The 144,179-nt window shown below is 42.9% G+C and overlaps 1 long non-coding RNA gene across 1 annotated transcript; it reads left to right on the forward strand.

The window, feature by feature from the left end:
* Positions 1 to 8,044: 8,044 nt before the first annotated feature.
* Positions 8,045 to 117,894, forward strand: LOC118212506. The gene is made up of 3 exons (XR_004762247.1): positions 8,045 to 8,206; positions 116,682 to 116,798; positions 117,071 to 117,894. It is a non-coding gene; the product is annotated as an uncharacterized LOC118212506 (long non-coding RNA).
* Positions 117,895 to 144,179: the final 26,285 nt, after the last annotated feature.

Genomic DNA, 144,179 nt, shown 5'->3' on the forward strand with positions numbered 1-144,179 from the left:
AAACCAAACACCTCAATATGTAGAGCCTATCATATATTTCAAGTATAATGTGCTAACCGCTGAAATTCCAACAGCAAGAGGGGAAAATCAGTCAAGTGTGCCTACAGAAAACACTACGAAATCATTGCTCCCGGAACGCCACCTTGTGGAGGAAAAAATGACTTTATGACTCACTACTTGATTGATATCACCAAAAGCCGACGACATAATTAGGCTATATAGAATAGACATATACTTCATATTTTTTTTCCCCTGAAATGAATTCGAGCCATTCCTACCTGTTCTTTAATTTCACACGCGTTCGAAACGCCCATCCAGTAAAACATACAGGATGTGTTAATATGCAACACTCTTTTTCTGGTACTGTTTTTCTGTTACTTTCAACATATGTTTCAAAGTTAATACTTTTGTGTTACAAATATACAATTTATGTGTTAAAAATGGGGACTTTTAAAAACACACTCTATGTTTAAAGTAGCACAAAATGTGTTGTCCTTAACGTCACATGGAGGTGTGTTAAAATGACACATTATGCTGTTTTAACACATTTGTTTTGAGAGTGTATGTTCCTTTGGTCTTTGGTCTTTTGATCTCTAATTTTGACAGTTGGTCAGTTCCGCCTTGCAATTTCTGCAATTAACTCAAAGCAAGCAATTTCTAGCACATTCACAATATGACGGTGTGATACCGACCTCTAGCGTTCATTCTGCCCGTCAGTGCAGAAATTAGTTTTTGGGTTTTCGCTGACACAACAGTATCGCAAACTACTGATATCGATGATGTCATCATAAGGGAAACGTACCCAAACCTGAGTCTAAACATAGATGGCATAAACATGAGCCCTCTGTGCTCGTTACTGAAGCTTTCTTAGCCCCAATTTCTGAAAATGCTAAATATAATCCAGAACCGTGGCACCTGGAAACTGTATTAATTTGCGACGCTGCCTTTAATGAGAAATAGCCTCATGCATATATATCCTTCCTTGATACAATCCAATACGTTTGAAACCCTTCTGTGAGGAAATATTGGCCAAGTGGCCATTGTTAAAGAAATAAAAAAAGAACTCATCATTCAATTAATTCACTATTTAATTAATAATAAAGGAATCATTCATTTTGACTGTTCTGCCTTTTACGGTGCTTATTACTACAGTACAGACCAATAAAGAACAGACAAAACTTATTACAGTGTAAGATTTGTTGCTGTTTTAATGAAGGTCCATGGCAGTATACACATTTCAAAGAAAAGGTTTATTTATTTATTTATCTATTTATTTATTTATTTATTTATTTATTTATTTATTTATTTATTTATTTATTTATTTGGGGTGGGGGGTGGGGGGGTGGGGAGGGGGTGGACAGCCATATATTACTATCATGGCAAAGACAGAAATCCATGTGTTAAGCATATGAAAAAAATAAAAAAATTTCATGAATTTTAATCAAGGTAATACTGACAACACACAATTCACCATTATATTATTTTGGGTCCTTAAGTGTGTATTTACCACCACCTGCTGTTCATATACAGCCATTACTCAAAATATTTTCAAAGCAGGAAACCAACTGGTTATCTCAGTAAATGAGAATACAGTGAGTGTGATGGTTGTACAAAGCATGCTATACACGTCACTGTGTGTCTGCCCTTTCCCTCAGACAAATTGCTAGGGCTCAAATTCCATTCAGGTTTATTACTCAGCAAAAACCAAAAGTCATCTGTAAGTGTGTTAATATGGCACAGGCAGAATAGAAAGCCATTACCCCATAACCCCCTTTTCTCTGACACTATGAATTAGGAGTCCCTACATCCATGACCAGGGAAAATACGTGAAAACATCACAAAAACAAATTGAAGTGGGTTTGGAGTATGAGTGGTCTATAGCTTGCTCTATACTTCGATGAATAGTTTGATCGCTAGGTTGATGCATTCACAGTTTGCCATGCCAGGAAAATGCCCCCCCCCCCTCAACCCACCCCCCCCCACTGCATGACAAAGCCACCAGACCCCTTCACTGTAAGTAACCAGGCCTGTACCGTTTTCTTGGTGTACGCCACACATGCACTCGCCCACTTGTCAAGAATATGGGGAAGGACTACTCATCTGACCAGATCACCTTTTTCCACATCACTGTAGACCAGTGCCTATGGTTTTTGCACCACTGAACTCTCAAATTTGCATTCATCTCTGTAATGAGGGGTTTAACCACTGCAACTCTACTATAATATCCCTTTCTATGTAGTTGTCAATGGACTGTTCTTGCTGACACAGTCTGATCATGTCCTGCATTAACAGCATCCTGGTCATCGAATGTGTGCTTTCGACCACAATTTCTGACCCTATTTACTGGTGTCTTTCCCATAGATCTTCATTTGGCATGTAGGTGTCACTTTAGTCACTGTTCCTGTTGAAACACAAGTCAGTTGAGCGGTCTTTGTGACTGAAGCTCCTGCTATCCATGCCCCAAAAATGAAGCCTCTTTTAAAGTCACTTAGATATTTTCCTCTTGCCATCTTGATCCAAAATTGAGGTCAACTGGGCCTGCTCAGCATATTTATACATGCCACAGAGCATGACAGGATGTTAATTTCTCAATTGTATCATGCAGTACACCTGTATGGAAGCATCTGCATTCGTTATATTTCCTCACTCATTTCTTCAGGTTTTTCCTTTATTTTTTTCACCCATCTGTATATCAATGACACGTCTGTACAATCTGAATGTGAACACCAAACATACAGAATAAACACAAAGGATCAAGCAATAAAAATCATAAGATACTGCCATTCCCCCCCCGCCCCATCCTGCATTCCCCACACCCCTCCACACACCTCCACCGCAATATCATTTTCTGCTGCAAACAGAGGGAGGAACAGGTGTGTGCCCACGCACAACGCTAAGGCAGGTTAGGTTTCCCGTGCTGTAAGTTGCAGCAAAGGGCACTACAGTAGGCAACTACAGGGTGAAGCTATCTTCGATCTCAGCTTTCTTCTGCTCGGTTTTCCGCACCTGTCTTTAGGCCTGAAATGTCCCTTACGTAAGTACACGAGCGCAAGTGACGACTCCGGGCCGATGCGCTGCAAACGCACGGCCCGGTTCCACACACTCAGCGTGAGCTCTTATGTGCCTGTGGAGGTAATAAACCCGAGTCCTCAAGGGGGCGATGCAGGACAGTTGTGAAAAGGCTGAAGAAAACACAGATCGAAGAAGACAGCTTCATCCTGTAGCTTCCTGTCATGGCGCCCCTTGCTGCGGCGCTTGACACTGCAGCTTGCGCTTGCATTATTAAGAGTTTCAGGTGAGACATTTTAAAACGCACTGACGCATAAAACCAACTTTGTGCAGCTTGAAGCGTTTCCGTCTGCACTTACGTAGGGCATGTATTTCGGTTTGTGTGATTTGCAGAAACAAACAAAAATATTGTACAAAAATTATACATAGAACAATGGGCACTACCTCCGTATTGTCATAAGACATTAGAAATTAAAAGCATGCACAACATCTATGGGAGTGTTGCTTTTGGACAGTGAAATTAAACCAGCGACAAAACTAAAAAGTAAAACGCCACACTTGCTTATAAAGCTTGTTGTGTGCTAAGTTGTTTCTTTGTTACGTGTGGAGACAAGTGAAAAGCAGGGACATTCTTTTTACTGAGCCTCTAAAACCCTCTATATTTATATCGCTCATTTCCATTAGTGTTAAAATACAGATGATGAAGACTTTGTCCAATATCAATAGCCTTTTCATCGGAATATGTGAGATAATTTCACAATAAAAATATTGGGAATTCAAACAGCCCCACTGAGAATGTGTGATTACCTTAATGCATGGGGATCATTTAAAGTTATTCATGCAAACACAATGGCTGAGCCTATCGAGACATATGAAGGACAGATTCTTCTGGGATGATGACAACATCTGAAATGGTTTATGTTAGACCAGGGATGACTGGAGTATGTCTTAAACAAGAGACGCCTCAGAACTTCTTCAATCGGCTGGTGTTTACAGCAGAGAATGAATGACCATCATGAGGTACAGCACACAAGGGGTGTCACACTGCCGGATAAACATTTTGTAATTAAATATGAAGTATGAAGTGTGCATAGTTAATATCACAAAGTGCCAACCCTGATGATCCTCCCACATTAATGATTCAAGATAATTATTCTCAAATGAGCTTACCAGGCAGTATATTAATGCATAGAGCCACTGGGAATGGCGGTTTTCTGCATTCTTCTATTTTGCAAGTAAGATCATCTTCATCAAACACATAAGTGTATCACCATAAAGGTATATTCTTTACCTCAGAATCACAATGTATTGTTCAAAACAAGATACTGCCAGGCGCTTTTGCTGGGGTTCCTATTGATGTGTTTTGAACATATTGCGCCTCTCTATGGTTTTCTTTTTGAAGTTTCACAGGCATTTTACTTGACTATAAGGAAGAATAATACTGAGACAAATACTGTTTACATCACACACACACACACACACACACACACACCAAAAAGGGTAAAGTGTGGTGTTGTGGCTAAAGAGGCACAAGCCATTCCACAATGTTGGTTTTTAAAAATGTATTTGTGAAAGTGAAATGTGAAAGTAAACACCACAACTGGCACCGCTAGGTGATCAGTACAGATTTTCAAAAGTCTCTTGCAACAACACAGAGCTACCCCTAGCCCCCCATTAGAGTTGCCCCAAAACTGAACTAATGTCCCTCTTATATAGAAGAAATAATTTCAATGACCCTCTCCATGAAAAAAATCCATCTGTGGGCCATATAAGGGAAGACATAAATCAATGGCATAAAATAAACAATAATGAACAATTACAGCACATACATGCACCTTCAAAATCACACAAAAATGCAAACCATCATTATTTGCATATTTATATCTTAAAATAAACAAATACATAAAAACTGCAATAGGTACAATTCTGTCATTGAAACTTTCCCGCATTCAGAATTATGGCGCGCTCGTGAGCTTTAACTTGCACCCGCAACCGGCCGTGCACGCTATGCGCGCCGCACAATAGAAAGGACTACGAACTACGCAGGTAAATTTCCCTCCCAAAATATAACCTTTCTTCACCGTCGCAACACTCCCTACTACTCTGCTTAACCAAAAAATAGCGAGCATTTTTAAATTGTGAAATTAAAATAGCCGTTTTACATAAGCAACTACAATAAGCACCTGCAATGCCGTAAGCCTCAATATGTTTCATTTAACATTTTCCCGTTTCGCGACGCCATAACCCAACGATACAAAACCTGAAATTGAACATATATTGCATACCACGTTTCAAAGGAAAGGTGTGCATGATATTATTGCACTGAGTGAGTTACATGGGACTTTTTATTAATTAATATTATACATATCGCGTTAATTAAAGTGCATTTTCTTTCAAAAAGACGCCGAAATACAAAAGCGCGGCAAGTCCGCGATGAAGGAGGGCCCTCTCGACTTAATCATACATACTTGCAATAATACATGTCCACATACATACATAAATAACATTAATTGACTGCACTCTTGTTTCAGCTGTTTGAGTTAAAAACAAAGGCATTAAAGATTCAGTAACTGCACTGATGAAAGATCCACGCTCCACGTTTTTAAGATGAGGGTAAAGCCTCAAACCTTCCAACATATTGGCTTCTCATCAATTGGTGATTAGGCTCATGGCCGTCCTATATTTCTATAATGCAACATTACTAAAAATAAAAGGTAACTTATGTAGAATATACATCATATTTGTTATTTCATGTTTCTTTATTGATTTTTCAAGGACATAGCTTAGTGACAATTAATCATTGCTTCTATTTGTTGAATACATTTTTTGTTTAGTAACCAATGTGAGAAAATGTACTATAAAATTTGCTTTATTTTATGTCTATCTACATAATTTGTTTGCATAATTCCTTACAAGTACTGTTTCGTTTGGTTATTTTAAAATTAAATGCCTTCAAAAAATCCAAGTCTGACGGTTGTCATGGAAATTTAGTGAAATTCATTTTATTACTTAGAGCGTACACAATACCACTTTATTTGTATGGAGATAACTCGAAGAAGGGCTCACTGTGTTTATGAAAATACAGTTTAAATGAAGACACAGCAGCAGTATTACACTAGGTGGCAGTGTTACACCAGTAAATATAAGAGAGAGAGAAACTTTTGGCAAAGCAGGAATAAGATTTGTTAATTTTCCAGAGGCAGTGACGGCAGTTATCTTTTAATAGATGTGCACAGAGAAGGCAGGTGCCAGTTGTTAGTGTGTCCAATTGTACAATCGCCTAGAGGACTTGCCAGATCCATCACTGTCAGACACCATGACACCCTGTCACCAACCCTAACTTGGAGATTCAGATGAGCAAACCCCCAAACGAGCTATGATGTGTGTGTGTGTGTGTGTGTGTGTGTGTTTCTGTGCGCGTGTGCATGTGTGCGGAAAGGTGACGTATGATCATTTTGTTAGAGAAGCTTTTCTTAGAGACACAAAATGTGAAATATATGCAAAAAAGAATGTTTCAGTAATCATGCTGACAACTGTAACAGCACAGAAGGACAAATGATGCGGACATACTCTAAGTACTATTGATGACAAGCTCCAGTAATTATTATTACTTAAAAACAGCACATTTTGCACAGAATATATCTTGAAATGTGTGTTTACAACACAACAACAACAATAATAATATTTTCCTTAAATTCATTTTCTTTATTTTTTGGGGTAATTATGTTTTGGCTAATTATGTTATGAAAGCTTAATCGAAAACTAGCAGTACTCTACAGTAAAGCATCTATGGTCTTTCTCCTTTAAGTTAATCGTAAGAAATTTTTGATTCTTCAAAAGAAAAATGTCCTCTGAAATGCTGAATGTTTGCATGCATTTAAGCATCACACTGTCAGTACTGCAATATCATTAGTTGCGCATGCAGAACGCATGCATGCTCAAATAAAGTTTAATACAGATCACTGCGATTTTATTGTGTTTACGACGATACGCTCTTCCGTTTCAAGCATACAGCAGTCCGGTTTTGGGACTGCAGAGCCCCTGTGCTGTAATGTGTTCACCTCACAGCTGCCTGCATCGCAGCAGCGCTTGCGCTCGCATCTCGCAGAGACGGGGGTCTGACCGACCCGTGTGAACGTGCCCCGCTGAACCCGGGCGCCGCGTGACCTCGCCGCAGTGCTCCGCGTGAAGGAGGGGGGCTGGCGGCGGTTTGGCGGGGTGCTGGAACGCGCGCTGCCAGGTGCGGCTGTCGGGGCTCTCAGAGGCGTGCCGCTGTGCTCCGAGCTCGTTAGGGCCCCTTTCGGTTGCCAGGTCTTTGGTGGGTCAGTGTCGAGTCTGCTCCGGTGCAAACGCTTGATGTGTCGAGGAAAAAACGAGGACATCTGTGTCTCCCACACCCCCTCGCCTATAGCTCCGCTCCCATAATGCAACAGTGCAAGAAGCTCCTGAGGTCTGGTCTATGTGTGTACATTCAGCTCTTCGCAGGTAGATGATGGAGAGACTACAGCCTGCTTTGCTGCTACCCAAAGCGTAAGCATAGACAACAAATAAGCTCAAGCTTTTTTTTCTTAGTTTGTGAAGTGTTTAATGGTTGACAATAATCATGCAGAAGCATTTTTTGCTATGTATTCATGTGCATATTTTGATAGCTTTAGTTGTTTGCCATGAAGCATGGTAGCTGGATCTGTTTTATACAAAGCCACAAGCAAATAGCCTACCATTTGATAAGTTTATCATTGTAAAAACAGATTCATAATTCTAAATTATTCCACTAAAACAGTATCAGTTTGCATGTATCCATATTGCTATCATCATATGGGAAGTTAAAGCATTGTAACTGATTGTCCTCATTTAGCATTTATTTTACTAATGGTTTACCTATTTTCACAAATTTTACCAGTGCACACTAAATATGACTTCTTTGAAACAATTGTTCAAAACCATCCCAAAACCTCGTTCTTGTTCTCTTTTACACGAAGGAAAAAAAAATCTAACACGTTTTCACCGTTTTCTTTCTTCGCCCTGCAGCCGGGTATGTGCTGTGATTTTTGAGGGATCATCACGACGGTCTCCTGCTGGCTGGCGGACTGCGCCCTCTCACCCCGGCTGTGATCTGCTGCACAGCCAGGCCTGCGCTCTGCTCCTCTGGCATCTCCCCCAGCCCCGCGCAGGCCACCGCTCCATTCCCCACGGCCAGGTAATCACAACCACCCTCCCCCCCCCTCCTTTTTATTTATCCCCGTTTCTACAGAGCAGAATGAGTAGACGAGCTAGAGAGACATTCCTTATAGGTAAGGCGTGCTACTTCATTGTGTCCTCCCCTCTTTCCAGGTTTAAAAATGTTTTTTTAAAACAAATCGATGTAATGCCTTTTGTATGGAAGTCCTGATGAATGAATGCATGTTGGCACTGTCTATTTTCTGTGCAAGGTTTCAAGGGTAAAAAGTGAATCGTGAAAATAAAAAGATTTAATACTGAAACCTTTTAGCAATGAAACCTTTACACGCTATTTAATTTTCACAGGACCATAGCAACTAAGAAACAAACTGGAATGCTATCGAACAAAAGGGTTGAATGATTTCCGCCATTAAATGTTAAAATATACAGTAGTGGGTGGACTTTATTATTATTACAACAACAGGGGCCCACGTGATGTACAGCACTGATGATTAAACAGTCTTCATGATCACTTTATCCAGTCTAAAATGCATCATCTTAATCCAGTTCTTTGTCTTTTTCCCCATTATGTTGCTGTTTCCTTTCCTGTGTTTTATCTTGGAATGATACACCATTTTAAAGGAAACATTTGACCTAGCAATGCATTTATTTCTCTTTTTTCACAGTGTACTAACAAAATCTAGAAAAACAACTTTTTTTTTACTGAACATATTTTAAATTATCCATCCTCAAGAGGAACAAATTAAAATCTTTTTCTACTTAATGCTGCACTCTTAATTTGTTGATTCGCAAGTTGGCTTTAGCTACATCAGTGCATTTTGCTGTAGCTCCTGGCATAACTCTGACCCCATCAAAGGCTTCATAGATATGTGCATATTTTAAATTTTATATTAGGGCCTATTTCTGTTTTTAAAAAAAAAGAAAAAAGAATTCTATCCTAGCTCTTACTGAAAATAAGTATTAAATATATAACTATCCACAGCCATATAGGGTAAGGTATAAAAGAGAGCAGAAGAAAGGCATGGCTGGCGATGGAGACTTGTTCTCTCGTGCTAATCCCTGGGTAATGTGGCCGCGCAGGTTGAGCGGTCCGATTTAGCGCTCGGTTGCGTCTCGAGGTTAATCGCGGGCCAGTAGTGTTTATGTTTCTATAATGTGGGCTTTAGCCTCTCAGGGAAGCCCGCAGATTTTAAAAGTCACGCGCCTGACTCCCCTCTCTTCCGAAAAGAAATGCGCTGAGAAAGAAACCGTGAGGTGACCTGGAGAGGATGTCCAAATGGTAAAACATGGTAACATTTACATAGCTCTTCGGCCATTGCAGTAATAGCTCTCCCTTTATTTTGCTCAAAAGCAGCTAGACAGTTTTTTTTTTTTTTTTTTTGAAATAATTATTTTCAGATGTCATTGTGGTCATACTTGGGGTTTATGCGGGATACTGGGTTTTGTTTATGGCGACTGTAAAATCTGACTATGATGTATTACTTTTTCAATACTCCTACAGAGTTTTCCAAAATAATCAGCGATTATCGTGTAGTGATTAAATGGCAAGCACTATTTCACTGTCACTGTGTTATTTAAAAACATAACAAAATTACATGAATTAAACTTGGAATCAGGGTGGAATGTGAAAGTGACTTTGATTCATTCCTATAAATAAAATTGTGTCATTTTTGCCAGCATTAAAATGTAAGTTCAGAGAGATAATGAAGGAAAAAACAACTTTAAATAAATGGACTGAGTGCTGGATGGCAAAGTCTTCAGAGAATAAAGCAACTGTTTTCAATGTTTGAGTGTTTGAGGATAAAGCAACAATGTGAAGACACAAGACAACAAGATCATTGTTGCTCGTTCCTTTTGGTCCATTGGCCTGTCCACAAAAATTTGTGAGCTCATTTTTATGCAGGTTTTAGATCCGTTAATACTGAAGTTTGACTGGAACATTTGTATAACAAACGAGTAAAGCATCATGTGTTAAAGTAAATAACATGTTTTAAACCACTGCAGCCTGCATGGTTTTGTGGGTACAAACTGGTGCAGGCGTATTGTATTAAAACTGTGTCGTACTCATAAGCACAGAGAGAAAGTACAATGTTCAGTCTTAAATCAACAAATCGTACTCTGATACAGCACGTTCATAAAGTCTCTTGGGGTTAAATTAATACTGAACATTTATCGTGTACACAGCGTGACTATAAAGACCAACTCTATCTCTGCAGAGACTGACAGATGCAGACTAGCACTTTCAAGTCAAGCGTATTCGACCTTAAAATGTCACCTGGCAAGACGGTTCTTATTTATATAGACGGGGAGTGGGGTCACAGCCCAGCGTGCCAGAGAGCATTAGCCGGGCTCTAGACCCAGGTGCTGAAGCTCAGTGGACTGTGACCCGGGTTCGGTGGCAGGCGCCCCCCCGTTTTTATTTGGACGTTTAAAACAATAAGGGAGCGGCGAAGCCGCGGTCAGGGATCGGCCCCACGGCTCTCTCTCTCTCTCTCTCTCTCTCTCATCACAGGCCCCTTTCGAACGTCCGCTCTCCGCCTCGCCACGGCCCCGTAATGAGTTTCCTGCGTACGGTTAGACGGTGAGGGCGGGAAACGGGGAGCGGCTTTCGGTGAGAGACGGCCGTCCGTCTGCGTGCCGAGGCGCCGCCTGCGTACAGATGGCCAGCATTCAGTCAGGTTGCACTTTTTTTTTTTTGGGGGGGGGGATTATTTTGGCAGGATTTATAGCAACACTTGGAAGAAAGCTTTTCATGATCGTTTTATGATCTTTAGCGATCAATCAGAAAGCAACGTTTAAAAGCAGAATCGTAAACATGTAAAAAAAATTAAAAAAAGACGCTAAGCTTTGTCTTTTAATTGACTTTCTTGCCGCATATGGAATGGAACATCAATGAATGAGAAATCAGAGGAAAGACACATTAAAGTTACAGATGCTTGTCTGACCAGGTTGCAAAATTAGAACAAATAATTGAAGCAGGGAATAGTACCATTTTTAAAGGGATGTGCTTAAATTCCTATTTTTAAATGCGACAAAATATTCAATTTTTGTTTGTTCAAATGTGGTGGGTGTTGGACAGGTTAGATTCCTGAAAGTTTTATAGTGACATATACACAGTCAGTTTGAGCATATAGCCTATATTTTGTATCAGCTGTACTCATGAAGACTCTACACAAAAATGTGGCACCATAAAAAAAATAAAATAATGATAATTCATGGAAATAAATATTTGTATGTTCATGTTTAAGATTATAACATCTTCAAAAAGTGTTTGTTTTTTATCATCCAATGTATTGAATTGAATTACCATATTGGCTTCATCCAATCAGTGCTTCCAATTTAGTTGTTTCTCACAAAGAGCATGTTTGCCATTGAGGACAGCAGTGTACTGAGGATATATTTTCGTCATCCATCTTGCTGTTCTTGCTGGCCTGGCCAAGTGCACTTCAAAGTAGAATATCTGAGTTTTCCCGCTTCATTCTTCTTCTTTTTTTCCCTTCTTTTTCTGTGGGCAAACTCTCTAATTGCTTTCACATGTAAACATACAGTCCATTTGCGCAGTCCACCAGGACAGATTTTCCTACAATTGAGCCAATTTAAAAGCCTGCCCCTCATCATCCCCCACCCTCCGGGCCTTCAAAATGAATGGAAGCAGCTCAGAATATTTGGGGTTAAGTGTGCTTTTATAATTTGGATGGGAGATAAGACCGGGAGTTGTTCAAGACGGCTCAATTACCTCTGCTTCGGTGGAGGAAGTGGCCACGAGATGCCATCGCAGGGAGAGACTGAGGGCTCGCACTCCAAATAAAGTCTGTGGCATAGCTCTGGTGTGTTTGGACTTTCCCTCCCAGAGCCCTGCGAACTGACAGACAGCAGGATTGGATTGGGGGTGGTGGGGGGGATGACAATGACATCTTTGTTCTGCTTGGAGTGTACCACTGAATAAAGGTGTATTAACAATTCTAATTTGCTGTGCCAGCTCCTCTGCATTTGAAATTTATGGCTGCAGGCCAAATCCCCCCCCCCCCCCCCCCCCCCCCCAACTCCTTATTGGACTTACAAAACTGCTCTTCAGTGTGTTGTACTGACGTTTCAGTTATTGTTGTGTTTGCAATAACTGTTGCCACACACACACACATATACACACATTATTATACATAAATATTGCACTTGTGTGTATATATTAAAGTTGAGTATTTTTCTTGGGCCGTAGGCTGGCCGATTTAACTCGGGACCACAGGGTTCCTCTCTCACTCCTTTATCATTTTGTCATTTCTGAAAAAAAAAAAATGCAGACAGGCCCTTTACTATAAGCGGATTATGGAGAAGGTGCAGTTCAGCGATGAACTGAGGCCTTAGAGAATGACATCGAATGAGGGTGCAGTATTGATCCGGGCTCTACAGCATTGTGCTGCTCGGTCAAGGTGCAGACGGTATGGAACCAGCTCAACCCAACCCAAGTCATGCTTTAGCCAATCCAATTGTGAAGGAATGCCGGGTGCCAAGTCTTTGAGCCAATCAGCTGTTCTTCTTTCTTTAAAAAATTACATTTGTTCTATTGAGCTTGTTCTGTTGAGCTGTTGAATACAATACTCTTCAAGTCACGTACATAGAGCAAGACATTAAAAAAGAAAGACATTAATAAATAAAAAAACAACAATCTGAATCTTAGATATTTAAAAGTAGGCATCTTTTATATATGTAACTTTTCATGTTGACTGAACCTTATTAAACAATTATAGAAATATCAATCCATCTATCTAGCTAGCTAATTATCAGTAATTTAACGGAAAATAAAATTTAAGATTTACCAATGCTGTGACTAAGTGATTTATCAATGCAGTGACTGTAAGTGTATAAACAGCTATTTGATTACAGCTTTAACTTTGGGATCTTCTTTTTAGTAATAAATATTTATCTTCTAGTGTCTATGATTATATGTGGTGGAACTGCAATTTCCAAATGTCGCCAAAAAGATACCACAAGTGATTAGATGACTGTGTGAACATATCAGTAAAACGTGAGGATAATTTTAAGCTACAGTATATGTGTTGTAGATGTATACAAGGCACAAACTGCTGATCATTAGAAATGCTTTTTGTTGGCCTAGCACAGAAGTAGTCACAGTATTTTAAATCCAGAGAGCAGTACAGCATTATGTCAGCTGACTGGTTTGGTCCTGGTCCAGGCATTACTTGGACTCCTGGGTTTGATACCATGTCCAGCTCTGTAGTTCTGGGAATGCATTCATACATCTGCTGTGGTGATTGTACTCATGTGGTGATCGTACCGTTCATTCAAAAAGCAATATAAACATTCCAAAACAAGGATACTTTTAATCCCCATCAGAAACCATGTTTAGTTTAGCCAGAATCTTTCTTAATACCAATATCCTTAAATATCCTATCAAATGTTATAGCATATACATACATGTTACATTATGATTACCACGTCGGGTTTGGTCCTGTTGGTTCCTTATTGTTACTTTGTGTAAGAGCAGGCAAACAAACATTCTAAGATAGTTTTCTTTCAGGCTTTTTGAGAGAACATTTGAACCCTGACCAACCCAATCCGCTGACCTGCCGAGCCGCGACTCCTTTCTGCTTCAAATGAAGCCCCGCGCGGCGCTGAACCCTTTCGAAAAGCAGGGGTGCGCTGGAAAGCGCCGCGATGGCACGGGCCAAGCAGGCGAGAGCCGTGCATTTCCCCATCTCTTTCGGTCAGCTCCTACGGTCACTTAAAAACACGGTTTTTGTCTTTGTCTGGAATACACAATGGTGATGTAATGGCTCCTCTTTAGTCAGACAGCTCTATTGACAGAGGGCAGCACGGTTCATATGACAAACGTGTACAAAATGGTGTTTTTTTTTTTGTTTTTTTTTTTGTCAGAATGCTCTTCTTTTCAATTCTCAGGATCTTTAAATTGTTCCCAGGTGCTCTCAGATTGCAAGTAGTGGACATGACAGCAGTGCAATCAAGTGTATAAATTTAATTGCAGTCTCATTTTGCAATGCTTATTAGCTGTTCTGGGGCACATCATTCCACGTGAACCCAGTTATTTTGAAGGAGAACATCTGTTCAGGTCTTTTTTTTCCCCCGGCATCTGTTTTAATGCAGAGCTTCGCAAAGTAGGTTTTATTTGCAGTAGTTCATTGCAATGATCTATTGTGCAATGAACTGTAAAAATACTTAAATACAACCGTTTTCACAAACACTTGCCAAGCACCACATGCAATTTTTTTTTCCCTCTTGTAAAACAGAAATGCAATGTTTTATTACAAAGAATTTGTTTTGGCTTTGCTGTGCGTTGTGATATGCAAATTGATTACGCGTAATTTAAATTATACTGCTTGGCTTTTATTTGACAGATTTATTTTTTTTCTCTCCAAATACCACTTGCCATTATTTCCTGATAAAGTGCTTCATCACTGGCACTTTGAAATGAGCCCTCTCTTCGTTAGTGTTTCGAGAGAGTGTGTGAAAATCTTAGTGCCGGATTAGGTCTTTGGCCAGATGGAATTGCCTGACTGTGGAAATTTACATTTTAAAGGCCATGTTCAAAGTACAGTAAAGGACAAGGCCATTCCAATCGAAATGTTAAGTCACATTTAAAAGAAGGAAGAATTTTAACCAGCACACTGAAGTTACCTCCTGGCGAAGCATTCGTTTTTGACGCCGACATCACAACCTCCCTCGCCCTGTTAAACACATGTAGACATATTCGTTGTCAGAAAATAAATTGTATTACTGTGTATAATGTAAAATGAAATGCAAAAAGAGTAAATCCATCAGAATATTGTCCATAACTGGGCAAAAAAATGATTGAGCTCTTGTTTTCTGAATTTTCAGCTTGACTGCCTTTTAAGAGGCTGGGGAATAATTTTCTAGTTCTTTTTTTTTTCTTCTGTTTTTCTATTTATCCAGGAAAGTTCACTGTGAAGCACCATGCGGCATCTTTTATTGTAAATGGCGCTATTTTAAAAATGAAAATTGATTGAACAACAGCAAGAAGTGTAGATATGCAGGATTCTGAGTCTGACCGTTGGACATTGATCACAGTGCTAAGCAGGGGTAATGGAACTGTAATAGCAGGTACAGTAGAGCTCAAGCTATGAAAATATCAATATTTCTCATTCATTTTTGTCCTTATATGAATAAGATCTGTAAAACACTCACTTTGTTGTGGCGTTAGACAGCGTGCGAGAGGAAATAATCAATATTCCGGTAACATCTTAGACGTTGACGCATTGATGCCTGCAGTGTTGATGCCCTGTATTTACTGCATTAAAATGCACAGTAGAAGTGGCACCATTAAGAAAAGTGCAAACTAACCAGGTGCAGGGCCAACATTGGTGATTTCTCGCACGCTGTAAATCACCTGACTAATTGGAGCAAATTGCAGGCTGACATTGAGCCATGATTTTTATCTGTCAGCATCACAAACATCTCATAAAGCACGAAGCGGGGGACTTTTCAATCCGCACATTTCCTGTAGTAAGCGTAGGCCTGTGTATTCAGTAAAACGCATGATGTTAAAGGTAGGAATCCATTAGCGTGCATTTTTTAACCTTTAACCACTTCACCCGTTTGACAGAATTTGATAGATTGCGTAGGTACGTCTTTAATGCCTGGCATGTCCCTGCTGGCTGAACAAGAGCACTTTAAAACAAAAGAGTTTATTCACACGTCATAGACAAACTGAAAATCCCAGGACATACATTGGAATCCCAGTATGGCTTTGTATCAGGGGGGTTCAGCTGGAGCCTTCTGCATGGTTGACTTGGATAATTAACAACCACTCCACAATTTAAATCATGACAGCGTCTCTCATTTCACCTGCTCAGGTATTTCATTCGTTTGTAGCTTCCGTGCACCGTTACTAAGAAGGAGAACCATAGATTGCACATGACACAGTAACAAAAATAGCATGTTTTCAGGAATGCTGAGTAACATCCCCATTGTGGTGCTTTTGTGTGTTCAGCTGAAAAACCGAAGGCTCTGTTCTTGAAATATACGTATGTATAACGTCTCCATATTTCAGTCTCTCGAAAACCAATCTAGAAGCAGAGATGAACAGAACATTTCTCAAACGAAAGCAATTTAGCTACCTTTCTCATGAAAGGCTCATACAGTCACATTGTCCCTCCATCTTGTCTAAGATATGTGGTGACTGTCAATGTTTATTGATTGGCTGTCCCAGGTATTGCTCCCTCCTCCCCACTTTTCAGCCTCGGTTTGGTTTTAGGCCTTCTCTCCCATCGGTGTGCACCGATGTTCCCCCCCAACTGACGGACGACAATCGCCGAAGAGAGAGAGAAGGAATGAAAACTCCTGTTTGACCCCTTTAATGCTGGCGGCTTATTACCGCGAGCGGCGCCTCGGCTGGACGTGTTCGGGGCTGTAATCGCGGTTGGAAAAGGACAGCTGTGTGTGGCGGCGCGTGTGCGGAATGCTAATACCGCCCTTATTCAAATGATCTGCCGCTCGACTTATTACAGCGACGGCCCCTGCTGTCTCAACTCCAATAACTTTTAGGTTTGTGAGGGAAAAGTTAACGGTGGAGGCACGGGCACGCTGCGGGCGGAGCTCTTATAACTTATCACCCATCAGGTGCGTTGTTAATTATTGTGACTTGCGGAGAGGCCTGGTGTTTGACAAGGTTCTTTTTTATTGCTCTCACTCACTTCTTGTCTCTCACTCGTGCTCCATCCCTCACTCTGTCACCACGTTCCTGTCCAATCAGTACTTTTTCCCAATGACCTCAGAGAGGCGTGATACAAAAAAATGCAATTAATACTACGCTAAAAAAACACCTGCGTGCATGTGCATTCCTCTCCAAACCAACTGCGTCCATGTGCGTTGCTGTGAAAACCGTCTGCATGTATGTGCATTGCTCTCAGAAACACCTACATGCATGTGCAATATTCTCAAAACTCCTGCATGCTTCTGCATTACTGAAAAACACTTGCGTGTATGCATGCATGTGCATTGCTCAAAAGCACCTGCATGCATGTGCATCACTCTAAAAAAGAAACGCCTAAATGCATGTGCATTACACTGAGCAGCACAGACATCTTCATTTCAAAGTGACCGTTTATTAGCTGCAGTAAATCCTAAGCAGGTTTTTAACAGGGTTCCATCTCCGCGGGTTGTAATCTGAAGGTGACAGGAGGCCATTCTGGGAGAGGGGAGGGGAGGGGGGCCAGGGAGGCGCTTTTGAAACGGCTCTCTGCGAAGGATCAACAGCCCGTCCCCGCCGCCCCTCTCTCTCACCTTCGGGTGACACGCGCCTCTTTTTTTTTTTTTTTACAGGCGATGAGGCCTCGTCATCTGCCGAATCGCTCTATAAATAAGAGAGAGCCCATCTGTCTGAGCTGACAAACCACTTCACTCCCGCCCGCCACCTCAAACGCTGCCCCCCCCCTCCACCCCCCCACCCCCCCCGCCTCCTAACAGGCCGTGCCAGCACCAGCGTGCGCCACTGCGCTCAGATTTATGCTGTCCTGATTCAATTCAACACGGCCATTTGTTTACTGCCATTTATTTTGATGTATGTGGAAGCGGTGTTAAAATCCAGGGAGAAGCTCGTTGGGAGATGGATTGCATGATTTATACTCCACAAAGCGCTTTGTCTTTAGGCTGATGTGTGTATAAACACGCACGCACGCACGCACACACACACACACGCAATTATACACATGGGCATGCACAAACACATACAGACCAACAAACATTTTGGACCAGCACCCACACACCATAATACGTATGTGATGTCCTGTGTATATTACAGTGCTTAAATATATGGAAAAACAGACCGGACCCAGGTGGTGTTCCTGTTTTCTATCCGTGTGAACTTTTGTACTTTTTGTGGGATTCAGCGCCCACACACAGGTCTGTTCAGTTTTGAGCTGAGTATGTTATCTTGCAGTTCTTTCGTGGGGTGAGAGGTGGGGGGGTGGGGAGGAAGGGGGGCAAGAACAGCAGGTTTATCAAAAACCCTGCAACTATAGCAGGCCAGACTGTACAGCTGCACCTCTGAGTCATGTGACACACTCAACCTGCTTCACGCAGCTTCAGCCCTGAACCTGTCTCTGTGTATACCATATCATGACACAGATTGGTGACAATTGCGCTTCCGTACCTTGGGGACTAAACGGTGTGCTGAAGATGGAAATGGCGGACATTATATGGTTAATTATTTCCATATATACATTTTTTATGGATGTATCTGTGCTGCATGGGCACGTAGGATTATGTAAACGCTTAATATTTATAGGAGTGTCTTGCAATGCAGGTTTTTAAAGGTGTGATTGGGATATGCATCTGTGGACATTAACACTAAATAACAGAAAAATCTCATCCCACACTCATATCCTCCCTGTGCAACAGTGCAGTGTTTTACAAAGGAGCAGTCACATGTGCAGACAAGGGCCATTTCAAGAGAAGGCAGATGTGTTGTGAAGCCAGTTGTCACATTATTAATTGTTTATTATCCCCTCCCACGGATAATAATAGGATGTCTCCTGTGGTGCTTGTGGAAGGTACTTTATTTCTCTGTCCTGTCCGACAGTAGGGAAGTGCCGTTATAATGGTGATCTCCCAATAAACCCTCCAGCCCCTTTAAAAGAAACCAAACATGACCGAGGCGCGTGCGAAGCAGGTCGGATTGGGTCGCAGGCCCAGATCTCCAGTGGGACAGGCGTCTTGTTGGTTGAAGTCAAGTTTATTTAGTCCCCCTCCCCCCCGCCCCCGTTCAGTAAGCGGTCTCCATGACCGGCCTCCAGCGTGCGCGTTCTGTCCTGGGCGGCCTGCTTCATCAGCGGTGGCGTGGGAGGTCACGGGCAGGCGGTCCAACCGCTCCGTGTGGCTGCGCTGACCGCGGTCTCGGTGACCCGCGTCACCGCAAGCCTTCATTACATCTACGGATTTTTTTTTTATGGAAACACAGCCACTTCATTTCACAGTGGGGAAAAAAAGATCTCACTGGGTGTGGTAAGAGCACATTTTTGGAAAAGGGCAACAAAAGGACAAACGGAACCGCGATCAGCATGGCATGTGCGACAGCAAAACTAGGAAGAGTAGTCAGTGTGCTGTTTGGGTTTGTTTCAGTTTAAATATAAGTAATGGTTTACTTTCACAATTTTTACCTTTTTCATTTTTTTTTGCATTTATATATGTTTATTATTTATCAATTATGTTTATTTTTTGCATTTCTGCAATTTTTCACAATTTCAATTCTTATTTAAATGAAAATCAAACATTTTTCATGTTGATGTTTTTATTCCACAAATTAATTCCAGCTATTTTCTCACGTTATTTTATCTGAAGTCAAACTAGCAAGCCACATGTATCTATGTAATATAGTATATCTAGCAACTGGAATCCTGTGCAGTGGCAAATACATTTTTAAAACATTCCAATAATTAAATGTTATTCTCATACATATGCAGTATCATACAACTGGAAATGGAATTTTATTTTTTATTTACAGCTGTCAATGTTTTTCTTAGAGAACTACAAGAAAAACACCTGGGAGTTTTCTGTTTAGAAATGTTGTGTTTAGAAACTTTATTTAATTTTTATTTGAACATAAGGTGTACAAAATTACCAAAGTACTGGAAAATAAAAACATATAAACAAAACCCTGTGGGACTAGGGTGCAAGGCAATGTGGAGAGAAGAGTTTTCAAAGACACATTAAGTTACAAACATAATGTCGAGATGACAAAAATTGTGGATGAGAAGATTAAATGGCACCGGATTGAAATAAGTAGTTTGCAATATTTAAAGAAACTTGGAATCTGCATTGATGTATGAAAAAAACTAATAAAATATATTCATTCAAATCCTTAATTGTTAACCGCAGGAATGTTATTCTGCAATTCATAACTTTTGTTCCACAGGAAATTATTATTATTGCTGTTGCTGCCTCTGCTATTATTATTATTATTATTATTATTATTATGTCACACATATTGTCTGTCCTTGCCCAGGCAGCATGTATTGTGAAGCGAGCAGAAGAGTGGACGCGTGAGCTAGTATTTCTGAGAGGGAAATTCTGCTTGTGTTTTTATTTGGCGTCCTTTGTCTCCTTTCTCGTGACGAAGCCTGTACCAGACTCGTCTGGTTTATCTGGAATGTTCTTCACCTGACTGAAAGATAATTAATGATGGCACTCAGTGATGATTTATGATATCGCTGACATAATTAATGATACACATCAATTTTCCTGTCTAATTGAAGGAGGCGTTAACTACACCAAATTCCAGAAAGGCAGCTTAGGAGAACATCAGATACATGCAGACAGCATTATTATTTTTCCATGTTTTTTAAATGCACTTTCCCTGAAAAAAAGTGACTGGTTTTAAATCAGTTTCCCAGCATGCTGTTAGTGAATGCAGAGCAGAAGGAAAGTCCAGAGATGTGATTACATGGAACACGGTCGCCTTCAAAGGGCACTGCTTCTTCAAGTTTCCCTAGAAGACTGGCAAATGCATAAATGTGTTGAAAAAAATTAAATCACATAAACCTTATTTCAAGCTGTCACATTTTTTAAAATTTAAAATAAAATCAACATTGCACATCTTATCATTACATCACCACTGCTGAATTATACAATAGAAGAAAATTCACAGATCTAAAATTGGGTATTAAGAGAGCGTACTAATATTTAATTAGCATTCACTGGTAATGTCTTCTTCGGCTTTTTTTTAGTTCACATCGAACTTGATCGTTGGTGCGAAATGAGCTCTGGCTGAGTGCACTTTACTCTGATAGAATACTCATGAGTACTCACACTGAGCCTTTCCACTGTGTAGCCCTGGTGGAAAGCCAAGCGTTATTTCAAATGAAGACTAATAATAATAACAACAGCAACGACAACAGTTGGATTGTAAAATATCATTTTAAATACTCTGGTATTGTGCAAACTCGTTCTCTCTCTGGTTTCAAGGCTGGCGGCAGAGAGGGAGGCCGAGGGGCTCCTGAGTGTTACAAACTTGATTTGAGTGTTTCACGGCGCTCCACTCAGTCCCCCATTGAGGGTGCGATCAGGTGCTGTTTTTGTCTGTGTCAACAGAGGGGAAAGTGGAGGGGGGGGGGGGGGGGGGGTGGGGGATTAGTTTCCATGGCAACGGAAAAGCATCTCTGTTTGTGGACAGAAATTCTGCTACATGTGAATGTGATTGACAGGTCTATGCCTTCGCCGCTGACCCATAGAAATTAGCAAGTGAGCGTTATTGTGCTGCTCTGTATTGAGGGCGTCTCAGTATCTTAAAGTGCTCTTGTAACTTCTTCTGTGGTATTTGCATGAGAAACTTGACATGAACTGTTTTAGGGGTGGTGGGGTTGTGGAGTGCGGGGTGGGATTGAGAGGGGGGGTCATATCTGAGGCTTGATGGTTTCTTTGTGAAGAATGAGAATAGCTTAATTTCCAGCTCTCTCATCATAGAACGGATTGAGTATTGCTGTGTGGAGAAGCACTTTGAAAGGATCGTTTTTACAGTGTGGAGGAGTCTGCAGGAGCAACATTCTCTGTCTGTTACAACCATATTTATTTTGTGTTTCAGCACTGCACAGAAAATGAATGGGCCTAGGAAGTAGACTTCACAGACTTCTTAAGCATATTTGGTAGGAGCAGACAATTGTATATTGAAATAAATTATGCACTGGAAACCATTACGAGCTCACAGACAATAGAGATCTGCACATATCTCAAAAGTCCTTGCTCAATGTGGACTACATATCAAAGAGTTAGGGACTCAACAAACATGAAGATATAACCACAAAATAAAACGAAAACGCCAAACATTTTTATTCTTTTTTTTGTTGTTTTGTTTTTTTTTTTGCAGATTGATGGTTTGAAAAGCAAAAAGCAAACAGAATGCCCCACTTGCTCTGTCCACTTTAGTGAATGTGCTTCAAGGCTCTGTCTCGGCTCTAATTCACCTCAAGAGGTATTCACTTATTCTATCAAGAGGCTGGTCAACCCAAGCGCCGGGGTCACTGCAGCCTGCCGAGGGGGCAGGCCCTATTAGAGAGTGGCACAATGGCCTCTTTTGAGGGTGCCAAAATTGAACGGCAATGAGGGGTCTTTTCAAGGCAAGGCACTCTGATTATGGAGCAAAGGTAGGGGTGGAGTTGGGGGGGGCGGGGGTGTGTCAAAGGAGGGGGAAAGAGAGAGGGAGCGATGGACAGAGGGACAGAAGGAATGACAGACATGAAGAGAGAAAGAGGAAGTATTTGGTGGGTTGTACAGAAACTCAAATTTGCAACTTAACCATTGTCTCAGACTTTATAACACAGGGACGGCAAGATACTGTCAGTCCACAAAATTTGAACCTTGGAAGAGAGGTGTAATACATTTCTATTAACTAATGCATAGACTGATTACTTTCAGTACCAGGTGATTTGGGAGAATGCATTTCTTATTTTAAACAATTCGCTCGCATCGATTTTTGAATACGTGTTCTTTACTTTGAAGTAAAGCAAACAATTTTTTCAATTCTTTATCTTTTCAGTCGAATGTGGTCCTCAACATTAATATATGGTTTGAATAGCCAAATTATGTGTTTATCAAAGAATAAAAATATATATGTACAGCAGAAACTTTCAAACAACATTTGTAAGTATGTAAACAGTAGGGGGCAGTCTTGATCCACCTCTGAATAAAGATTACAGCCAGGCCACTGGTTTTTCAGAAAAGATAAAGATTTCACTTTTAATTATGCTACAAAGTAAACTATCATTACAACTACTGGCATTTTAATAATGCTAAATATATTGTAATAATATTATATAATGAACTATAACAAAAATATTATTCATTGTTACGTGTTGTTAATTCTAGCAAGCTACGATTATTATAGCTTGATAAATTTATGGAAATTCCAAGTTTTTTTCTTTTACCACCATAAGTACATATACTACATTTTTTTCTTTATTTTAAAGAATAACAGATACTAATACAGATCTCTTTGGCAATTTGTCTCCTGTACTTTTATAATTAATTGTGACTCTTTAAAACACATTTTTAAATTTAAATAAACTGTGAAGGTTTAATAATTCAATTTAAAAAATGATACCGTCTAGCTTTTTGCTTACTGCTAAAGGAATACATTTGTCTGTTAGCTTTATATATGTATGTCTTTATTAATGATGTGGCTATTTCTTAGCCCTTATGCTTAAGTTCACTTTACCATTGCAACTAATTCAATATATTGCTCTTAAAATATAAAATTAATTTAACTGAATTCAATTATCCTTAAGGATAAATATAATCGAATGCATGTGGAGCTCAAGTGTACGTTTTTCTTAAATAAATGCACACATAGAAAATTTCTTCAAATAACTTCATATCTCGTATAATTTATATTCATACAATTCATATAATTGATATGTTCTCCATAAATCTAAAATATCTTTAATGAGGTTAGACATGTTCTCCATTTCATAATTCAAAAAAAGGATTTGAATGCATTTACAACTGGCATAACAAAAGTATTTGTAACAAAAATGTTCATGCAGAAAAAAAATTGTAATGAATAGATATCCCCAAAATTTGCATAAAGCAAATAAAAAATCTTACCACAATAATTGGCTTGTATTTTTAAAGTAAAGAAAGCAGAGGAGGTAAGATATTGTGATAATTATCCTCAGATTTCTTCCATTTTTTGGATGTGCATTCTCCGATGATGATGATGATTATTATTATTATTATTATTGTTATTATTATTATAGAAGCATGTCATGTTTGTAAACTAATTAAACCTTTGGTCAAAACATGCAATTTCCTTGATAGCTTAAAACATTCTCATATCAATATTATTTTCAAAAACATCAATTAAAAACAGAAATAAAATATTATATACAATGCCCTTTCTACTTCCTTTCTACATTTTGTAGTTTATAATTATAATGAGTTTGCAATTGTTATTTAGTATATTTGCTTATATGTAGCTATAACGTTTTCATAATTCGTGTTAGTATTGATGGTTCAGGACGTAAGGATGACTGTAGAGGAGGACGTGCGGAGCAGTGCTAGCAGCACAAAGGGAAGCAGGCAGGAGCAGGGTCAGGTGGTTCGCCGCTTTTGTCCGTCTTTCTCTTTTCAGAGGGTCACATGACAGGGTTTTTGAAGCAGTCCGTCTGATGTCACCGCGTCGGGATTGGTTCGCTCGACGTCACCTTTTGCGAGAGGCCGCCGGCCTCATTTTCCACCCCGGCTCCGTGTCGTTCGCGGCTGCCTCAGGACGGGGGGGGGGGGGGGGGGCTCTGAGGATCCCCGCTGGTCGATGCGTTGACTCCGTCAGCCCACGACCGTTTGGCGTGTTTCGCACCGGCGTGACCTCACCATTCTCCCCCAGGTCAGCACAGGCGGGAAGCGAAGGGGGGTGGGGTTTTCACGGCGTGTTAGTAAATCTCCTGTCTCTGCAAACCCTTCTTAATATCTTTGTTAAACTCTTACTTATCTTCTTTTATTGAAAGCAGGGAAATTAAGGCTTTCCCTCTGAGGTTTTGTGTACAAATGGCGCTAAGAAAGTTTCCTCAACGCAAATGAGGGATTCAGGGGTCGCTGAAGAAAAATGTCACTCTACGTAAGGATTCGGAACGCAGCTCCAGAGTCCAGCTACCTGGAACTTAATGGGGTCTTTGGAAATGTATAACCCCATGGAAAGATATAGTCAAGCCCCTCGTCCTCCAGATTAAATTCTGACATGATTTAATTTGTGGTCGATCATTTTAGAGAAACCCTTAGTTGATCTCTCTTTTCTATTCATTAATATATCATAAATGGTGTTGTGGTTTGGGTAATTCACACCTTTAGTTTCTCTGCCCCTCTCAACATTCAATTAAATGACACAATTATAATGGCAGAATGATAGGAAGGTTTCTGCCGTTTTATTGTCCCTGTTATTATAAATATTACTGCTGTTCTCATTCCGTGTCTGTGGCTTGCCTGTGTGCTTTCACTCAACCTGCCTGTGCACCATACTCTCCTAAACGCTGCTTTTACACTGGCTGTAGATCAGAGGTAACTAGCTCAAATAACAGTAAATGTTTACAATATAATTTCCCTCGTTTTTTTTTTTGTTTTTTTTTTGTTTTTTTTTTTGCACCATCACCCACCGCCGCACAGATTTACACCAGGGATCACAATCACAAATCAAGCAGGGGGATTAAACCTTGATGTTTTTAAAGGCTCTGCGGTGTGTGAGCTTTTGAGTCGGACGCCCGTCGGAGATGTATATGTTTTGTTCGGCCCGTGGTACTCACGCGTTAAACCTTGCCCTAGCTGGCATTGACCTCTGGGTTGTGCCAGGTCAGAGAGCACCAGGATCAGACCTGTGACAAACATGCATGTTTATTTCAGTTTATTTGAAATGCCTTGCCTGTTTTTCTGCTTGTAACATTTTAGAACACTGCAAATTGTAAAAGAAGAATTTATACTAATGAAAAAGTACAATCATATGAAAGAATATTTGTTATTTAAAAAAATATGTACAGTGTTTATGTAATGTTTAAAAAATACTTTAATACAGATGCTGTTATAAACACGTTGTTTTTGCCGAATGGAAACCTCATGAGAATACCGGATATTGACAATATTGAACACAGTGAGAGTAATTTGGATTCCAGTGCTTCCAGATTTGGAAGTTCCAAGGTTACAAGTAATTTCATGAGGTTTGTTCAGTCTGCTTCTTAAAAATTTGGTCAGCTTTAACTAATTGTTCACATGAAGTGCTTTTGGTAACAGAACATTTTACATTCAAGGATGTTTAACATATCTTAATCAAGCTTGTAAATATTGTAAAAAAAATAAATAAATAAATAATAAAGCTACATCGTGTTATAGATCCCAGTACAATTTTGTATATGTGCAGCATTTTAATTTGAAATTGAAGGAAATAATGAAACGGGACGCATTTTCAACCTTGAAAATGCAGACATTAATGCTGCTTATTGAGTTTAGATTTTTATATAGTTGGTCTTCTGAGGCGTGAAACCTGTGTGCCCTCTTTAGGCAGACAGCTTCATTCCTGACAGAAGAGGAAATGTTAAGCATGCCCGTATCATTGGAGAGAGCGTCGGTTTCCTTAGAAAGATCTGCATGGATGTAATCAACGCGCTGCTACAGTACGCTAACCATCGTCTCCTCAGATAGTCTCCCGTCAGCCGGCAGATTTGATGGCCTTGGAGCCACTGTACAGAAACAAATCCAATTCATTGTGTGTGCTTGCGTGTGTGCGTGTGTGCGTGTGTGTGCTTGTGTGCATGTGTGTGCCCGTGCATGTGTGTGTATGTGCACATGCGCATGTGTGTGTGAGGGCGTGAGACCAAAAAGGGAAGGTGAGAGTGCAGGGGGAAGAGGGAGTGAAAGGGAGAGATGGAGGGAGGAGGGAAATGGAAAGGGAGAGAAAATAGAGAGGAAGAAAGAGAGCTGTACAACTTTCATGAGTGCTTTTCAGTTTTCTCTGCTTCCTTCCTCTCCCATTAGTAATGATAACTACTTCTATAATGATTGCTGTGGTGTTTGTGGCAGTATCACATTCTAACATCAATACACATCTCTACAATATCTCATTATGGAGCCAAGTAGTATTTCTGGCATCATTTTCCAGTAAAGTGATTTCCAAATATGAAACATCAAATATCTAGTGTATGATGGGCCAAATATCTTGATCGCGTTTCTCTCCTTTTTTAAAGACATCATTAAGAACACTATTTTGGTGGTGGTTTAATTTAAACTATATCTGTGTTTTTAAAGTCTACTAATGCCTTTGCATATCCAGGGTTGTTCAGAAGTCTGAATAATGAGATGCAAGTGACCAAGGCAGTGAGAGTTTTGGTGAGGACCCAGGCTCGTTTTATTGGTTCCCTGAATGACCTCTGATCTCTTTCTCAAGCTGTGAAATCAGTGAAAGTCTGAAGCAGAGCAGGACAGTGACTGTGCAGGATGTGTTAAAGATTCCTTTGATGGCAGAACCTTCTTGCTTGCCAGGGTCTCTCAGGATCGATGGCAAGGTAGCTGTGTCCAGGAGTTGCTGGGTGGCTCATCCTGTTAAAGCACTGTGCACAGATGGGCTTCACTGTCTTATGTTGTGTCTTGGGCTGCATTGGTACTGACTGTGGCCTGTTAACCCACAGAGCAACACAGAGTTGGCTCTCAATGGGCACTAGCGACCCCTGCATTTGTAAAGCGTTTTTCTGTTGGTGTGATCTTGTAGACTGATCGCGTGCCTAGGGGAGATAATGAACACTAGTTGTGGTCAGTATGAACCTAGTATGAAAAGTTATATAAAAGTATGAATATATTTGTATAAGCTGTCACCACTGGTTTCTTTCTAAAGGTTCAGCTTTGCCTTTGTGATTTTAGTGAGTGCTGTAGGTACACATTAAAATGTTCAGTGTTAAATAAATTCTCACAGGTCTACTGGACTCATATGTACTCTGTTAGAGTTTAATTAACACTGGACATTTTACTGTGTATCCAGTGTTAAAGTAATTTTACTTGAAAATCTTTTAGTCTCATCCATTCTAGTAAGAATCAGTGAGTTTGAGGCTTTGTAGTCTGAGCCTTTATTACATTACACCAGCAGTCAAGGGAGGGAGGAGGGGGAGATTTGGTCACTGTGGACTGGGAAGGAAGTTCACCACCGGCAGTGTCCCTTACAGAATTTTAAACACATGTCTGCCCCATTGTACAATATCCAGAAACAGGAGACAAACGACACAAAGCTCGGAGCATGAATACGAAAGCAATTATTTTTCAAATGAATGAATGACCGAAAGCTTGGCCTTAATTCTGTGTTCTCCTCAATGAAGTACCTTTAGTGTAATGTGTATGAGTAGTGTGAGTGTGGGTCATAGTAGTGTAATAGTGTGAGTGTGCATCATGGTAGAGTAATTGTGCAGATGTGACTGGATCATTGCAGTGCAGTGGTGTGAGCACAGTTCATTGCAGTGCACAGTGTTCTCTCTGTTCCCTTCTCTTCTCGCAGCTGCTCATATATTGTCAAATGAAAGCATAAATATGCTGCGTACAGCAGTTCCTGGGGTGTATATACCATTGAATATGAAACATGACAACTTATGATAAACGGCCTGTGTTTTGAATTTAACACTACCGATGAAAAAATAATGCTGTGGAAATAAGATTTTGAGGAATCAGGATACTGCTGTATCACAGGAAGTGCAGAGTGCTGACTTCCTGTGGTTCAGGTAATATTTGTAGCTAGAGGTGTGCAGTTTCTGAATTAGCTGCTTTTAGGACCCAACGCGCAGTTATAGAGCAAGATGTGCTTTTCCAATTTTTTAACATTGAAAAGAGTGACTTTAGAATATAATTGGTCGACGTCAGGAAAATAAATAGTATAAAACCCATTATCTGTGAATATCTGAATAGGATATTTGGCTTCAGATACACCCCTTTTGGAAGAGGTGTGGTATGCAATGGAAGCAAACAGGAAGTGACAATGAAGGATAATGTATCACATATATAGTGCCTTTTATGGCTTTTCATATGCTAGAAATGCTAGACCTTCTTTACAGGAAATATGAGTTTGACTGACCTCTTGAAGGCCAGCTGTCAATGTTCAGATGAGTACCACCTGTATAGCAAAAGCTCATTAAAACAGACACACACACGCACACACGCACACACACACACACACACGCACGCACACACACACACACACACTCAGGCACACGCGCACATGCACACACACACACACACACAGGCACGTGCGCACGCGCTTGTCCAAGGCGTCAGGCAACCTGCTTCCTTTCGCTCTCGGCCATAAGTGCCACGGGACCTTTAATGATCACCGTGACCTTGGTTTAACTCCATCTCCAGAAATGTGGGTATTTATGAGATGGACCGGATCGCTGAGCTGCGAGCGCCATGGGGCGAGCAGCTGTTCCAGCGTCAGTGACAGAGGGAGTCCTCCCACTGATCTCCAGGCAGCCTTTAATCCCAATCCCAGTGTCCTCTCCTCACATCAGGGGACCTTTTCAAAGGATGGAGGGAGGACGGAGGGAAGCCGGGGCGCTATCGCTCTCTCCATTCGCTTTGATACCCTCGCGGTGCATTATAACAGTGACAATATGTTTCATTGAAGTTCAGCTTTTGCATTTGGTCTTTGATGATACATAGCAAAGTGCCCCGGCTCAAAATTTGCACTTGGCTTTAAGTGCTTCAAGGTCATGGAAAGGGACTGTATACAGTCTCTTGAGTCGGCTGCATAACCGCTGTTTGTTAAATTGAGTTTCCTGCCCCTGCTGTTGCAGGTGGGCAGGTGTATGCGGGCGATGTACGCGTCTGACTGCACACACACGCTTATAGGAGTCCTCTGGGTACAGGCCAAGTACACGCGAAGCAAAACTCCCACTTTTATTATTTTATAAAGCGACATGAAAGTGACAGAACGTTTCTTTTCTCTCTCCACCAGATCACAACAGGAGGTAAAGGAGACTGTTGTAATGAGAGCCAGTCTGGAACCGAAATGCGTGTCAGTAACTAAAAACACCGCGTTTCGCCATTCTGTGTAGAGCACAATAGCGTAGCCTTAGTTTAAAGCAAAATCACCCCTGCAGTGGGGTTTTGTTTCAATAAAATAAAAAATAAAAAGCTCACATAATGAAATCGTTCTGTGAATGGGCCTTGGGTGAATTCTTGCCAAGCAATACCTGAACAATATTTGAAAAGCTATTGAAAATGCCAAAAGACTGATGAAAGACTGGAGATGTCCAGGAATGCTGAAGCTAATACGCGTTTGATGAATGGATCGGCAAATGAATGATGATTTTATCTTAAATTGCATTTCTTTCCTATGCATTTTCAGTCTTTTTTTGCATACCGTTGTCTTAATTCATACCCTCTTCCCTTTGACTACGCAGGTAGCTTCGATGCCTGGAAAAACCCATTGGCACGTGTAAATATCTTTGCTTTCAAACAGCATTGTTTTGTGAATTTAGTCCTTTTTAGAGATGCCGGATCTGTCTAACAGGAGACGCCGAGCAGTGAAAGCTATTTTTTTGGGTCTGGGCTTGTATACATTTACATGTGAAACACCATAGACTGCAGAACATATTAATCAGCAGCCATCATTCATAGTTAATGAATTCAGCATTTCGCTGTGTCTGAAAGACTCATAAATCAAAGGAACACAGCCATAAGATTAGGTACTCAAATTACATAGAGAATGCCCACTTACCTCTGTACAGGAACATATTTCTGGTACAGAATTCTATACAAAATGAGTTTTACCACCTCTGCCATAGCTGGGCAGTTCTTGTCTGCCCAGCTATGGCAAAAACTACAGGAAAAGACTGGTTGCACAATTTATGTACAAACATCCACTAAAATGCATAAGCTTTCTCTGAAATCTTATATCACATAAAATGCATGACATATGCTTTCATGATCGTGCATATACCCAGCAATGGTACATTAATTGAAAATGTGTGGCGTTTGTTCAAGGTGTTCCCCTGCACACAATGCACGGAGTGGCAGTCTGTTTAAAGAAGAAGAAGAAGAATAAATCTCCATGCATCTCACCATATACATTTTGGGAAGTTGCATGTTCAGTGGAAATGATGGGGTCATATACAGCTTTACAGCACAGACAGTGCTGAGATGGTGTGGCAGACAGCCTTTGCCTGGCATGGTGTGGCCAAGCAGGACCCCAAACAAGAAATGCAGTCAAACATTTCATTCTCACAACATGGTGAAACTGCAGGACCTAAAAAAATACCAGAGTGCTTTCTGTGGGGTACGGGGACTGCCGTTCAGAGAGTCGGTTGTGTTATCCATCTTTGTTTTTCTGGGTCTCTCCGCTTCTTCACTAATCAGGCTCGCGCTCGCCCCACCAGAGACGCCCGCATTTCTGACCCGGGAGAAATCTGTGACTGATTGACTCCATATCTAGGGTAATGCGCCATGTCTCGCCTGCCGGCTGGTAGAGATCAAGGTCTTTGGTCACACGCAGATACACCTGGGAGCTTTCCTTATTGCAGTCTGGAAAGGATGCTGGTTGGTGTTCACTTTGATGACTGGATGGCAGCTTCGCTGTGCTGATTTCTGATTTGCCAACAACCTTTCTGAGGCATAGGTATTGCTTTAGAATAAAGGATTATTGCCTGTGATATTCAAAACATCATGCTGGTTTTTTAGGCCAGAATGAATAAATGCTATTCGCAAGTGTTTTACTGTAAGTACTGTTTTTGTGCTTTTTGCAGTCCTATCCCAACCCTGGGTGTTTTAACCTTGTGTGGAATTTCCTGTCCCTTACTTTAATAACACATTCACTAATGTTTATCAATGTCTAACTAGCCATAAGCATTAGCAGTCACTAGCAAGTGCAGTGCATTGTTTTTCTTGAACATTCTAACAAAATGAAAATCACAGTCCATAGCGGAGAGGAAATCTTATTTACCTTTAAATAAAATCATTATATGTACATTGTACTCTAAAATTTTTACAAAAGGTCCCCATGCTCTTGTATTTCAGAGTGGAAACAAGGCGACATGGGATCCATGGCTGTACACTAGCCTGCACATAGCTCCCTCTGAGTGAATCCCTGCAGACCATATACGCGAACATGAGCTATTTCTGTAAATAGTATCATATGGAAAACCACAGAGCCGACAGTTATCGTTACTGTGACTACCCTGCTGCCTCATGGTGGGCTTATGCCCTCTGTCTGGTCCATTGGGTGGGTAGACACTCCTTGTCCTTGTCCTCCTTTCGGTGGCCTTGGACTGTGTCCAGTGGCTTAATGAACCAGTAACCTAGTAGGAGCCACCGCAGTTTAATTGATCTAATTCTTTACTCAAATGACCAAAGCAATCACTCTCTTCCAGGCCTGAATTTGGCATTAACAATAGCATTCTGTTGACACCTGCACTGCTGGGCCAGGTTGCTGTGATGCTCAGCTCATGTGGAGCTGCCCGAACATACTGTATCTGCCCTGCTTTCGGATTTGTCTGAAAGGCCAGTCGTTCAAGGGGGCTTCCGCAAACTCCTCGCAGAATGTTCCGGAAGACCTGGAGAGCTTTCTTTTGTTTCCGCCACGATGGCCTAGCCCTGGCTATCATGGTGGTCGGTGGGGCATTAGGGTAGAAGATGCACTGTTCCGGATTTTTTTTTTTGAAGGCCATGAGGGAACGATCCAGAGCGCACCCAGCTTGCGTCCCCCGGCTCATTATCCCCACGTTTTATCGCCGCGCGTCGGACCCTTTCTAAAGAGCGGGTAATGGTTGGGAGAGGTAAGAGGATCCTGGAATTAAGCAGCCTCACGCAGAAGGGTAATTTGGTTTGATGAATGTGCCTCGACTGGCGTCTAATAACACATATTTTAAGTAGCACCTCGCCGGCGCCATAAAGCTAGCGTCATTATTAATATCTGAGCCGCGCCGCGCCTCTCCCCGGGTTACGGTACAAGGTCAGCACGTGTTTCACTGAATTAAAAGCCGTTCTGAGCCGTGGCACTCCCCATCAACTCAGACCTTAAGGTGCAGCGCTTTAATTATGACGAGACACCAATGTCTTTAAATAAACAGCGAGGTGCGCTGATTTAGAGGCGCGGCGTGCTATCCTTAGAGCTCGTTAGCAATGACCGATATCCGTTAGTCTTCGGGCCTCTTTTTCCCCGAGTGCTAAAGCTTCGCACCAAGTGACGCCTACCGTGAGTGCCCGTAATGTACATTTTTATTGGGACACTCATCCCAGTCATTAGAGAAAACGATGACAGAACACCTAAATAACAGTAATGCATTCCCTCTAATTACATGATTAATTAAATCATGGATGTACATCCGTTTCACATCTAAGCGTCTGGGTACGTCTTTATGCTTAACATTTTATAAAAGCTGTCCCCTGCTGACTAAGTGATGTGATCCATAATACCGGGCATATTTTTTCCGTAAAGGGATATGCTGATGTGTCTGTACAGTGTGGGGGGGCAGGGGGGAGTTGCTCTGATTTTATGAATACATGAACAGCCAGGCTTTAAATAGCCTGCACCCCCCCCCAAAACCTCACCCCCTCAACAAATGACGGCATGGGGAATTGTGGGTATTTTGAGTACGTTTTCTTTTAAATTGATAATTCTACATGGAGAAATTATCTGCGTTAAAACAATCCTTTATAACACATTTAGTCCCTCTTGGACTCACAGAAACACTGATGGAGTTGATTTAACACTTGGAATTTTGCTGGGTACAGTAAAACATCCTCACTACTAATATACTGTCCACTTTCATGCTCGTGCTAAGCTCAGAAAATGTGCAGGCATGAGAAAGTGGAGCGAATGTGAAGTGAATGCAGTGTCTGTGTCATTGCTAGGGCACGCTTTGCTCCGAGTTGGCAATGCGCGCTCCTTTTAATTGCTGGAGGTAAATAATTCCCTCACCACTAAATCGGTAGCACTCATAAAGATAATCGTCTGAGTGCCTTAAAGGATCTTGTAGGTCTCTAAAAACACGTTCCCCTCTAAATGCTCTTCTTATAATGATGGCACATTTATTGACAAGAACCTCTTACAAACGGTACGTTCATTTCTGCTGCTGTTGTGTGTTTGTGTGTGTGTGTGATTCCACAGTGCGGCTTATAGGCTACATCCATGTTATCAGGCTAACTTGCTTAAACCTGCGGTTTCACAGGTTTGGGATTAAGACTTTGTTGCCCTGGCAACAAATCTGGCTAAATTGTGACCTGGCTTTGTGAGTTCATCCCAAAATGTCGACAAACTTATAAGGTCACTAACTGAGTTAGCCACATACGTGAAACAGGGCCCAAGGCCTTTTGGGGAAAAGAAAGACATGTCAAGGCTAACAGTTGCCCGATCTCCCTGGGCCAGCAGCTCACCGGCGTGGCAGACCGCGCCTCCTGCGCCAGAGCTCGGCGGCGTGGTTGGCGGCGTGTTGGCGACCTCATTGCGCCCTTAGTGGCCCATCGCTCTTTTGCGCTGCCCTTGAAGGAAGAGCGGCCTGCGTCGCATCCGCCTTCACTGTGCATCTCATTACGGGCTGCATGGAGCAGCTTCCTGTGGATCAGCGGCGTGGATCCAGCCTAAGCCCGCCGTGATTCCCCCCTCCCTGGGGCCAGCCGTGTCCGCTAAGTCTCGGGCTGGGCCCCTCGCACGCGCGTCTAATGCGGAGGTGGCCGCAAACCCGCGTGCGCTTCACCTCGGCTCAAAAACACATTTAAACATATGTATTTATCATATACATTTTAAAAAATGTATATACCCGAGATTGTACTTTTTTCGATTTTTGCTTGGAATTAGCTTTTGAGCCTTTTAGCATCTGGGTATGCTATTCCTCATGAGTTCATAATGATTGAGAATGTGCAAAAGTATGTGGGGTCTTCGCTCAAATGTGACCAAAGCTGGTGAGGTTTTTACAGGTGCATTGTGGTCGTAAGAGCCAGAGGGTTTCTATGGGGGGCGGGTGGGGGGAGGTGTGCACATTGTGTTTGCAGGTTGCAGCTGGGCTCACACCTTACAGCTGTCAAAGTTTAAAAGCTTCTGTCCTGGGGGGATCGTCACCCCTTTTGGTTTGCAGTGGCGTGCTCCGAGCCCCCCCCCCCCCGCGCGAGCGTGACTGCATTTCATGCCCTGTCGCCCCCGGTGTTCGCACTTATTGAGACTGATGTACAGCATGTCTGCGCGCCGTACTGCTGATTTCTGTTCCTCAAATAACACTTGGGAAGCCTTGAACCCTGACTATAAACCTCTCTCCGGATATTAGCGCTGAAGTGAATGTCATCGCTTGTGAAAGAGAGTTGCCTAAAATGATATGCCGAAGCTGTCACAGAAAACAGAAGTGGGCCTTATCTAAGATGTTTCTGAGCATGGAGATACATTTGTGGGTTGCAGCGCACTCACATGGGCACATACACTCATGCACGAAAATGTACACTTACATCTTTGATGTCTTTGACAGTCAAGTTGTCTAATTTGCAACAAAGTTTTTTGGACTTGAGACCAATAGCGTGACAATTACAGCACACTTCTGATAACTCTTAAGCCAATAAGAGAGCTAGTGTTGATTAGGGACAGCTCTGGCCACCCAATCACATCTCAGCTCTCGACTCCTCGCATGCAAACGCGTCACCTTGTCACCTGCCTACAGCGACGGTGGCAGCGACCGGAAGCTCCTCCCTCCCCCAGGGTGCCATGGCGACGCTCTGCCCCCCTCCTTGATTAATGCCGTCTGGGTCCGTCCGCCAGCCCCTCCGCCTAAGATAACGGCGGGCGGGCGGGCGGCATTAGCGGCTGACACTTTTAATGCACAATGAAGTAGAAGAGGGGAGAGAGAGAGAGAGAAAAAAAAAAAAGTTGGCGCGGCGTATGCAAATTCACCGAAAATGACAAACGACTGCGCGGCGGCGGCGGGGATTGATTCGCCGTAAACGAAACTAATTAAGGAAACGTCAAACGTAATTAATAAAACAGGTTTGAGCTCCAAATCATTGTCATTTACAATGGATGAGGAGGCGCCGGGTCCCATTGTTTGGGCTTTATTTAGGACCCCGTGTTCCGCGCGCGGCGCCCGCTTAAATGCGCTCGCCCCCGCCTCCTCCGATTCCCCCGGCGAAGCGAAAATAAATTCGCTTGTCTCTCCCATGACTGTGGGAATTAATTGCCGAAATCTTGTCCCGTCCAAGTGATACATCCACCCTCAGAACATTAACATAACTAATATGAAAGAGCCCAAATGAGCCTGTAATAGGGCCTGGTCCCGCGCGCGTGCCTGCCGCCTGGTCATACCAAATTAGCTCGGGTTTATAATTAAAATTTTTCCCCCTGCGCTAATTTTTTGTACTATTTCCACCCCTGTCAGCCTCCCCTTTTCATCCCTGATAAGAACAAATGTCCTATAATTCACAAAGAGAGTGCTTGACCTATAATTAGAGGGAAAGAAGGAAGGGAAGGGGGGGGGGCTGGAGAGACGAGTGCCGCCGTATTCCCGGGAAAGAGGGCCTGGGCCGGGGAGTCTCCGGGGAGCCGGATGACTAATGGATTCTGATATGTATTTTTTTTTAATGTCCGTCCTGTGCGCCGGCTATGACCTTTGCCGGCGAATGCACTTCCGCGCCGACCGCTGGCTTAGCACGGGGAGCGCCCGTCTGAGGCAGCGTTCGTAACCTCCAGACGTGAGCCCGGAGTCCACCGCAACTTTAAAAATCACTCTTGCCACGTGCAAACCGCTGTCCGACGTGGAGGTCAGCTAACATTGGACTGTTAGACTCTATTGCATGTGAATTTTGCATTCATTTCATCACCTGCACGCACCGCACATGCCTGTTGATACTTTTATTCTCGTTTTTTTAATTATGCAGCCCCAATGGATTATATCAATAATATATATTTTACATTACATTCATTTAGCAGACTCTATCCAGAGGGACTTACTACACTGGAGAGCATGGGTGTGTTTACCTTATTCATATGAACAATAGTGTCAGACCAGGCTAACGGCATTCCCAGACCAGCGAGTATATGTGCAACACCGCTAAAGCAATAACGCAGGTTAGCTATGCATCACAAAAGCACTAATGCAAGTTAACTTTGTATCAGAGGATGGTCAACGGTCCAGACTTCCTAAATACTGTGGGAAGTTTGTTTCACAGCTGGGGGGGGGGTCAGTAAAAGCAGCCATAATGACTTGGTGAAATGAACACACATCGAGGTCGTGGGATAGAGAGATCTGGCCTGGGTGTAGGTTGACTGGGCCTAGGTACGAGGTTTGAAACTTTACGAGCTGTAATGAGTAGCCAGTGAAGTGAGTTGAGAAGATTGATGTGTTGCTTGCGGCTAAGTTTTCAGCTACAGATGAACATTTGCCTCCTTCATTTGCAGAACTGTTATTAATGTACATTCTCCTTCTCCGCAACTGTCCACAGGATCGTCATGTGTAAAATTACAAGAATATTTGGAAATCATAAGGAAATGACCCTTCAGGACCCTTAAATGTTTTTTATTTTATAAAGCTTATTCATCATATTGTAAAACTGATTCTAGTGAAAATAAGGATTATGTCAGTGGATAACACGTTATACATTTTTCATCTTGTTAATCTGTGGAAGGGGTGTGCAAACAGAACAGATGCAATCGTTCGAGGGAAAAACTCTCTCGTCGTTTCATTACAGAGGTTTTCCACACTCGTTGTGTTCCATATGTATTGTCCCAGGCCCTCATTTAAATGCCGTGCTTGCATCAAGAAAACACAAACAATATGGCAGACGTTAATTCGCATGCTGTCAAAGAAAAAACAAAAAAACAATATTTGTGTTGGCATCGTTTGACTTGCTCGGATGTCAGATTCTTCCCTGCGTTTTGTCGAAGAATTAACTTCCTCAGAGTGAGCTGAGCATATGGCCGCAGCTCTCTGGAGAGGGCAGCCTATCAGAGCGAGCCCTCGGGGGGACAGCGGCCTATCGGAGCGAGCGCTTGTCGCGGTTCCTGCCCCCCCCTCTGCCGGCAGATGCTCTGGGCCTTTTCCGCGATTAAGTGGAGACTGCCACTGTTTTCTTTCAGCTCCTCTGTGCCTCGCGCTCACAGGCGCTTTGTTAATAAGCGTCTGCTGTCAACATCAGCTGCCAGCGCCCTCCTGAAGTTTGAACTCAGACATCATGCTTCTGTCCGTTCGTCTTTCTGCCTGTGTTTCGGTACGCAGTGTATTGGCCCGTGATACAATAAACCGTCAGATTTTGCAGTGAGTTTTAACCATGGAGAATAAAACTAGAGTATAAATAATAATTAAATGCACACAAAAATGAGAACAAAATGAAAGGTTCTAATTACCCTGCCTGGAGTGCTAATCCAGTCACTTGATTATATTCACATACACATGCTATATTCACATGCTAAAAATCTCAGATTGGGTTCCAGTCATTAAGTTAAGATCACTAAGTATAACATTTCAATTTAATTTCAGCTCACAGTTATAAACCTGCATGTTTTATCTGAACCTGGTCGAAGTGATGCTTGATTCATCACTTCCAGGTAAAAAAGAATGTAGGTGCTACAATGCTCTAAAGCAACGGCCCTCAACCTGCCCTAGAGAGCCACGCTCTGCTGCTTTTCTTCCCTAAAATCGGGAACCAATTCAGACCCACGAAACCAGGCAAGGTGTTAACTGTGTGATCAGCTGAATTTTATCTATCAAGTGCAGGGAGGCAATGAAAACCAGCAGGCCTAGCAGCTCTGCAGGACTCGGGTTGAGGGTCAGGAGAAGTGCACTGCTCTTAACCAATATCCAACAGGAAATATCGTGCGTACGGGGAAAACCTGAGTAGACTCACTCGGGCTCCCTCGAAGTGAAGCGAAGTGAAGTACACTTTTAAAGTGTACTTCAGTTCAGCTGTTCACATGGGCCCCAGCATTGAAAGACCGGACAGCGATTTTGTGTGTGTGTGCAAATTTCAATGTGCACCTTCGCTTGGCCAAGTCTTAAAGAACGATCTGTTCCCTTAAGAAAGAGAAGTGTCACTGCAAGGGGCTGGCCTGTGCACTCTTTTAGCTCCTGCAGTGGCCTTTGGTTTTTGTGGTGAAAAACTGAGTCCTCATGTGGCCAGGACTTTAGCGGTGATACTAGAGAAACAGGGCAGTGCTGTTGGAGAGGGAAAGTATATTTGTACTTTTCCTCTTTGCACAAAATTGTGTCTTTTCTCCTTAAGTAGTAGCAGGGAGCCAGGGAGTGTTTCCATCCTTGACACACTGAATGCACCATTGTTGGCACCTTTGGTGGGGAAGTGGTGAGCGATTGAAAGAGGTTAAGGGTGAAGGTCTCGCTTAATTGCAGGGTTAGGCAGTCAGCCGCTAAAGCTAGCTGGGAGCCCATGGCAGGCTTCTTCTCCATTCCAAGCCTAAGACTGATGGGGTCTACAGTAATGCCTCTTTAATGGCCCCCTGCTGGACCTCAGGGTGCCGTCCCACTCTGGGGCGTCGCCACGGTTTGACGGGCAGTCCCCACGTCCCAGAAGAGAGGGCCGCGCCAAGCCGACACGCCGGCCCCACGCCCCTCTGATCTGCCGGACCCCGCCCGCCGCTTCTGAGCAAAGTGGGCGGAGAGCTCACCCCTCTCTGCCGCACGCGGCTCTCGGTGCTGTGAAGGTGGACGTAAACCGCACGCTCTGTATTTTACGGGCGGTGTGTTCGCGAGCGAGCGAGCTCTGGTGGCATGTGACCCTGTCGTCTGATGCTGCCTGATAATCCGCCATGACTAAATCTGACTTTCAAAAACCGGAGTGAATGGCAGTCTATGAGTCCTTAATCACTGGACACTCAGAAGTGTGAGACTGAAAACCACTCTGGGATGAGGCTGGAGCTCTCATAAATCCCAGAGCTGGAATATTTGCTCACAGAAAAAAAAAAAACAAGTGTTTAAAAAAAAAATGCAATTACATTTTCAGCTTATCAGCATGCCGGATAAAACAGTCTGTCAAAGAAATGATAATATTCTCTAAGCTTCAGTTAGCTGTTTACTGAGTTATTCTGTGCGTGGGCCTATATGTCAAGACTTCCTTTGGTGTTAATAATTGTTCTTTAGCGTAAATGATAAGTGTTGACATCCATGGACCTTTATCAAATGGTAGCCAGAATCTTAAACAAACCATTTTCAGCAGGTAACCACTATTTCAAACAGACCATTTCATCATGTAGCCAGTATGTGGAGCAGGCCAGTTATCAGGTAACCAATACCTGAATCTGACGGATCCACCACTGAACGGAAAATGTTTTGCATAAATATAAGCTTAAAAAATATTGCATTACTTTACATAACTTTATGCTTTATTCCAAGCAATTATGTCCAATTCCCACCCTAATTTGGAATGTTTAATTTATTTGGCAACCGCAGCTGCATTCATGCATGAACCCCACTGCCGATTCAGGAGCGCAGATATTCCTTCCCCTTGGTGTTGCCAGCCTGCTTCTTTTCACACCACAGCCCACAGCCAAGCTCACACAAAACTGAGCTGGAGGACGACCTTTCATACACAGCTTTGGCATGCAGTCTACAGGAACCTTATTGACCAGCAGGGGTCTCTAGAGATGAAACACTGACCCCTAACCAGCTGAACCCTTCCATACCCTGGGCAGCGCAATTGGCAATTGCATGTCACCCTATGGAGCTACTGGCCACAGTCGGCACTAGCACAGTCCGGATTTGATCATCCATTTGATAATTGGTGGTTTGATTTCGTTTTTTTGATAAATGATAAATAAAAATCATAATTTTTTTTATCATAAATTTGATCAGATTTGAGCTTTTTTATCATACAAAAAAGTTACAATATTTTTACAGCTTTATGTTTGGATGGACCAAGAGATGGATTTTTTTTTTTGTACCGCTGGATTCTATAGGAGCCAATCAGTGCCACGCACCTCCTCCACAAGGACAAGTGAGTGTAGAACGTGTGGAGGCGCAGCGGCAGAATGTGTGAATGCGCGCGGAGTCGCTGCTCTGCCTCTCTGTGTGCACAGCGCTGCAGGCTCTGCCTTCACCTGCAGTGTTTACCGTCAGAACGCAATCGAAAAGAGCGTGAAAAAGCAGCTCTGTGATTTATTATTTATAAAGAAAACTTTCCAGGGGGAAGGTGTCGGAGAAAGGCCAGACAGAGTGCACAGATAGCTGGAGGATGCGGGGCCTTGTGTGTATTTTGCCACCGGCTCTTCAAAGGGTAGATCCTGCCAGTAGCCCAGCTGGGAATCGGTATAAAAGTTAGAGGCTGCCCCCACCCCCTACACCCCCCCCCCATTCTGCTGATGCAAGTTGTTTTTTTTTTATTCTTCCTCCTCCTTTTATTTTCGCTGAAAGCCTGTCTGGCGTTCGCCCCCTCAGTCCCGAACCTCGCAGCTCTCTGCCGGTCCCGGGGGTGAGGGTGCCGGGGGATTTCAGCTGCGTCCTGCGGGTGAACCCTGCCAGGGGTTCGCCGGGAGGGCACGCGCCGGCCCGCTAATGCCATCCCCGCTTCTCCACCGCCCCGCTGGTGAACCTGCGCCCACCCCCTCCCCCCGCCCTGCTGATGGGGTGTCAAACTGACTCTTACTTCCCAGAGAGCCCTGACTCTATGGGTTATAGCTTCACTGTAAGTTACTGCATACACCCCGCCCTTAACTCCATGTTCTGCATACTTTTCTCCATACTTTTATATAAACACTCACGCATGCACACACACACTCAAACACACACACACACACACGCACACACACACGCACACACACACTCAAACACACGCACATGCACACGTACATGCACACGCACACACAAGTATATGAAAAATCTTTGGATTACTCATGTGCTCTGTGCTCAAAAAGTATTTTACTGTTAATAGCTAAAAAGTATAGGAGTAATTTAGTTTCATTTTATTCAATTAAATGTGCAGATGTGGAAATACAGTATATGGCTAGTAAACTTCCTGGGTGGCTGTGTACATGCTTGTCTTGCACTAAGAATGACTGCCACTCAAATGTTCTCAACATTTATTTTAGTTTTTAGTGTATTTATTTATTTTGTAAATCATATATTTTAAGATTATTTGTGTGCCCTGTACAGAGGCAATCATTCTGTGAATAGTACAGGAGTGAATATGAGTGGCTCATAAAATAATTTGACCAGTAATGTTTACTGTATGTAATTGCCAGTGAACAAAACCCAAACTACATAATTTGTCGACCTACATAAATTTAGTTTGACATTCTTTATCAAGCGATATCCATATAGTCATGGAAATAAAAATAAAAAAAACATTGTTTTTATATACATAGTTTAATTTATGCAGCTGATGAAGGAAGGATCATGCACCTTGTAGCAAAATCTAAATGAATTATTCCAGATGATCTCTGCATAATTCATGTTATTCCCTCTGGTGGAACACACACCAATGGTGGCTGCAAGAGCTAAACTTTTAGTTTTTGCTCCTGAATTTTTTATCACTGACTCTTTTTGTAATTGTTCTAATGGCCTTGAATTACATTTTTTTGATGATATATAAAATGAATGGGGGAACTGTGTATAAAAAGGGCTGCGATTCCTACACAGTTCACCAGATATGGATGCATCTTCAAATTAAAGCTGACCATCTACACTAACTTTTGTTGCCATGTGCAAGAGCACAGAGCGAAAAAAAAAGACAAAAATAGTGTCACCGTTCAAATACTTACGCATTGCACTGTATATCACAATTATTGTGTAAAATATAGTACATTGAAAGTACTGTGCACATTTATTTTTGGAAAGTACATCATATTTAATGCATTAATATACTTCCAAATGTGTATTGCATCAGTGCTACTTCACAGTACAATTAAGTAATATTAATTAATGCCAATAGTTATGAGTTATTATGACATTTAAACATAATGCCTTGTTCTTGGTTTGTCTTCACTGTATGTTGTGACTCAACAGGCAAGAACAATATGGAAGGTACCTTGAGATTTACAACGTGCACTTTTACATATATCTGGTGACAAAATTCTATTTATGTATTATATCTACAAACGTTATATTATGTAAATGTACAATGTAATTCACAATAAAGACTATGTTGATAGACTGGATGGTAAGATGCTAATTTGTATTAGCTCCTTTTCTGTGTTGTCACCTGGAACGAAGGTCTGTGCTGTTTCTATCCACTAGAGGGAGCCTGGATTAACTGTACAAACCATGACGGTTGCTGTGAGTCGTTCTTTGCAACCTTACAATAGATTAAATATCTTTAACAACTGCCTACCTCTCAATTAAATAATTCATTTGCAACCAAGACAGTAAAACATGTCTTGGTTTAAGAGATTGACAGGTGAATTATACTGCAACTCTATCCAAAAACATGCCAGTCTTCAGAAAGGTGACAGAATTTGTGAGGAAATCTAGGTGCTAACATTAGGTTTTATTGCATTCAATTAAAAAGTCTAAATGTATAAAAGAACAGACAATAAATTGTCAGTCAATGAAATATTATCAAAAAAAAAACAACAAAAAAAATGCACAGGGGGATCATTTTTCTACATATGAGAAAAGGATGTTTAAATTAGGGAGCAATTAAAATCCATTCATTATTTTATTTTACATTAAAATCCATGTATTTATATCCTCTATTTATCAAAATGTTACATGTTTGATATTACATCTTCACATTACATATAAGCATTTAGTAGACCAGCGTGGCATGCATGATGCTCATTAATATAGTTGGACATATTTACTGAAGCAAGTCAGGTAAATTACTTTTTCTCCAGGGTACAAGTACACTGCCCTAGCTGGAAATTCTACCCGCAACCTATTGTTTACAAGCCTAATTCACTGACATCATGCACCTGCTGTGAACTTCGGCAATTAAGTCGTTTTGCTGATAATATGAAGTAAAACTGAAGCTGGATGATACAATGTGATGTTATGATAAAACTGTGATTGCTGTGCTAATATTGATTCTTGCGCTGTAATGTTTCCAGGTCAATTTGGCTCTAAATAAATTTTGGCCGTGATACTGAGAAAGCCACATGAGAGCTGGTACATGCGGCTAGCGTTTGTGAACCGGATACCTGGCTTCAGAGAGTAATCTCAGAGGCATTGTAAATGTCACCCCGGCTCGTATCTTTCCCCCCCTCCGCACAGACGACACTGATCCGTCAGGGCATTTTACACCGTGCCCTTAATCACAGACATGCCATTGGATAGGAGCTCCGAACAGGCTTTCAGCTGATTCAGCACAGGGACATGCCTGTGAAATGGAAGCCTCCTGGCCTGGTTAGATTCTGACACAATCATGTCTTTAATCTTCTATAATATCAGACAATGCAGTATTTTTTTTTCTCCAGTATTTTTATTAGAGTTTTACCCAGATTGGCCACATCAAACACTTTAGAGTACTTATGGTTGAGGTATTACCCAAGTCTTCGGGCTGACCTATTTGTGTTATGTTTTAAATATTAATAATCATTGATCTGTTGCACCGTGCTGCGGTGCGTGGATGAGCCTTGCGGCCTTGGATCGAATCTGACTGTGTCGGTGGCGAATGGCCAGTAGCTTCATTGAGCGATGCGAAATTGGCGATTGCTTTTCCTGGGCATGGGAGGGTTCAGTCATTTAGGAGTTCACATTCATTGCTATCTACCAAACTACACTGGTAAACCAGGCGCCCACGGACCGCATGTTAAAGCCGCGTATGAAAGGTCTTCCTCAGACTCCGCTCTATGCAAGCTTACCAGTGGTCTGTGGTGTGAAAAGCAGCTGGCAGCACCACGTGTTTCAGAGGAGAACTGCGCATGTCTACACTCTTCTGAGTCAGCAGTGGGGTTTGCGCATGCATGTGTTTAATGCCAACTTCTGCTCTTTTATTAGCCCAAGCACCATGGGATCTGACCGTTTAGATAAGCTCATGAATGACATATGAATACTGTACTTGTGCCCCTATATGAAACATTTTGCTGTAGTCTAATCTATCAGTGAAGCAGCATTGGTGTGCTGGTAGTTAAGCTAAATGAGCCTGGCTAACTGCAGTGGAAACCAAAGCCTGCATGTACAAACCCACCCTCCAGGAATGGAATTGTTCAGCCCTGCTGTTAAGCTTTGCACTAGAGTGGCAGTGGAGTTCAAAGTAAGTAGAATATTGGAAGTACTGAAAGTACCACCCCACTGATGTCTCATTAGATTCGTGAACTCTAATATGTTTAAGCCAGAGAATTCCCAAATCAGCAGGAGAAACTGCTCTTAAAATCTTAACTAGCCTAGTCACTCCCCAACTTTTATTGCGTTAAAAAGAAAAAGATTGATTACAACTGAAAATACATCAGCATACAATTATGCAGCTAATTAGTTAATTGGGCCAATTAATCCAGGGTAATTGGGTGGGGCAAAAATCAGCACAGCACATCAAGCGTCTAGGACACCACTGGTGTAAATAGCAGAATACTGAAGGCCTGGTAACCTGTATCAGTTTAGCCTGATAATTGATCCAATTATGTAATTCTGCTATTGAATGGAACAAAAAACAGAACTACCACCATCCACCCCTGGTTCACGATTCATGAGGGCAAGCATGTAGAGTTTTGGAAAAACTGCCCCCCCCACCCTTGCTCAGAGATCCAGAACTGTCTGTTTGTTTGTATGACAGTATGTGTCAAATGCTGTTCTATACTTGGGGATGAAATGGGGCTATATTAATATGCAGCTCATTAATTTGTTGCTGGGGTCGCTAGTGATGAAATGCGGACCCCTAACTGACTGAACTCTCCTATACCCTGTGTGAGACGATTGCCTATTGCGCATCGCCCTATGGAGCTACTGGTCGCAGTTCGCACTGACACAGTCCAGATTCCATCATCCATGCATCACAGCCTGGTACCTTAACCACCCAACCGCCCAGCAGCCCCAAGCACAGGTTTGACTGGTCTGTGATTGGCGCTGTAGAAAGCTCCACCCATTTTGCGGTTCATGAAGCCTGTCTCACCCAAAATCGTAGGTGGGCCGTTGCTTTCCCAGTCCACTCAACAAGAAAGCCCCCCCCCAGAGGTTCCCAATTTGTCAGTCGTCAAGTAGAACGTCCAGAGGAATTTAAGGTGCGCGTTGCTGTTTGCTGTTCCCGCATTACGACCTTCTCCCATCGTCTTCTGCGGGGGGATTTAAAAAAAAAAAAAACGAATAAAAATGCGTATCGAGGGAGGACATGGTGGCCGTCGTTCTCCCTTGTGAAGTTCACTTTGGCGGAACAGAGCGCTCTTTGTGTGGGGCGAGCCCGGCGCACGGGGCCCTTTCACGCTGCTCGCCCAGCTGTGAAGCCCGGCGGCTTTTCCGCTGGCTGGGGAAGGTTGTCAGATGTGTTCTCCGGGTTTATCGCTTAAACCGAGGGGCACAAATGGGAATTCAGACGCAGTCGCTCGGAAAAAAGTTCCGCTTTGTGCGACAGAGAGAGAGGGAGACGGAGAGAGACTAAAAGCCAGCTGCTTATTTATTGTATTTTATTTTTTTTTCCAGAGGAGAACAGATGTTGGAATGCTCCAGAAAGAGTGGATGATTACAAATCTGCTCTCTGTAATCACTGTGACTGTCATGAATACTTTGGCTTGTGAGACATGCTCATTTTCCACCGAGCTGATTGTATTGGTTTTTCACATTTTTAACCGTAATCAGCATTCAGCCCTCCAATCACACTGACACTTACACGCTGCTGACAAATCACAATCTCAAGTGACGATTCGGCAAAAAAAAAAAAAAAAAACTTCCTTGTGAAATGAAACTTCTGCAGCACAAAAAATCTGTGAGGATGTGCAGCTGATTATACATGTAATGACAGGACTCACAGACTTGACTTAAACTGATAGCGGGCATACCTTAAAAAATTTCGATTTTTAATCTGCACTTATAAATGCATGATTTTCATGTTTATAAGTTTTTACCAGGTAGTAAATTCAATTAGCATTCATGCACTGTTCATGAAAATGTATCTTGTGCAGTGGCAACAATTATCATTTTGAGTGCTGTTTGTTATAATCGACAGACAGCTAAATACGCTCATGCACGCGAAAGGCGTCCTTGTATTTTAGGAAAATATACTTTGTTTTGTCATTCGCGGCTGCTCAACATTTTCAAATTTTTCAAATGCATTCGATCCCGGTCGCGCTGCCGCCTCAAAGCTCTAGCTTTAAGATTCAGAACGCGTTCCGTTCGCCGTCATGTCTTTTTGACGGCCTCTTCCCACAATGAAACACGGACCGCGGTGCACTGGGGGGAAAAAAAGTGTGATTAATATTGTGTGACACCTTTTAATTGCGCTGCCCGTCGCACGGAGTCGATGGAGAGATGATCACCTATGGAGGTGACGGTGGGGACAGGACTGGACCGGCCCTGCCTCCCTTCCGCAGGAGATTATCCCCAGGCATCACAATTAAAATTCACAGCCGGCTCGGCCTTATCTCGCGTAATTACCGAAGAGCGCCGTGTTCACTCGTGTTGATGCGTGAGGAAAAAAATCACACTGGTGTGTGCATTTACATATAATGGGAACCAGCTGATTGGATTGACTGCTACATGGGCTCTAATTAACAGTTAGGAGAGTCTGTGTCCGTGCCTGCAAATGTGTTTTTGCGGGTGTGTGTGTGAGTGTGTGTGTGTGTGTGTGTGTGTGTGTGTGTGTGTGTGTGTGTGTGTGTGTGTGTGTGTGTGTGTGAAAAAGAGAGTGAGAGACAGATAGACAGAGAGAGGGCATACATGCTTTTGTTTTGTGGTAACTATGAATGTGCTGGTGCGTATTTGCTTGTTTACTTACTTATTTATTTGATGACTAAAATGGTGGAAGCATAACAACTACATCAAGAATAACAATCAAGCATCAGGCTTATGTCTTTCTTTCCATCTTTCTGGCAAGATGCCATGGGATGACATGGGGGAGAAGCCTTCATGTATGTGGCTGTGTGTATGTGTGTGTGTGTGTGCATGTTTGGGCAGGGTAGCACAATGTGGAAATATATATTTCTAGATGTGTGTGCTGGATATGGAGCAAGGAAGTTGCAGAAAAGCCTTTACATTCTTTAACCATGTTATTAATGTGTTTACTGTGCTTTTTCTCCACTGTGATTATGAAGACAATTATTCTTAAGCTTGTGATGAAAAGTTGCAATTAGAATGTTTCCACCTCATTTCATACGAAGCAAGATTTCTTCTCCTGCGGTCGATCGATTGTGTGCAAGGAACTGCCGGGATCTGTGTGGGTGCCTGCAATGACATAATATTTACATCACCGAGAGAATCAGGAAGAGGAAATAACATACTGTATATCTTTTTAGAAAGCTTTGGTATGCTGTAATATGTTACAAACAAATATCTGTACATTTTGTTTCCAACAAACCGCCTAAGGACGAACAGTACTGTGCAATTTTGAAGTGTAGAAGAAAAAAACGGAAGGTGCTAGAATATTTTATTTTTTTTACAGATACAAGAATTTAATCTGTGCCTGACATTATTGAACAATTTTCACGGATATAAAACAGGAATAGTAGCTAGTAATGGTGCATTATCCACAGTGGTGGTCATAGTTTATTGTCTTTGAGGAAAATAACTGCGTGTCTGAAGAACCCCGTTCCACCCCCCTAACCCCCCCCCCCCCCCCCCCCCCCCGCTCATTCTCATTGTTGTCGGCCCTCTCTGCTCAGTGTCTAAGAGGGGTGGGGGGGGGGGGGGGGGGAGTGTGTGCTGTGTGCTGGCTCTAGACTTGTTTTCCTTGTGGGAAATCTCATAAGATGAGCCCTCAGCTGTCCGGGCCGCCATTACGGCTCTGCGCACTTTTTATCCCGGACCTCGGGAGACCCCTAACTGCCAAAGCAGGTGACTTATGGCCTGCTCGGCAGAGTGGACCCCGCGCCGCAGGGGAGCGGCCCGAGCCCGCGGAGCCAGCGACGTGGCTGCCCATTAAAAGCCATCCTGACACCGGCACTTCATCTTTCCTCCCCTCGCTCGCCTCTCCCCGCCCCCCCCCCCCCCCCCCCACCCCAGCGGAATACAGATGGGGGCAACTATCGCTGGCCGCCCCTCATTAAATGTTAAGTCCTTCTCCTTTTACCTCGGCTTACCTGCGCCGCTTCCCCCAGCCTGGCCCCGCGCTTCCCACCTCCGCCACCGAGTCACGTGACACCCGGCTAATGGCGTTTCCTGATATTAGTCATTCCTGGCCCTGGCGCGGTCGGAGGACGCCCGCTCGCTCGTTTTGGCCACCCCTGGCGTTTCGCCTCGTGCAGACGGTCCCCGACCCGCCTCTCCGTCCCCTGCGCAATAATCGCACACTCAAACGGTCGTTGGGAGTCTTACACAGAGAGCGCTTTGAGTTATGAGGGCCCTGATGGGGGGGGGGGGGGGGGGGGGGGCGTGCCTCCAAGCTTTTTGGATCAAAGGGAAGGACCAGGAAAGGCAGGTGCTGGAGAACAGGATCCGTTTCACTCCATAAACTCTTTTTAATGCAGGAAATTATAAACCGAGCTTGAAACCACTTGAAAAAAAAACACGATCTTTTACAGCTTCTGTATCTAATATCAAGGGTTTTTTTCTATCCCCAGACATCTATGGCTGTTTATGAAATGAGGTGTGGTTTGTTTTTGTAACGTGGTGACAGGATCGCGCAGACGCTAAAACGGAGACGCCGCTCCTCGCCCGTTGCTGTGCTGCAGGATGGGTTGTTAGCGGCGGGCAGTGGTCTGGCCATGGCGGTTGCTCTGGGGCCCTGGGTCCGCGGTGCAGTGCAGTGTGGGATTGAGCCCTGATAATGACAGCCTTAATGAAGCCCAGGTCTCGGCAGGCCCAGCGTACGGACCGGCGCACTGCTCCGCCCTCTTCGCTTGGGGGGGGGGGGGGGGGGGGGGGGTGGAGAAAAAGAGAAAAAATAAAGTGTGCTGCGCTAAAGGACCAGGAGCTTGTTAGCGCCTTGTATCAGGCACTGGGGGGAGAGAAAATCTGACTCTTTGTTGTGGACTCGGCTGCTCTGCGGCCACCTGACTGTTGTGTCTGACTAAAAACCAGCCCGGCCTGGTAAGAGAGGATCACTCATCATCTGTGTACCACACGTCCCTTACAAGGGCCACATGTCCTTAAAAATAAATTTTAAAATAATTAAACAAGACAAAGAAGCTTTGGTTACAGTGGAAATATTTTCAAAAATATTATTTATTTAATCTGCAAGTTTCAGCACAGCAGAATATATGGTTTGTGAGATTAAGACCAGAGACGAATGTCCCCTGCAGAAGAAACAATGAACAGATTTTTACTGTAAGTTGTACTGACAATTAATGCAAACGCGTGGAGACTGAGCGCATAATAATGCTCCAGAATTGTGCTGCAGGTTGTGTGATTAGATATTAGATGTGGACACACACAGCAGCCTCCTATGTGTGAGTAACTAATGGCTGTGTACTTGCCAGTGATCATTTTTACATTGACAGCATTTAACAGGGATTGAGTGCCTCCCTGTTAACATGCAGCTGGTGCAAGAACAGTATGGTAGGACAAAAATAAATCAGACAGATAAGGAGTTTACTCATACTAATAATAATAATAATAATAATAATAATAATAATAATACATTACATTACATTTATTCAGCAGACTCTTTAATCCAAAGCGACGTACAAAAGTAGTAAATAATAAATTATAATAATCTGCTAATGACAATGTCTTTATTTTTTAATTAAGCAGGATCCAGACTTGTACCACATTAGTAGTAACTAACACTTGTAACACTTTGTGGAGAGTAACTAAGAGGTGATTCACTCATCAGAAACCTGCAGAATAACGGTCTGAACACTGCTGCAGAATTCAGGGAACTATCGAATGAATATTATTAACAAGTCAGTGAAAAAAAAAAAAACGTTTACCTTTTCCAGGGAGGCTCAATTAATGCACCTTGACAATCGCTTGATTCTGCGGGTGGCTGGGAGATCAGTGCTGCCTGAATGGTAAGCTCTGTTTTGATTGGCCCTGCCCGTGAAACGCGGTCTGAAACGTGCAGACGTGTGTGGGCTCCAGCTGAACGGTTTCAGATGGCCTCGCTGAGTGAACAGCGGATTAAAATGCATGGCTGAATCTGACTTCTGCCTGAAACAGAATATACGGTCTGGACTCTCCACTTCCTTATCTTCGCCTTATCACTTTTGTATCAATCGTTGGCCTAGTGTGCTGGGAAATGTATTTTTCTGTCAGATATATATAAAAAAAAGTTTTCCCCTTGAAGATTTCAGTGCATGTCTACGAGCAGGAAACGTGTGAGCGTGACCTCTGTTAAGTTCATCTAACGTGCAGTAGGGCTGAATTGTTAATGAATCTTTCAGCTCATTATAACGCGTAATAATAACCGTAAAATGACAATATTCCCCATACACCGATGCCTTCGGAAGGAGTTTTGATGAGGTCATTCAATTCCCTCGCGCCAAGATTTGTTTCCCCTTATATGCCCCTATTAATTTACCACTATAATAATTATTATAATATTACCTTTAAGCCACGCGGAGCTCCCGCCCCCTGTTAGAGTGGCACTTTATCCGGCCTTTTAAAAAGCGCATTACCATTTTACGCCGCTCTTCTGGAGAAAGAAGGCCATTTGTGCAAAACTGAGGGCCAATTATTAAGGCTGAATTATGTGCCGTTTATTGATCCACCTGGCATAATACGGTCTTTGAAATTCATTCGGACGGATTAGGCGGCGAGATGATTGAAACTCAAAGGGCCCTAGCATGGATCCCTCTGCTCCACAAGCAATTAATGCCTCCCAGGTAATGGAATTTCAGTTTTACACTAAATCTATGGCCCATCTGACATTTCAAGTGCCTTTAGAGAAAACATTGGTGTAATAAATTGGTGGGCCGAAGCGTCTTTCTTTAACCCTCTGCTTTGCTTCTACTGTATGAATCATTTTCATAAAACGCTTTCCAGCTTGTTTCAGTGTTTTCCTAGTGCATACAGTTTGAAGCACAGAGAGGAAGGATGCTGATATTTCATGTTTTTGATCTGTACGTGGATGGATTTGCTTGATGAATAGTTTTTGTGCCACAGATATGCAAATACATGCACACAATATCTCCTGTGGTCGAGAACATGCAGCCATGGAGGTCCTTCATGTCATCTCCTTTATCATGTGAAGTACATGTTCCAAATGTTTACTGTGCAACCTAACCTGCTGTTATACCACCGAGTGCCATTTTGTTTAGTGTTTTCATTTTATTATTCCATTGAAGTCACAGGCAAGGTCATCAGATTCAGAATCACCTGTAAAATGGCTCACTTTAATCAATTGTCTGGAATTCCTTTTAAGGCATTGCTCCACAGAGACACAAGTGCACCTGCTAAACCAGGGTTCGTATTTATCAGGTGACCGCACATCCATAACGAGGCTGTACTGCGTTAGAACATGTCTACCGATCATTGACACACACGGACAACAAGAGAACGGGCCATCGGCTGTCGACAAGAAATGAACTCGCAGACTGTTGATATACTTCAGACATCCTTTGAAAGAAAAAGAGTAAAAAAACCTGCCACCCTCCCCCCTCCCCCCTCCACCCTCACCCCTCAAACCCAGAAAAAGTTTACCTTCGGGTTAATTGAATTTTTAAGTACGTGGCATGCCACCAGCTCCTGCAGCTGGGCAAACGGGGCTTCTAAAGTGACCCGGAATGTTCTGAGCGCTTGACTGGCCACACAGCTGGCGCCGGGCTGTGTGGTCCGCCGGAGTCCTTATTGCTTGTGTTTGTTCAGGACCTGTGGGGCGAGAGAGGGGGAAAGGGAGAGCGGGAGGAGGAGCGAGAGAGAGGATAAGATTTGTTTTAATTCATAATTGTGCTCCGGTGAATGGGAGTTTGTGAGGGGAGGGAGGGCCCCATTGTTGCGCGGGCCCGGGTGCAATAAAAGATGCAGAGCGGGGAGCTTAAAGCCGGTGTAGTCCCAGTTGTTAAAGGAACTTAATTAGAGCTGGAACTGGACCTGAGAGGGGAGGTGGGGGGCCGAGCGCCGCAGCGGGGGGGAAAGTGGACCTCGGGGAGTCAGTATAGACCTGTTGGCGGAATGTAGACAGCCAGTCAATGGCGCTGCTCTGATAAAAGAAATATGTTAATTCTGTTTAAAAAAAAAAAAAGGCTCAGCGCTTTTTAGTTTTTCTGAGGAATGAACTGAGTGTAGCAATTCATATTCTGCCTGCAATGTTCAGGTAAACATTATTATTATTATTATTATTATTATTACTATTATTATTATTATTATTTTGCCCTTTCTTATGTTTTTCTTCCGTATACAGGTTGTTTAACCATTTTTAGCAGAACAAATTATCTTTGTAAAATATAAAGTCTCCCAGTTCATCTTGAAATATCTAACAATGACATCAATTCAATGTGAGAATAAAACAGAATTTTCCCACCACTACTCATTGAAACAATACTAAATGTATATAACTGTGATAGAGCTGTCAAATTTAGATTTGATATTCAGATTTAGATTTTGAACAAGAACAAAAAACATTCAGATCATCTATTTATGGATTGGTACTGTATATCTGGGATTGAATGTGATTTCAAACTATTCTTACGATCATCCTATAATGTGACTGTGTGTAAATATATGCGTAGGCTATATTTTTAGTACGACAGCAATGTACTCAGGTTCAGACCCTCCCACCATGCCTTGATGAAGTCCCTGTGTGGTCAAAACTGGTCAGCGCCCTCTCATTTCTAAATTTATACATTTTATGTCTGATATGCCCATGCTATGCTAAAGGATCTGATCCACCCTCGTGCTGCGGGATAGCGTGACTGAAACTAGCCGTGTTTGGCTTTTTTATCCCCAAATTGAACAGCTGTTACAAGTAACGTCTGGATATGTAATCACGTGTGCGGGCGGAAAATTTAACTTGTTCCCTGTTTCAAACTGTCCCCCCTTGCTTTGGACAAGTTTTCTCACTTGTGCATTGCCGCTTAAACTAGCCAATCACAGAAGAGCTCACAACCTTGGAAGCAGTGATGAGAACTTTCATTCCTTTTGGTGAGCTGCATCTTTTGGCTCTGTCGGTGTGAGTTTGAGTGTGAGTAAATATCACTTTACCCTGTTGGTAAAAACATTTTCTGGTTTTTCTATTTTCTGTTAAAGCCGTTTCGTGGCTGTGTCTCTGTAAAAACACAAATCATACTGGATTTGTCAGGCAAGGTTTTACACTGAAGTGTATGTAGAGATTGCTTTTAAATATTTTAGCTTGTATTTGGAGCTTAACCTTTTATGTTTCATAAAAGTTTCATAACATTTGGGGGAGACACATAAACATTCAATCAGACAGAGGGACGCTAAGGATTGCGGTGCTGTTTCCTTGCAGGCAAAAACTGAATCCTAAAATTTGAGAAATGCATGCATTTTGTTTGCATTAAAATAGGGGAATGGCAAGTTGAACCAGTCAAAAACTTGTCAGACTAAATTTACCCCAGAGTGCCGTCATACTTACTGTTATTACATGTTCTGAAGTAAGCCATCCACATGCTTCTCCTGCTTGGCCACTTGATGATTAAATCTTATTTTATATTGTATTATTGTATTCATGTATTCATATTTATATAAAAATCTATGTATAAAGCCTGTTCCAGGATCCCAAGGGTCTGCATATTTTAGTGCTACAGTATACACATATAAAGCTCAAGTATAAGACTAGTAGTTGGTTGCTGTTCCTTTTGAGTTAAAAACTACAGTACTCAAACAATCTTTTTCCAGCCCAGTCCAGGTTGTATTATAGGCTGTCAATAACCCAGAGTTGAGAAGGTAGGGAAAAATTAAACAGAAGACTTATTCCCAGAGCTGAAGACCAACCGGAGGTGTTTCCCCCGCCTCATTCAGATCAATGAAAGGAAAATGGGGTACATTTCTTGTTTCTCAGCATGGTATTGATTGCCTTTACTTCCAGTCCCATTGTGTCCTATGTCTTCCGACCCCTGGGATCTTACAGGTTACTATAGATGGGACAGGCTAACAAGCACATGATGAAGAACACGCCTCTCAAATAAGCCAACATGAAAACACGCACACATGCACGCACACACACACAAACACACACATCCATCTGTGGGAAAGAAAAAAACAAATGCGCAAAATTTAGACTGGAGCAGCTGTGTGGGCTACGGAGGGGTGTTTCGATAAATGCACAGTGTGTGCGTATGTGTGTGTGTCTGTGTGTGTGTGCGCGTACATGTGTTTGCATGTGTGCTTGTGCTTTTAAAAAACGATTGCTAGTAATTGTGTTTTCAAACAGCATTAAATTTTTTAACTGGCTTATTACAAGTACCAAGTAATATTTGGTACCAATTTTCATCATGGTCATCTCTACCTCGGCTACCTCTGCCTAAAGGAAAAAACCTGTGGAATATGTGTTGAGCAGCTATCAACAGTTTATAAACTTTATGCATTTGTAAATATAACTTCATGGCTAAATTTCCACCCCATGATCCCTTTGCATATGCATTGGAGAATAAGGTATAATCATGTTGCAATGGACATCATCACGTGCTCCAAAGTTTTTGTTTGCATGTGAAATAAACACTGACTACAGACATTCCTAAGGCAAGCCAGATGGACATTTGTTGCCATGACAAGGTATTCAGCATATGACCTAAAAGCAGGAGGCATTCTCAGGCTATCTGCCAGTGACCTTCATTGACCTCATTCTGCAGGGTGACTACTATTAAAAACAGCAGACCGCTAGTGATACTGTATCACAGTATTGTTTCCATCCCTGTCTGCTCAAACTCTATTTGCATGCCGTTTTTGACAGATCCTGTAACATAACATACTGTATATCAATTTCTATCGAACAAAATAATGGACAGTCCTTAGCACTAAATCTGCTGCAGAGTGCCGAAGATGTCGCTTGGTTCCGCGCGCAATCATTGAGTCAAAGAAAGAACTGGAGACACATGCTGTGTGTCACTTGGGGGGGTTGAGCACCGCCCTTGGGGAGCACATTCATTATTTGCGGTTATCGATCTGCGGACACAGACGAGGTGTGCGATTCTTCTGTTGACTTAGGCGCTGCCCGTGGCCTGTGTTAACTCTCTCTGGTCTAACGCTCATACTTTATCTGCCTCTGAGTGCGTCTCCCCAGCTTTTTAATCATCCCCTGCTGTGCTTCCATGGCCAGAGGTGGTCTTAGTGAACTCAGGAGTATCTCAATCACCAGACAAACATTGATATAACAGATTAGAGCATCATAGAACTGAATACAATAGAATTTTATTTCATACCAGAGGAAAGCCGTAAAGCATACTATATAAGCAGCAAAATTAAGGAAATGTACAGTATTTGTTTTTTTGTCATTTCAGCACCAAGATAATAATGTAGAAAGCTACAATACAGTAGCTGTACTGTATGTTTAAGTTACATAAAATGCTAGATGTACAAACAGCAAAATTATGAAATAACAATATTAAAGAAAGTGAAATGCCTGAAAACTTACATACAGCATAGAGCATACAGTATACAGCACGATACATGCGGACAAACAGTACTGACTGTAGCTGGTAGTCTTGTGGGGTGGGGTGGGGGGGAAATATAAAATAGGCACAATGGAGTGTTCACAGGCTTACCACTCTTTTCAAGGAACCATTGTCCAGGACATGCACATACATTTGTTTTTGAAATCAGCCACTTGAGCACTGGGTTGCCGTGGTTATACGCCTAACAATTACCTTATGTTAGCTAAATTGGTTAGGTAATGTTAGCAAGCACATGTACATTCTTGCTAACATTAAACCACAGAGCATGTAGGCTACACAATTCTCTATGGGAAGTTAGCTAACTTAGTCAATTCATTGGTAACTAGCTTAATGCAAAATACATTGCTAATGAAAAGGGCAGCATTTGTGTGTAGCAGGTAGGCAGTTTACGGTGCAATTTTAACTAACATTCTGGGGCAATAATTGAGAATGCGGCTAATTTGCCTTAACAGTAATATGCTAGTATGCTAGTATAACAATTGCAAGCAAATTTTTTTTACTTTAACCGCAAAGGGCATTGACGGTCAAATTGATCAAATGGATCGTTTTTCCTTTGTACTAATCAAATTTTCATTTTTAAATCATATAATTAGGCAAAATTCACAATGTCTACATTTATTTCATGTGCTTTTTTATTTTTTAAAGCAACGTTGTCGCATTGAACTATATTACAACAATGCCATTCAATTAGTCAAGTCAGCATAAGTATTTGGACAAATGACCATCAACTGTTTCAAATTGCACATATTACTATTATTATTTATACACAAAAAGCTGTGAGCGTCAGGGCACATATACACATTACACTGCCCCCAAAGTCTTCCCATACATACACTGTCTTGCCAGGTTCACAAGAAGGGTGCACCATCCAAGCACAAATCAGACAAATCACACATCCTGGCCAGACATTGGAAAATAAAAAAAAAATAAAAAAGTGTTAGAGAAATGAAAACCAATAAAGAAGGCAGACACATCATTTATCATGTTGACTATACAGACAGTAAATAATGGCAGTAGAGATTCACTACAGTGTGACAAGTGTTAGTGCTGATCAGGTTTATTGCTTCCAGATTCTCAGACTATAGAGATGAGTCTCTGGCAGGTCCCCAGCAGCCAGGACTATCATTAAAAATCATACTCTCAGGAAAACAGGCATTCTCCTCAGGTTTGACCCCGTCTGCAGCCGTGCGAGTCGTATTGGCTGCTAAGGTCGCCTGCATGTGTGATGTCTTTACAATTAAGGCCTGATATATTCCTAAGATTATCCCCCGAAAAAAAACAATGTGTTCACTTCAGGTGTAACTTGTACAGGCAGACTATGTGTTGCCTGGTTGACCAGAGGGGATTGTGGGTGCAGGACAAGACCCAGACACCTTCCAGCTGAAATCCCGCCTTTTTGTGGCCAATGAGGATAAATCATGTGCCGTCCGGATAGAGTGCCTGACTAAAAATGGCATTTTTGTTTGTGATGTCTCACTGTAGGGCTTGACAATCTATTTAAAAATATGAAATATAATATCCATATATATTTCAAGTGGCAGAGTACACTAATGCATGGTATGTGGTGACCCAGAATGAGGACTGCACAATTTCCACCCTCCTGTCAATCATGGGAAAGTTGGAGAGGGTGATCAATCAGAGACCCATTCAGTGTTGGTCCAATTTTTCCTTTCAAATCTGGGTTGCTCTATAACCAAGCGGCCTACTCTACTCTACAACTTGCTCTACAACCAAGCGGCAATACAGCCGTGTGGTATCCTTTCAATAGCTGAGCTTACAACTATGAGGCTGCAGGTTTGATTCCCAGATCATACACTATCATACTGAGCAAGGCAATTGAAGGCATAACTACTTTACGTAGCCATCTGCATTTATACAGTATGTCATTCCCATACTTCCCCTCTTGCTGCAGAAATAAGGAAAATAAATTAAAAGATGATTACAGGGCACCATTTTGGAATGGCTTCTTATTGTGGTCATTGAGTCAATATTAAGTTTCATTGAGTCAAAATAGCAGTGACCACAACCAGTGGTCATGCTGTTCAAATTAAACAAATAAGAGGCTGCTGAATTTCAACCTGTGAAGAATGTTCACTGTGCATTAACTACGATTTTCAAATTCCCTATTTTTGTTGGTTTGTGTATTTTGCTTTTGTACACATTTGCATGCCTCAGTCTCTCTGTTGATAGGGTTGCTTTAGTCATCGAAGTGAATACGGTTCATTTCCATACAGTCAAGCTTAAAGAGGAGGACCTGATTAACAGTCTGATGAGCCCGCTGTACACAGTGCCATTTATGAAAGAGGCCTGATTGCTGTTTCTCATTGAAATAATTCCATGAATGCAAACATTCCCCATGGCTTTGCTGACAGGTAGTTAATGGTAAGTATTTAATGACAGTGCCAAGCGTACGGCTGGGGTCGGAGAAAATGTTTGATTTCGGTTCCACGCTATGTTCGAAGAGGAAAACAAATCCTTTTGGTGATGGCTAATTGGGGACTACATGGGCCTTATAAGACAAGCACTTGCATGCAGTTTCTCAGATGCTCTGTACATCAACAGTACAACTGCACATGTAGCACTAATCCCAAGCAGAGACTTTTTTGAGGTTTGAACACAAGCGTGTTAATATTTACAATATTACAGAGGGGCTAGTTGACAGCTCAGACCCACAGGAAAACCCGCAGGACGGTAGATCCTGGAACAGAGCTGAGCAGCCCTGGTTTACACAGACCTGTGTCAGCTGGTGTCAGAGGGGCAGATTTGTGACAATACAAAATCAATGAAGTGCCACTTGTGCACGTTAGCCGAAACAAACGGGTAAAGTACCAAAGGAAGAAATACGCTTGGGCTCAATGTATTCAGCTCCACCTTTAAACAGCTGCTGAACGCATTAGAGAGCATCTGAACACACAAACAATTACGATGCAAGGAATTAATTTACCATACAGAGCCAATTAACAGCATTCTTCCTAAGGGCTGATAAACCAAATCAAAATCCGGTCATAGTTGTAACATTTTTAATCACTGTAAATGCCAAGAGCTAATGGTATGCTTCATCACCAAAATAAAATATAATACAAACAAACCCAACTGTAATAATCAGTGTTTGTTGTAGGCAAAGTGGATTTAACACAATTTGATTAATCTCTCCAAATAAGCGAACTTGGGGTTCTTATGAGAACAGTTTTTTTTTCCTGAAACAAGTGAATGAAAATCACATTTATTTTTCATGTGTGTATTTATACCTGTTAATCAAATTACAACGTCTAACTTTTGTTTAAAATAACACCCACACCTGGAAGCTAGGATCTTTCACACTTAATTTATTCTCTGTCTGTCTTTTCTCCTTGGTTTTCCTACCACACCCAGGGCCTCATTTATAAAATTGTCTTACGATCAAATAGTGAAGTGGGCTGTGTTTGTGCTTTAAGAATAACATTTAATTGATAATCAATTTTAGGCAGGAAGAGTGCAAGACAAGTGCAAAACCTTCTTTAGAGGAAAGTGGGTGTTCAAATTGAAGTTCATTTGAGATCTATATATCACATGTCCGTAAGACTGATACATTTTAAAGCAAGGTGAGCAACTTCTTTCAGTCTGGTATTTTTATAAATCAAGCGCCAGTACAATTTGGGAAACGATCTTGAGATTACATACAAGTTTAAAATGAGAAATGAGGCCCCTGTTCTCTGACTTTGAATTGAGCTATTTCCCCTGCTGACTCAAACCCTCCCTCCTCTTCACCCCCCAACCACAGACCCCCCTGCCCCCCCCCCCCCCCCGACCGGACTGCCAGCTGCAGTCAGTACTGGCACTACCAGGATTTGATTGGGGACAATGAGGGAGTTTCACTGCACTGAGACCAGGTGCTTTGTGCTTTATCTAGACCTGCTGAAGAATGCTGTAGCTGTTGCTGTTGAACATTTTGATATGTTAATAATAATAACAACGCAGGGACAGTCTACAGACGGTCACTCACAGACATTTCAGTCAACCCTACAGCAGTACATTTGTCTCTGCGCTAATGTCTGACTCACAGATACGGGGTTCAGAATGATAAGACAGGAATATAATTCAATTTTTTGGGCCTGTCTTGTCAGCCAGGCTATTGAAATTCAGAGTTAAGGAGATTACATTTGCTTTCCCATCATGTCTGGATATTGCTGGATTTGCATGTTTACAAGATTGAGCTCGCTATACTGTAGGAACACCTGTTTATTTTTGTTTTGTTTTTTACATTTTTTTTTTTTTAGGAGGGGGACATAGCGAACTAGGAGGAACCTTGAGAAAGGGCTCAAGCGATATATCAGTCAACCAAATTTGTCTTAATATGGCACATGAAAGGAATTGTCACAGAACCTTTCCCAGGGTGCACCAGGCCTTTAAACGCTTGCATGTGTCCATAAAGAGTCTCTATACTGAGGTAAATGGAAACACATTCACCTGGAGCTCCAACAAATTCTCAGCTTCCAAACACAAAGGCTGTCTTTGTTGGGGGGTAGGGTTTGATCCTGTAAGAGAAGCCAAGAGCGAGGGCAGATCCCATTATGGATCTGCACCTGAAAGGGCAACAACACCCCCCCCCCCCCCCCCCATCCCCCCGCCCCTCATAGCGCCCCGCCTTAGATGACCTGCGTCCTGGACTGTGTTTATTAGGGTGGAACATCTTTTCCGCTGGCTAAGCTCGGACTGTCATTCGCCGCGCTCGGGAACAGGGTCAGGTCAAGTGCACTCAGTCTAGATTGGACTCATTTGTCATAACGTTACAAAGCGGAGCCCTCCCCCCCCCCCCCCCCCCTCCTGCCAGACAAGGGTGTGCTTTTAAGCACCCTCCCCTGCCCTACCCACTCACCCACCCCCAGCAGCACCTGTGACATTGGGAGCAGAGAGGGGAACCCCTCCGCAGATGGCCCCCCCCCACCACACCCGTCCCAAGCTGTTTGCTCCCAAAAAGAGACTCAAATTACGTATGGAGGAAAGCTTAAGAAATCTGCTGTAAAAAAAAAAAAAAAAAATTGTGAACTTTTGACAGTCAGCATATTTAAGAAAGTTTAAACTGCTTCCAGGTTTTTTTTTTTTTTGTTTCTTCTTTTTTTTTTCTTGTGAAGGTCTAAAATTGCTACTCGAGTGGCCATGAAGATCAGGGTTGCCTTCTGGACCGGAAAATAAAGCATAATTCGGTTCGGGGGTCTTGCTGCTTAGCAGCGAGGAGAGTCGCAATTTCGTCTGAAGCAAAGGTTTTCTCGTGGTCAGCACAAGGCCCGTGTGAACAATGGCCCGTGCTGAGCTGGCATGCTGAAAATCACTTTAATTCTCCGAACAGAGTGGCTGCTCTGTCATCTGGAGGCTCCAGGGAAGAAAACAAAAGCAGGACTGATCTTGGTGTGTATTGCTGCTTTCACAGGACCGAGCTCATAGGCAACATTTAACGCACACCTCTCCCCACGTGCTCATATGAACGCTGTTTTGTATGTTCTGAAAGCATATGCGAGACTATGTACAATAAAGCAATAAAGGAAGCTTTGAGCAGTGGTTGGAAAACTGTAGGTGTGACCAGATGGTTGCAAGTTCAACTCACACTTCTGTTTCCACCAGGGGCTAGGTATTATTATCCTAAATGGGCTGGGGTGGCTGCAGGTTTTTGTTTGAGTCCAGCACTAAGACACCCGATTCTACTTAAAGTCTTGAAGACCATGATGAGTCAATTAGTCGAATCATAAATACTTTCTTTTCTTGGTGCAATGTTATATGACTGCTCTCATTTTTAATGTGGGAATTTCCCACTGCTTCTAACAAAACCTATCATAGTAGTAAGTAAATAACTGAATTTAACGTGTGTTTTGCTTGTAAACATCACTGTCAATCATTATCTGTGCTTAATTAGTGGCAATTACTTTACCAACTTGGATACTGAAGTGGTGCAAATGGAATAATTGTTTGAGAAAGGGCTTGACAAAGAGGCTATTGCGACCTCTAGCTGGCGGAGGACTGAAGTACAATGCAAGGAAACAAGGAGAGACACACTGGTGGCCCTACTAATGAGCTACACTGAGGACAGAGCTCATAACTGGTTTTGAAGGTTGCCTACAACATCTGTTACTCAGGCCACCTTTGCTCTGTTGTTCAGCTGTGAGGTCAGAGGTCAGGGGTCAAGTGGCACGGAAAACCTGCTTTTCATTTGCCTCTTCTCAGTTTGAGGGAGTTTTTGCCTCTAGGTGAATTCTTTGTCCTTTTTAAATGCTCATTCCTGCTGCACTCAAATGCATTAGGAAACTATGTGAGGTGTAAACCGTAAGATACAAGTTCATATAGACCATGCATAATTTTTTTATCCAGAGTATAACTGTGATGTGTATAAATATATTTAACTGGTCAATTAGCAGTCAGAAAATCGCAACTTTGCACTTTGAGTTGCACCTTTTCTCCATGCTGACAATAGCATTTATATGTCTTGTGTGGATCACCCATTTTGTGGGCCTCACCCTCACCGAGCTACACTATGATGCTTTTACCTGGGAGAGCTTACAGTATTATTAATGTAGAGCTGGGCATTTACTACAGCATCTTTAGTACCATGCGCAGGGGTATAACAGCAGTGCACAGATTTGGAATCAAACCCATAACTCTCGCACCCCAAGCCCCGTCTCTGCCCCGCCCCGCCCCGCCCCGCCCTGCCCCGCCCCGCCCCATTTCCGCGTCGCTCCTCTCGAGCGTGATGGGTCGGGACGGCGGAATCCTCAGCAGGGTCAGGCCACGCCCGCGTTATTTATGTAGCCCTGACCTCAGCGAGCGGCCGGGTCAGTCCGGCTCCCTGACCCGTCCTCAGAATGTGCGAGGTTCATGTTAACAGATGTAGAGGTCAGGCTGCCCGCGGTGCCCGGCGCGCTCTGGCCTAAATCCCCTAATAACCCACTGAAGTGGAATACTCAACGGGGAGCCCCTCGATGCCTTTATGATCCCTTCATCATTAAAGTCTGCTTAAAATAATTGTTTCCAAACTTGCACTGTTTTTTTTTTTTTCTTTTTCTTTTTCTTTCTCTCATTTTTCCCCCCCTTCTGTTGTGGTCCGTGTAAACTGATTTAATGTCGCCGTCGGCGTTTTTTTTTTCTTCCTCAGCTTGGCTTCACAGAGTGTTAATTTTCATTAACTTCAATATGGCGGAGACCTCTTAAGGGATTAGCTGTAAAATACGTATCCTAACTGGAGGCATGTGACATATTATTAGAAACTGTATCTGATCCCCCTTCAGATAATAGGCTTTATGTTGAAATTGCATGTTAACCCATGCGAGTCTGGCAAATCTGGGCAAACATCAGGGCAGAGGCAAGCTGGTCAGGCTTAAAACAGGATACGTCCCATTGCTGACAGTCCCTTGATGCATGTTAGAATGTGAAAGCCTAAATTAACGTTCAGTTTTGGTATTTGCCAGTACAATTTGGGTTTGGTTTGTACAGTTTTACATTTTGGCTTTTTATATTTTCATCCGGTCAGACCCTTGATGAACAAAGATTCTCGGCCTGGTGACAACTAACTAGTAATGCTACAGATATTTCACAAATTCCTGGTCCCCTAAAAAACTTCTTTAAAGCATTCTACTGAACAATCAAATGTTGAATAATAATGAAGCCAGTATAATAATACAGTAGATAAATAACTGACCTGCTAAATCTATTCTTTCCTGTCCATGTATATTACTCTCATTTTCACACACTTTCATGCACAAGATAGCTAACATTAACTATCCTAACCAATCTCTGTTGTTACCTATCATTGCCTGGAGTGTTGGACCTGTTTTCTTGTACGTGAATATTCGACTCATTGTTGTTGTGGTCGTAAAGTAAAAAGAGGCATTGCAGATTTGTTTCAGCCAGTGTCCTTTGTACACACCTGGTGACTCAGCGGCGAGTTTCCAGCATCCAGGCCTTATCAGGGTTTTTTTTTTGTGTTTTTTTTGCTCCTAAATCTTCCGGAGTCAAAGACCTCGCATCGGTTCATCTTAATCTGTTTTTCGTCTACACCGTGGAACACGGCCATTTTGTTTTGCAGACAGAGACGTTTTTCATTACGTATTACCCAGCATGCTTCCTGCTACTCCTGGGTGGCACGAAGCAGCTTTTTGAATTGAATAAAATAATATTGAGTTTCTCTGCGCACCCCTTTTTATTCTTTTTATATTTTTCTAGCAACAAAGCAGCCATTAATGAATGCGGGATTACCTGGTGACCTTTTGCAGGCTGTAAATGGACCTGCTTGTAATCTGAATACATTACATCCTTGTGCCTTCACGCATAGTGACTGAACTTTACCCTATTGAATACTTACCCCTGCTCCTATCCCCCCCCCCCCCCTTCACCCACAAAGTCTGGTACCTGCATGATTGCTAGATAATTTGTACCTGGCTTGTCTAAGACTCACTCCAAGTATGAATTCTATTACTTGTGTCTCAGCATTTAATTTTTTAAAATATATACACCAGCTCTTTGTATAGATTACAGATACACATGAGTTTGGTGACAATGGGGAGGGGGGAAGGGTGCTGACGTATACGTTAATTTGGGGGGTTTGCACAACACATTTCTGTTTATCAGCTGTATCGGCTATAAATCACACGTTACATTATCCCTTTGTTCTCCCAATGGAATTTTCCAGAACTGTAAAACCTCCGCTATCGATTTGGGAGGACAGAGACAAGCACGTGCCGATCCGAAGCATGTGATGTGAGCCGCCCCTTTGATCACGCTGCAGTTCGCCAGTCGGGCTCGCTCTGGTGAGAGTCAGAGTCAGAGTCAGGCGCTCAATGCGGCTCACCTGCAGCTCAATGAGGGGGGACTCACCGCATGGGCACCTGATCGACCAGCATGGCCGCTGTTGCGTGGAGATGTGCTGTCATTCTGACGGACTGAAACCTCACCGTCCCGAGGTGACTCTGGCGCGTCCATCTGCAGGGCTGCCTAGTGCAGTCAGTATGGAATAGGGCTGGGGACTGAAACCTGGTACCGCTGTAGCGATGCCTGATTTCAGTGCCTCATTTTGGTGCCTCATGCCTTCTTCAGTTAACGTTATACTTGCTCTTTCAGCTAAGCCAGTGACAGCAGATACCATTAGCAAGCTAGCTAACGTTAAACTTGGTCAAAATGCCAAAAGCGAAATGGTGTCAAATAGTACAGGTTATAATTTAAGCAATTAAATAAAACAATTGAATGGTTCAATTTATTTTCCTTTGCAGTAAATAAGAAGTTCTTTACTGTTGTTTGCTCTTTATTTTAAAGAACATACCAGTTCAGGCATCGTTTAGGCCTGAACTACCGGCAGCAGTTTTGTTTTAGCATTAGCATCGGCAAAATCTGAACAATACCCATCCGTAGTCATGAATCGGATTCAAAACGGACCCACGGGGCCCATCCACCCACTGGAATAGTGCCTTAACTGGACGAGCCAATCAGCAACGTCTAAACGCATGGTTGCATCTCGTCTGGGTAACAGTCTGGCTCTCTAATAAAAACCGATCCTTCGGTGCTAAATTACAGTTGCAAACCAGTCAAAAATATGGCAGTTTGACTTTGAGTTAATGTGAATGTGCTTTTTTAGGAATGCATGTGCGCCATGTGTCTCCACTTTATATGTGGTGACTGTGTTGATGTATTTTCAAGAGTATTGTATTTTGCAGTGTAGATACACTGTTATATATAGCCTTGGTACGTGGCTGAGTGAGAGAAGATATGGCCGACCATTGCATGCTGACAGGAGAACGTCGTGCAGGTGTGGCAGTATGACTTCAATTCGAACTCAATTTGCATTAAAGCCGCAAGTCAGGCTACCTGGTTTACACTGTAATAAAGCACCCATGCATGGATGCATGCATGCACATACACACGTATGTGAGAATGCACACAGATATGCATGCGCGTGTGTACACGTACAGTACATGCATGGCTGTAGGTTTGCGGAGGTTAGTGAAGGGGATCGATGATGACAGGGCACCGGCAAGAGAGAGGGACATCACGTCACCGCCGTCTCAGCTGATTGGCCCCGCCCCTGGCTACACCCCCCCCCCGCCCCAACCGTGGGCCTACAGCACAGGAACAGATGTGCAGCCTGGCGTGGATGGGGGTGGGGGGGGTGCATTCTCTGCATGTGCTGCCGCAGGCCAGCCGTGCCGTCTCCGCGGTGACGGTCGCGCCGCCTGCCTGTGAAAGACGCCGAAGGCGTGCTAACCCGCCGCGCCCGCGCGATTGGCCCCGGTTTGATCTGTGCGTCACGCGGCCTCTCTCCAAAATGGACAGAGCCGAAATAACAAAAGAACACGAGAAACAAGAAGAAAAAAGTTACTAGGCCAGCACGACTGATATGAACGAGTTTAACGGAGCATATGTCGGATACTTGATTTTATTCGGCCAAAAATACATTTTTGTATGGGAATATGGATAGCAGGGTCATTAGGGGTCTGGCAATTGAGCAGCAAGGCATCGTTTGGCTTTTCCTTACTTAATATTGCAATTGAGTTTGGCTATGCAGGCCCCACCCATTTTCATGTGACAGCTAGCTTTTCACTTGGGTACACCATTTGAAGGTGGAAGCGAGGCTGGGAAGATTGTAACAGGTATGGATCGTGAACCGCAGCAGGTTTGATGTTCTGCCTCTGAGACTCAGAGAAGACTAGCGCTACAGAGAAGCAGTAGCTCTCGATAGCAACCTTTTTTTTCCTGGGGTTGGGGGGGTTGGGGTGGGGATTACAATCTCTCCCCATTGGGCGGACAAGGTTTCACAGTCTGAATTCATCACAAGCCCGGGCAGAAAGTAGGTTAATGGACACTCGCCGGACATCTGTTGCCACATTGCTGCCCAGTGCCCCTGTCCGGCGGTCAGCTGGCAGCAGATGAGCAGCCCGTCCCGTCTCTTCCGCCCCTCGTGGCACTGCTCTCCGATCTGGACTGCCCTTCGCGCGCTCTGGCGCAGGTTTTCTGAGGACACAGAGGCTCGGGGTCGTGACGATAAGGATCCCTGCACACTCCGTAATCCTCCACACCGGCTGGACACAGATCCTGGCCGGTTTACACTCAGCGCCTTCCAGCCAATCACAGGACACAGCTCTCGCTTTGGCGGGCCTGTGGCAAGTCACCTGACACCTGACCATTTTCTTCTTTGCGATAGTTGTGATAATGACTTTTTAATTTTTTTTTTTAATCACGCTTTTGTTGGATGTGATGAGAGTCTTTACAGGTGATCATTTTTTTTAAGGTAATAGCTGTATTTGAAAAAAAAAAAAAATATATATATATATTGTATAAACCAGAAAAATGTAATTTGATAACTAATGATGAATTACAATTATGTATTTGTATATTTGTATGTGTGTCTACTTGCATGTGTGCAAGTTTGCGTGTATTTGTGTGTGTATGTGAATGAGCGGTGTGTGTGTGCGTGTGTGTGTGAGAGAGAGTGTGTATGTGCATGTGTGAGTGTGCATGTGTGACTGTGTGTGTGTCTGAGTTTATTTGGGTGTATGTGGTCTGCTGATGTTATCCCCATACAGACAGACGTGCACTGGACCAGACCTCCTCCACCGCTGTGCTACGCTGTCACTCCTGCTCATGCTGAAAGCTTCCACTCGTAATTCAGCATCGCGCTCACCATGTTTCAGCCAATGGCTGGACCCGCTCGGCGCAGTAAAGGACGCGTGGCTGCAGGGTCAATGTATCTAATGAGTTTAATAATAACAGCTCTTAGTTTTGCCACCTTTCATAACGATTCACAACCATTCGCGGGCGGGAAGCCTTGTTAAACTACAGTTAATGAATGCAAAGGTCTAAACCGGAGACAGTGAAATTAAATTCCTAATGTGTCCTGTCTTTTCTGTGAAGTGGAACATTATTATAGTCTGTACGGTCTTGTATTGGTGCTTAATGTTTCACAGTCTCTTTTTCAAATTGGCTACATTTATCGCATGGCCTGTTGCGTAAATTAGAATTTAAGATGATGTTTTATTTGTTAGAGAGAGCCAGACGGATGCGGCTGTTGAAGAAAAAGAGTGGTATCGGCTTAATGTCTCCGACACCTTTTCCCCCGGGCACTGAGGACCGTGATCGAGTTTAGAGAGCTCTCAGACACACACGCACTCGGACCGTGTGAGTGAAGTGCGTTTAGACAGGGAGGGGTCCTCTCAGAATGACCCATTAGAAGAACAATCCTGAAATGTGGATTCTCAGAACTTGCACTTAATGTGGGAGTATCCAGGTCAGAGGGGTCTTGTGTGGGGTTTAATAGGAGCTGTTGAGATGCATTTTTGGTGCTCAGATGGGGGCGAGGGGAGGTGCCTTTTTAGGCCTACCTATCAGTAAACTGGTGTCCTCCCCTTTCTGTTTCATGCTGGTCCTTCATTGGCTCTTCTCTCTGTGCTGTGTTCTGCATAAAGGCCTGTGGGCATGAGTAATCTCCTCCCTGGCGGTGATGTCACTTTACCTAGGATCCGTTGCAGGGAGAGGAGAAATGTGCAATACTCTTTACATTTCCAGAACTGTGGGTCTGCTTTGCAGAAACCTCAGGGCTGCTTTATATTTTCATGTTCATTGTTTGAATTGTTGAACACTCCATTATTACTGTATATGAGCATCATTCCAAACAGATAAATTGGCATTTACATTATTATTATTGAAAATTATTATACAGATGACTATATGTATGATTTAATGCTACTACTAATACTAATACTAATACTAATAAACTATTATTATTATTATTATGATTCTGCTTTAATTGTTGTTTAGTCCCATCACGCAGTCCCTGACATCATTGATGGTATGTGTTGTATTCAATGCCATTGTTATCACAGGGAAAGCAAGAAAAGAAATGTGTAGAGAGAGGCACGGTGGCAGTGTGAGGCCTCAGCTGTGATGTATTGATCTGTTATGAAGGCCCTGAGCAGAACAAGGCCTGTTTGTTTTAAAGTTCAATGGCTCTGCGCCACTGTTAGTGTTGTAGCCACAGGAGGAATCAATAGCCGGGATGACAGCTGTGCCATGTATCACAGGGTCCTGTTAGGGGCCACAGTGCCACGGTTTACTCTGCATACAAACACTGGGTTAAAGCTGGAGACTCCGGCGCTGTGGGCTGTAATAGGAGAGGTGGGAGCCAAGCGCACGTTCCCTCTATAAGGGAGGTCAATTCCGTACAGTATCTGGCCTCCTTACTATAAGACCCTGAAGGTCATTTTTTTTTTTTATAAGGACTGATAAGGGTGTAAGACGACTGTTTAAAGCCCCCGAAGAGCCATCTGAGAAACAAGCATGCTGGGAAGGACAGGGAGAAGGAGCGGATGGGTGAAATGGGAATTCTGCTGCCCTATCGCTCAGAGAAGACGGGAGGCTGGTGTACATCGCACGGCATGCTTAGATGTGCCTTGCGTAACGGAGGGGGGTGGGGGGGAGGGGGTCATCTTGGGGATATTTTGGGGCCCCCCTGTGACAATGGGAACGAGGGGTGCGTCATGGGCGCCCTGTTCCCTTCCGTAGCTGCAGCGATGGAACTCTGTGGTGCCGTACCGCCCCCCTTTCATATCTGCTAACGGGCCCCCTGCACAGCTGACCCCCACAACACTGTCAGTCCGCTTTACTTCACCGCATGTGGCTGTTCCTTCCCACCGTTTGGCTGTTCACCCTGTCTGGCCGTTAATTTGACGATGCCGACCAGTGGCGCCGCCGGGGACAGCACAGCTCGGTTGTGTCCCGTCGGCGTCTGATCTGCGGTGCGTTGTGCCGTCAGTAGGTCTCTCAGACTCAGAGCGGGCGAGATGACTGAGAGCAGCTTGCTTGTGTTTGATCTCACCTCACTGACCTCTTTAAAGGAGAGGGCAAAGATTGTTTCTTAAAGGGATGGAAATTTAAGTGGTCGAAAGCGGACCGCAAATGACATGCATATTTAGTCCAAGCTTGGCGGGGGTTTTTTTTTTTTTTACAATACGGAGGCAGCTGACAAGTGATAAATTCAGACTTTGTGCTGTAAGATCACCCCGAAGCACGCTGCATGCTGCATAATTATGTTTTTTACTGCAATATCCACAAGAGGGAGCCGCTAGACAGCCCAGCTCCCTTCCTGTGGCATATAAATCAAATCACTTTCCTGTGAACTTGCACACGCCCCCACAATCACATACATGAAGTTATGAACTTGGTCTTTTCCCAGTATGGCAAATTGACATTTTGCTCATTAAGTACATTACTTTCGTATGCCTGCGATGATAATTATGGCAATTATTTTTTAGGTGATGAAGCTAAATTATTATTTTATTCATATCCCGTCTTTTTAAAACTAATTCTACCATTAAGAATAAAAGTACGACAGACAAAGAGTCTATTGTGGGCTCAGAGGGAAGGGGGATTGATGAGAGAAATTCCGTAATTGCTCGCTGTGCAAAGGGACTGAGCTGGTCAGAATAATTTCCTCAGATGACAAACATTAGAGAAACAAGGTGATGTGAATAAGGAGGTCTGACACGAGTCGTCCAGACAGGTTTCTGTCACACTCACAGATCCCAGGAATACCACCAGCTGTCATGTAACAGTGCATAAAATCAATTCTTACACCCCCCCCCCCCCCAACACACACACACACACACACGCACACGCAATGAACACACCACCATAAATTATAAAATAAGTACTTGCTGAAAACTGACAGTGTTCAGAACGAATTGTCATGGAAATTTGTGTCATGTACACATGTAAAGCAGCCGTGGAATTTCATATTGTGCGAGGGTGATTCTGAATGAAACTACACAGCAAGCAAAACTGGTGAGGTGAGGAATCTAATGTTGCCAAGGTAGCAGAGACTGCAGATAAAAATAGCAAGTTGCTTTTATTATGTATTACAAAAACATAAAAATACATTTTCATCTATTGCCATTTGTAACTATTGCTGATCATAATTTTGTACAGAACTTGCATTAACTGATTATGATTATTATTATAATTATTATTATTACTATTATTATTATTATTGCTGTTATTATTATTATTATTATTATTATTATAACAAACACTCTGTGGTCTTGAACTCCCTTCTGTTTTAATGGAACAGATTTAGACTGTTGTGAACGTGTCCCTCTGAAAGACAAAACTGATTTCAGAAAAGAGAATAAAGGCATTCATTTCGATTCAAAACATGAACAAGGGATATGTGTAATTTAGCAGTTTTCTCTTCCATTCCCCCAGGTCATCAGGTCATCACCTTGTGTATACGCTGTGTTTAGACTGCCCCAAGAGTGACTGGCCTTCATTTTATTTCAGCCTGCCTTTTGAAAATGGGTGCACCTGTTAAAGTATGCTTAACTTCCCTGGGTTTAATTTAACAGTGATCAGCGAACTGTGTTTAATATGAGGAGCAAATATTATGTCTTTTATTACATTTAATTATTTATAAACAGTGCCCTCTAAAATTATGCAGGCTCTGTTAAAGGTGAGCAACAATGATTGTATAAAATAGATATTACAAGCACTGAGGTACAATATTAATTCTCACTCATAGAACATGTTTGTTGTAATAATGATTCAAAAGAAATCAACCAAACACTTTTCTGAAATTATATATTTATTTCCCAAATACTGTAAATATAGCATTACAAATATTCACGTTCCTAATTGCAGTTATTTGTGAACTCTCTTCATAAGGATCACACTACCGAGTTGACTTTCATGTGGTCTCATCTGGCCATAAATTTACATAACGCTCAGTTCGATTAAAAATTTCAGTGCCATTAAGCAAACTCCAGACTTATTTCTGTTGATTTCCCTCAACTTTTGGAATGGGGTATTGGAATGGAGGTTGCACTTGACGGTAGATTTGGAGACTTGAGGTCCCCAATATGCAACCAAGTTTTGTAGGCCTCCAGCAGTGGCCCTTGGATTTTTCTTTGCCTCCCACACTATCTGCTTCACTGAGCTTGGGTTCACAATGCACTTGCGGTCTCTATCAAGAAGGTTTACCACTGTTCCAGCGGTATATTTTGTTTTTTAGCTATTTGTTTGTAACCATCTCCAGACTTGTCCATCCATCCATCCATTATCTATACCTGCTTATTCTGAGCAGGGTCACGGGGGGCGCTGGAACCTATCCCAGCGTGCATAGGGTGAGAGGCAGGAATACACCCTGGACGGGCTAGCAATCTATCGCAGCGCACACACACCATTCACTCACACACTCATACCTATGGGCACTTTAGAGTCTCCAATTAGCCTACCTGCATGTGTTTGTACTGTGGGAGGAAACCGGAGTACCCGGAGGAAACCCACGCGGACACGGGGAGAACATGCAAACTCCACACAAAAAGACCCAAGCCGAGATTCAAACCCATGATTTTCTTGCTGTGAGGCAACAGTGCTACACACTGTACCTGTCCCTTCTCCAGACTTGTGAAGGGTAAAAAACCTTTTGTTTTGTTTCTATTGAGAGTTCATTGCCTTTCCTCGTGGTGATGGATAATGCGTGGTTTTGTGTGTTACCTCATGTTTATACCCCAGTGAAACAGGAAGCTATGGGAAGACGCAATGCAGTTCCATAAGACTGAGATTGACTTGGTAACTTGTAGCAAAACATAGCATGTTAACAGCTATGTATTTGCTGTTGGATTTAATTTAAGGCATTTTTTGGGTTTGTGACATGTTTAAAATATGTCATGTTTAAATAAAATTAATAAAATTTTAATAAAAATGTTAACATCGCTGACAGTATTTTGGAATAATAATGGGAAAGCTTAGTCTGAATCTCTGTGTCTAAATATTAAAGAGAAACCACCTACAAAGCTACCTTCATCTTCAAATGATGGCTACCTTGAGAGAGAATTTAGATATTCTGTATCCATTTATATATTTATACATGCATATAAGTAGCTGCATGCTAAAACTAAAAAGACATTGTTTAATTTTAATGTCAACATAGTGTGTGTGTGTGTGTGTGTGTGTGTTTAGTGTAGAATCAACTCTTTGAACACGTTTGCCTGTAATACAATACATATAGTCCTTTCTGGGCTCATATTAACACCGTTGAATTTTATTTAACAATATTAAGGTTGATGTAATACTAGAAATTTAGCTGTGTGTTAAGAATGGAGATTAAAACAAAAATATGTATTAACAAGATTAGTATTTTTACAGGATTCTTTTTATTGTACCAGTAATACATGTGATATTTGGTTGGATTTATACCCATGTAAGTAGTATTTCAGCTGAAGATAGGTACAGCTGCAATTCCTCCACTGCTTCCTGAGGAAGATAGCCCAGCTATGGCTTCTGATTAAAGATATCTGTTTGTTATTACGTTCTCAAGAATTATGGTGAGCGAATTAGGCTGATGCATTTTATGTCATATTTCATGCAGGTAGCTTTTATTGGATTAATTTATGTATGAATACATTACCGGCAATAAACACAGTTAATCAAACTACATTATTATAATGAAGTGGCCTTGAAGTGTGGAATAACAGAGATCAAAGGGGAGTTTCCTCTCTCATTCTGGGCCTTATCACTGTTGCTCTGACGAATTGCAGAAATGAGTTTCTCCCTCGCCATTGTCTGAGGAGCACGCAGCAGAATGTTAAACTGCATTGTAAGAGATAAATGAAATAAAACTCAGCGGAAGAACACGGTCCGTGCATTATCGCAGCCTTGTAAAAAGAGGGACTTGGAGGGCCCAAGTACTGATTCTAATTTGTTTTTGGCTTTAGTCATAGGCAATGGCTCTTTCTGATAAACACACACTGGCAGCAATCATTTAATGTTTAGATTCAATACCGCCTGCAACGCATTATGAGGCGGAAAGATGTTGTCAAAAGTTATTAGTGAAACACTAAATGGGGACAGGCGCTCATTACGCCTGTTGGTGTGATGCTTTTTAAGTAACGACTGAACTGTTTTTCTAGCATGTTGAAATAACAGTATCATTAGTTCCGTGAGAAGATGTTTCCATATAGTCTCTGCATGCAGTCCATGGTGCTGTACGGGGTGTAATTGCTTCCTCTCATTGTAGGTTGATGTTCACGACAGGGCCCATTCCCTCCCTCTATGAGTGACATTTACTAATCAAGGCCAAAGTGCCGGATTATAAATATAACTGGGGAGAGACGGGGAGGGAAAAAAAGAAGGTGACACGTGTAAATGATCTTGTTTAAGAGCATTACATCTGAATGTACCAGGGGCTCTTGAGGGCTGGTGGGTGGGGTGGGGGGTGTGGGGGGTTGGGGAGGGGGGGAGGGGGGGGGGGGGGGGCTGATTGGACTTGAAGGAGGCGTAGTATGTAAATGAGGGTGTGAGTTATGAAGCCTGAATCTTGTGTGAGTTACATCGCCGTACTTGAGTGGTCCCGTTCCATCTGCTCCGGGACCCCCTGGGGGGGGGGCGAGGCTTCTGCCAAAAAGGCTCGCGAGTTCTTTCAGCTCAGATAGAGTACATTTTACTCATGCGATTCCTGTTGGACTCGTATGCACTGCATTAGAGTTGAATTAAAACTGAGCATTTTACTGTAAGCCAGTACAATGCTCTTATTGCTTGCCATATATTGCACGACCAGTACTGCGGTACTGCAAACTGTCACACTAAGGAATATGGACAGGGCCTTGGCTTTTTGGTAGGTCTCAAGCTGGAAGGCTTATGAGGAATCTCAGATTTCTGTCAAACATAGCTGGCCTCGCGGGTCCCTTAGAAGACGAATGAAAAGCATTATGACAAGGAGATCCCAGGACACAGCATAGCTTAAATATTTTCTAGATTGCTGAAACCATCTAACAGTCCATTCTGACAAATACATTTATGTAATGTAAGTTCATAACACGGTCCAAATAAAATGTTGAAGTCATAGACTAGCAGCCAAGTCTTTTTCACTTGTTTTGTTAACTGTATCATTACATTGCTTTTATGATGGAGCTCACCTATTGAAATGGCTTGGCTCTACCTTGCATTTTCACCGTTCACTGATGAATTTAGTGCAATGCAGAGCAGAGTAACAAGTGACCGTTGTACAGTATGTCTAATCTACAATGACTGTTATAGTATGGAGAAATAAGATAAACAAGCTGGATTTTAAGCATACATTTGAACTCAAACAAAAAAACTGAATCCCTCTTTTTTGTACACGGAAAACCGTTTATTTTTCACGGCTGATATTTTCTCATTTGGCTTCGTTGTCAGTCATACTAAATGGATTGCAGGCTCCTGAAATGTGCACAGAAGAGACTGAATGACAAGAATGAACATCATTTCTTGTCTTAGCTAAAAACAATGTTTTTTTGGAAGTGGGGAGGTGATCATCGAGACAGCTTGTTAGTTTCCTCACATAATGTGTTGAGGCTTCTATTATACATGTAGAGACTTGATTACATTTGTGTCTAGCCAGCCTCCGTATTCCATGCGACATTTGCATTTGGACTGAAAGCTGGACTGATGTGGGAGTTTTATTTCTGAACATCTCACCGTTTTGGAGTGATCTTTCTTGTCAGAAGCTATTGAGAAGCAGAAGTGCTTCAGCACATACACATCTGTGCCCAGAGTTAAAACAGCTCAGGAACATTTTCAGATCAATCCGTTAATTCCTGGTTTTAGTAATATTTCAGGAAGTAGTGACTTTCTTGGTGTGACCTATTTATGGCTTAACCTCCTTTCTTGGATCAGTAAGCATGAGGATGAGTGTTAAAATCAGATGAGAGGCACTGAGTGTTTTTCACTCAAGCTGGGTACTTAACCTGAATCACTTCATTGAATATTCATATCTGTCAATGCATAATAATCAATATAAAATGCAAGACATACAAGCATATCTAGATAAGGGACAGCAAATGGATGAAAATAAATCAGCTAAATGACTTACATTAATACAGAAAATTACTCGGTGTTCATAATTGCTGAAAAAGTTGCTACAGTAACTGTTTGTGAGAACAAGTGAAGATCACAGAAACTTGCAAAAATGCAAATAAAACATTCAGTTGGGGGCAAAAGTTTAATTTGCATGTCATTATATTTTAGTTGTTTTCAACACCTTTTTATAACACTGCTGAAGAAATTAATCTTAAGAACCTTGCTCAATGGCACTTAATGGCAATGCCGCACCTGGGAACTGAACCCACCTTGAGTGACAAGTCCAGTTCCTGCAGCATTACACTACCCTTGCTTAACACCACTTGGATTGAAGCCGGTTTTTCTTATTATTATTAATATGAGTGTTTCCTGTATCTTCAAGATGTAAGGCACTTGAAACTGGCCGCGTATGTTATTTTGAAGCTAATTGTGTTGATGTTCAGTTGAAGAAAATGCCAAAATTTCAAATAGTCAGGGGGGGAGAGCCAAAGCTGCAACACTGTTTGCCCCCCCCGTAATCCTTCACTGAAACCCTCCGCTCGCTTTATGGCCACTTAGGCCCCCGAGTCAGAATTCATAAATACAAGTCCGATAAAGTCCTGGAAGTAAATGCAGATAAGCTCGCTTTATAGATGGGAGCCGTTTAGAAATATTACCACAAGCAGATTTGGGCCACTCGCATCTTTTATGGCCTGTTGTATTTTACCGCGCTGAATCTTAAAATTTCATGACTGACTCTACTTCTTTTTTTTTTTTTCCCCCAGTCGCTCAGTGCAGCAGCAGCGGTTCCCACTGAGCTGTCTCGTGTAATTTAACAGCAGGCCCGGGGGCTGATCAGAGCAGCTCATTTCTGGGCTTGGGAGTCCCGTGGACAGTGGCAGGAGAGTAAAAATCGGCGGTGTGGCGCGGGGGGGGGGGGCGTGATCACCTTTACGGCGCTGGAACCTCGCGCTCCGCCGAAGCAGCCTTCGCTCGCCGGAGCGCAGGTGAAATTCGGCACAGGGATTCTCTCTCTGCGCATGCTGGGGTTCTGCTCCAGCCGAAATAGCTTACAGGGTCTAATGCACTCTTATTTCAGATAACACGTTGTTTCTGGTTAGTGAGGAAGGCAACTCCCGAGAATGAACTTTGTATCTTCAGACATCCTTGCTGTTACAAACTGACACGTTTTTGACATACTATTTATCAAAGTGGGATCAACATTTTTTTTTTTACAAGCACCCCTATCCTAAGCACGCTAGCTTGTATGAATATATCATCTGAATATAAAAATTTCACTATGGCGCTACTAACTGCGTTTGTTATACAAACATCATATTTACAAACTATCCGCCCTTCTTCGGTGGTGAACTGACAGCTCAGTCACTCCAGTGCGAGTGCACAAGCGACACTTCTCAAAAAGACAAGTCAACTCGTCTGCCAACAGAATAATCCCCAAACTCATCTCCCTGCGGAGCCTCTCGGCCGCCTCAGCCAATCCGGCGCCGGGAAGCGGCCGCGTCCCCTCGCAGGCACGAGGAAGCGGCTCGCTCGCCGCGCGGCCCTGGCAGATGCGCCCGTCGAGCGCGAGCAGCTGGAAACAGCCGCCACCGGAGGCCTCGTTACAGCCTGCGTTCGGCAGACAGCGAGCGGAGCGGGACGCCGCGCACCGCGTCTCGGCGGCGAACCGAGCGCGGGCTGCGTCTGACTGCGGCTCGCCGGCGCGTGCCGGCTCACGGCGGCTGGGAGCGGCGTGCCGCCGGAGCGACGGTCTCCGCGCAGATGGCCTCCGCCGTGCTTTCAGTGCGCACTAGCCAGTCACAGCGCTGCGTCCGTTAAGCTCACTGCCACAGTGACACCGTCCGGGGGCTACTTTAACACTGCTCCAACTCGCAAACAAAATTCATTTCTTTTTCTTTTTTAACTGTTTTTTGAAAGCTTTATATTTATTACATTCTGTGGTAATAACTGAAAAGGATTTTGGTGATGTCATCATTTACAATAGCCTCAATGACCCTGGCTGCATTGGGAGCATGATTATATTGAATAACAATGAGGACTACGCATTATCTCAGTGTGATGTCTTTCATCACTGAAGGGTCCGTTTGCTGCATGCTTTTTTATTTATTTATTTATTTATTTTTGCTTTTTAACCTGTCTTTCCACAGCTTGGAGTGCCCAATTCCACCACGTGTGTACAAACATATAGTAGTATCCCCTCACCGCCCCTTTACTTTGGAAGACATCTTTATTATCATACTGAAATGAATAACGGAACAATTTAACAGTGCCTACACTATCCTCCATAAACAAACACAGCCAACTGTTTGTTTGGGTATGATTTTTTGAAATGCTCGGCTAACGGCTGCCATTGCGGCTCCGTGCCTCAGTCTTTCCCTCAGGACGGCTTTAAAGGAGGCCTCTTCCCCCTTTGAAAAAAAGCCACCTTTTCTCCTGGGTTCCCCACGCTTCTTCACCCCCGCCAGCTTGGGAATGCCTCTTTATTCCACTGTGCCAGTTGTGAATTGGTAATTGTCCCTAATTGATAGGGAGGTGGCTGAGCCTTTTCTGCTAGCTTGAGAGAGCCGTAGGATTTAGGGGTGAGGTAGGGTTTGGAACACTTTGAGTCTCCCCGGGTAATGACTCACTAATTTCTCCCGGTTTTTGTGTGGACAGCTCATTATGGCTCAAAAGAGGAGCGAGAACAGAATGTCCTGTGGGGTAGGAGGTGATTTAAATAGATGGGGCTCATTACAAAGGAGGGAGAGAAAGTTGAATGGGACTCGGAACAGATGCTGTAAAGTTGACAGATGAAAATCGTTAACAATTCTCTGGGACCTTTATAACATAAGATTCGTAACACAAATTAAATTTCAATTTAATATTTCCATATGCAAACATTTTATAACACTTATGAAACTGGAATACACTTATATATATATTACATGTATTATCAAGAGCAGAAAATACTTTGTAACACTTATAACTCGCACAATATATTGCAAACTATACTAATTATTGCATCATTCAGTTCACAAAGAAAATGGCTGCATTTTGAGGGCATGTAGGAACAAAACTGCAATTGGCAACAGTTCCTCAAACTAAATCACAAGTGCGTGTTAAAAGAGTGTCCGCACACTGTTTGCAAGGGTAAACCTAGAACCTGCTTTTGCAGGCATTTAACTGCAGAAGAATCACATGGACAAGCGAAAAGTGCTCAGTGGAATTTAAAAAACAGGATCATGACTAATTTTATAGCCAGAGGCCTTCTTCAGTGCTGTCTCTGTGCCAAGCATAACATCATTGTTTTTCAAGGGGAATGCACTGATTCACAGGTAAGCAGTGGCTAATGGCCAGTGACCTTTTTTTCTCAGAAAATAATTGCAGTGAAATATATTTGTAAAAAAGACAATATGTTTACAATGTATTGGAATATACTCCATTTCTGTAAGGGAAAGTGCAAGGAACACAGCAGTTATCCTATAGTGAGCCAGACAGACAGAAATTCAGGAAATACAGAAACATAACAACAGCATGCTAAAATTCTATGTAACTATGCAATTCTATGTGTTTAATGATCAGGCTGCCTTATGGCAAGAGGCATGAACGATGACAGCAGCAGTTTGTGGCCCTTGCCGTTCTGAAGCATGGGAAAAGCACAACCAGTTTAAAAGGCATGTTTCATAAACTTCAGCTGCACAGATAATATATGGCGAAATGTAGAAATCTGTACTGCTCTTGATTCTCGCAATGAGAAAGCGAAGCTGCACAATCCACGCAAATGGGCAGAGCATCAACCACCGACTTCAAATGAACCAATTAAATGACTCCTCTTCCTTCAAATGCTCTCCAATTGGTGCGGGTCGAAGGATCGAACGCCAGCCAGTGCTTCTGTTGCTTCACCCGTCACAGGGAGCACGGATGCTCTCGCTGCTGCTTTCTGCCGCCGCTTCAAAGACTCGACTGTATTGAGATTGACTGGCTACTGCATCTGATCCATGACAGTTCATTCCTGTTACACACATTTCAGGATCCATTCAGGCAGTGAAGATAATCAAGGTGGTCGACAGGTCCCCTGCAGCAGAACGGATTTATGGTGGCACTGTCAAGAAAATGAGGTGAAATGACACAGTAGCTGACTTCAGTTGCAAATAATGCGATAGGCTGCACTGCGGCTGTGTGTCAGCCACTGTCAGTGTAGGTAATAGACTATAAAGAAGGTTGATAGCAATACCTGTCATTTCCTAATGGCAGGCTTCACCAGAGAGCTTTTGTGGCCTTTAACATGGAGATAATAGAGGATGCAACAAATTTTACAGCTTTCATGTTGCATCCATAATTCATCTTGACGGCACTACCTCAACAAGGACAAAGTGTATGTGCTGGGAGGAGGAGATGAGACCACAGGCCTCTGGGCCTCCATTATATGTGTGTGTGTGTGTGTGTGTGTGTGTGTGCGCGTGTGCATGTGTGCTCCAGGGGTGAACATGTTTGGCGTGTGTGTCTGCATGTGTCATAGTGAGATGTATGCAGAGTGGGTTTGTGTGTATGTGTGTGTGTGTGTGTGTGTGTGTGTGTGAGAGAGAGAGAGAGATACAGACAGACAGACAGACAGACAGAGAGTGGGTGAGTGAGACAGAGTGAGAGAGAATAGTGCATTTGTGTTAGGCAGAGAGAGAGAGAGATCAGTGAGGACCTGCTCCTTCACCATGTGATAGGATCTCAGCAGTTCACACACTCTGGCTTACACACCAGGGTGGAACCAGGGAGCAGTGCGCCAGAGATGAAGGACAGGATTTGAATTAAACTGTTTTAATATGGGAGACGGGAGGAGAGTACATCAGGGTCAGGGCAGGAGGCTGCGTGGGGACATCTGGGGGGCAGGGAGGCAGGGCTGCAGTGAGGCTGGGGGGGTCCCCACAAGGGACACTACAGCTCTTTATCTTTATCTTTATAAAGTTGACTCATCACTTTTCCTTTCTAGAGAAAACAGTTTTTATCCTCAGTGTTTTTCCCCCCGTGCTCAATTTTGAATGCCCGATTGAAGTGCTGGGCTGAGGCCATCAGTGTGACGTCCTCCATCGATTTGCAAGGGTGTGCGCCCGCAAACTCTGAGGTGCGCCCCCGCTCTCCGGCCTGCAGTGTGCGGGCTGAGCCAAACGAGCACTGCATCGGATGGCTGAACGGACACGCCCACCGCGGGTGGACTACAGGGCCTGTTCCACCGGAAGAGCTGTTTAACGCACCATAAGACAGAGGATTACCCTGCCGATTCGGACCCTCCCTCCCTGGGTGAGTTTATGGCCACTGGGGATCCTGGTGCAATCTAGACTAGATAAAAGAAACACACACACAGACTCACATGCACACATGTACACACAGACACACACACATACATGAACACACAGACAGATGCTTGTACATGCATGCTCACTTCCTCTCTCTCTCTCTCTCTCTCTCTCACACACACACACACACACACACACACACACACCCACAGATGCACATACACGCACATTCACTCTCATACACAGACACTCATTTGCACACGTACACACATACACTCGCAGCCACAAACATACTCACTCAGACACTCAGATGCACATGTTCATGCATACTCACTCTCACAGAAACACACACACACACACACACACAAGGACCGGTGGAAAACAGGAGACAGGAGACAGGAAGGTAGGAGGCCCAGCACACACGGAGTGAAATCTCTTTTATAAGGTTCAGCCGTGTCAAGCAGCTGGACGGAATCGGAGTGACTGCGGGAATGAGGCCGGGCGATGGGGCGCTTATTCCGGGACGCGCCGCCCACACGCAAAGGTGTCTGGGACACAGAAATCTGAGCATATTGGGGGCAGCAGGTGGACGAGCGGAACAGTTAATTAAATAAATGACTGGCTTAATGCTGTGGGCTGTCACTCCGGGGACTGCGGGATGAATTGGATCCAGGCTCGGAGCTGTCTGACAGGGCTGCTCCTGTAACAAGCCAAAATGATATTACTCTGACCCTTGTCTTTAATATGTGGCCAGAATCCTCATAGACCTGGCCTCAGTCCTATCACAGGATATTTTCAGCAACAATTTATTGTTGTTTTTTTGAAACCTTGCAGTGAATTCTTGGTTTAAAAATATTTGCCCATAGGCTGTGCCATGTTTGATTAAAAAAACCGCATACACACACAGAAACACGTTTCAAAAATCTCCCAAATAATAAAAAATAATTTTATATATCTATCTCTGCTGTGTAAAGAGGGTCCAATCAGAAATCTGACAACAACCTTTTTAATGGCAGCGCGCAGCATGTGCTGGCTGACATATTGCTTTTGCAGCTTCGCAACTTATTCCACCTCTGAAAACAATCCCCAGTCGGCCGGAAACCATTCCAGGAAAGCAGGGTTGCGTTCAATTGTTCTTCCTGACTTCACGTGAAAAAAAAGAGGGGAAAAAAAGTCAAAGAAACAGCTGAATTGTATTTTCGGGGTTAGCATGGCGATAGCGCTGAGCGTAGCGCGGGGACTCGTTGAGGTGGATAATGGACTGACGGTTGCTTAGCCAATATTTTATCAGGGATGCGCTGAATCATCCCCGGATTGCTTTGTCAATAACCCGCGCCCACTGGAGTTGAGGGCTGTGATTTCCTGGCTTGACCGACAGGCTGGAGATTGCAGATAACCTCGCCGAGCTGGAAGTGTATAAATCTTTCAGGAACGCTCCTCAACAGCAGATTCATTGGTATCTTTCGATCGCGCCGCGCCCGCGCGGGCCGCCGCGTCGTGAGCGATAGCTTGTCTGTCCATCACGGCCGCGGCTCGGGGGAGCCTCGCTCGCGCTGCGCTTCTTATCCGCCGGCTGCTCAAGTCTTTCTGAGCCCGTCAGGCGCGGGCGGGGGGCGGGGGTGTGGTGGGGGGTATGATGGGGGGGGGGGGGGTAGGACTGTCAGTAAGTTGCGGTCTTCTCGCGCTCAGGTATTAAAGCTTTCTTAGGCAGAGCACTGGGGTGAGTTCGGAAATGTGTTCCATTACAAAATGCTGATTACTTTGGCCCTGTGAGTGATAGGCAATTTCCACTTACAGTGCTCTAACTAAGTAATCAGATTAATCTCGGAATACCTCTGGGACATTTATGTCTGCTGAATCTTTGCGGTGGATTTTAAATAGAAGGAACAGACTATTATGCGTTTAAAGAATGGCAGGATTCAGGTAATATTTGCCATGACATGCTACACTGTTTTGTAAAATAATGAATCTCAGATCTTAGATGTGTATATTAGTACACTATGGCCTGACATAATGGGACATAGTCAGTACATAGTGTATGCTTTAGGATTCTGAAGTTTGTGGAGAAGATGAAAATGCATGCGTCCAACATCCTGCTAGGATTGTTGAAGACACTTTATAGAAAGCAGTTTCTCCAAAAAATGTTCATCCCTTCTCACCAAAAACCACCTGTGCCGTGAAAAGATACTGAAAGCTGTGGATAGAATGACTAATGAGGCATTTAAGTAAGGCTCTCTCAATCCCTCTCTCATTCCATCTATCCCAGATTTATCATACAAACACATGTTATGGAAGCTGGAACCAAAGTAGGAAGTGGAAAGTACTTAAATGGAGGGAGGGAGGACGGAAGGAAGAGGAGAGAGAATAAGACTGAAGTAAATAAAGAAAAAACGATTTTCTACATCTGCAAATCCAGAGTATTTTAGCCTAAGAGACTGTTTCCTGTTTGTGAAGAAGGGAGAGAGAAAGAGAGAGACTGAACTGAAAAAAATGAATTGAGAGAGAGAGAGAGAGAGAGACACTCCATAGCTGCTGAAATGCTTAAAGGTGCCAGTGCCCTTTATCACCAGGAAACCCGTTTCTCTGGCGATGCAAGCTGTTCAAATACCCTTTCCCATCCGTTCTAAAGGAAGAAAAAAGAGGAAGTACAGACAGAAATATGTCTCGGAACTTCTCTGATAGGTAATGGTCCTCGTATGCGGGGAGACCGCAAGCCGGCCTGTCTTGCCAAATACCGATCCCCTAACTTAATTTCCTGCTCAATTGGTGTTTTATTGTGCATAGTGCAGTAAAGGCAGGCAGTGATATAGAAAACAGATTGCTTTTGCCGTACAGGGGGCAAAGAGGAGCGGAGAGGGCTGTTTCTCAGCTGCTGAGCACCAGCCGTCTCTAGGGGCGATCTGCAGTCTCTGAGCGTCAGAAACGCAGCGAAGCCAAACACTCTCGCTGACTGGCAGCTGCCTGCAGGTCTACCTGTAGGCAGGGTTTGTGCGTGTGCGTGTGTGTGTGCTTGTGTGTGCGTGTGTAGGTGCGCGTGTGTGTGTGTATGCATGTGTGTGCTTGTGTGTGTGTACGTGTGTGCGTGCACTTGCTTGTGATGTGCATTTATCTATACACGACAAATGTGTCAATAGTGTATGTTTAGAGGTGTGTGGGTGTATGTGTATTTATGTGTCTGAATGTATCTAAGTATGTGGTTGGGTGTGTGTGCATGCATATGCAGATAGCTTTATTTATCTGAATGTTATCTGTGTTGAAAATAAGATTGCTGCTTTATGACACTATCATATATCTGTTGCATTTCCTGTTTCTATTGCAATCACACTGCTGTGACTTTTTATGTCAACATATTTTTTTGCAAGGCATTGTACGACTGTACACCTGATCTGACATTAATGAAGAAAAAAGTGAAAATGGGTGGGGAAAAAAGTGGAAAGGGGTAGGCCGACATCAGGGTTATTTCTGTTTTCCCTCCTCTTTTTGAAAGGCAAACCGCACACTTTGTCTGAAAGTCAGAATCTGAAGTCAGTCGCTGTGAAGGGGGGGGGGGGTGCTGGAGGCTTGAAGTTGCCCGATTAGACTCCCTGCTGATCTAATACTCACTGCAGATCGTGTGCCAAGCCAAACAACACATTATGGAGAATTGGAAATAAGATTTAAGTGGAGCAGCACAACACTGCCAACCCCTCTCATCTTTTCAGACCATCCCTCTCTTTGTGTGCTGGAGTGCAGCAACCGCTCTTGTTGGAGGAGTTAAGCTTTGCTTTTTTTCACTTCCGCAGATTATGTGGAAGCGGCTCAATTGACCGTAGAGCTGCAATCTCCACCTTCCGAATAAAAGAGACCGTTTTGTGCAGCTCCCATTTTGCTCCACTCGGTTTGTGTGTGTGTGTGTGTGTGTGTGTCTGCGTGTGTGTGTGTGTTCCCCCTCACTCACTCACTCTCACTCTTTCACTCCCCCCTCTCTCTCTCTCTCTCTCCCCCCCTGAGTAGTCAGCAATATTTACAGTATCTATGTGCCTGCCTGCTGAGATAACAGTTATGTCCATACTGTTAAAATATGAAGCCATTATTGTGACAATATGCAGGTGAATATGTTCAATGGAGACATCCTTTGGGAATGTACTGTATGCAAGACAGCTGTAAACTACATCACAGCAGACAGTGCATTTGATTATTGATTACTTCAAAGGCATCACTGAAAAATACAGCAATGCTTTGGAGAGGGTGTGTGGGGTTCAGCATTCGGACAAATTATTGCGACTTCAGAAAATTAAGCAGGGTGGACTTCTTTTGGAGATGGGCTGCAGGCCACTGTGATTGGGCTGAAGGCCAGTCATTCACAGGCGTGCAGTCCAATGAGAAAATGAAATGCTTCAAAGGCTCCAATGCAGACATGTGGTAATTAATTATTTCTGGTTTGAGTAGCCATGCTTAAACTGCTGATGGGCAAATGGCTTTGTACAGAAACCTGGCTCATTGTCCTCAAACATGTATTAATTTCCTGACAACCGCAAAACAAATTGCTGCTATTGTCATTGCTACTTTTCAGTGTAGATCCCGCAGCAACCCAGTGGGCTGTCGCTGTGTGTGTGTGTGTGTGTTTATGTTTAATTGCTCAAAAGTTTGTTATGTGGTGATGATAATCTTCTTAATCACAAAATTATGTTCTTTCATGTAGTTGGCAGATTTTGTGTTGAATGAGATTTTGTTGTCATTTTGTGGTGGCTTCTTGCACGTCGATGTGCTGGCTTCACTGCTACCTTCAAGCGCCATGTGAAAAAAGGGCTACATTGACCGCTCAGTTTTACTTTGTAGCATAACCTGGGTTGTGACATTACTGTGCTAGGCTAACTAGCTCAGCGGTGAACTGCAATTCAATGACAAAGCTTTTCTATTTGGTCGGTCCTTTTCTTCTTTGGTCCCTTTGCATGGTTTAAGTTGCCAGTTGCAGGCGATGAAACTTTTTTAGGATTAGGAGGGACCATTTTTTGCGCATGATTTGTGTTTTTGGGTAACGTGATTAAGCTCTATCAAGTTTGTTTGCTCGTTCAGCTGGAGACGGTCTAATTTCACGCCCCCTCCTGAATGAGCACGCTCTGTACTAATAACAGGCAGGGCGAGTGGGTGGGAGGATGGGAGGGGAGGGGCAGGGCTGAGGGTACAGCCTCTAATCCCGCCCACCGTTTGTTCTGTTGAAATATTAGAGGGCTCATTAGAGGTTAATGGCGGACTGAGGTGCGTTTAAGGGGATTGATCTTGAGTGCTTTAGCGGGCGGTTAGCGTCCCGAGGGAGAGCTGTTTAGATCCTTGGCCCTTTGTTTTGCGTGAAAGTGCGAAATATGAGTGGTGTTTTCATAGGCCGGTGTTCCCCTTTGACATGGTAATGAACCCCCCAGGAAGTGAAGATTTGCCTTTGATATTATTGGTTCATTTCAGTCCAGTTACTCTGGTTTCATGATTGATATTCTTGTGAGAAGCATGCAATCCACCACGTGGCTATTTAATTGGCCCTGTCGTTTGTGTCGTTAATTTCTGTTATTCGTGTCTCTTTTAATTAATTTTTTTTTCTTTGATTATTGAGATTGCAAGTAGTGCTTTAGATGTGTATCATAAGCTAGAAGTCTATTTGACATAAAAGAAAACCAAATTGTAGAAACTTCTAATGTAAAGTAAAATAAATACAATATAACTTGATTTAGGTAAATGAGAACATGATTTTGGATACACAAATAAATAAACAATTACAACGGATTTTTTTTTGGCAATAATACTGCTCAAAGATCCAGCCCAGTTAAACATTGTAAAATTGGACAGTTGGACTATCTGTGTAGCTGTAAAGTTGGAGACAGTTGCAAACAGCTGCACAGACAGATCGGTCATAAGCCACCCTTGTAAAAATAGAACTTAGGAAAATATTTGGAAAATATATGACAAATGGTAAAATTTGCTTCCCAAGCCATCCGTGAAGTAAGTTATGCCCACAGACTGTGAAAATGTAATGCAGCACAAAGCACATCCTGCACTCTTCCCTTGGGTGACATCACAAAAGTTTCTGGGAGCAAGGGTTTCTGGGATTTCCTGAAACAGGGGTGTCTCTTAGAGTGAGCAAAAATCAGGAAGTTTTTATAATTTTTTTGCAATATTTTACAAGCACACAGGACTGTACATTGTGGTAGCTGTCACAGAGTGGAATTATTTTCGAATCCTTTATACAACATGAATTCAATCTAAATCGGTCATTTAACAATGGTGCAGCTAACATTTCACACTTCTGTAACCAGATGGAGCAGATGTTGTATGAAAACAGCATTCGTCAAGAACACCTGCATGCATGTTTAAGGCTGGTTTAACAGCATTTACCACACATAGCTAGGTGGCTAAACAGTAATGCGGATTGGTCAACACAATTAGAGGAGCAGAGTGCACTCGGTCTGGTTACCTCACGGAAAGATCCAGATCTCTTGCGGGGAGCTAATCTGTCTTCTGGCTGCATCAGGCAGGTTTTCTCTAAAACCCCCCCCCCCCAAAAAAAAAACCACAAAAACAAACTAATAATCTTCCACTTTGCCTCTTAAATAGAGCCACTCTGGTTCTGATGGAGACTACTCACTTTTGTCTGGGCCCTGCTAAACTCACAGGGGGGATGGAAACGCTCTCCGTAGGCCGTTCGTTTTCATTTCTAAGATCTTTAGCAATCAGCGGCACAATGGGGCCCCTCGTTCTCCTTTTTTGCCGCTACATCATAAAAGCGCCTCTTTTGTTGCGTTTCCATCCTTAAAAGGGCCCTTAATCCTTCTTCCTTTCATGCCTGGCCCCATGGTGCATTCCTCCGGGGGGGTGCGGGGGGGGGGGGGGGGGGGGGGCTCCCCCTTTTTCGGGGGCGCGGAGTGCGAGCAGCGTGCTGGGACCTTTCAGCCCTTTCTCCCGCTGCCACTCTCCCGAGGATGTTGAACCCGCTCCTGTGTTCCCCTGGCCCGTGGGGGGGAAGCCCCTTAATGATGATGACGGAGAGGGAGGAGTTCCTGGACCGCCACGCCACGCCACGCCACTCTGCCGTCGGAGCGGCAGTCTTTCGCGCCGGGCTTCCGGCAGCTGGGGCGACGGCGAGGGCCGGCGAGGGGGAAGGGGGGCGCTGCAGGAGGAAGGAGAGGGTCTTTCCTGCCGCAGATGAAGTCGCCTGCGTGGATTAGCTCGTTTAAGTTCACGGCGTGGTACCGTGTGCGGTTAGCGATGTGTGTGTTAATCGATGTGTGCCCATGCTTGAGTGTGTGAGTGTGTGTGTGTGTGCGTGTGTGTGTGCGTGCGTGTGCGCGCATGTATGCATGAGTGGGGGGGCCACCAACTCGGGCCAAGTTTCCGATTTCCCATGCCCATGTTCTTCTGATGTGTTTCCATCCTTTTAGAGAACCTGTCTCTTGGCAGTGTAGTGGCTGATCACATCCAAACTGAACCTTCTGCCTCTAGAGGCCCCTGGTGTACTGATATGCTGGATACTGCATGCCTTGTTGAGCCTGTTAAAAGAAACACTCTACTTATATAAAACATCAATCAAAGCTTAAATATTCTGCACTGTTAATCCATTTGTTGTCCACAGAAAACCCATTAAAATATGGCAAATCAACTAGTATTTTGGCCACGTCTATAATTTATATCTTCTGTATCAAAATACTAAATGCTAGATGTCTCAGCACTAAAACAAAAAAGTTTAAAACCACAACGACAATAAAAGCAAAACCATTTGTTAAAACTATTAGGTTGATGGACAGATGTGATTGTAGTTCAAATGCACACATTTCCTGAAAAAAGAAGGAAAATTCCAATCGAAGATGAGTCAATCCACATCCACAATGACCTCTTTGATAAGGACTCTGAGAATGCGTTCACGCTTGAAGAAAAGCAGAATATGGAAACAGAAACTTTCTGTATAGCAGAAGAATCGTTGTGATAATAACGACATTTTCAAACATGTACATTATTCTCACTGTGTCCAAAAAAGAGTCCCCAGATAAAGTCTGCCACAGTATGAGTTATGTACTTGGCATTAGCAGGACAAGTGCAACTGTGTTCTAGATTCACACAGCGTGTAATTTGATTAATTTAATACATATTTGAAATACAGGGTGAAAAAAGGCTGCTATTACAATTTCCAGGGCTCAGAAGCCACACATGAAGTGGGCAATGCAAAATATTGTAACATCAGAAGACATGAAAACACATCCATTGTGATATGTGAACTGTTACAATAAACATGTTTTGAAGTCTTTTGAAGAGAAAAATGTTCAGTGCTAAACCAATTCTGATTATGATTGACAAACTTTTTATTCTAATAGAAAAGATACATCTAAATTCTGTTAACATGGAACATTTTACCATTATCATACAGTATCCCCCCCCCCCTCTTTCACTCTCTCTTACACACACACACACACACACACACACACACACACACACTCTTTAATTTGGAGCAGTTTCCTGTGCCTTTGTCTGGCCTGTAGGAGAGAGTCGGGGGGGGGGGGGGGGGGGGGGGGGGGGAGACAGGTGTAAGGACACTCCAGCCCTCCTGCTGTTCTGCGTGCTGGGGGACCAGTAATACCCCCCCTTACCCCGGTGCACGCCGCACGCGTGTCTGTACTTTTATTACTTTACAAATAAAACGAAAACATAGCCCACTTAGACTATTAATGGTGATGTACTGCAAATGAAGGAACTTGCCAATTACCTGGGCTTTTTATGCTCTGACCGATGCGGCTGTCCGTTCCACTGCGCTCACTAATAACCTGCTCCCGCTGGCTGATCGCGCCTCCATTTGTCAACGCTCGTTAGCAGCGGGCTAGCATAATTCCCCATCCCGATTAAAACGTCTCATAATTTCAGGAGGAGGATCAGATGGATCTGTCTTCAGCTTACTACTGGAGCATTAGCGGGCTCTTGATAAAACTTTGAGCGGACAAAGATAGGGCGTGGATAAGAAGTGTGGTAGCCAGGATTTATGCCATCTTTATACATGACTAATTATAAGACACCTGTTCCTTGTATGTTATTTTTTCATGTGCAGACTTGTTATTGTATGGACTTGACTTTATGAAAGCACTTTTATTTCCATAAATACCACACACAGCATCCATTCAGGACATTTACCAACACTGTCAAGGAAACCCATGTACAATTTTAAAACCAGGACATTTTTGGTTTTGTATTTATTAACTTATTACACCGTTGACTCTGTATTGGCTACATTCAAGATAAGAAAACTGCTTAGGATGAATGTAGCATTGAAGGGAATCCACAGCAAAATGTAGTAAATCCTTTTGTAAAGTGCCTTCACTCAGGTAAAACTACCTCCACTCTGGCAAACTGCCTGTGCCCTGTGTTTTAACAAAAAAAGGGCTACATAGCCAACCAGCTCATGGATACATTAGTGCATTCATTATATTTGCTTGAAGACTGGGAAGATTCATCCTTACTCGTAGGTAAAATAGCAAGGCCCCACCTGGGGATCAAACCTGCAACCACTAGACAACAGACTCAGTTCCTTAACCCCAGAGATAACCATGACAGCGTGTGAAGCAGCCATATATTTATACCACACTGGGACTCTTTTCTTTACTGGTGACTGGCAGTAGAGGTGACAGGAAGTGACAATAGCAGTGTCAGGAAGTGAAAACTCGGCTTGACTCGGGCAGGAATCTGCAGGACCACGCGCATGGCGTGCTGCATCAGTGCCGTCGCCTCGTAACGACCCCGTAACCAGCAGCCGAAAAAAAGACCTACCGGAGCTTCTCTACCGACAGACAGTGCCACAGCGCCCGAAAAAGCATCTAAGGTCAACACGGCCGTAATGACTTTAAAATGTCAGCGTACAATAAAATACAACGGTTCTCCTGGCAGAAAGCAAATTAGCTTTGACCATGTCGTAATTACCCTTTCCAGCAGAACTATTAGAGGAGATCGAATCTCCTGGCGTGGGTGTTTGAGGACGGGCTGTCTGAGTGCTCCCCTCCCGACCAGGTAACACGTTTGCCATTTTGCGGGATAATTGATTGCCCTCATAATAGAGATTTTTTATATTTGACTCTAGAATTGGAGAAAAAAAAAAGGAAAGTGTAATAACCTGCCAGCTCTATCTTAACCATTTAAAGACAGCGTGCTGCCCGCCCTCACCCACACCGATTTTTCATTTTCATTTCCCTGGAATTTTCTACATTATCTTGTCCGGACCGTTTTGTTTGAGTGACATTCAGAAGGATGTCAGATGGACAGTTGTAACTCTAGGAAACCTTCCCTCCGCTCATATAGGAAATCCGCTCACCTGAAACAATAAACACTAGCATGACTACTTGGAACCAAAGTATTTACGTTTCCTTCTTTCACTAGTGAACCCGGGGCCTTTATTCACAAGTCTTCCGGAACATATGGTCTTGCCTCGGCATCACATGTGAGTTGTTACATCACCCGTTTTTATAAGTTAATAAGATAATCAAGGGAATAAGCGATCGGTGTGTATTGTGTTTCCTGGCACTGGATTGATATTGATCAAGCAACATGAATTTATGAAAGCATTACATTATTTTTTTTTTTTTTAAATCCCTAACTCTAGTTTTAATATGCACGCAATCATTGTTTGAGGCTTCCAGGCTAGCATATGTGGCTCCCACCTGTAATTACAATGCCAGCACCTGATTGTAATAATCTGATCGAACTTACCCTCGATGAGTTACATGACAATAATTCAAGTGCGGTGTCTGGGAGCATGTTTCTGTTGGGCCGCTAAAAACAGAGGAAAACAAGTAGGGCTTAGCTCCCGCTGTCCCACTGACAGATTCCCAGTACAGAAATGCTCTCATAACTAAAGCACATACAGGCAGTCAGGTAGAATCATTTCCGTTGGGAATTATGTCTGCTTAATGTGCAGGCTCCATACGCAGTGAATTGGAAAGATCCAGAAGTGGAACGCAAGGTTACCGTTGTTACTGCACGGTGACATCACCACTGCTCTCTGGTGACACGCTGCCTGACAATCCAAAATAATCTTGCAAGCACCGAAAGGCCAAGAATTGTGATCAAGGTTTATTGGCGCCATAATCCCCCTAAATAGCAGAAAGGTGGAACTGAGCAGTTAATCAAATTTGTCCCGGTTTTATTACTGTGCGATTCTGTGCGCCTGTCAGGTAATTACCGGAGCTGTGTAAATACACAGACCAAACATTTTTGTATTCATTCTGCGTGCTCGTTTAAACCGCCATTGTGGGAAGAGCAGGGAAGAGAATAATGTTTGATTAACACTCATTACACACAGCAAAGAGCTCTACAGAATATTACTCAAGACATGTTTGGATTTGTTGCTGGTCTCTTCAATCAAGCTTAAACATTTGTTTTTCATCAGAGGGCTTATTACTCCATTATTATACCTGATGGTATTTACATGCCTGGCAGATATCTCGATCTCCGTGATGATCGTTTTACATAGCTTATACATTATGCTCAATCTATTTGCTATTGGCTGAATATGTATTGAGGTTATACTGCAGGTTAGTACTTAGCGTAGACCCTCCTGTACTCATACTGTTAGCAGGCTTTGTAGATCAGGTCTTATAGACCTGCTGAGCACAAGAGGTTTGTGGAGGGGGGGGGGGGCGGGGAATAATGGTAAATGGTAAATGGACTGCATTTATATAGCGCTTTTATCCAAAGCGCTTTACAATTGATGCCTCTCATTTGCCAGAGCAGTTAGAGGTTAGGGGTCAGGTGTCTTGCTCAAGGACACTTCGACATGCCCAGGGCGGGGTATGAACCGGCAACCCTCCGACTGCCAGACAATCGGTCTTACTTCCTGAGCTATATCGCCCCGATATATATGCATGGCCCATACTGACTAGGCTGTGACATCGCATGGCCCCTGTCCAACCCTAACATTTTTGAGAGAGGCAACGTCTAACTTATTACATTATCATGGCAAAAAGCCCGTAGAAAGGCTAAATCGATGTTCTGCCCTTGCTATCTTCTCTAAATATGTTCTGTTTGGAAAACAACCCAAAGTAAATGTTTTTTGTGCCAGAAACTCTTTTCCGCCAGCCCCCTCTGGGTGATAGTGAGGGAATTTATTTTTATATTTCCTTTGTATACAAGGTGATAAGTGACCTTGCGCTGTGGTAACTTGTTTATGGTGTTGTGTCTTTGGGATGTTTAAACATTCTGCATGAAATGTAGTTTCACAGGACTTGTACTTGCCTTCAAACAGCTTTGAATTTTTTCTGTTTTCCCACCCATGTGAATCATTTACTGTAAACTCTTTATTTTGATATATTGTTTTGGTTAAGCAACAACATTCTTTTTACAATATTACAGTAAGGATAAAAAATAAAAACTTGAAGAAGGTTATTCAAGTTATGTTGTCTAGCCCCTGAACCCCCCCCCCCCCCCCCCTTCCTGGTGTAAAGTGATATTCCACACATTAACACGTAACGTTTAAAAGAAATAATAATAAACACCAGTAAGATAATGCCAGTATAAGCCTGCCCACACATCTCCACTGTTGGCCTTTTTGGGGCCCTCCTTCACCCTCGTGGACCGGGCGGCACCAGTGGGTGCTGATGTCACCGTGAGGTCACGGGGTGACATGCATGATGATGTGGATTTCGAGACTGTCCTGTCCCGCTGGCTTTCAGAAAGGCCTTCTCGATGACCAGACGCTGCCCCCGTATGTTTGAGCTCGGAAAACGGGCTCGTCGCAACACTCTGGGGCCTCTCCCTGTCTTCCGCCACATCTTTCCTTCGGCCCAGCGAAAGTCCTCATGTCTCTGGAGCTCGACTGTTCCTCCTCTCCGATTCCACGCGCTTCCTGTCTGGCTGTAGCTCCTCAGTAACCGAGGCACAGTGGACCACAGGACAGCCTCACCGGCAGCGCTGCTTCCTGTGAAACGTGCCTTTCCCTTTTTGGCAGAATTTACTGACTCTGCTACTGTATAGACACGCTCTGATTGGCTGTGATGGATCAAGCACACAAACATTCAAACAGGCTTCATTATCATGGTGGGAAATATGAAGTGTTGCCAGATCATTTCAGAGGAAGGCAATATTAGACCACCGACAGCCCCCGCGCTTTGTAGACAAATACCAATGAAAAGAAAGCAAATAGAAGTGACTGTGAAAGATATGCATGTTACAGCATAATCCACCGGTGAAGCTCACACAAATGGACTGACTGGCGGTGTTTGTCTGTCACGGCGTTTTACGCTCTCTCGGCGTTCTGTGCGTCGACGCAGGCCGGCGCTACTCGCGGAGACGTCAGTTCATTTGCCATTCATAAAGAACGTGAGCCGCGCATAATTTCAAACCGCCCGCTGTTTGTGTGGGAAAACACTCCGGCTTTCAAACCCCGGCTCCGAGCCGACAGGCAGCAGCGGGATGCGCTCTGGCTGCGAGGAGACGCGGCTGGCGTTCCCCTCGCCTTGATTCATCTTCCTGTCTGGCAAACATCATCATTTACCTCAGAGTCGGAAGCACAAAGAAAACAGCGAAAAAGCCATTATCCGCTTAAGCTATAACTAATAGACTGTAAGATATTGATATAAGTACCCGGGGAGGATTCCAGAAACGAGCAGGTTTTTCTCACGATAATGCGAGCACTCTGTAAGCAATATGAAATAATAAGCAAAATAAATTGCATTTGTGCGGATTTGCATGCTGAGTGTTTTTAATATGAGTCGCAAGTGGTGGAGGTAGGACAGCAAAATTGAATATCACAGTTTAACACCGTGTGAGATCAGATGGGAAGGACAGCATGCGGGAAGAGAATCCATTAGCACAATATTGAATACAATGTAAATGGGATTAAGCCGTTTTCGGTGTAATTTGTAAGACTTCATCCAGCCAGATTGAGTACACATGCAGTGGGATAGAGGTTTGTGCTACAGCCAAACCCAGGCCTGACTACATTTGCTGCTCATATGGTTTGCACATGTATACACATGTATGTGTGCATGTGCACAGATAAACACACACACACAAGCATGCACACACACATGCACACACAAACACACACGCACACAGTTTTTCCACAAATGCTTTCTTTGTAAAGCCCTAACTGTTCCATGGTTCAAGGAAATGTCCCACTTTTCCCAGAATGACGTACAACAGAGATATCTGATGAAGCTCAAACAGACAATATGACTGCTGTGTCTCAGTGGATATACATTTAATGACAGTAAAGCCTATTTTAGTCGTCTCAGCTCAACACCTGGAAAACATTATCAAATGTTCTGTTAACTGAATGACAGTTCAGTTAAAACAATTTGTTTAGAATAGCAAGTGTATTAGAATAACAGCACTTTAACCCGTCTTTACTGCGCAAATACAAACACATAATGGGGAACAAAACAGGCTCCAGGAAGAGTGAAACCTCGGTCATCGGTTTAGGTTCCTTATATGTGTTCTTTCAATCAGCTGTTTTCCGGTTGCAATTACATGTGCGGTTTACAGTTTGTAAGATTTCAAGCCATTGCTTAGCTCTTGACCTTCACAGCTGAAATCAGTATCAGAAAGGAAAGAGCGAGGGAAATAAAACATTAGCTGGAAGCTTTTGTTTTTTTGATGAAAGTTGAGGTAGAGTGCCCTATGCTTCCCATGCACTCAGCAGGTTATTTGAAATCCCCTGACATTACAGCAAGTGTTTATATTACAGCTCTGTAAACAGTATTAGAATGTTAGTCTGGTATCTGTTTATTGTTCTCTAAGGGTGATACATTCTCTTATTGTATTACCACACAGTTCTCTCTCTCTTTCCCTTCCTCCTCCCCCCTCTCTCTATCTCTCTCTCTCTCTCTCTCTCTCTTTTTCTCTGTACAGTATCTCTTACGCTTGTGTGTAACTGACAAGATAGGCATATTTATCAATACAAACCGAATATTATACTGGTGATGAATTGCATTTAGCAGACTGTACTTTTGTTTTTCATAGTTCTTGCTGCTGTTAATGGCTGAGGCTTTCAGTAATGACTTGTTTTTCCTGATTGTGCTTTACTCTGCTCAACTTGGCAACTGAACCTGCAAGTCATGGAAATTTAACAGTGTCTGTGTCCCTCAGGTTAATACATCTGAACTTGTCAAAATGTGTGACCAACACAATTAATCAAGCGTAGAAAAGCTGCTTGTAGTGCTTCTAGAGGATAAATTAACTGAGGGAGAGAGAGGGAGCTCATCAGTAGTGTCCTCAGTGTGCCACAGGCAAAGTGACTCCCCCCCCCCCCCCCCCCCCCCCCTCCCCCAATAGCAGTCCACATCACTGCATTCTTTCTCTAACCTGTCAAGTGACATCATTCGACAGAAGCACTGTGGCTGGCCTGCTTGCACTCAGGTCTCAAGTACAAGACAACGACATCATTTCAAAACATAAACGTACGTGATAAAAGCGTGCGTTTTCACTGTCACTGACACAGTTTCTGTGCTTACTGTCCTTGCCTGACCATACTGATTGCTGAAAACAATGTGCTGTTGGTCTGTGTGAACCTACCTGGAAAAGTGCAACTGTAAAAAACAGCATATTTTATAAGTTGACTACAGTTTGTTATTGGTTATAGTTTTATTTTATTTGGTTGCATCTATCTTGTGAAAAGGTGATTGTTCTTGCATTGCTGGAAATATGTTTCATTTTGAAATATAGCTGATAAGCTTTTAAGACAGCAAACAGACAGACATTTTACCATAAAAATTAACAACTGACAAATGAAATTTTTTCATCGTCATCTAATGATAAATACGTCATCTTATGTAAATTACATTTACATAAGATGACGTATTTATCATGACGTATAAATACAATTGCGCCGCAGATGGCTGCCTCGGTGTGTTGGCCAAAACAAATTCCTCGTATGTGTAAACGTACTTGGCAATAAAATACGATTCTGATTCTGACATATTTCCCATTTTACATAGTACATAGTCTACACCGTAATCAAAGTGTAATTAAATGTATTTTTATATTTGTTTTAGATTTATAATTCTTAAAGTATAGATAACTGAGTTAAATTCTGCAGTACTGAAAATATTTCCCCAGTGTTCAAGTTGTGTTTAGTGTTCTCTGACTGTTCTATCTGACTTCTGTCTCTGTCAGAGAACTTCTGGAAATGTCTGCATTAATCTCCAGTACACTAGTAATCTCCCCCCCCCCCCCCCCACCAGAACTAGATAACCTGCTTGGAATTTAATGAACTGAAAAACATCTGAAATGCGGATGTGCAGATTACGTATAAACTCCACGTGTGTCTCAGCTCAGCGTTCTGCATCTGGACGGGTCCTGTTATACGGGTCAAGTTCAGACGTGATAAATGTCTTTCTGTTGAGGGCTGTGGGGAATGTCCTTGAGTTTAATCAAAACTATTTGTTTTTCGTCAGCTTTGCTGTTATCTCTGGGCTCTTGTCCACTGATATCTCGACATTAATGACATCGTAAATCATTTGAAGTGGAGCTTTGCTTTCGTAACCACCGCCCCCCCCCCCCAAACCCCCTTCAGACTGTGCTGTTCAGAATGCCAGACCAAGGTGATCTAACAAGTCATAATGGGAGAGGCTCTTCAGCCTTCCTTAAACCAATCAAAGCAGCTATGGAGCTGTGACCACATAAAAACACTTTGACTAGGTATAATCAGTGTTTTCATGATAACATATACTGTAGCTCCACTCGTTTTGGGGTACGTGAAGCCTGAGCTCCCCTAGCATGCTGTTGGAACTAAGCTCAAATTAATGCAAATAAAACAGAACAAGAATCATATTCTTGTAGTCAAGGATCTTAGGTGGAAAACACATGATGTCAGGTTTAAACTCCCACTTTGTGACCCCAGGCAAGGCACTGCATGTGAAGGCTCCTCTAATAATTGACTATATTTTATTCGATTCATTTAATTAGATTTAGATTATTCAGATTATTCCCTTCCTATATTTTTAATTAACTGATTTATGTATTTGTTATCGATAATTGGTTGGACTTCATTTGAAAAAGCACATTAGCTCTTGTTGAATTGATTTTTTATTTTTTATTTCACTGAAAGGAGCAGATGATTTAAAAAAATATATAACATGGTAGCTGCGGGAATGCTTTTTGCTCCTTTAAATGTGTGTGTATATATATGTGTGTTTGTGTGTGCATGTGTGCATGTGTATGTTTGTGTGTATGTGCGCACGTGTGCACATGCATGTGCGTGTGTGTCTGTGGGCGGATGGGGGGGGGGGGGGTGGTCTAAAATAAATTAAATCAGAACGTCTAGCCAGATACATGATTCTCTTACATCCAAGCACATGTATAAATGGTCATATACTTAGCTTGGAGGTTGGGTCATCATCAAAATGCCATCATAGGCCATATACTGAGAAGCTTGTGTATTAGCATTAAACCTGGACCCTGCTGGCAGATGTAATTTAATGTGCAGCATGCCCTTCTTAATTCAATCAGGTCTTCCCTGTCACCTTCTTTTATATTCCAATTCGATTAGTGGGCTAAAGCCATCAAGATTTCCTGGACAAAATGAATGCTTGTATTAATCCTGCAATTTCCATTTAAAATGCGGCATCGACTTGATTAATAAGGCCTGATGCTGAATAATTATTCTGCGGACACGGCCCGGTATAGGAAAGCCACAGCTGTGACCACTGAAAACAGAATGCCTTATGGGAAGGAAGGGGTCAAAGGTAAGCAATGGCCATGACTGAGATGATGAATCCTTTTCCTCTTCTCTTATGCAATTAACAAATGCCGCTTCTATTAATTTGCTGCCCCCAGAGAAGCGACTGGTCAGATGTCTCAGGGTCAAGGGTCAGGGGTCGAGCTCAAAGGTCGACCCCGAGAGCACCTCCGCAGCAAAACGGGAAAACTTGAGAAAATCCTAATTAAATTGGGACCCTTTTTTTTGTTGTTGTTGCCATAGTTGCTTGCCCGATCAATTGCATATTTAAGAATCCCTATTTCCCATCAATGGAAACACTCGATGTGCATTTAATTGGAAGTAGTCAATCTGTGCATATGCATCTCAGAAGAGGTCTAAATGCTTATCATGGGAGTTTAGGGTAAATATTTTGTTCAGTTTAGAATACTGTGGAGAGCAGCATCAAATTAAGGTGTTGATCTCATTCATGAGTACGATCTTTGGTCTCACACTTATTGACATTTTCAAATTACTATGCATTGTCAAACCACTAAATTATTTTGTTGCTTTCTTGAATGTGTTAAATGACCACCAGAATTCAGTAAGTAAAATGCACTGTGGAGACAATTAATTTAGCAAAAACAGCAACAAACTTACTCAAAAAGAATTTTTCATTTTTGAGAAACAGTTAATTTATAAACCTTTGAATATTTCATGATTTATATCAATAAACCTTGGTTCTGATTTTTTTATAGCTTCACTGAAGGTTTATCCAGAGGTTACAAGACAAAAATAGCCTGTATTAATGAATTAATGAAAACCTAAATTAATAGATTAACAAATAAGAACCCTATGGGTTAATTAATTAATCAATACTTTCCCACCCATTAAATAGCTCATCACAATGTTACCCTAGCACAGCACAGCTTATTTCTCCATCTGACAGACATTAACATAATGTGTCCTTCCTTTTCCCTGTAGAGAAAATGAGCTGTAGGGTTCTTGCATTGATAGAGTTGCATTTAAATGTAACACGTCATGCATATTGCATACTGTCCTAGGAATACTCTAGGTTTTACACGTGTATGTATTTCCTAATTGTACATGCATGTCTGGGAAACCATGAAATATACATTTGCATGTACTTTTACTTTGTTGTTAATCAATTTAAAATATGAAGGAGGAGTTATGTAGGTGCCTTGTTTCAAGAATTAGCTGACATAAGCATACGTTGCAAGAATGGGTGTATTAAAAAGTAATGCACTGTGGTTAAGTAACAGTTAATTAACACAATTATGGCCTGTTTTAATGCCAGAAATGTGCTCCAGCTTAAAATGTATAAGATTTATGTCAGTCTTAAGTGAGTGTCTTTTCCAAAGAAACATAATATCCTTGTTTCATGTGATGTTCATGGACTTAAAGGGCCCATCCTCTTAAAATGTCTCATTACTTCACACAGTAATTATTACTGAAAATGCTGTACATACCGTATGCCATTGTTTGTAATTGATTTGAGGTTTTCTGCAAAATAGTCAATAGGTATTTGAAAATGAACCCCAGGGAAATAATTAGTGGACATGGTACGCAGTAAGTCGATGTCCTGCACAAGTTGGTATAGCAGAGCCCTTGTCATCCAGAAAAGAATGCTTCTCTTCAGTTTAATATTCTTGTAGACACACCTGAGGTGTCATTTGGACTGCAAAAAAATAAAAAAACATTTAGCTCAAGGCAGCCCTAGCAACTTTGAATCAGGACATAATGCTTGTTTGGATGCTTGTTCTTCCATTTACACACCAGTGGATTTATCCTGTCATGGACCAGCGTTCCTGAATAGTGATGACTAACTGCTCTATGGCCCCACTGCCTCATAATTGACAGCCCATAGTCACTCAGTGTAATACTAAGACGCTCTGTGTGGCAGTCTGGGGTGTGTCTAACCAAAGGGGGCATTCAAACCTGTGGTCTTAAAGTCAGTGTTGTGCCAAGCAGAGATAGCACTCGTGTTTCAGTAGTTCATCTTGTGATTTATTTTATAGTTTTATAGTTTATCTGCCCAGGGACCACAGATTAAAATGACATTTTAGCGAACACTACTGTGATATGTCCGATTTCACAGTTCTGCATTTATGTAAAAATTCACATGTGGTCCCTGAGAAGCAGATGAAACAAAATACAGAAAAGAAAAGGCGGACCTCTGGTCGCCTGTGCAGCAAGGCCAGGGTTGGTCCATTATGTTACTGACTGTTGCCTCATCAGGCAATGCTTGTCCTTCGACAAGCTCACTTTTGGCTACTACTAATCAGGACTGGTCTCTTTTCTGCCACAAGTAAGGCAGCCATCTGTCCATTTAAGAACCTAAATCAACCTCTTTAAGAAAAAAAGAAAAAAAATAAACAATCAAAAAAAGTTCATGACCTTACACACTTTTTCCAGCTTGTCTCATCTTCTTCCGCAAAGGATTGTGGGTGGAAACTGAAGGCCGTGGGCTGGCCCCTCATTAACAGCAGAGCAATCAGCTGTGCTGTTGACCTTGGCCGCTCCGGAGCGGCGCTGAGAGAGTTCAAACGGAGCAGAGCGGCCGGGCGGTTAACACCGTGCGAAGCGGCGAGGGGCGATGTCAGAATTAACACTTTCTCAGAGCGGCCGCCACTCCCGCTGGGCTTTTCGGCCTCTCTTTCATGTTCGAGAGAAAGCTTTCCCACATGTTTTGAAAAAGTTGTACCAATTCTCCTGGGACTGTATTTCATAGCAACCTCACGCAACCTTAGAACACTTCCTTGTGGCTCTCCTTCGGAGGGGGAAATTGAGACTGACGCCGTTTTTTTGTTATAAAAACACAAGCTCTCTTTGCCCAGCCCTGGCGTTTACCAGAGGCCTTAAGGAAGCTGCGCGGTGCAGCGGCAGCACATCACAACTGCTTCTGGAAAGGGAACTTAAGTGGATCCTGCTAAATACCAGTGCATATGTCTCTCTGTAATTAACCAGCGCCTTGTTAAACCGCACTGCTTTTCAAACATGATCGATTGAGCAGCTCTCTAAACTGGATTTACATCATTTTGTGTGTGTGGGTGTGTGTCTGCAGGCGTATGTGTGTGTGTGTGTGTGTGTGTGTGTGTGTGGTGCGGTAGTAACATGCCAGAGTGTGACTGTGTTCCACTGTGATTTGGGATTTAACAGCGATGGTGTTGTTTGGGAGGGAGCGCCAGATTTCCACAGGCCCATTATCCACCCCAGCCCCAGTGCTGCAGAAATTAAATCAACAGCAACAAATGAGACCAGTGTTAATCCATGCAACCCAGCAAAACAACATATGGGTAAGACACATAGGGTTTCTAGCACTATCAAACTGTCTCCCCTTCTATAGGGTACTATGCTGGAGCACCGAGTCAAAACAACAAAAATCGAGTCCCAATGCATTTGCATTTAACTGTATATGATTTGGCAAGTGGTGCAATACGCTGATACCTCTGTGATTGAAAAAACACTTTCAGATATTAGGGGGTATATGAGAGTGAGGGTGGTGGTTTGATACCCAAGGCAGACCTACCCACGCCAGACGTACACCGCGCGCTGAAGAGGAGAAAGGCCTCTTGCCTGGAGAGATGTCGGGGCTCAAGAGGCTTAGACTGAAACGCTGACCGCTGTAACGGAGAGCGGGTTTCACCCTCAGACGGTCATTCGGGCCCCTCTCTTCCTGGAGGTTCACCGGCCGTGTGTGAGCGGCCGTTTCCCCCCCTGTCCTCTGGGGTTAAAAGCCACTGTGGGCACCCGGGCAGCATCACATGCTAAATGGAGCAGAACGCACACAAAGCCGCACGCGGGCTTTGGGAATGGGAGGAAGTGTCGCAAGCAGGCCTGCGGAATGGAGGGAACCGCACTGCGGTGCTGCTCGAGTGGGAAACCAGGGGGCGGGACTCGCCCATGAGAAAGGGAGGAGACTGGAAGGTCTGAGAGACTTGAACTTAATAAGCGTGGTTTCTTCTTCTGTTTAATATTTCACAGCAGATGCTTTCCTCAAAATGGCGCAGCATCCTGGCTGAACACACACACAGGCACATGCTCACACGCACACATACACACTCACATTCATGTACAGACACCGCCACTAACACATGCAGACACCCACACACACACACTCACGTGCATGTACATTAACTGCCACTAACATATGGAGACACACACGTGCACATACAGACACAGCTATACACACACACACACACACACACACACACTCACATGCATGTACAGACACTGCCACACACACACATGCAGACACCCACACACGTACACACGTGAGGGACCTAAAGATAAACAAATTCAGGAAATATCCTGTTGGTGCAGGAAGCAGGAATAAGTTCCTAAATCCTCTAACAGGCAATGTAAAGCTGTTTCATTTCCTCCCGTGTCTTTCTTGGCTGTCATGGATCATCCTAGCCGTAAACAAACACTCCCATAGCCCTGCAGATAAAGTGTTCCTGGATACGGATGTCATGAAGCAGATATTTCATGCAATTTGCAGAAATTAAAGGCTTGTTTTCCAGCTTGACCTTACTGACTCCTCTCTCTCTCTCTCTCTCTCCCTCTCTCCCTCCCTCCCTCCCTCTCTCTCTCTCTCTGTAACTGAAAGACAGAAAGAGAAAGGTAACGGTGTAAGATGTAGGCAAGGTAGCATTGGTATTTGTATTCTTGACTTATGACTCCAAAGGGACAGTTCACCAAAGAATGGCATTAACCGTTTCTATTACATTTGCCATTATTGCTGGTATGTTTCTAGCCAGAGTATTATCTGTCATTCTGGATAATTTTGCTGAAATTAGATGAGTTCTTTCGATTTGCTGCAGCTCAACCTCACAAAACGGACCTTGTGGGTCGATCATCGTGTGTACATTTGGAAGATTCAACAGTAATGTCTCCGTCCGTATATAATCCCACGGTTACTCAAGAACAACCACAAAGATTAATTTCTGCACAGTTTCAAACTACTACTTCTACCAAAGTACACCAGCCATGTAGGCTATATCTAAGTCTCATGCAGGCAGACTAGTATGAAACTTGAGTGGTGGTGACATGACGAGATTGAATGCAATTGTTGGTTGTAGTTTCAATATAGAAACTTGTTAGCGACTTTACCTAAAACTGAGTATAAAATGTATTAGAACAACATTGTCAGATAACCGAACAAGAAAATTCACAAACATTTTTCTTGTTCTTCACCCAATTTTAATAGGTATAGAACAGTCATCTGGATGAAGGTACAGGGACACTCTGACCCTTCTGAGCCCCACTCTACGCACCTTATTTCTGGAAAATAACTACCACAGAAACACCTACACTATAGTTCAGGTGTCCAGGAAATGGGGGTTTTTCAGTGATGGAGTCTTTTTCTCTCTTTTTGTCTCAGTGTTATTGCTTTGTACTTTTTTGAAACCACCACTTGAACCTGTGCAGCTGAAATGTGTTCTCTTTTCTCTTTTCCGAGCAGTGTTGATGACAGTTCCACACTATACACCGAGTGTCACAGCATTGCAGGGGAGCTAGCCTCAATTAGGGAAGATGCATTTCTCTCACCGATGGCAACTGCTAACCTGTGAGCACTTGGCTTATCATTGGCAGGAGCTTTAATGCAACAGTAGCCAGAGGAATAATGTTGATAATCTCTCATTTCTCACATCTGGGTTGTTTGTACCCATACAAAATCGATTTACCTGACATTACCAAGTGTTTCCTCAAAGCATTTCAAAGCAGTCCATGGATCTTGTACTCGTTGGAAAATTTAACGTAAACTGCTGATATAAATGAATTCCAGAATAAACCAGTGCAAATCCCTCCCTCCCTTATTTTTTAAACTGCTTTTATATTAAAATTATGTTCACTGCAACTGTCTGTGAGATACTGTTCCCTTGTAGCACCAAGAAAGTTTATTTATTTATTTGCTTACTCGCTTCCGTATTTACTTGTTTATTTATTTTGTCTAGGAAAAGTGACAGAGGACAAGGCTTTGCATGCAGCAGCGTATGGGGTATACACAGAGCAGCATATTTCTTTTCTGTTCTTCTAGCAGATGGTCTAAAAGCCAAAGCACAAGAGCTTTGTGCTTTAATGTGAGAGGCATAATTTACAAGTCCCAGATCAGATTTCTTTGGGCAATTTGTCTCAGGTAACTAACACTTTAAAGTAAAAGGATTTTTTTTGTCCACACACCCCTCCCCTCCCCCCCCAACCATAGAAAGGTGTCCTGGGAATGATTGAGAAAGCTTTTCAAAATGTTGATGGATTCTGCATAATGTTCTCCTAACTGATAACAGGCAGGGAGGGACAGGGCTGACTGAAGAACAGAACAACGCGCGCACAAAGAAAAATAAGACAAGCAAATTGGTAGCCAGGAGCGTGCTGCGGAATCACAGCCATCGGGGCCCCGCGATTGTGCTTTCTTGCACTTTCATCACTCCTTTTGGGAAGCTCCAGGGACAAACTGACAGTTTCCCGACAGTTACGGCTGGCGAGCGAAGCGCAACGCAGCCTTTTGTTCTGTCGGGTGTAAAAACACACATGAAATACTACACTGCCTCCTCTCTCTGAGCGAGGGCTCGCCACGCCCGCCGTTCCCTTTGGGCTGCTCGGACATGGCAGCCCAGACCTCCACGGAGCGCTCGATTCACCCCGGCTACATCCGCCGGGAGTCGCCTTCTTCAGGCTGCTTTGTGAACAATCTGACAAAATACCATTTCTAAGCACGAGTCCTCTGAAATTTGATTTGTCAGATTGTTTTACAATTTTTTTCTTTTTGTTTTTCAAGACGTAAATCTATTTGTACATTTGGCAGTCCTTTTGTTTTGGAAGGTGATACATATCCCCTGGCTTGGAAAATAGGCATTGAGTACATCATTTCTGTTTAGGCCTTGGACAAAGAAAAAAAGGCTAAAACACAACTAGTTATTTTTAAGAATACAAAGATGAGTCAAAAAATGTACATTTGGCCATCAGCCCTGTAGGCCATGGTGTACATAGCACTTGAACAAACTATATTAATGAATGTACTTGGATATAAAGCTTATGGTGGGGAAGTCTGTGGCATGGCTTTAGTGATACAGTCATATAGACTACTCCCTCCCACATGCAGTCAAGAACATGTTGTAAAAATGTCTTTCCCTTCCTTATAACATAATATTTCATAACAACGAGAACAGGCCATTCAGCCCAACAATACTCGCAATATTCCTACCACTGAAGTGTACCTAGTGCTCAGATTACCTACAAACTAGATAGTATCCAGCACCATATCAAGCCTGGTCTTCAAAAGCTCCCAGAGTTTCTGCCTACATGACCTGGGAAGCTAATCCACATTGTGACTATTCTATGTGTGAAAAAAATACTTCCCAATGTCTGGCAGAATTTACCCTTTGCCAATTTCAATTTATGCCCCCTCATTCTACTAACAAAACTCAACCTGAACAATCTCTAGTAGTTCACTTTGTTAATCCCTTTTATGAATGTAAAAGCCTCAATGAAATCACCCCAAAGTCTCTTTTTACTAAACCTGAAGAGCTTAAGCCTTTCCTCATAACTTTTATCTTTCATACCAGGAACCAATTTGGTTGCCCTTCTTTGAACCTTTTCCAGAGCCTCTATATCTTTCTTGTAGCACGGTCCCCAGACCTGCACAATACTCTAAGTGCGGTCTGACAAAGAAATTGTATAAGATAAGTTTAACTTCCTTTATACTCAATACTTCTGAAAATATATCCCAGCATCATGTTGACCTTTTTTACTGCCATAGCACAGTGCCTAGAACCTGAAAGACAAGTGAAAATAATAACCTGAAAGGTTATTTGTTAGTAAGTCTTCAAAAGCACTGGAATTAACTAGACACCATTGTTTTCTGCTCAGAACACCTTCAGTGTCTGACTCAGAAACATCTGAAGCCCATTCTCATTAACCGTGAGTCACCGCAACCTGAACGTGTCAGAAGCATTCAGGTAAAAAACGTTCAGACAGGGAGACTGATCCAGGCAAAGTGCCAGGCCCTGCCATTGCAATGGAAAATAAGCAGCGAAGCACACAGTTTTAAGTGATGTCTTCCAATGGTGTGACAAATCAAAGGCTCCAAGCAATAATCCTTAAACCTCACTAGGATGATGGCCCTCTCAGCCCACCTTATTGCCTGCCTGCTCTCAGGGTGATGATGCAATCAGTGACAGGTAGATGGATCTCCAAACCATCTCAAGTGAATGCCAAGGAGGCTTAGAATTCTGAGGTCAAAGTGTAAGTTCTATATTCTAAAATGATCAATTTTCTTACAGTGCTGCAGTCAATGGCAAACATGGAGCGTGCACACACTTAAGATCGTTTTGGTCTTTGTAACTTAGTGTTACATTTTGGGAACTTTGTGTTCTCCTGATTTCATTGGGTCACGAAAATGTACTAAAATGTTTTCTGCTGAAAAACATTCAGCAGTGATCTGGACCTATTTGTAGCATAGCTGGAACAGTGATTTAAGAGAGGGAAAGCAAAACATAAAAACATTGTTAAAATGCTGTACAAAACTCCTCATAACCTCACTGCCTCATTGTAAAGTGTTGCAAGAATGTTTTTTTTGTGCTAGCAAGGATGACACCATGTTGTCTGAGTAGTGCAATGGTTAGGGAGGTAGGCGGATAACTCAAAGATTGTGGGTTTAATTCCCAACTGTGGCATGGCTGTTTTTATCTTTCAGCAAGGTCCTATGCCTATAAACTGAGCAGGGTTGAGACCTACGGATAAAATCTGTATGATAAACTAAATGGATCAGCTGGCATTCTGTTGTGTAGTTCCATTTCCACTTCCTTATTTTCTTTTCCATATTTGCAGGCACGGTGATGGACATCTCACAAAATACTATTGTGTTAAAATGTTATTGTGAAGAATGTATTTGGGGGGCACACCTCACATTAATCGTAGAACATGGCAAAAGTATTGTCAAAATGATCGGCTTGTTTTAGAGCAGAGAAAAAAAGAATGCATGAAAGATTAAACTAAAAATGAATACCAAACATTGGCTTGGCAGATGCACGGTACAGTCGAAACAATAAATAGCCAATGCATCAAAACAGTCAGAGAGGTTGCAGAGAAAACTGACAATGTGTGGCAGAAACTGACAACACATTACAACCACAATGCACTCCAGTAGAAACCACATTTCTTTCAACCATTGGACAAATTCCATGAGGCTGTTAGGGTTTTTGATTGCAAGCTAGTCTGCTTGACTTGTCTTGACAAAACTCCCGCTGGACTCTATTTCAGAATTTGACAAGAACTGTTTTTCCGAACTCGTCAATTACAAATTATTTATACAAGAAAACAGCGCTGCAATGCCACGGGGGAAGCTCTGGGTGAGAACCTATTTCTAAATATTGAGCAGAAAGTATCATCAAACTCAATCAATTCAGAAAAATGTGTGCATTTATATGGACAAGCTTACACCAACGTTTTCAAACAATGACCAAGGACACTAAAAATATTGATCACGATTAAATTCCATCTCAATCCTTAACCTTACATTTCCATTTAATTTCAGTTCATTTTTTTAACTATTTAATTTTTCTGACCATACCATGCAAAATATTGACATTATAATTATCATTATCATTATCTTTATCTGTTTATGATTTTTGTGACTGCAGTTTTTATGTTTGCAGAATACTTCTGACAGACAAAAAATAGAGCTACAATATAGCACAAGTGTATAAAAAATATACTACTGCCACATATATGTGATTAACCAATCACATACACACATCACTACATGTTCTCACACTCAACCAATCACATACACACATCACTAAATGTTCTCATACTCAGCCAATCACATACACATCACTACATGTTCTCATACTCAACCTATCATGTGCACACATCAGTAATGGAGCACCTTTTTAAGGACCTTTTGAAAGACCTATCAGGTGCTGCTCATTGCCTGCACTGTTTTTTGTAATCTACGCTTGCTGCAGCTCACAGAATTGAACAACACTCTCCAACACCCCAGCTTCCACCTGTTTTCTGGATGTATTTGTAGATTCTGGGGGGTTCTGGTATTTCTCCCATTTAGTAGGGGATATGTATTGTGATCCCTGTTTGATAGTTTAGTGCATGCTGGTGTGAGCATAGACATACCTAAAGGAGATCCATCCAGTGCCAAACCAAAAAAGAATCACTTTGCATATTCATTAATATATTTAATCTAAATGTGTGCGTTGTCCTAACTGAAATGATAAAAAACACAAGGCCAATATTCATTTATTGCATAAACTGTCAATTCAGGTTGGGTTCTGTGGGGAAGCTTCAGGCCTTCAGAACACAGAAGGTCTAGGACTGACCCCACCATGGTTTTAATCACTGAAACTCTTGACAGCTTAATAAGCTGAAGGTGCTGGATCATGGCCTAACTCAATGAGGTTCACAGGCAGGCTCTGGCCATCTATGATTGGTGTCATACGTCAGGGCACGTCTGTGCCACAGCCTTGGATGAGAAACATTTTTCCATACGTTTCTGAGTGCATTTGCACTCACCTCTTTCAACCTTTAATTTGCCGATGATGTGATGCATCGTGTGCCTTTGCTGTCAGTGTTCAACAGACAGTCCCCTTCTGCTACAAGCATTCATAACATTGGAGAGAAAAAAAAAGTGCACCCACAATAATTTATAGGTACTCTGTGCAGAACTAGAAAAAAATCAATAAAAAGTAACACTTGCTCAAATTTAATTACCTAATGTTCAGAACAAAGCACGGGGGCTGTTAGATTAAATGCTCCTTTAAATGAATGTTCATTTGTTGGATCAATTTTTATGTATACAGCAAAAAAAGGCATCATTCTACTTTTCCTGTGGATATGCAGCATTTGCTGCAGGCACAATAAGATGCACTTTAATCATTGTGCTGTTCATGCACACATTTTACACAGATTTCCAGTAATCCTGAGATGAGCACCGTGTCCTTATTTCACAACGTGGCTCCGATGTCTTTTTAAAATGTTTTATTTATTTGTTTTAGAATTTCCCTTTCTCTCCCTTGGCAGAAATTCTTATTTCCAAGTAAACATTCAAAATGCTATGTGTGCACCACATGGCTGCATGCACTTTTTACAGTAGAATGTATGTCCCTTAAGGTGAAAGGAAACCAAGTTTATAATTCAATGTGTTCAGATTTTGCTGGCCCTAAACAAGAATGTTTTCTTTTTTTTTTTTTTTTTTGGGGGGGGGGGTGCATTGGGTGGAAGGAAGCAGTCGCAGCCCGGGGAATCGATTGCTGCAGACACATAAATAACAATATTGTATAATTAAGATGTCTTACTAAAAACTTTAAAGTTGAATTCTGTAACCCAGGCATGCTTGTGGCTAAATGACGGCATAGTGTGTTTATGCCAGCAACCGGCTCTGCATGTGCTGCACAGTCAGTTTGGTAAATATCATGTACTTTGGAGATAGCGTACCATTTTAATTTTGTTAAATTCCAGTGTTTTCACAATTTCACTGATTAATTCTGGCACTTGGACTTTTACTTGGCTGTTGAATTTTATGCAATTAAAGTACCTTTTAGACCTGCCTCAAGCTTTGTAAAACTTTATTTTTTTAATCCAGTCATAATTTCTCCTGAAAGGTTTGGTGAAGTCACAAAACTAATCAACAGATGCCCATTAGATCAATAATGAATGAATTTTCAGATTTACTCTTTTTTATTAGTTATGATCAAGGACAACATTAACAATACAGAAATTATTCATACTGTATATCCACACAAATCTGCTTGTGGTACCCACATCTAAAACTATTAACATTTATTAATAGGATTAAGGATTTATTATTATTATTATTATTATTATTATTATTATTATTGTTATTATTATTATTATTATTATTATCAATATTATTATCATTATTATTATTATTATTCAGAATAATTCAATTATCTATTGAATCCTTGATATATTTGAGAATTACCTTACCTCTAACCCGGTTTTTTTTCTTTTTCTATATAATTCTAAATTAATCCTACAGTTTAGAATAATCAGTCTTTTCCATCTCTGTTTCATACATGCAGTAGTGTACTAGTCGCACCCTTTTAGAGCTGAACATTATTTCACCTCTCAGAGTTCACAGTTTAGAGGAATTCCTCTCCTGTCATATCCTCTCCGAAGAATTGTGAAAACATGTCCAAGCTAATGGACTGAAATTCATTAGTTGGATTTGGTCATATAACAAGCTTTGAACTGAAATGCTTTGTTGTTATATAGAATGGCTTTCAGCTATGTTTAGAGGCCATTGTAGAACTGTTGATTACAAGGAATGACAGGGATTCACAGGTTTGGTAGTAATAAGCAGTCAAAAATTGTTTGAAGTGTACACAAGCATCGAACATTCTTAGATAAACTGTTTTTCTCTTACAGTAAAAAAAAAATATGTTTAGAAAATAGTGTTTTTTGTGAACTAGGTGGACAGAAAATTGTAGGCAGTTACTCTCACTTTTCATTCCCATCAGTCCTTGCTATGTAACGCTATGTACAATATACTAACTCCAATAAGAAAGCAGCCGCAATCAAGGATTTTATTTTTTAACAGATGCTACTAGCCAAATTTTTTTTGTTTTCTCAACATGGGTCTCAAATTGCGCATAGGGATATCAAAGGCCTCTTCATAAATTAGGTAAGCCAAAGTCCATGGTGAAGTAAAGATGCAAAACATGTTCCAAACCTGACAAGTTTAGTTTATATTGTGCACTTATATACTTGTTCTAACAATTATTCTTTGCATCTCCTTTAAGAACAGCATTTAGCTGGTAATGGTGGATATTCTCCATCCTTAGGGCAACATTCAGGCACTAACAGGTGCTATAACTTGTTACACTGATTTTTCGCTAATATTGTTTTGAGGATATAAGTACACCCACTCTCCATAAACAGTGCCCTGAATTTATTTATTTATTTGAAAGGGACTACGGACAGTTAGTAACTGCCCCAGAATTAGCTTGATAGCTAAATTTCATCTGTAGATGTAGATGATGCCTCTCTTAATAAATATTACCCTGAAGGCATGATAAACCCAGTCTAAAGTTTCTACACATGCTCAAGAAACAAGTAAGCTGTAAAAGTAAGCCTCTTGCAAAAAAAAATTATAAAATATTTTACCAAGGGGGCAAGGGGGGGGGGGGGGGGAGATAGCAATGATATATTGTGAAGAAGCGGAGCGGCAGTGTAGTATAATGGGCAAGGAACTGGTCTTGTAACCTAAATGTCACAGGCTTGATTCCTGAGTGGGAATAAAACTGCCGTTGTACCCTTGAGCAAGATACTTAACCTGCATTGCTTCAGTATGTATCCAGCTGTATAAATGGATGCAATTTAAATGCTAAATAAAAAGTTGTGTAAGTCACTCTGGATAAGAGTGTCTGCTAAAATGCCTGTAATGTAAAAGACGGTATACCAATAACTGCACAGCACATCACCAAGAGTTCAGTCACAACCTCACTTTCACCCTCTCCTAAGCCAACACATATCCTCATTATCCTTTTTCTGCCTATCATTATTCATACAACTGGTGGTGTTAATTTAAGACATTATTTTTTTGTAATTTTTTAAAGTTGTAATTTTGCTTTTAGGAACCTACCCCACCCACCCCCCCCAATCTGTCTAAACGGGCCATGTGCTGTCCTGCCTGTTTCTGTGAAAATCACCCAGAAGATCTCTCAGGCTAATCCTCCCTTGATCGGCCCATCACGCTGCTTGTTATGAAAGGCACAATGGCCATTATACTTTTTAACAACCCCAATTTTCCCCAGCATCAGACGGATGAAAATGTGACGAGGGGTCAGCCAAGGGACACGACCGAGGGAAAATCAGAGGAGCAAGAGATTAGAAGAGAGCAAATGCAGCTGTATTAATAGGATTATGCATCCCGCAGATTTCAATATGTCATCCGTGCCAGAGCGAAAGCAGGAAAAAGAAGACGCTAAAAAAGGAGAAAAATGTTTTTAAATGTTGATGGGGGTTATTTTTCGGGGCCCGGTTTTATCGGCGAAGGCCCTGGCAGCTGTGCCGCTGTGAGGCTGAGCGTCTGGATTTCGGCAGCTGGTGTCACCGTTGCGGCACGGGGCCTGTCGCTGTTGTGCCAAATGGGGATGGGGTGGGGGGGGGGGGAGAGGGGGGGATGACTTTGTGTGCAACCAATCAGTGAGATCGCCTTGGGAAACGAACGAGCAGCGCTTGTGAGATATCACTTGTGTTCCTGCACATGTTACGTGTCACATACACTGCGGGTGTGGGTATCAGTGCCGATCACCCATCAGTGGATGCTTCCCCTATGGTTAAAATATTTCAGTGGACACGTGTTATGTCCAGTGCAGACGCCTTCATTCTTTGATATATAAGCCATATTTTGTAAATAAGTAAATAAGTAAATATTTAATTACTATAGTTATCCCCCTTATATGCATTCATCGTCTAGCAAAGTTATTAGCACGGTAACAATTTAGTGATTTAGTCCGTAGAACCACAAGCATTCTCCTTCCGGTCATATTCATTCCATTGGCTTCACAGTAAGGCTAATAAAAAAAGCTAACGTGCCATACGTTCCCTAGAAAAGGCAGTAGTATGTAGGTATGAAGCAGCATGTAGGTATGTAGCAGCATGTCAGTTGCAGTAGCATGCGTTCCCTAGCAGAGTCAGAAGCATGCGACCTGTGAAGTCCTGTGGAAGGTACTGTGTTTTGTGGCCGTGTTCCTTTCTCTCTCTCTGCCCCGTCTCTGCTGTGTAGCAGAGCGGTTTCGGGGAAAGGGCGGCGAACGAGGCCCCGTCTCGCAGCGTGAGCCGGCCCCGGCAACAGCTGGGGTGACACAGTTCACTTCAGCGGCGTTTGGTACCGCCCGCTGTCCGCTTGTTAATAGCGGGTGAGGAAATCTGTATTCCGACACGACGCGGGAGCAGGGAGGGGGGCTTTCAACCTGCTGGAGAGCGCTGTCGCCGTGCCGACCTCACCACGGGAACCATCTTCTGCCGTGGAGCGGGAGTCAGGCTGCTCCAGATTTTGGGGCGATTTTTCTGTTTTGTTTTGTTGCGCTGGCTTGCATGAACTCTGTGCACTAGCGTTGGTGGTGCTCAGAAGCGAACTATGGGCAGAGCTGGAGAGCTGTGTAGTCCTGATGCTTCAGGTTCATTTTAGCACAGCAAGCTTGAAAAATAGGGAAGGTACTCAGGAGCATGCAGCCCTAGCCGATCATAGCCGCCTCAACAGATGGAAATATGCTGTGTTTTCTTTTCATTGACTGTTTATTTTCATTTTGTTTCATTGGCTGACAGTCTATGGCATCATTCAGTATGATGTCATTGTTGTAGCTCTATTTGCAGGTAAATGTAGTAGAAACACCACCATTCTGTGCCAAGACAGTCAGCTTTGGCTTTCCAGGAAGTAGCATGGTTCAAGCTGTAATTAAATAGTGAAGGGGTATTACTGCTGTCTGCTAGTTTTAGCGCAACTTTGTGTGACATTCTTTGTGAAATGAAAGACTTTTAAGAGTTTGACACTGTACAAACATGGTTCTTATAAAAATAACATAAATATTTTCAGATAAGCTGTGTGGATAAGGATAAGACATACTTCCGATGACTGAAAATATACTTCTCTAAAATTATATGTCACCACTTCACTAAGCTGTCCGTCACACGTAAATTCATATCTTAGTTTAAAAAAGAATTTGTTAGAATGGAAGAAGGAGCTGCATTTGTAATAAGAATCTTAAGAGGAATAATGACTTCACTAAGTGAAACTATTTTCATTGTTCTCCTGTTTTCATTATTAGTAGTAAACATGTTCATTTGCATATTGTCCTTCTTCACCTCAAAGCTTTTACCTTAATTCCTGAGAAGTAAATAAAATTAAATTGTTGGTGATGATTGAATGGGGTGCCATTTTTATAATCCTTATTATTTCATGATCACTTTTCAACAAACACGCACAATATTGTGATATTCAGCCCATTTGTAATTCCTTAGATTTTTCTCATTCTGTGAGCCACCCACACCATAGTAATGCATTAATTTAATAACATACTGATTGAGATTGGAAACTGGAAATATGCCACGCATTAACATGCATACAGATGTAAATAGGAGGCATTCGTTTTGAGTGGGAGGAAACATCACCAGTTTCCTCACAGTGAAGGTTTATTAAAATTAGTTTGCATTTTTTGCCCATGAAAATGATTTCAGAATAGCATGAACTGAGAAGCATTAGTTTAAGGAATACACTTTGATGATGATAATAATAATAATAATAATAATAATAATAATACATTTATAAAGAACCTTTCATACATGGCACCCAAAGCAATTCCAAATATGACAAAGGAGTAAAACAAAAGGAATAAACACAAAGGCAGATATTAAAAGACAAAGCAGGCCGTGGAGTGCAAAAAAATGAAAGCCATAAGAAGAGATTAACACTAGCAAAAATCCTAATAACAGAACCAAGTATGAAAAATAAGGCAAACATTAGTCCATCAGGCTGGGATAGTGCACATTTCATTTAGTTACGCATGCGTTCACGCTTGCTCCACCTGGAGGTGTCAGCGGCAGGGCAGAGGGAGGAAGCTCCTCTGGGCCCGGGGAGCGTGCGGGCCGGGCCCATGCTCTGTGACGCGGGGCGTGGGGGGGGGCGACGTTCGGTTGGCTGGGAGATCGCCGTTTGACAGCCTGGGAAACTGAAAAAGTTCCATCTGGCGCAGGGGGCCAAAGGACGGCGCTCCGCGACCTTTGACACAGATCGGTCTTTCGGTAAACATCCCCGCGCGGATTTATGGGCCGCAGAAGAACAATAACAGCCGCAGCCGGCGGGGACGCCGCGGCTCAGCCCGCCTCTGCCGACTTCACGCACATGTAGGAGAGGAAATTAAAGGATAAGCTCAAATATAAATGTATACAACGTGCTAATTCCACGCGTGTACATGCTAACTCCAGCTCGACGGTGTTGTTTGACCTTTTAGGTTGGATCGATGGGACATTTGTACATGCAATACACCTTGTCCTTCACTTCGCTTGACAAACACACTTCAACAAACTTCAACTAGCTTTAAAAAAAAAAAAAATTGACTTATTCATTTGTCTTTCAATTTAGAAAAATTGTAAGTGTTAAACATGTATTAATTAAGCATGCTTAATTATTATTGGTGGCCACAATTAAGGAAAAAAATGTACTAAATCTGACTGAATCTGACAGTGTTCTTGTATTGCTTCATTATGGATTTTACAATGGCAAAAATACAGTAAGAACTTTACCCAGAGACTCTACAAAATCATTTATGGTAGTTTTGATTTGACTGCGTGTCAGAAGGTGAACCCAACAGAAAAGGTTTTAGTCAGCTTGATGGCAAAGTTATGACAGAGTCCCTTTTGGACACAGTTCTGTCCAGTGTTCCTATAAACTAATCTAAAAACCAATACACACTTGCCTGTAACCTGTTACTGATTGCAGTTTGCCCAAAAGACAAAATTAGTTTTAAAATAAAATTCACACAGGTCAGATTTATGTCATTTTCTGTCAGTAGCTTCACAAGCTTGGAAGGCATTTACAGTGACCTTTGTGGAAAAAAGTACTTTCTCCCTTTCCTGCGTCCCTGCCTTTCCCCCCTTTTTTCTTGTTTTAAGAAGGGAGTGGGGGGCTGGGAGAGTCTATAAGAGGATTCAGCCCTGAATAGACTTTTGTTTTGCGCATTCTTTTTTCTCCTGACAGAGAGTCAGTTGCTGGGTGCCCCTCTTGCAGTGGCCTGCTTACCAGACATGATCCGGCCTGCTAGTTAGCATGCAGAAACAAACGACGATGCTCAGAAGGGCCCTGCAGGAATGTGAGGTAAGTGACAAGCCTTTCGAGAAGGAACCCCTTAGACAACACAGCACAGCACAAACCTAATGCTGTGAAAATCCAAAAAAAGAATGCGAGGCAAGTTCACTTTATAAATTGAGAGCTAGAAACATAGAAAAAACAAATCCAGCTGGGAAATGCAACAACCAGCACCGTACTCTTTCAGTACTTGTAGGTGCTTGTCTAAGGTTGTATCTATGGATGGTTGTGTTGTTGGGGTTTTTTTGGGTTTAAGTCCGAGCACATTCGACACGTGACAGTGCTCTGAGAAATGCCTGCCGGAATTGAAAAGGGAGAGCGGCATGAGCCATCGCCCCCGCGTCCCGTGGCTGTTGAGCGCAGTGATGACATCACAGACACAAATGGCCCCAGCCAGCGCCGAATTCTACAGTGGGAGGCGAGGAATTCCAGACGTCCGTTTCGTCGTAAGCACTGGGACCCGCAATGCCAGCTATGCAGCCGATTCTGGGAAAGGGAACAATCCATCCCGGTGCTCCATAATAATGCACTGTGTCACGGGAACGGGACAATCCGTGGCCACTGTTCGGCCTCCTTTTACGCAGAGTCCAAAACGTTTGAGGAATGCAAAGTTGCGTTCCTTTCCAAAGGAATGAAAAGATTCTATTGAAGTGCAGATTGACTATGCAGTAGATCAACCACTGCACTCAAAAAATGTGCCCAGTTTGTCCTGTGCTGGGAATGCACATTTAGAGTGGTGGGAAAAGTCCATGGAAAATTGCAGATGATTCAACCAGAAAAGTACATGTTACAATAAAGATTAAAATGTAGAATTTTGCAACATGTTTCCAGTACATTATTGGGGTATTGTTGCCATCCACAAACAAGTCTCTATTCATTTTAATTTATTATATACTGTCTCTCCTTAAAGGTGACCTCCTGCACTTTATATTTCCACAGGAAACATTTTTTTTTTATTCTCCTAGGGTTAGGCTATGTCTATAAGTTCTGTGTGCACAACATTGGTTCCCATTTGGGAGCAATATAACGCTCGAACAAGACAGAAAAACACAAATGGAATTATGAGTTCACCTTTGTGTGCCGTGTTTTCGCAGTAGCGGGCGCGGTGTTTGTACACCGACTCTTGCGCCAGGTTCTCTGTGGCTGGAGGCGGCCGCCCTGAGACAGCGGCTTGAACCCTCTGCCCCCTTTAACACCTCCCTCCCTCAAAAAAAAAAAAAAAAAAAAAAAGCAGGGAGCCCCTGCCCCTGAGCTTAAGAGAGCGAAACTGTCCCCTTGAGCTCCAGAAATCGTTAAATCCACTCCCAGCTGCCGCTCGCGCCATACAAGATACCTGACAGCTTCCAGGGGCCTTTGTGTTGCCAGGACATTCGCCCATTGACGAAGCCTGCTGACACCAGCAAGATCTGCCAGGGCTCAATCATCACAACAAGGGGCACAAACGCAGGAGCGGGGGGGGGGGGTGGGGAGAGAAAGCCAAGCCAAAGTGCATTATGGATTTCTTGTTGTGTTGGAAGGCCTGACCTCAGCAGCTTCTCGACGGCTGTTTTATTAAGAGGGGCTAAAAACCTCCTGTAACGGGGCCCAGAGCGCTGAGCCTCTCATCGCTCCTGGCAGAGGCGCTCGGCGCTCGGTCCAGGGCTCCTGTGCCCTCTGCACGCTGCACGCTGCACTTGTTGGCCTAAAAAAAGTAACTAAAAAGAAAACAAAGCAGAAAGGAGAAAAGTGAATACGTAAGAGTAAAAGTAAATCAATAAGCAACAAAATAATATTGAAAATAATACTGTCTTTACGGATCTTGAACACACGTGGCACAAGGAGACTGTGTGGCACAGTCCACAGGGTGGGCAGCGCCTGACCCATATACGGATCCACCTGCGGTGTCGAAAGTTCGATTCTCACCATGGTGTTTTCTGTACTGCGATTCTGTGATCCTATGTATCTATAGCTGTCTCTGCCTTCCGTCTGTTTGAATAAAGTTAAAACATACACAAGAAAGCTGAACTTTCCACTCCTCTTGTATAAAACAATAATATACTGTGTGAGTGTGTGTCGATGTGTCAAGGAGGGAGGGGTAGGGTTATTTATCACTGGGGTCAAGGTCACAAAGTTTTACATAAACCTTAGTGTATGACAGGACCGAAGCTATGTAAATGTACCTAATGTCTCCATGAGTATTTATTGCATTGTAACCAATGTAATAAATTGGAGGTGTCTGGTAGAAGTAATCTCCTTTCAGTCCTTTGGTTTCCACAGGTGTAGGTGTAGTAAGCAGGATTTGTGGCTTTAGACGCTCAAGACGTTCCCAGAGCAAGACATCCTGTCATTCGGCTTTGTGAGATGATGAATCCATAATCTATTCTCCCTGAGCCTGCCAAGCCTGCCTTTCCCTCCAGCCTGCCTACACGTACGCTGCGTGCCCTCGGATGAACCTCAGTGGCTGTGGAATGGCAGGGACAGTGGGGTAAGCAGTATGGAAAAAACAGACAGGCTTGTTTATTCTGGCTACATCAAACCCGCAATTTATAGACACGGTAAACAGAATGCGGGAACAGCTAATCCTGTAAAATGTCATTTTATTTATTTTTTTTTTGAACAGGGACTCAGTCCTTGGCTGTAAGGGATGACACAACATTGATAATCTTGGCACGAGCAGCATTCTGCGGGGCATCACACATGTCCCTTTGAGAATATGGGGATTTCACGACAAGAACATGACATCGGCATACCTGGAGATAAACGTGAAGCCAGTCACATCAGGCCACAACGGAGCTATAAAGTGTGATATAAATTATCTTAATCATGTGATCACCAAGTGGATGAAGCATTCAATAATTTTGAAGTTTTTTATTCTGCTACCCAACTTAATGCTGTCCTTAAAATATTCTATATATCTATATTTCTACTTTGGAAATGTAACTTTACAATTTCCATTTGAAAGGCAGTGCCTTATGAGCTGCATTAATGTGAGCATTTTTTTACACTTGCTTACTGCTGGTTTCATCTGACTCATATGGATTATACAGAGATTCTATTCATAGTTCAGAAGCATGTGGATATTTAATTATACATCATATTCTTTTGCCCATTTCATAGAATCTCCAGACTGGATTCATTCTATACATATACTTGAAAGTTTGAAAACCTCAAGTGACAAGAATGTTAATGTGCCAACACTGTCATATTTATTTCTCCTCATACATATTCAATTATCCTGGCACACCAAGATCTATGTCAGACCCAAGCGCCAAAGTGTACTTTTCAACCGCTTTGGATATTCTGAGCTGATGTTAGCAAGGTCTTGAGCTGTTTGCGAGAGCAAGGTGGCCTATAGTGTCCGAGAACAAACAGATCTATCCGCAGTCCACAAAGAGCTCGGACTGGAAACCCTTAATGCGAGAGAACAGCATGTTTCAGATGAAGATTACAGCTGATCCTGTGGATTATCTTTTAATTAAGGATGGTCAAGTTGTGCCGGGTCTAGTGGAGTGAACTCCTGGCCACTAATGAAGTTTAACCAGAAGTGTTCCATTTAATTACAGTTAATCATAAGAGCCCGGTGTGCAATGAGTGATAATCTTTCTAACAGACACTGCCTGACTGTTTTAAAAAAAGTTGCTGAGAGAAGATTAATTGCGAGTTAATTAAGACACTGTTTTTGCGCAAAACATAAAACGAGAAAGAGAGAGAGAGAGAGAGAGAGATAGAGATCGATCAGGCACTAAGACCCTGTAGAGACAGAGCCAAGACAGTCAAAAGAAATGCAGTAGGGGATCTGAGGTGTGTGTACTTGTGTAAGATGCTCTGGGTAAAAGTGTCTGCTGAATGTCTAGTGTAGAGTGCAGAGAGAGATATCCTTGTGTCCACAGGAATCCTACTGTTTCTCTCCAGCTCTGCTTTTTCACTCGGGCAGGGCAGGGGCAGCTTAGCTCCAGGGGTGTGCCGAAGAGCAGGGGGCCTCAACTGCTTGACACCAGGGGTCCTGGGGTCAGATGGATCAGTGCGTGAGTGAGAGTGGCGGATGTGAGTTGGAAGGTGCTGAGAGGTTACCGAGGGCAACAGGGAACAACATAAAGCAAGAATAGGCAGTTTTGAATTCACCTGTGGAAAGGAGCGGGAAGAAATTCATTTCCCAACCAAATAACTGCCATACTGCAAAAGGGGCCTCATTCAACTCCTGCAATATCACATTTCTGTTCAATCTTGATGATAACACTAATTAATTCTCTCGCTGCATGTACAAATATACCACCATGACAAAATATCCTTTATATTGTACTTCAGAAAATTAATCTTAAAATGTAATACTTTAAGTGAATTAGGTGTTCAAAATCTTTGTGATACAATCAAAAAAGGAATATTTATATTTCCTGTGCAAAATATTAACTTCAGGCAAATATCAATGCTCTGCAGAAAGCCATATCAATGCAACCGCTCTTTCATTCATTATTATTCTAAACGCTTTAACCTAAACTGCACTTCAAAATCAGATAATGATGTTCAGAGAGAACTTGTGGTGACATTTCTGAAGGAAAAGTAAAATTATATTCTTCAATATTGTTATTCATTTAGCATAGTTTACGTGACACACCATGGAAACAAACTATGTTGAGCATGTGGAGGTCCATACCACTTGTTGATTGTGGTTCCCGGTCTCCAGCTCTTTATAAAACGTCTCTTGGTGTCACTCTCATTGTCACCCTAAGCCTTGTCCCTGGAGCTGCTGTCACATCCGAAGAGGGTCCCAAATAACAACTTTTGACGTGGCACCTCTAAGGCCGGGCCTTTGCTCTCCTGACAGCCCGGACAAAAGCGCGGCCTGCCACCGATCGCCCTGCGCTGTTATGCTAATCACTGCCCTGCTGGGCCCTCTCACCAAGACGGACGTCAGAAACGCCGCAAGCCGCTTCTCTTTTTTTCCCCCCTAAACCCCGAGCCGACGTTCCAAGGGTTAAATCGTTTATGAAACAAGAGGCGTGTTAAATAGTTCATAAATGTCTATGGCTTTAGACATGACGCAGCTGGCGTGCTCGTGGACGCGCACAACGCCGAAAGTAAATCTCTTCTTATTCCTGTTTTTTGTTTTTTTCTTTCTTTTGAAACGTGTGCATTCCTGTGTGTCAGATGGAAGTCATAGCCATGCCTCCAGTAACCTTTGTAAATAACCAAAGCCAATATCACAGCTACAACGTCACATCCCTTCTTCCCCTTCTTACGGACAAAAGTGCCTTTCGAAGTGGCAGCAGTCATTGGAACTTGCTTGCAAAAAAAAAAGGATTGTGGGAAATTCTAATGTAATTTTATTAATGGTCTCTCCAGGAATATCTTTAATAACTTGAAGTGCAAGTACTCAGTGTAGTCACTTGAAAGAATCAAATAGTAATGCATAATGTCTTTGTAATTTACCGTTTGACAATACGCTTGTCTAAGCTCCAGGTTTTGTTGGGAGCCATTAAGAATACACATGCATTGAGGGTGATTTACAAAATTCACTGACCCCCACTAACATTTCGTGTTCTCTGGATTCATGTGTGCCAGTTGAGCAAATATGGACAAGCGATTTACTGGAGTGTATTGTGTGTATTCTACCCTTGCAAATGCTTTCTAAATCTAGTCCTTCGAGAGCACTTGTATGTTGGTTCTACAATAAAGAGCACCTGCTGTTCATTCAAGTGCTTAATTAAGTACAATAACACTGTACGTGAAAGGGAAAACCAATATTTGGTCACATTTACACCTCTGTCTAAGACTATGGGTTTCAACTGAAGTAGAATGGGCCACCAGGGCCAAATTATATTTTATGCTTGCACAAAAGGAGTGGGGAGTATTTATTTTGGATGAATATGCCTGCTTTCTATGGTAGGGAAACATTCTCTTCTTGTGAATTACCTTGGTGTATGTACTTGAAATGAGAGATTTTTATGATTTTGCAGGATGTTGGAAAGTGAGTACTACTAAATTAAAATAACGGAAGCCTCACTGATGTATTAAATGATTTATTATTATTATTATTATTATTATTATTATTATTATTATTGTTGTTGTTGTTGTTATTACCTAATAATACTTAATTATTAATTATTAATAATAATAATAATAATAATAATTATTATTATTATTATTATAATCCTGAATGAATATATTAATACATGCTAATAAGTAGTTTTAGATGCGGGTACCACAAGCAGGTTTGCATGCATATAAGGTACAGTATGAATAACTGCTGTATTGTTAATGTTTTACAAGCTTGAGGCAGGTCTAAAAGGTACTTTAAAATTCAGCAGCCAAGTAAAAGCAGAGTCACAGTCCAAGTGCTAGAATTAATCAGTGTAACTGGAGAAACATTGGAATTTAGCTAAATTAAAATGGTACGCTATCTCCAAAGTACAGGATATTTACCAGCGGATCTATAACAGTCTTTGCAGCGCATGCAGAGCCGGCTCCTGGCATAAACACACTATGCCGTCATTTAGCCACAAGCATGCCAGGGCTACAGAATTCAACTTTAAAGTTTTTTGTCAGACATTTCAATTGTACAATATTTGTATTTATGTCAACGTTATGGTCTTTTAAGCCAACAAGTTAACAAATAAATCTGTACAAGTTTTGGAGGGCACACAGGATGTGAATCATGGTTACTGAAACAGTTTGTGTTCTCCAAATCTCCTCCGAGACGGAAATTTACATAAAATGTTAGATTAAAGCAGGAGTGGGAGACCAGGGAAAAAAGCATGGTATGAAGAAAAAAAAACTTTATCTGAAGTTTGATCAACCGCAGCTATCTCCAGAGGGCTTGGTTCAATTGAATTCTTTTTTTTTTTTTTTTTCCCATGGAAATATTGGATATTCACTCTGAATTTACTTCCATGGCTGCTTGTGCTGAGTGCAAAAACTGTTCACACAGATGAGCGAGAGAGAGCGAGAGAGAGATGGGAAAGAAAAACAAGCATGACAAAGAGAAAGAACAGTGCATCAGAGGAGCGAAGAGAGTGGAGGGCTCCAGTGCTGTAGCAGCCGTGCGTTCCCATGTGAAACGACGTTAGCTCAGCGGCATGTAGCCGCAGAGGCAGCGCGACTGCTGGGGTCAGGTATTGACACACTGCGGGCCTGCTTACGTTTTGTTGACGACCCTAATTATGTGCCTCCTCTGTAAGAAGTCAATAAACAAGGGGATTAGCATATGGACCAAAACGGTTTGTTTTGCATTTCACAAGGCAAGACAACTGCCAATCCCTCGTGTCGCGGTCTAAGACACGGGCCTTGATCTGGCCCTTTGATTGATGATGGGATCAAGGCAGCCAGGGAGTGTTAGTGCCCTCTGGCTTTTCCCTTTCTCTGTCCTGATGGCTCTGTGTCTGCTACGCTTGCCAAATGCTGATAGCCTCTACACTTTCAATATTCATAATCAAACGCATGTGTTTCTGTGTGTGTTAGACAGAGCGAGATAGAAAGAGAGAGAGTATGTGTGTGAGAGAGACAGTGAATGTGTGCATGTATGTGTGATTGTGTATGAGAATATTTTTTTATTTGTCGGTAGGTTCGACTAGCAAGACTGCCCTGAAAAGTTTTTTCTTCTCTTAAACAGTTTGGCAGGCTAAGTGTTCGCTAACACTTACTTGCGAAACTGAGTTCCTGAATAAAAAGTGAAAGGCTTACTTTTACATTTAAGCTAAAGTTAAGGACAAACATTGATTGATGACAGGCATTTGTACAGTAACGGATACTTTCATAAAGCTGTAACAGAATACATCTGTTACTAAGCAATTCATTTCCCCAAGTCATAAATTACTCTCTAATGTATCAAAACAGCACCGGGGCGCAGGGCACTGCAGGATAATGAAGTGTGTTGATTAAACAGTAGAGGCTTTAAGCAGGAAATTGTCAGTTGAATTTGATGGGAGATTAAATGAGGGTCCTAATGGATTTTGTCGCTGTACATCACAGATCTCAGCTTAATTTGTACAAAATGTTAAAATAGTGGCTGCAGCAAGACAGAGCTAATGAGCTGCCGCTCCACCATTTTAGGAGGATGGTGCTCTTGCCTTGATGTTGGTTTGTTCATTGATTCATTCCTTCGTATGAATTTACTGGTGGATTTTGATTCATTTAGGTGGGTTAAAGCGGTCTTCTTTGGCCACTGTCTGAACCAGACAGACAGAACTTTGACCTGGAAACTTGAATATTCATAGCGCTGACCTTCAATATCCTTACATTCAGTAGTTAACACCTTTTTGTTATAGTTTTATTTTGGTCTTTATTGAACAAAATCACTCCGATTTGCATGTGTGTTTGTGTGTGCGTGCGTGCGTGCGTGTACACTTTCATTTTGCAGTTGACGTGGGTGGTTTTCCCTCACTTTCAGCCTGGGCAGTCAGCAACATCTCCAGGTACTTTTCCGAATGAACAGAAGGTGCGATCCGTCCACACCCCAGTGGCCCAGCATTATAGCCTGTTTTGGAGAGCTCTCCAGGACAATCCCCCTCTTGAATGAGCGTGTGGGGACCCCAGTGGGGAGAGACATTGATCCCTGAAACGGCCTGATTGTTCCTATCAAGAGAGGGAAGAGAGGGGCGGACCGGGTGGGACGGCTCAAACTCCACCCAACGCCATTGAGAGGGAGTAAACAGGGAGTACCCCTCTCCCCATGAGTGAGAGACGGAGCCCGGACCCCCAAAGAAAGGGCTGTGGGGCGAACCAGTGAAGGAAAATCTTCAGACAAGCACTACTCTCTTTTTCCTTAAATTTATACTATCTGAAATAATGCAGAAAGCTCATTAAATTGTTTGTTTATTTGTCTTGTTGATGGCCTCATCAAAAACAACTTACATGGCTCATATCTGCCAAATATTATTTAATTATTTTTATTTTCTTTATATTCTCCATCGATAAAGTAATGGATAATCACTACCAACAGACAGGACAGTGTTTTTGGCAATAGAAATTCAGCTGAAGGACATCACTGTAGGAAAGCATTTCCATTGTATTTTATTTTCAATGATATCAAATCTACAGTTCTATACAGTTTATACTATAATTAGAAAAATGTATAAACTACATAAATCCTTAATGGCAATTATGGGCTAACATTGGAAACATTGCATCTTGGCCTCTCGCATGTAGACAATTTGAATGAAGTCATACCACAACATGCAGGGCTTGCTGTAATCACAATATCTCTGCCCCCAACAAAAAGCAACACTCGCTTTGATGGAAAGTTTAGACACAAGATAAACTGGATCTTTTTTTTTTTGAGGAAAATTAACCTCAACATGCTAATGGAAGCTGTAACAAAAATCTGCTCTTAAGAACTGTAAGTGGTGGATTTCATCGCTACAATCGCAGAACTGTCAATTAGAGCATCTGCCATTTCCTAAGGGGTTGTTCTTGGATATTTTTGAGATGCAGTGTTTGCTTTGTAATCTAGAAAGCTGGCAGGTAATGAGGTAGATATTCACCCCCCTGGGGTATTTTTAAGCCAGTCCTCTCTTGAAGTTTTGTTTGGAGGTGACAGAAGAAACATGAGCTCCTCCGGGGCGTTTGAAGCTTATCAGGTTGTGAGTCTGAAAAAGCTGACCGGTTCATTTAGAGCCAGAGACCTTTACCCTCTCAGTTAAACCAAAAACAGATGCCAGTGCTCAGGATCATATCCGGCTATAAATAAGCTGGTGAGGAATTTTTCACCACGTCGTTGGCTTCGTTATCCGACCTTCTCCGCAGTTCAGTTACTGTTGTTATTTATTTCCCCGTCCCTGCAATCTGCATTGCTTCTTTCTCCCCGCGAGAAGATGAATCGTTAATTATGTGTGGTTCCAGAACTTTCTTTGTGCTCCCAGTGTTGGGGCGGGCTTGTTTATGACCCTGACCCTTACTTGCTTGGAGCCTTGAGTCTAATAGCAAGCTGTCTCTGGCAGCGCGGCCCCCCTCTCTGTTTGCTTTTTCAGAGACTATTTACGCCTGAGGGTGTTTGAAACTTTTCTGCCACACTTTAAATCTTGTGCGCTGAATGCTAAAAATACACATTTGATACACTGTGTCTTTGCGACCGCTCAACAGCAAATCAAAAACAAATCAGATTTTCTGTTCAGCTTGATCAACGTTTTGTATTCTTTTTACTCTTTTTAAGATATCATCCAGCAGGATGAAACCCTCCCATCCCTGGGTAATGCTAGGGCGTGTTGTGCATTGTGCTGCTGGACCGAGGCAGCAGTGGTACGATCCGGACTTGATACAAGACTGTAGGTTGCAACCGTGCTCTAGAACAGACCTTAACAAGCTGAAACACCCAGCATCCCTGTTTGCTGTACTTTTTGATATGGTATTTAAAATAGCATGCCATATAATAATAACACCAAGCTATTTCAATTTGTTTGATTTAGAAAAGTTTTGTCAAAAAGTTTTAAACCATTTTCAGCTCTGTTTTTCCATTCAAACTTCCAAACATAAACTTTCCAATTCCCTCCCGTTCGTTTCCCATAACTCTCACTTTCGTTTCCTTTTCGTACGCATGTTTAAGTGGACCGCAGCAGATTTAGGAAGGATACATGGCATTGCAGAGATGATGGATGGCCAGGGGCAGGCGTGGCAGCACGGTTGGTTTCAGAGGCCTCTGTGGGACTGGGTCAGTAAACACTGGGCCTGTTCCGGGAGCAGCAGATAATATGACAAGCGGGGAGGGGGCGGGCGGTGCCATCCGAGGCTGGGGCAGCGCAGGTGTTCCCCGTACCGTCCCGGGATGAGGCCTCAGCCAGGGGGGAGGGCACCTCCAGGAAAACGGAGAGGCGTTGAGTTACTCAGCCGGAAACCAAACCGCGAGACGGACCGGAGAGTGTTCCTGACGCCGGGCTAAAGCCAAAGCGACAGTTACAGATCCCGCCGGCCTGGTAACACGAATGAGCGAGTGAAGGAAAAATAAAAACCTTCCCCAGTGCGTACTATTTTTTTTATTTGAGTTCATTCCCCACGCACTACTGTTTGTATCACGAACCTCAGGACATTACTCACTTTGGATCCGCATTTATGACAAATATGTATGATTTATGGATGACGTTTATGGCCCAGATGGATTCTGACATAGGTAGTTTTCATTCAGCCCCCTTATGTGGTTTGAGACAGGACCTATAGCTTGCTTCTGATGTCTTTCTAAGTTTAATAGATGATTTTTCTTTTTTTCAGGTCTGAACATGATCATGCTAAAACATGCTAGTCAAAGCTAGCCTACCAGTGGCATATGAGCATGAAGTTTTCTCGGCTGTCTCGGTTGGGGTGTATATCCACAAGGCCCAAACATCCTAAAATCTCTCTTTACACAACGGGGAAGCATTTCACCAGCAAAAACCATAAGCACGTGTGAGTTTAGGGAAATGGCACAAACGATAGTTAAGATTCTGCACGACTCTTCCTTTAAGCTGCCCTTTTTTCTGTTTCTTTCTGTTGCCATGACTTCACATCCTGAGTGTTAGGCTGAGGTTAGCAGGAGGCTGGAGTGTGTCATTCTGCCAAATGTTTGGAGACATTAAGCAGGTATCCCTCTGCTTTACACCCTCCTCCCTCCTCTCAGCAGCTGGGGGGCCACGGGGCTGGGGTGATGTCATGGAGAAGGGGGTGAGGTGTCAGAGAAGTAATGGGGAGTAATGAGTAGCAGGTTTAAATTCACCCCCTCTGCACATGGTCACCCAGAAAGTTTATCAATTTTTTCTCTTTATTTCCATTTTCTCTTCCCTTGCCAAGCATTGGCACCAACAATGCAATTATTAAAGCATGCATTCTATATTTGTTCATTTTGATCATACATAATTCATTGTGTACTGTAATGTCTACAAGAAATATGATCACCCATACTACGTATTCGCTGAGTAATAAGCTATTTTTGGCTCTGGTTTTTGTCTTAAGCTGTCATAGCCAGAATTTCTTTTTTTTTTTTTCTTATTACGAAAATAAAATTGTAATGATATTCCATAATGAAATATCGTTACATTATTTAATTCATGTTTATTTTTGCTGATAGTTTTCTTTGTAGCAATTCACAGGCAGCATTTGTTCAAGCGATTGCGCGACGTTTAAATAAGGTCAAGTTCGGTTAGCGTCAAGCGTCACTGTCTGTGACTGGTGCTGGGAAGGTGTGGCGGAATGCAGCAGAGGAGTATGGGTACTCTAACCGTACTACAGTGGCGGCGGCGGGTCCCTGTCACACCACGTCATCACCTCCAGCCTGACTCTGCCACATTAGTGCCTGGGTGTGTGAGTCGCGCAGCTGAACTGTGAATTTGCAAAGTGAACGGCTCTTAAGTGGAGCAATTACACTGCATCTGATGTGCATTACGCGCATTAGCCTGCGGTGTTCGCACAAGCTTGGAGCTAACGAATGACCAAAAAAATTACACTCATACAGCGCTGGTCTTGAACACAAGCAACTCCCTTGGGTTTGGGAAGTTTTAGTGCGGCGTTTTGGTCGATATTTGTCATCTTTTAAAAAAAATTATAACTGAGGGTAAAAACATGATTTAAGTTCATTCTTCCTCTTTCTTCCTGCTCCTTTTATCCATCCTTTCCAGACTCACAAACCAACCCTTGTCAGTCGCACTAACACCAGTATGTGGCCACACAGTAAAAAAAAAACAAATAATCAAATACATAAAAAATCACTATATGACAAATTTATAAATTTAATAAAATAAAATTAAAATAAATAAAATAAAAAGTAAATGAAGAATTGTAGTTCTTAATTAAAATGCAGCAATAATTAAATAAAAATGTGTTTACTCTCTTATGCATGCATATAAACATTCTAAATAATTTGATAACATAACCAATAATTGCTATTCTCTTATCAGATTAAAAGTCAGCAGTGTATATAGAGGAGCAAATGGCATAACACAAGGCTAACTTAAGACGATACTGTCTACATATAGACATAACAAAATGTAAACAGCAACCCCACCACTAATATAATAATAATAATAATAATAATAATAATAATAATTAAAACAAGAGGAATTCCATGGATAGCTATAGTGATAACTAGCAAGCAATGTGGAGACCATTTGTAGATGCACTGGGTATCTGCGGTGCTTCTCTTTAATTGCAGCATGTAGCAACATATCTGACTGCTAGTGGGGCTGCGGGTGTTTCTCCTAGAATTATTGACAGGTTTTCATATTTGGGAAGTGGGGGAGAATGGTAAATAAATTATGAAAGAGGATGCCCTTTCTTGGGTGTGTTTTTAGGGATTACAAATTGGTGAGTAAAAGGGAAAAAGGAAAGACAATGATTAAATCCAGGCCTCTCTGTTGCTTGGATATATTTGCTGCTAAATTTACAAATTTGCTATTAACCTTTTTGAAATAAAAACTAAACCAAATTAAACCACAGATTTGTGCTTTCAGCGTGTTCTTTTACTGCATCTCAACTGCCCAATGCCACTGCATGAATTTTAACACAAATTTCAATGTATCACGTTTTTCATTTCACATATAAAAAAAACTCATAAAATGTAGTCAGTACATATTCCTTTGAATCCTATTAGCAATTGTGTTACCTCATGCTATGTTATTAGAGCATTTTTGCATAAATCCTTACAAACTGAAGCCTACTGACATGTCTCTCACGATAACTAGCCCACATGGTCCTGAAGATGCTAACAGCAGGGAATTCTACCTCTGTAGGCCCGAGCATGGTCAGGGTTGACATTCTCAGCCACTCTGAGGTTAAACTCAAAGTAGAAAGAAAGACGGAGAGAGGGAGAAATAAAGTGAAAAGAAGAAAGAAAGGAGTTGTCAAAATGGCGGCTGGAATATGACAGGTCCTAATTTGACAGCACAGCCAGAGGTGTACTCTTAAGAGGAATGGCAGAAGTGTCAGAAACCCGTTGCCATGACAACCCGGGGTCACCCTCCTTGAGAGAGTCCACAGAGGAGGGCATGGAGAGTCTCGGGGGATAATTACATCAGAGTTCGGCGGGTAGGAGCATGGATATCAGCAACATGCAGCGCTTCATCCTCGAGTAAAAAGCCCTGGTTAACTGTAATGTTCTTAGCCACATGCCTGCTCAGGCATCTATCGAGGTGGTGAAGAGTTCAGATGGAAATAGAGCAGGGCAATGAGGAGGAGGGCAAAGAGGAGGTGCAGGTGTAAAGATTGGTGCCTATGAGGGGGGAAAACAGGGCCGTGAGGCATACGTGTGTGTGCTCATACACGCTGGCGTAGCGCTGGGGTAGCGCTGAGGGCTATACTCCCACATGAGGAGTGCTCCTATCGAATGCCTGCAGTTTTCAGGTCACGCTCTCCTTCCCTGTTCCGAGCAGGGTAGACTCTGGAAGCACTGAGAATAATGGGACAAACCTGACACTGCACTGTGACACGTTCAAGCACTGCACATTTTGGCTCTATTCATCTCTATTCTATTTGGCTGTGGGAATGCATCATGGTTTATAGGCTTAATTCACAACCTTTGTGTACTTCTAAGGATTATGTCACCCTCATAGCACTTTATGGCAATAATAATAATAATAATAATATTATTATTATATAAATTATTATAAAGTACTAAAAGCATTTTGTAGGCCACAACACAAAAAGGAATGAATGAAGAAAATGTAACATTTAACAATTAGACTCAGTGGCAGTAATTATACGAAGCCAAAAAGTAAGTACATCCATTATCTATAATAATTACCCGCTTATCCTAGTCAGGGTCGCGGGGGATGCTAGAGCCTATCCCAGCCTGCATTGGGTGAGAGGCAGGAATGCACACTGGACAGGCCGCTGGTCTTTCGCAGGGCACACACACCCTTCACTCACACACTCCTACCTATGGCAGGTATGGAGAGATGAGCCTTGGAGGTGGATCTGAAAAGCCCACATCAGGCCCTTTGCTTTTTGCCCGGTGGTTTGAGCAATGAGGAATTCCTTGTTGTTTGCTGTCCTAAGAGCACAGCATTCTGGGAGTTCTTGATGGATGCCCTTTATAGAAACCCACAGAAATATGAACTGTCAGCCTCTTGAGTATCCTCCATTCCCACAAACCGCAGTAATAAAACAGGTTAAGGATGCTGACTGCACGGTAATGGAGTTAACCGCTACTTAACCCCAACCGATCCACCTGTTCATCTATTAAAGCGCTAGGTTCTAATCTGAAAAAGACAGAAAAAGAAAAAACACTCGGATTTGAAAACATGAAGGCTAATTGATGTTCCCTCGTACAGTAAGTCATTTTCAGTGTTACATGTAACGGACTAATGTGGGGACAGACTATCGATATCTAAAGAGGGGTGCCAATATGTATATATGATGATGTCGTTGATAGGAATTAGGTTGATTCGATAACAATGAAGGTGTGTCAATGTATCAAAATAAAGTTATCTATGGTCTGATTGTGTTAGAGGCATTGACGTGCATGCAACCAATCACTCACCCATATTGGAAAAAAAGACCTTCTACTGAACTATCAATGCTGTCAATATCTCTAGAAGTGAAATGTTGATAGTTTCTGGTTGGTGACACGGCACACGACGACTGTATCTATTGATTAGTGTTTTATGCAGTGAGTCATGTTTAACTGGAGCCTGACCGAGTAGAGATTTGTTTTCAGCTCACTAATGACCTCTTAAACTGTGGATTATTCTGTGTGATTGCAACCTTTTTAATGTGTAATTTTGAGGAGAATAAATGTGCTTGAATGAATATGAACAAAATTCTAATATAGTAGATTTTGATTTTTGATAATACAGATCTCTCAGCTTACAATATCCAAAATATTTACTTATATTTTACAACGTGACCAGGAACTGAGAGTGCAACAGAAAATGTGTTATGTTGATCATGTGATCTGTGGAAGCGATACTGCCTTGTGTTTATTTATTTAGAGTCAATAGCTGTGCTGTGATAAATCAAGATGATTACGACTGAGGTCGTTGCTTTGTTCTCTTGCGCTGCTGAAGCGCTATGTGTGCAGCTCAGCAGTCTGTCAGTAATCCTGAGCCCTCACCATGGCCTTTCACTCCTGCATAAAAGGAATCGCACACACGCCATCTGCCTCCTCTCGCACACACAAGCAATGCTTCGTCTTACCTGTTTTCTTTGAAGCACGGCTGGAAGGTTTCGCCTTCACTCATAGGCTGCAGATTCATCAGTTTATAGCTCTGCATATTCATTATGTATGTGCCTTTGCATGCGTGTGTGAGTGTGTGTGTGTGTGTGTGTGTGTGTGTGTGTGTGTGTGTGTTGGAGCATTTGCATGCAAAGCAGACGAGCCCATCGCTGTGCGTATGGCCCCTCGGGTTTGATTGATGGACAGGGCAGATAGCCGCTCCCATTCAGCCCCGCGGGGGGGGGGAGGTCAGGTCCTGAGCGGCGTTAGGCGTTAGCCTTCACCTATTTCATCCCTCCGCCTTGCGCACACAATGCCGCGGCCGGCTGGGGGCCCGGAGGGAAAGGTGCCGGGGCCCAAAGGTCACAGCGACGGCCCTGACCCCCCAGAGGAGAGGCCGGCCGCAGTTGGGACGCAGGACTCCTTCGGGGTCAGATGTCGCCCCTCAGGAACCCCCCGCTGTGAAAGGCGAGGTGACAGAGGGCCACCCCTGCGCGCTGGTGGGAGTTGCGCTTAAATCAAGGCTGCGCTGCCTGTCCCTCGCCCGTCAGTGTGCGCGAAAGAGAGCGCACCCATATATTAGAATGTTTGAGCAAACGGGATGCTCGCTATCTACTTCTGGGAGACATCCTAGCCCTGCGCTAACACAAATCCACATAATATATTAATGCATGGCCTGCGTTAATGCCACGATGCCGCTTTCCTAGCAAGATCCACAGCCTGACTTCACAAAACATCAAATAAAACAGCACTGGGATATGGAAAAAACGGCACAACTGTATGATACGCCAGACCTGGCTCCCAGCAGTTCTCGCTGAGCATAATGACACACAGCAGGGCTGTGTCTAACCTAGCTGTGGTGCATAGGACAATGTCAGGTGTTAAACTCTGATAGACTACCGGAATCATAAAGTCTGTGAGTGCCGAATCAACACTGAACATGCTGGCGTGTAGCTGAACTGGTCAAATTCTGCAATACTTTCACTCATTCCTGCTGTTCACTACTGAGCTCTCAACTCACATCATTACTGTACAAAGTTTTTATTTGTATAAGCTCAATTCAATTTCCTCTCCTCTTATCTGTTATCTTCTTATGAAGAATAAAGGAAAGCTTTTAGGAATGAAAGTTTTTTTTGTTTGTTTTTAATTGTTGAATAGAAGGACACATCTGAGAACCAGTGGAAATCTGGGAGGAAGTCAAATTTGTTACCAAACAAAACCCCCGTTCCCAGAAACGAGACCTTTTGACATTGGCTTGCAAGGACAGAGGCTGAGGTCAATCAGGGCCAGCCCCGCGGAACGCGAAGGTTCCACCGCTCATCGTAACGAGGCCCGGGGACTTTCCTGTCCGTCCTTTCTCCCTTAATTTAATAAAGTCACGACGCGACGGAGCCCTGTTCTGTGTCCCGCTATCTGCCTCCTTTCCCACGACTACCGCCCCGGAACGGGTGCACGGGATCAGGCCGGACGGTCCCGACATACGCCCCCCGCCCTCACGGGAAGGTACAAATCAAATTAGCAGCGCACAAAGATGGGGCACTTTCTCCCTTCTGCTCCACTTCCTCGGAGGTTAGGAGACGCGGAATGGGGCTAATGCACATTTATCAGGCCCCCCATTCTTCGCACGGGCCGTCCCGACGACAGAGGAGACAGAAGACCCTCAACCCCGGCATTTTCCCCGACCGATCCCAGCCCGCAAGATGCAGGGGGGTCGACAAGTACTCCGAGAGAGCGCACAATTCCTCTTTCTTTGGACATTTTAATGCCTTTCTTCTCTCCAACTTCTGCCATCTCTTCATATACTTTTTTTGGGTTACATTTTAGCCTTGCTGTTGTGTTCCGGTCAAATTTGACAGATTTACAACTTTCCTTTATACGAAATGTGGCTTCTTTCATCTAATTGCCATACAACTTCAAGAATGAATAGGTATCTTTCAATAAAAATAAACATAATGATCATCACTTATTAAATGTTAAGTGTTTTATTCACATCTGTGGTGTTTCCGGTCAAATATGGCACCAATAAAGTATGATCTCCATCGATAAGATCATACCAGTTAACATGCTTGAACGTGCAAAAGTTTGTTTAGGACATCGACATTACGGTGATCCTAATGCCTGATGGACACCGCAGGATAATGGCTCCAATGCTGGGCCCGATTCGCCCCTTCCGACAATCCCTGGGGCATCCCTGATTGGATGCTGATCCAAACAGATTATCTGCCCAGATTACCCAATTTAGGATGGGAACACGATCACACTGCAGCTTGTAGTTCAGGCTCATGCAGATGTGAGTCAGAGGAAGGCACTTCGCCCTCAGCTCAACAGGCAACTGGTCCACCGGCGAGGGTCGTGGGCCCCTGATAAGGCCCTGTGATCCCGGCCGACTCCAACACTCCCGCTGCTGGGCGATGCTCGAGCCAATCCCCATGGGGTTGCATCTCTCCGCGGGTCCGCAGCTGGCACTGGCACTGGCACAATCTGGATTAGATACCAGACCGTGCGGCCAATCACTATACTATATAACAGCACTTAACAGGAGCTGCCTGCTGTTTTTGCTTTAAAAGATGCTCATGATTCTCTTGAAATATAAGCTTACGCTAAAATGATCGTTTTGTGGGTGCATGTAGTTGGAGCTACATTTATACGTATTTTTTTAAAAACAGGCGCAAGAAACAGCTACGGGAATTTGTTATCGAACCCCAGAGAAAGTGCAGTTGGACATACAGAGAAAAAACATGTTCAAAGGCTCATACAAATGCTGATTATAAACGCTTGACATGCCTAACCAAGCCTACTCTGGTTTGTATTTTCTCACTGTAAGGGGCCTTGCTGGGCTGGTAGCGATCCCCCTCCTTGCTTCTTTCACACTGCACACCAGCTCGCAGCTGACAGACATGCTAAGCACTATTATGTAGAAAGCTCTTTACCATCCACACATCTGTCAGTATAGCCCTCCAGCTCTCACAGCTGAGACACAGCGAGAACGCCAACGGAGCAACAAACCGTGTTCACAAACATGTCCGAGAGATGAACCGACACACACACACACACACACACACACACACAGTCACACAGTAAAACCCCTCCGTTTTTTGTTCTTGTGGGGAAGAAAAAAAAAAACAGATGGAACACATCTAGCGGGCAGCGCGGGGGCTGGCTGGGGAGTTTTCCGAGTTTCTGTTTCTTCTCCCACAAGAAAAGAGAGAGAACACACAAACAGGCTGAGAAAGAAAGCGCCTCTACCCGCCACACCCCACCTCCCTTTCCCAGCACCCCCTGGGGCCGCCCGGCCCCCGCCTCGGCTCCCCACTCTTCCCCGGCCCACACGAAGCGTTCGAGGGGGAGCAGCGCAGTGCCAGCGTTTACAGTTTGTTTCATTACGTTGCGAGAGAGATCACTTCTTATTGATTTTTTTTCCCGCTCGTGCCCATTGAAAGGATGACGCTGCGCGGAGAGTTTACTCGCCAACTCCTGTGGGCCGGACCTCCTGTCTGTCATTCACCCCGTCACACCCCTGTCAGCTCCAATGAGAGCCCTCCACCTGAGGCTTACCGGCCATGCTCGCCCCCCCCCCCCCCCTTCCATCGCACGCCGGGCTGGCTGAACTCTGCGCTGCCGGGGTCGTACCCCTCTCACTCCCGGGGGGTCGCGGCTTCCTGCGGACCGCCCCCGGCGCTCGGCGAAGGGGGGGCCGAACCGAACCGAACCGCGCTGCGCCACCCCGTCAGTGCACGGCCTCTGACCCCCCCCCCTCTCTCTCTCTCCCTCTCTCCCGTAATCGAACAAAGCGAGGGAGAAAAGGGGAATGGAGGGTGGAAAAAATAGACATTTGGACCCCTAAGAATGCTTCCATTTTAGGTGGGAGGTGGAGGGGGGGGGGTGTGAGGGTGGGTGGTAGGGGGGACCATTATAAATGGCACGGCTTTCTGTTCGCCCACCATTTTCTCCCTGACTCCTCCTGACAAGGGGGTCTTTGAGGGAGAGCGGACCCCACCAACATCGCTCTTTGTCAGGTCCCAGCCCGCCTGCCCCGGCACTAATCAAATGAAACCCGGCAAAGCAGCTATGAGTGCAGGGTTAAGAGGTTTACAGTTACCCACTGTAACTTCTTCAAACAACTTTAAAGGGTTTCTAACATTAGTAGATTAGTAGGGGTGGGTGGTTGGGGGTTGTGGACAATAGGGCCCTCTGCACACACCACCCTCTCTTCATACGCCTAGCGTGAACAGATAGCAAGCATTGTGTTTCTCAGCCCAACAGCTCAGGCACTGAGAAGCTTTCTGTTTTAAAGGTTTTATGCTGTATGCAGTGTGTGTAGGCGTGGATGGATGGGTTCAGTATCGGACTGTGCTCTTTATGAAATTAACGCTCGGCTGAAAACCGAGAGCTTATTGGTTGGTTATTGTCACTCTTTAAAAAGTGACTCCGCACACCCTTCTACGAATATGTATAGAAATAAAGAACCCCAAAAGCCACTGACCTGTCATCTGTCCTTCCTTCTGTGCAGCCACATTAATGGATGAATCCTGACGACAGCCCTCGCGGTCAGACTTGGGACCAGCAGAGCGCGCTCACCTTTTGCATGCTCACGTCCTCTGAGCACAGGTTTCATAAGGCACCCTTAAGACGCTGGCATAGACGCAGCCCGGGTCAAAATCCCAGATTAATGCTATGCTTGTTCCATCAACCAATTACACATTATGGGTCTGCTAAACCAGGGATTAGAGACCTTAGGTGCCAAATTAGACTCATTCAAGGACATGTGTTAGCATCATTAAGCTAGTTTATTTTATACACAAATAAATAAAAAAAACTCATTAAATTCTATCTAAGTTTGACTCATAGAATGGGGGGCATGATGGATGCAGGGAGATGGGAAAAAAATAGAACGAAACATGACCGTTTTCCAAACCATTTTCCATATATTACACGTGCTATTTTTAGTGTTAACATCTGGAAGCAGTTCAAGGGCAGCTTCCACTGAATTAGTCATAGACTTTCCCTTTCAGCCAAACTCCTCCCCCAGAACCCGCCCCCTCCCCTCCGACTGCCACCAATGTTACCGCCCCTCACCTGGCTGTATGACAGAACTGCATGGGAATAGACGTATGTATAGTAGTAAAGTATCATTGTATGCCAGCCTTTGAGACTTACATAGAAAACCATGAAAAACAGCTTAAAATGAAGACTTGCTAAACTAGTCAATCAATGAAACAAGGAAATTAGACTATTTATGCTCTGGTATTGTGATAAGCTAAAATACACAGTACAGATGATCAATCCACGAATATTTCATTCTGCCCCTATAGCCTAACATAATGCAGTGTGCGGTATGATTTTTAACAAGGTTCCTGTTTGTTCTCATAGAAATAGCCATGCGACCTTGTACTCTAAACTGTCTCATCCTTCTGCAGGGCAATAATTGCACTCAGCCTCGGTGGAATTAAAAAAAGAAAAGTGCCTAAATGACTTGGCTTGGAAATAATGGATTTCACCAGCTCACTCAACTTACTCTGGCAAGCTCAAGAATGGCTAGAGGATTTAGCTGTCACATCACATTTTGGGGTAATCTTTTACACATCTACACCACCTCTTCTTTATGTTTAATTTTTAGAAATATATATGTTATCTACTCTCTCTCTCTCTCTTTCTCTCTCTCTCTCTCTCTCTCTCTCTCTCTCTCACACACACACACACACACACACACACAGCAGAGATCTTTTGTTAGTCTCTTTTAAGGCTGATCCCAACCATATTAAACCATAACCATATTAAAATGGTACTCTATCCCAGAGAAGTTCAGGCCAGAAAATAAATAAATAAATAAATAAAATGAACTTGCATACTTTAACTGTTTTGTTATAAAATACACAACATATGTGCTAAAAACACTTTCTTTTAAATAAAGCTCTTACTCAAAATGAAACCTTGCACATATACAAAATGAATACCTTGGGTGAGTGACACATGGCAAATACATACAAATGTGGTTAACAGACCTGAAAAGATCTGTTTCTATGTGTTTTTAGGCATTTATACATTTGGTGAAAAAAATTGCTTATATAAATAGCTTGCATAACTGATTCAAATTAATTCTAGGTCAGCTTTTCATGACAATCTAAACGTAGCCTAAATGGGTCTCGTAGTCTTTAAGTCTTCTTTTGAAAAAAAAAAAAAAAATGTTATGTGCTATTTTGAATAATTAAATGTTTACTGTTTGAATAATCGAGTGTTCCCCTTATGGACAGTTGTTGTTGCTAACACGGACGCTAATTGGTAATGAGGTAGCTTCTGATGCTTACCACACCTGTGATCACAGATATGCTATTCCTTCCATTTTCAGTCTGGGGTGATTAACTCTGGGGAGAAAATGTGTAAAGGTTTCTCTACGTCAAATATTTTTGTTCTTGTCTCATAATAATTACATATGAAGCTATTGTGTTAAGCAACTTCAGCGGGATAACAATTGAATCATTTAGGAGATAAATTTAGCATTGTAAGCAAGCACCTCTAGAGCTGAAGATAAATAATTACAATCAAATATGGAGGATGCCTCAGGACCAATGAAATGCAGAGAAAGAACAGTTAGCTTTTTTAATAAAAGCATTGAGGTATAGTCAGAAAATGTAGGTTTACAGATATTTTCAGAAGAAAGGCTAGTTGACTAGCTTAGTCTCTTTTTGCTGAGCTGGTCAACCTTTTCCTTAATGTGGCCCACTAATTATTTTCTTGGCCTGGCTTTGTTTGTATCCCTGCCATAAGGAGCGTAGAAACCTGACACGTTTCAGTCTCGGGGGTGCGTGCCTGATATAAAATTTGTTCTGGATCAAGAGCTCAGATAAGGGGCAAGATCACAGATTTCCATAAATCCAAACTTATTATTCCATCACATGGGCTGCATTATGTGGAAATGATTGGCAGATGCAGGATTTGAACAGGATTCTTTACTGGCCAGTAAGAAGTTATCGGCGACAGAATCAAGATGGTATCAGGACCAAAAATAGTCTCTGGGTTTACTCAGTTTTAATGGATTACCCTTTCAAAATATGTGGGGGCCTCCAAATAGTGCTAAGGGGTGCCCTAGTTTGGCTCACTCCTTTTAAGACCAGATACCACCTACACATCAAGACTTCTGCTGCTTAAGTCATGTCACGCTAGAAAGCCACAAATGTTTTTTTTTTTTTTGTTTGTTTTTGTTCTTTTGTCTGTGTGCCAGTAGCCAATTACATCGATTCGGAGATAGACTGTCTCCATCGTGTCACTCTTTCATGTCACCGTGAAGAAACTTTGATCGAAACGGCAATGGTGGAGATGTGAAAATGAGTGGTGTCTGTCTGTTAGAATGTGACAGAGGTGCAACTGGTCTTCTCTAAAATGAGTAAAATTTAAATAATAACATCACAGTGTACCAGCATCCCTGTGGTAATGTGTGCTTGAAATTTTAACTAAGAAAATGGGAAATATGAACAATACTACAATTTGTTAATTCCACTTCTGACACGTACTGTATATTCCAAAAATCTAAAAGGCTAAACATATGCACGGGTTCCAATCATGACATTCCAATGTCTAATTCATAACCACAAATATATACTGCACTTAAGAAAATGCCACCGACTATAAAATTAATTCCACAACTGTCCTTAAAAGTGTATAGCAGAGGAGAACTAGTGCTAGTATTAGACAAATTATTATTGCCAACGGTGTGTTATTTGCTTCGCAGTACCCCAATTGGACAATTGAACACATATTTATCCATAAAGATTTGCTAATAACAAGAACATGAGAGGCACGTAGTAAAATGTTAATGTTAAAATGTTAAAGGCGTTTTGCTTAAAATCAAACATCAAACAGGAAATAAAACATAATTTTTGCATTTAATTTGAGGTCAAACATTTACTGGCCAGGCTCCTCCCACATATTGGCCATCACGCAGTTCCTGGTTCAGCTGAATTAGAGCGGTGCTTTCACAGCGGAGGGGAGGCTTGGAGAGCAGCCAACAGCTCGAGTGAAGATGTTTCTGGGACCGAAGTGACCGCGCGGGAGCTCTGAGCGCTGGCCTTTTTTGTGCGTGCCTGTTGTTTGTTTTTTGGCTTTATGAGTTCCCGTGTCAGAGCCGCTCCTCTCAAAGTCGCCCGCAGGAGCGCTCCTGGCACCTCCCGCTGCCTCTGAGAGCCGTCTAGCACGGAGGCAGAGCTAAGCCGCTCATTCACACGGGGCCGGTGGGAGTACATTAAACTCATTTCACAGTTTTCAAGCAGAGTTTTCTGCTGCCGCCGTTTTTCTCCTTTCAATCTCTGGCTGTGGGTGACGCAGGTGTCCCAGCGGCCACGGCAGAGGGAGATTTCAGATTCCGTAATGAGTGGATAATTTGAAGGTTTTGCCTTCCATAATTCAAAAGACTTAAACTGCAGTCCTAATAGACTCTCTGACCTGTGATGATGATATTATTATTATTAATAATAATAATAATAATAATAATAATAATAGCAACAACAACAACCATTATCATCATGAGAAAACCACCTGAAACAAATTGTAGAAAACGTTTTACAGTGAATTCTGCCTGTTGAATGTAAAATGGTTACACTGAATTAGTGAACCTTGATGTGGAAAAAAAAACATGCTTCAGCTACACTTCATGCTGTATGTACATCACGTCCCCTCACAATGATCTCATAGCATTTGCCCACAATGTATGAAAGAGTACCAGCAATCTGTCATTCTTCCGGCTGCGGCCAGTGGGGTGAATGGAGGGGGACAGTGAGCAATTCAAATGTTTCAATGGCGCTATATTTGCCTGCATTGTTGGCGAGAAAGTGCCGACAGACTCTTGACTTCTTTGTTTCCTGAAGAGCTGGCTGTCGTTAAAATAATTCATTGCTGATTAGTATTTAGCTGCGATAATACATCAGGAGACTTTTTTCTCCCTTCTTCTCCTGAAGAGAAACATTTGGCGTGTCACCATTGTTTGAACAAACCTGGGAGTGCTAACCTTGTCCCCTCCAGGGTCGAGCGGGGAAATGAATCTCTTTTGGAACATTGAGACTAAATTGCTCCAAGGCAGAGTCACATGAGATTTGGAGCCTGCCGAACAATCTGAATTTATTTCCAGAAGGGGGGGGTGGGCGGTGGGGGGGGGGGGCGGGTGGGATTGTGTGGTGGGGCCGGAGTGGAGCGGGACCTGAAAGTTCCCCTTAACCTGTCTGCGCGGATTACATAAATTACAGCAATAAAGCGCCATTGAATTCACCCACCGTAGCATGAAGAACAAGTGACCACTTTTTGACCTCCCTGCAGAGGACCCTTCCTGACCCCCACTCTTAAGTTCAGGCGGTCAACTGCAGGTCACAGCCTGAGCTGGGAGGGGCGGTGCTGGGGGTGTGGTCTGTGGGCACGGTGTGGGTAGGGGGACTGGAGATGTGAGTTGGGATGCAAATGCAGAATTGTTTTTGATTCTTTTCTAATTGATGCCGAGAATAAATGACCTGCAGGCCCGGGCTTGCTCTCCGCCTCTCAGCTCTCGACGCATCCCAACTGCGAGTCAACCAGTCACAATCCTGCTGAGCTCGACAGCCAATCAGAGTGCAGGTACGCACTCCTCACAGCCCCTCCCAACCCCTACTGTCTGTCTCCCACCCCTCCTCCAGGCCCAGGCTTCAGGTTAGCCATCTATCAGCATAATGGTCTCACAGACAGGTTTAAGCAGTTGTCAGACACTCTCCACAGAGCCATTTACTTTAATTCCTCTTCGGTTTCATATCTGTGCGGAGTGACCGGGATCCTCCTCGGAGCTGGGCTGGAATAACAGGCTTAGCGATGCCACCGTACGCCTTGATCACATTTTTCATGTGTTCGCATACATCATCCACTTACAGCAGACTGCCATTAGTTTGTCTGCCCTGGGTCACTTACACAGATCATACTTCTTATTTTATATGTCTACGGGACATTATCCTAGATATTTTCAGAACTGCTTATTTTTTAAGGCAATAAAATACCTTAGCGAGGTGTCCATCTGGAAATCAAACTTATTCAACTTTCCGGTTAGTTGTTGAATCCCTCAACCAAGCCAAGCTGAACAAAAGCTGAACAAAAGTTGGTTTCTGGGTCTTAAGTCCTTTTATTGTTACAGTTAAAACTCTCAGTAAAAACTCTCAATTCTTCAATCACGAAGCTTTGCTTACAACAGCATCACTTTCACACATCCTTAACCCATCCCCCTTCACTCCTGCATGGCCCATCATTTGCTGGGAGCAAGTAGTGTAGGCAGCGTTTCCTTGAGATTCTGTCGCTGACATCATACAAGGAAACCCAGAGCAGAGGGGAAGGTTGTTTACAGTGCCGGGGAGCAGAGCTAGTCTGTCACAGAGGGGCTCTCTGTACCACAGGCCCTGGCTCTGGGTCTGCAGAACACTGCCTGTATGAGCACAACCCGCCGTGGTTTTGGAAAAACGTCAGGCCGCAGAAAGGTCTCTGCTGTAAATATCAGGGCAGCCACCGCACTGTGGTCTCATGAGCACACTCGCACACAGACAGACAACACACACACACACACACACACACACACACACACACACACGCACACTCTTCACATCTGACAGATATCGAGCCCCCGTATCGTCCCTGAAATAGTATGACAAATGTGTATGAAAAAAGTACACAAAACATTTTCCACTTTAATGTGACCTCATCTGCGACATGGCTGGAATTCTTTTGAGCGTTTTCACCCTGAAAATCTTCATTTTTCCGTATGGCTTCCTCTTCCACGGTTTACCTGGCTCTCAGAGTTTTAACGGTTTAACGGTTGTCATGGCCACTTACAGCCATGGTAGCGCTGCGGGTCCGCATGCCTTTAGTTCAACAGGCAGCTAATCAGCTAACAGAGGAGGAGGAGAACAGAGCATCACTAATTTGTTTATTACTCCAGTTGAGTCTCGCCAATGCCTGCCTTCCCATTTTACAACATTGATCCACACTCCACCGTTTAACAGCACTGAAGAGAGAAAGGGTAGAAAGGAGGCACAGAGATGGCATAGCTTACCATCTTTACTGTTTTACTGTAATGTGTAAATATATTGTGTACGATTCTGTAGTATGTGATACAGTATCTTCGTATCTCTTTGCATTAAGCTGACATTACATGGGCATTTAGTTGCGTGATGAATCATTGTATAAGAGCCAATTGGAATAGTAGCTGTGTGGTATTTATTGTACATACAGTTCTACCACCCCTCCCCCCTATTAGAAACTGTGCAACATTGTACTGTTGTATGTTCATTCCAAATGTTGCACTTTTTCTT

Source organism: Anguilla anguilla, chromosome 14, assembly GCF_013347855.1.
Source record: "Anguilla anguilla isolate fAngAng1 chromosome 14, fAngAng1.pri, whole genome shotgun sequence".
In the NCBI taxonomy this organism is placed as follows: Eukaryota; Metazoa; Chordata; class Actinopteri; order Anguilliformes; family Anguillidae; genus Anguilla; species Anguilla anguilla.